Genomic DNA, 144179 nt, shown 5'->3' with positions numbered 1-144179 from the left:
TAAATGCACAAAGTGCTTCTAGTTGTACGCATCCCAATATATGATACATACATTCACCCAGACAAAAAAGAATCCTAACACACAAGCAATGGTGAGAACTGTGGTCGAAAATAAAGGGCACATGACCACGATAACGAGAACAAGTAGAGAATATTTCCTCAATCAAAAGCCACATGTTGACGGTTCTGAATTAGATTTATTTTCGATTTAAACTTCATTTCCAGTGTGTTTGTATATGTGCGTGTGTGTGTGTGTGTGTGTGTGTGTGCAGTAGGGTACACTGCTGAGTATGTGTGTTGAGTGAAATAAAGTGACAGCTTGAAGTGCACTTATTTGATTATACTCTAACGGTCCTGTATCACATTTACCATTATTTGGGAAAATGAGTGCATGATAAAATTAGGGCTAATTTTGTTTTGGTGTTGATTAAAGTGAGAGTTGTGGGAAGATACCACAGAGGTGGAAAGTAATGTTTTTACAAGTGGAAGATGGATTATTTTACAAGAGGCAGAGGGAGAAACTAAGTGTGGGAGGGACAGACAGAGAGGGGGAGTGTAGACGTCACATCTGTTCCTGCCACTCCCTAGGGGGCTCTGGGAGCATGGGAACCTTCACCAGCTCCAATAGTTGCAACAAGCTTTGCAAAGTGCATTTATTAATTTAAAAGTTTAAAGAAGCAAAAGGACTGCTCGAGTGCATTGAGCAGTGGGAGGAAAAGTCCACACTAAAAACACTAGAAGTCCAGTTTTACAGAGCATCCACTCAAGTTACATACAATAAACTTTTCATCCTCAGTCTTTGGGTACGCCAGTATAAATAAAGGCATCTGTCATCAGTATCTCAAGCTCGTGGTGTGCTCTGTCGGTGTAAAAGTATCTCTAGAATCTTGGGCTTCCTGTCTGTGGCTTGTGGCCTGCATCATGTTCAATGTACTGCGACGGGTTTTGAGTTACCCTTACTGTCATGTCTTGGTTTGGCCCCCCAGAATGGTGACCACCACACTTTAATAAGCCATTTCACAGGGGTCAATTTTCTTTTCTTCACGGCGTCAGCTGGGTTGCCCCATTCACCCTCTTCACCCCGTCCTCACCCACGCTCCCCTCATAGCATGTGTGCGGCCCAATGTTGTTTACTGGACTGAACATTTAGAGGGGTTAGCGTTTCACTATGGCAGCTGTTGGCACCATGTGCCTCCCCTTCAGGCGGCTGGCCGACGGCACGCAGGCCACAGCTTCACACACCCTTCAGCATCCCCCTGAGGACCCTCACTCCCTCCACTCAGCCCTTCGCTTGGCCTTGGTTGAAACCAGTAGCCTTGATCGGGTATCAGATACCAGTTTAATGTGAAGACAAAGTTCTGGCTTTAATTGATGGCTTCCAATTGGTGCTCCCAGTCTGTCCACAGTGCACAGAAGTAAATTCAGTGACCGCGCACAGGATCCACATACAGTATCAGACATGACTAGACTTTATTTATTTCAGTGCAACAACTATTGCCATGTCTGTCGTTGGTAGGATTAAGGGCTCCTGTTACTACATTTTCCATGTCACCTCTCCCACTGATTTGCTTGACAACTGTAAGTAATAGTAGGGACTCAAGGAAAAATCCTTTAAATAGCTTCACCATAAGACCGTAAATGGAAGCCTCTAGTCTCTCCCCCCCCCCCCCCCCCCCCCCCCCCCCCCCCCCCCCCCCCCCCCCCCCCCCAGGCTTTAGAAAAGGCAACGTAATCTCTTCTTCATGATCTGGATGTTTGATTTGGCAAAGATGTGCAGGACGCCCTTCCTGACACAACCCTCCTTATTTATCTGGGCTTAGAACTGGCACTAAGAGTACACTGGCTTTTGGTCCCATAAAATGTTAAGGGATGGGGGTTTACAGTGGTTATCTCTATTGCCTCATAGCAAGAACACTCTGTATTTGAGCCTTTTGTTTGCCTGCTCTCCCTGTGCTTGCATGGGACCCACAGATATTGGGTTGGTTAGCACTTCTAGACTTTATGTGAATATGAGGATGGAAAGTTGAGAGTGATGTCAGTCCAAGTATTTATTGGACTGCTATGTCTCAGTTGACAACTTTGGTATCCTGTAAAGTTTCGTGTCACCCCGTTATCAGATTAACCCACAGTACCTGTCCAGTTACTGCTTCACACAGAAGTATAAGTAGAAAAATCAAAACCCCTGTAGTGCATGTGTGATGATCTCAGTGCCTGCTGTAGCTCTTAAATGCAGTTTTGACCTTAATGGGTGGGAAGCTTGCAGGTTTGCTGGTTAGTTAGAGCTAGAACCGATCAAGGAAGACAAAAAACTCTTGTCTTCCTTATATTTAGGCAACTCCCTCTTCCCCTGCATTGACTACATTTACATGGAGCTTAGTATTCTGAATAAATTTGGTTTAATAGCTAAACAAGCCCAGTCTGACTGGAATTTCTGTCTGCTTCAGGGGAGTGGAAAATAACTTTTATTAAAACGAGAGAAAAGTTGCACAATGTGACAATTACTTTTTGGCAGTGTTCACACTACACATGCCCTGAGCACTGATATAAATCCATGGGGAAGTGTGCTTTTTTTGGGTTGTTGTTATTGCTGCTTCCAAGCTAAAGGAGTTTGGTTTCCATGTTTTTGTTATCTAATTTTCATTCTTTTTGTGTGCATGTGTATGTTTTTATGCTATTGTATCCGAGGTGGACCATACCAATTTGTGGGCATGTCTGGGAATCAAATCCCTTCTCCAGATCAATAAATACTGGTAGTCTGAAATATTAAATTAGGAATTTGGATGTGTGAGAGTATCATCTGTGCAAAAGTAGACTGAAACTCACTGATCTACAGGGTGGGCCATTTATATGGATACACCGTAATAAAATGGGAATGGTTGGTGATATTAAAGTCCTGTTTGTGGCACATTAGTATATGTGAGGGGGCAAACTCCTCAAGATGGGTGGTGACCATGGTGGCCATTTAGAAGTCGGACATCTTGGATACACCTTTTGTTTTTTCAATAGGAAGAGGGCCATGTGACACATCAAACTTATTGGTAATGTCACAAGAAAAACAATGGTGCTGGCATGACCTTAAAAAGCCAGTTTGTGCTCGAAAACCCTCCAGTGTGGCTGAATTACAACAATTCTGCAAAGATGAGTGGGCCATAACTCCTCCACGATGCTTTAAAAGACTCATTGAAGTTATCGCAAATGCTTGAATGCAGTTGTTACTGCGAAGGTTATCCCAACCCGTTATTAGGTTTAGAAACTGTTTTTTGTGTGTACTTGTGTTATCTTTGTTTAATATTTAAAATGTTTGATGATCTGAAACATTTAAGTGTGACAAACATACTAAAAATAGGAAGGAGGAAGGAAGGAAGAGGGCAAACAGTTTTTCACACTGCGGTAGAGTGGAAAGAGAAAAGTATGTGACTTATCTCTGTGACATTTAGTACTGCCAATCACATGTTGCTCTCTAATCAGGCAATAAACCAGTCAGCAATTTCTGAGTGATTAGTTGTCACCTTCAAGGTGATGTGCAAGAGAGGCAAAGACATGCATGCACACAACCAAATATATTAAATATAATTCTACAATCCGAGATCCTAACATGTTAGTGACATCTTGCTTTCTTCTACCACATCTATGTAGTTAGTAGATGTCTGTGTTTCTTTTAGGGAGATTGTGAATGTCTGCAATCTCGTCTCACCCTGTCCCAGAGTTGAGTGAGTCTTGGGAGAGTGGTGTAGAGAAGGAAGGTCAGGGTGACAGTTGTCAGACCCTCATCCATACCATTTGGATGGAAAGTGATACCAGAGACAGCTGAGACTGCTTCGGTCACTCTCAGGGTTAATTTGAAGCGTCTTAACATTCACTTTACTTCGGGTGCATTTGTAATGAACGTGGAACTGTGGGGTAAATGGAAATCTCAGCATCTGTGTCTCCTTAACTCTCCCTTCTCTTTCTCTCACACACGCACACAGATGCACTATGAATTAGGCTACACTCACCCTCTCAAGGCCACAGGACAAATTCCTGAGGTTGTCTTGTAACCACAGAGTCATGTGGTCATAACTCTTTCAGTCATAATCACTGGGGTATTGCCTGTCACTCTCCTGCACGCATCAAACCCCACTCCGGTAGCTTGGATTGTACGTAGAATGCCTGGTGGATGTTTTCCTCCTTCAACACAATCTAGCTGCATATCAGGTTGGCCCCAAAATAAAAAGAGGGGAGCTGGAATGAGATTCTCTGGTCCCAAGTTATCTTTAAATGGTTCCACACTTACTTTCAACACCACCATGCGGATACAAAAGGTATAAATGGGAGGAAATGATCAGGAGTTTGCTAATTAGTGACAAAGATATAATGTGGTACACAGAAAATCGACAGTTTTCTTATAGATGATATTCTCTTGGTGATTAGTTAGTATATATGCCCTAATTTTAGACATTTTGACAGACTAAATAAATAGTGGTGTAAAGAATATTCAAGCTTAATACAACTTTAACAATGCTAACCCGCTGTCTCTAAAGACAGTTTGTACTTAAATAACTTTTCATTGCTCATTGGTCATATTTTACAGGCTATGCTTTCTTGAAGCAATACTATTTGGTCACAGTTTTCACTTCTATCCTCATCCTGGTGTTGATCCCGCTGATGCAGGGTCCGCTCTTTGGCAAAGGTTTCTCCATTTGGTTCTGTCCAAGGCGTCCTCAAAATCAATGTATTTCTTGATTTTGTCCATCCACCGTTTCTTCGGTCTGCCTCGAGGCCGGCGTCCTTCTGGGTCAATCCTCATAGCCATTTTTGCTACGGAGTTCTCATCGCTTCAAGTCACGTGTCCATACCACCTCAGGCAGGACTCAAGCATCTTTTCCTTAATTGGGGCTACACCTTGTCGCTTCCGTATGTCCTCATTCGTAACACGGTCCCATCTCGTAATTCCCAGGCTCCATCGGAGCATGCACATCTCCATAATGTTTAGGGCCTGCTCATGTGTGGTCAATGCGGGTCAACATGCAGAGCCATACGGAGCTACTGGGCGGACCACCGTTTTGTAGATTTTTCCCTTGAGTTGATCTGGCATTCTTCTGTCACAAAGGACACCAGTGACCTGTCGCCATCACTGGTGTCAATCGTGTTTAATTACAAAACTAAGGATGTTCTCTCCAATATCAGCTATAGTTTATGTTTAATGCTAATTAGCAAACAATAGCATGATACCTGCCTTGCATTTTTAATCATGTTGGCAAACAGAGCTTCTGTATCTATCTTTCTGTGTCTATGCCCACATGGCTTGAGAGTTGTTCACCTTGTTGAATATGATGGAACTATCCACTGCAAAGAAAAAAATCTGTATTTCCTGACTGGAAGTTGTTCCTGGAGGTGTCTGGCTGTCTCTAAGGGAAATTGGTGACAAAGAGAGTGCTGCACCAAATATGTCCTTGTGTTCACCTGTAGTTTGTGTGAAAACAGACATTCACCTTTGAAGTTAAACTTGTCCCTCAGTGCTGCAGGTTTCAAAAGGTTTTTACTTTTTACTTTTAAGGGAAATGGTATCTGTTTCTGGTTTGTGCCACACTTTTCAGTTTCACAGAGAAAAGCAAGCTACTCTCAGAGTGTTTGTAGACAAGCCGGCGTGTTTGATGTCGGCTACAGGTGACAGAAAACTGACAGAAATTCTGATAGTAACCAAAAAAATTACAACACGGTTTCTGCCAACTGGTTGAGGAATACATATTTTTACCAGGTTACCACTAACTGTTCTTTAGGCCTGTGTAACTGTGGCTTTAGCAATCAACCTCCAGCAATCAGTTGCCAATTGGTCAGGGATTACTCATTTTTCCCTCACAGCCAGTTGCAGACAAGTCTCCAGGCTTGTGTCAACGGGGCCTTATTCACTTGACCCTGCCTTGTCACAATAGTTGTCACACATGCAAAACAGCAGACAAGTTAACATCACATGGTTACTGGTTACGTGTCTGCAAAACCTCAATACACTCTTATGCAAGATTTTAGATCTAATATTACGTATTGGTATCGGTCCGATACTGACGTAAATTACTGGATTGGATATCGGAGAGAAATAAAAAATGTAATCCGATCCATTAAATATCAAAAAAGCACCTCACAAAACTTGCAATGTGGCGTAACTCGGCTCATAACCGTAGCACGTCGCAGCAGTATGCCTCACGTGATAGAGCGGCTGTGTATATTTGTAGCCTCCCAATCCGGCATTTCATCTCCGAGGAAGTGATCCCAGAGAGAAGTAAAGCAAATGTGTAAGTTCATCTCTGAATGTTAGTAAATCATAACCACATTAAGCTTAACAACCGATATATGGAGCGACTGCCTATCTCTCTCCCTCCCTCTCCTGCTGCTACTTCAATCATGAAACTGATCAATGATCAGCTGATCGGCTTTTGTGTCCTGAGTCCGTCTCTCTTGTTTGTTTTTGGCCCACTTTGCGCCAGAAAGAGGAAACCAGCGGCTGAACAACAGCAGCACGTTTAAGCTTGACAAGCTGTTGTTAGAATTTATTTAATATTACTTTGTACACCAGGATCTTTTTCTAAGCAGCTGACGGCTGGTAACTGTGCAGGGGCGGATCTAGCAAAGTTTAGCCAGGGGCGGCGATAGGGCATGAACAGGAGTAGAGTAAATGATGTGATAGTGACAGGACTGGAAACCAAGCATCAGACATATGCAAGGGTGGCAGCATCAGAGAGAGGGGAGCCACCCGAGCAAGAGCTACGCTCTTTGGAAGAGCAGGTACTGGCCTTCTTTAAAAGCAAAGGTATCGAAATGGACAATAAAAATATTGAGGGATGCCATCCTCTTCCGAGGAAAAACAAAAATCAAATACCTGCCATTATCATTCGTTTTGTTAATAGAAAACAGAAAAAAGAATTGCTCAAGCAAGGAAGAAAGCTAAAAGGTACAAATGTTTATTTAAATGAACACCTAATCAAGAAAAATGCATGACATTGCAAGACAAGCAAGAATATTAAGAAAACAGAAGAAAATACAGTCAACTTGGACGTCAGACTGTAAAATATTCATTAAGTTAAATGGAACACCAGAGCAGGCTAAGGTTCTAGTCATCAAAGAGATGACGGAACTAGAAAAATATAACTGATAAATGCAAAGCAGTGCTGAATATGATGGGACCGTCCAAGTGCACAACCAACGCAGATGTCTGACAATTTTCAACTAACAACTCATATAGATATTGAAAATAAGACATTGATGTATGACAGCAACATAGATCCTGATTGTAATTTCTTTAACAATAAGACAAATGAATGCAATTATTATACAAAGGAGCAACTTAAAAAGGAATTCAAGGTAGATCAGGGTATAACAATGGTTCACTTTAATAGTCGAAGCTTATATGCAAACTTTCAATCCATCAACGACTACATAACACAGTTTGAACAGCCATTCAATGTGATAGCCATATCGGAGACCTGGATAACTCCTGGAAAAGAAGAAGACTTTAAAATAAATGGATATGAATTCCTTCATGTAGACAGGATCAATAAGAAAGGAGGTGGGGTGGCACTTTACATTGATAAAAACCTAAAGTACGAAAGAATGGGAAGAATGACAACTGTTATTGATGGAGTGATGGAATGTTTATCAGTGGAAATAAGTATGGAAAAAAAGGAAAAACCTAATTGTCAGTTGTATATATAGAACACCAGGATCTAAGATTGAGATATTTAAAGATAAAATGGAGGACTTATTTACAAATATAAATCAGAAAAGAATGTTTATTTGTGGGGACTTTAATATTGACTTATTGAATCCAAATCATAATAAGAGTACAGAAGAATTTATTGATTCCATGTACAGCATGGGTTTATTTCCACTGATAACAAGACCGACCAGAATAACATCTCATTGTGCAACTCTATTAGATAATATATTTACAAATATAATAGAAGGAAATATAAAAAGTGGGCTGTTAATCAATGATATAAGTGACCATTTACCAGTCTTTGCATCTTATAATTGCCATTATAAAGTGAACAATGATGGACATAAGATTATTTACAAAAGAATAAGAACAGAGAAGACATTAAATTATCTTAGAAATGAACTTTTAAAGCAAGATTGGAATATTGTATATGAACAAACAGAAGTTAATAAAGCTTACGAAGGATTTTTAAGAACATTTAACACATTACTTGATAAAAACTGCCCAGTAATTGAAATCAATAGGAAACACAACTATGCAGGAAGACCATGGATGACTAAAGGACTACAAAATGCCAGCAAAAAAAAGAATACCCTATATCGAGAATTCATAAAAAAGAGAACAATAGAAACTGAAAGGAAGTATAAAACTTACAAAAATAAATTAACTAATATAATGAGATCCTGTAAAAGAGAGTATTACATTAAAAGGTTAGAACACAATAAAGATAACACAAGAGATATATGGAATGTATTAAACAGTATAATCAAAAATGAATCAAGGAATAATGATTACCCTGGGTACTTTATAGAAGGGACAAGAAGTATTAATAACATGGAAGAGATAGTAAATGGCTTTAATGAATTCTTTGTAAACATAGGGCCAAAACTGGCAGAAGAAATAAAGGTTGATGGAATAGAAAGGGACACTGGAGAAAATATTGAAAGGAATAGTAGCTCAATGTTTTTAAGAGCAGTGGAAGAGAAAGAGATTTATGACATAGTTAGAGGACTTAAGAACAAAACCAGTACAGACTGGAATGATATTGATATGGTATGGAACAGTAAAGACAGTTATTGATGGTATTGTAAAACCATTAAAATATATATTCAACTTGTCGTTTCAAAAAGGGGTTTTTCCACAAAAAATGAAAGTTGCTAAAGTTATTCCCATTTACAAAACCGGTGAAAGGCATCATTTTACAAACTATAGACCAGTGTCAATACTCTCCCAGTTCTCTAAGATACTGGAAAAACTTTTCATAAAAAGATTTGACATTTTTCTGGAAAAATATGAATTAATGACAGATAGTCAGTATGGGTTCAGAAGCAACAGATCAACAGCTTTGGCATTAATAGATTTAATGGAAAAGATAACGGAATGTATGGATAATAAGAGGTATGCGCTCGGCGTTTTCTTAGATCTAAAGAAGGCGTTTGATACTGTTAATCATGAAATTCTATTAAAAAAACTGGAAAAGTACGGGTTTAGGGGAGTGGTTTTGGAATGGTTAAAAAGCTATGTTGGGAATAGGCAACAATATGTACAAATAAATGAATATGAATCTAATTTGATGGATATAGCTTGTGGAGTACCTCAAGGTTCAGTACTGGGTCCAAAAATGTTTATTATGTACTTAAATGATATCTGCAGAGTATCGGAGATTTTAAAGTTTGTAATATTTGCAGATGACACAAATATACTGTGTTCAGGTGTGGAGTTGCCACAGGTTTTGGAGATGATCACACAGGAATTAACGATATTAAAGAAGTGGTTTGATATAAATAAACTATCATTGAATCTAGATAAAACCAAATTTAATTCAATTCAATTCAATTCAATTTTATTTATATAGAGCCAAATCACAACAAATGTCGCCTCAAGGCGCTTCATAGATACAGAGAAAAGCCCAACAATCATATGACCCCCTATGAGCAAGCACTTTGGCGACAGTGGGAAGGAAAAACTCCCTTTTAACAGGAAGAAACCTCCGGCAGAACCAGGCTCAGGGAGGGGCGGCCATCTGCTGCGACCGGTTGGGGTGAGAGAAGGAAGACAGGATAAAGACATGCTGTGGAAGAGAGACAGAGATTAATAACAGATACGATTCAATACAGAGAGGTCTGTTAATACATAGTGAGTGAGAAAGGTGACTGGAAAGGAAAAACTCAATGCATCATGGGAATCCCCCGGCAGCCTACATCTATTGCAGCATAACTAAGGGAGGATTCAGGGTCACCTGGTCCAGCCCTAACTATATGCTTTAGCAAAAAGGAAGGTTTTAAGCCTAATCTTAAAAGTAGAGATAGTGTCTGTCTCCTGAATCCAAACTGGAAGCTGGTTCCACAGAAGAGGGGCCTGAAAACTGAAGGCTCTCCCTCCCATTCTACTTTTAAATACTCTAGGAACAACAAGTAGGCCTGCAGAGCGAGAGCGAAGTGCTCTAATAGGGTGATATGGTACTACAAGGTCATTAAGATAAGATGGGGCCTGATTATTTAAGACCTTGTATGTGAGGAGCAGGATTTTGAATTCAATTCTGGATTTAACAGGAAGCCAATGAAGGGAAGCCAAAACAGGAGAAATATGCTCTCTCTTTCTAGTCCCTGTCAGTACTCTTGCTGCAGCATTTTGGATTAACTGAAGGCTTTTCAGTGAGTTTTTTGGACATCCTGATAATAATGAATTGCAGTAGTCTAGCCTGGAAGTAATAAATGCATGAACTAGTTTTTCAGCGTCACTCTGAGACAGGATATTTCTAATTTTAGAGATGTTGCGCAAATGGAAGAACGCAGTCTTACATATTTGTTTAATATGTGCGTTGAAGGACATATCCTGGTCAAAAATGACTCCAAGGTTCCTCACAGTGTTACTGGAGGCCAAGGTAATGCCATCCAGAGTAAGAATCTGGTTAGATACCATATTTCTAAGCTTTTCAGCGCCGAGTACAATGACCTCAGTTTTATCTGAGTTAAGAAGCAGAAAGTTAGTGGCCATCCAAGTCTTTATGTCTTTAAGACATTCCTGCAGTTTAACTAATTGGTGTGTGTTATCTGGCTTCATGGACAGATAGAGCTGGGTGTCATCTGCATAGCAGTGAAAATGTATGCTATGTCTTCTAATGATGCTGCCTAGGGGAAGCATGTATAATGTAAACAGAATTGGTCCTAGCACCGAACCCTGTGGAACTCCATAATTAACCTCAGTGTGTGAAGAGGACTCTTCATTTACATGCACAAATTGGAGTCTATTAGATAGATATGATACAAACCACTGCAGTGCAATACCTGTAATACCTACAGCATGTTCTAATCGCTCTAATAGAATATTATGGTCAACAGTATCGAATGCTGCACTAAGGTCAAGAAGGACAAGCACAGAGATGAGTCCACTGTCAGAGGCCATAAGAAGATCATTTGTAACCTTCAATAAAGCTGTTTCTGTGCTGTGATGAACTCTGAAACCTGACTGAAACTCTTCAAATAAACCATTCCTCTGCAGATGATCTGTTAGCTGTTTGACAACTACTCTTTCAAGGATTTTTGATATGAAAGGAAGGTTGGAGATTGGCCTATAATTAGCTAAGACTGCTGGGTCTAGAGATGGCTTTTTGAGTAAAGGTTTAACTGCAGCCACCTTGAAGGCCTGTGGTACATAGCCGATTATTAGAGATAGGTTGATCATATATAAGATCGAAGAATTAATCAATGGCAGGACTTCTTTGAGCAGTTTTGTAGGAATGGGGTCTAAAAGACACGTTGATGGTTTGGAGGAAGTAATTATTGAAGTTAACTCAGAAAGATCGATTGGAAAAAAAGAGTCTAACTTAACATCAATGGAACTAAGAGTAGCTGTAGATAATATTACATCTGTGGGATGATTATTGGTAATTTTTTCTCTAATGATAAAAATTTTATTTGTGAAGAAGTTCATGAAGTCATCACTAGTTAACGTTAAAGAGATGGTTGGCTCAACAGAGCTCTGACTTTTTGTCAGCCTGGCTACAGTGCTGAAGAGAAACCTGGGGTTGTTCTTATTTTCTTCAATCAGTGATGAGTAGTAAGCTGTTCTGGCTTTGCGGAGGGCTTTCTTATAAAGCAACAAACTATTTCTCCAGGCTAAATGATGATCCTCTAAATTTGTGACACGCCATTTCCTCTCCAGATTACGAGTCATCTGCTTTAGGGTACGTGTTTGAGAATTATACCACGGGGTCAGGTACTTCTGATTAGAGACCTTAGTTTTCACTGTTGTTTGGAAACCAAAAGAGAAACATCAAAGTAGAAATATGTGTTGACAATGTATATTTAGAAAGAGTAAATGAAATAAAATTTCTTGGGGTGATCATTGACCACAAGCTCTGTTGGAAGCCACATATTACTTATGTTCGGGGGAAACTGGCACGGGGCATTGCCGTCCTGGGGAAAGCAAAGCATATGCTGGATCAGAAAGCACAGCACATTTTATACTGTGCTTTACTACTGCCATATATGAGCTACTGTGTAGAGGTCTGGGGAAACACATACAAAAGTAACACACAAACAATAACTGTAATACAGAAAAGGGCCATTAGATTAATAAATAATGTGGGGTACAGGGACCATACAAATGCACTCTTTGTCAAAATGCAAGCTATTAAATTCCAAGACTTGGTGAAGCTTAAAACAGCGCAAATAATGTATAAAGTAAGAAATAAATTGCTTCCAAAAGAAATCTGTAAATTGTTCATAGAAAGAGAAGGTGGGTATAACTTAAGAGGGAAATGGAATTTAAAAATACAAAGTGCTAGAACAACTTTAAGAACGATGTCTATCTCAATTGCAGGAGTTAAATTGTGGAAACAGTCTAACAGAAGAAATAAAAGACAGTAAAAACATAAAACAGTTTAAAGTAAAATATAAAAACCTGATTTTAAATAAGTATAACAATGAAGAAAACGGGGTTAACCCAGGACGGTAATGTTGCTGGTAATGGTGTTGTGGTTCTTTTTTGGGGTTTTTTTTGTTTGTTTTGTTTTGGTTGTTTGTTTTTCCATAATTTGTGTATCTGCAAATATACACCTTCTGTATTTTTTTTTTTTTTATATGAAAGAAACTATACTGTGGTGAGGCCTGCTAATTTCTTGTTTTTGATTTATGTATGTTTTGTTTTGTTTTTCTTTACTTTTGTTTCATATGTTGTTTGTTTAATTTAAGACTAAAAAAATTTTTTTTAAATGAATGAGAGGTAAAACTTGAGGGGGTAGGGACAAATAAGTAAATACTTCTACCTACTCCTTTTCAAACAAATAATGGAATAATATATTGTAATGATTGTGAAGGCTCATGTTGGAAATGTTTGAAATAAAAATGAACTGAACTGAACTGAACTGAACTGAACAGGGAAAAGGGGGCACAAAGACATACTTTTCTTTCTTATTCTCATTTAAAATGTCTAGCTTTTAATAAATAATTATCTGAATCGTACACCCAAAGTTTTAATCTGATGTAAAATATATAGAAGTCCATTACTGTATATAGTAACTATTAAGTCTGATATACCCTAGTAAGCTATAGTACTTTTTCCTTTGGGAAGGTACCATCTGTGCAGTCTGCAATTCTGTTGAAGAAAGATGTTGAATCTACTTAATTATTCTTGAAAAATAATTGAGTTCTGTGCATTTTTTTTCCACACTGCATCAAATTAAAGTTGATTACGTCAATTAAGCATCATGAGATGGAGGGTGGGTGGTTCCCTTTTTTTTTTTTTTTTTTGCTGGGAGTTTTAGAGACCTATTAGTTAGGTTGCTTAGTCTTTAAAATACCAAAATAGGGAGGATGGAGTAGATTTAAGTTGATTAGATTGATCAGTGTTGCTGAACTATGAAATATTTTGGGTGCAGTGTATTTTTTGCATGCAGGTATAACAGAATAGCTTTAGTGTTTTGGTTTTTGTGTATGAATTTATACAAAAAGCAGCAAGATATTAAAAAACAGTTTTATTGTATAAAAAACACACTATATCGGATTCATATTGGTATTGGGAGATATCCAAATTTATGATATCGGTATCGGACATAAAAAAGTGGTATCGTGCCATCTCTAATTGATATTGTCATCAGAGGTTGAACCCTAGTCTTAATGACTTAGTCAGAGTGCCTGCCAATGTTTTGTGACTGTGTACATTGGTCCACAAGACACTGCACAAGAATGCACCAACCGTGTGCGGCAAACATCAAGTGAACTTGAACAAAAGTATAATAAAAACAACTATTCATCTGTAGTGTCGGCAGCTGTCTGTGTTGATATTCACATGGAAGGAATAATCCCAGCCTTAGCTTTAATCTACTTTTTGCCAACTTCCTATCTGTATGGTACAACAGTACTCATTACAGAACAAGTAAAGTTAGTAGCAACCGGTCAGGTGTTACAAGAAACATTTTGCAGTCATACAGTATATCAACAAAGTAAACTCCCATGTTTGCCGCACTGTGCTTCAGATAAGAAACAAAAACACAAGGGAGTGCGGTAAAGTCTTTACTTATCAGCGTTCCAACCTTTAATATCTATAGTTGCGTAAATTCACAAACAAGCACGCCTGTGTACACACCCACAAAAACACACAATTTTTTTTTGTCCTTGGTCTCTGAGGTGTAGGACAAAAAGCAGCATTTGATTACTTATGACAGAGAAGAAAAACTAGAATTCAGCTAAGTCTTCAGAAAGTAACACACAAACCAGGTGTGCATTCATTTAATCATCTATCCTTTGCAAACTATTGCTATTACTGCTGACTTCTTCCTCTCTTGCTTGCTTCATTGTGCACATTTTGCCAAACATGAATTCTTAAATGCACGTACAGCAGAACAGAAGGTTGCTTAGTAAAGTTAAAACTATATATATATATATATATATATATATATATATATATATATATATATATATATATATATATATATATATATATATAAGTATAAGTATATAAAGTTAAAGCTAAAGTGTTTGTGTGTGTGTGTACTTTTTGGGAGACCATAGAAGGAGAAAGGAGAACAATGGGTGGTGGTGGTGGAAATGTGGTTGAATCTTCATCTCTTGTTTACATTCCACACCCCCAGAGACCCCATCCACAGCACCAGCACCTAATCTCATCAGTAAATTTCCCACTTGAACAAATATCTAAATATCTCCTCTCACATAATCAGTCTTCGTGTTCACACACTCATGCACAAACACATAACTTCAAGACACACAGTTCCAGTTTGGTTCCCTGGAACTGTGCAAGAGAGTCAAAGACCTTCCTCTTGTCCTCCTGCCTGGTAGCTCCATATAGGAACAGGAGACTTTTGTCAACTTGTTATTTCTGGTGTGGACTTGCAGCACGTCCGCAGGAAGTGCATGCAGACATCACATCCTTACTTTTGTCTTTGTTTTTTTTTCTTTTGTTTCAGCTGTTTGACAATCATTAGCTCTTTCTCCAAAATTCTTTTAACTCAAAAACAGCTGTGGCTGTTCAGCAGGGATAACGAGTGTCTTTATTCAGCGCTCCAGCATTTGGCTGACCCTCACTGTCATAGTGGTCACAGAGAGAGGCATGGTGAGGAGGTGGATATGAAAGGCTATATATACAGGGACTACTGTGCCTTCTTTTCGATACACAGAGCAGAGCATAGACTTCCAGCTGTGCAATCCCAACTACTTCGTGCAACTATTAAGGTTTGGATCAGTGGGCCTGTAAAGACCAACCGCCTGCCCTGCTGCACTGCTACAGTCCTTAGCCAAGGCTATGTCCATTTTTTATGTTTTAGTTTTAGGCTGGTGTGGGTAGTGGCATGCCATTTAGGGAGAGCTAGGCAATGCCTAATGGCAGTGAGGTACTGTTTTTTGTCACAAGGTTGTGAATCAGAGCCCATTTCCTGTGCTGTTTTCACTTTGAGCTGCACACTTCCCTGCCTTCCACTGTCTTTTAGATTAGATTAGATAGAACTTTACTGTCTTTTGAACATATCAACATGCTGGCAACACATAAGTTTCCAGCTATGCAAGGTTCCCCCATTCAGCTGTGTTTATTTTTTCTAAATAAAGGTAGTTGAATTATCACATTACTATTGTGAGTTCATCCAGTTGTGGTTTGAAGTCTTTCACCAAAATATCACACTATATTTGTTTAACTTAAGTCTTCTCATGGCTAAGTGCCCGGGTGTGTTTGAAATTAGCATGACTTACATACATGTTTAAAAACCGAAGGTGAGGGCCATCAAAGGGAGGTGATAATTGGGACATCTGAGGACCTCTGTTGTTTGCTAACACCCCAGAGGTGTCGAGGGTCGGAGGTGTTCTTCTCAATGAAGTGCTTTGCTTTTTCAACCCTTTATCTCCATGTAGCCAACAAAAAGGATCGTTTTCCTACAAACAGTAGCCAATGCACTCCAAACCCTTTAGTCAATACTTCATAAGATTCGCAGACACATAGGTGTGAACTACTTTCAGCTTGGGTCGATTTGGCCAAAAATCATCTGTTTTCTCAGAGCTTCATCACTGGTTTGATCCGATCATATGAAAGGCTTAGGAGATAGGGTGTTTTATCTACTAATCAGAAATTTGGTGGCTCGGTCTCTGGCTCCTCCAACCTGCATGTTGAAGAATATTTGGGCAAGATACTGAGCCGGTGCATCCATCAGAGTGTGAGTGTGTGAACTTTAGGTTAAACATGTTTAGGTATGACAAAAAAAAGATGTGTCTGAAAGGCTTGTAGTAAGATCGCTCTCTGGGAGTTCAAAGTGAGTAGAGAAGTGTTACATAAGTGCCAGTTTGTTTACCATTTACGGCTCTTACACCAACTCTCTGCATGTCCTCCTTCACTACATCCATGAATCTTTTCTGTGGTCTTCCTCTTTTCATCCTGCCTGGCAGCTTAATCGACAGCACTCTTTGCCCAGTATACCCATCCTCTGCACCTGACCAAAACATTTCAGCCTTGCCTCTCAGACTATATCAGCCCTAATTTCTAATCTTGTCTATCCTGTTCACTCCCAATTAAAATCTTAAAAAAATCACTACCTTGCTGCTAAAGTAGAGAAAATGGTACCTGGTAAGCTGCTTACTGTACTTTTTTTGGTCAATTAATCCACAGCAAAAATAACCAGGTTGAATTTGAAGGAAGGAAGTAGTACAATTTTGCTGGCCTGTGTCTTTAGTGCTTTCTTGAGACTTCCTGGCTTCTGCTTTTTGGTGTGAACCACAAGTAATATCTCCAGCTCTGCTCAGGCTTTAAGGTCTGATAGTATCAATCAATCAATCAATCTTTATTTATAAAGCACTTTTCATACAAAAAAAAATGTAGCACAAAGTGCTTTACATGGTTAAAAGCAGCCCCCCCTCCCACACACACACACACACACGCACACTTAAAAAGTAAAATTGGACTGGGTACGCATGAGCCAAGTGAGGAAACACTATCATGGGGAGCCGTCTGCACCGGAAGCCGGTCACAGACCGCAGCCTCCAGGCTGGGCACACAGCAGGAGGGAGGCAAAGAAGCCCCCCAGCCAGGCTGAGAGGACCCCCAGAGCCCCAGCAGCCACGGTCGATCACAGCCCCGGTGCAGAGAGCGCCCTCCGAGGAAACACTGGAGATATGACCTAATAAGAGTATATACTGGGTAAAAAGATAAAATAAATAAGAACGGGATACAATATAATATAAATAGAGTAAGAAGATTAAAAAATGAATAAGAATAAAATCAATAAATATTAGGTAAAACCTAAATTAACAATAGAATAACAGGATAGAATAAATAAGCGTAAAATAAATAAACGTTAAGAAAAAGCCAAATTAAAAAGGTGGGTCTTGAGCCTGTTCTTAAAAACATGTACGTTCTCTGCGGCCCTGAGCTCCTCCGGCAGGCTGTTCCACAGACGACGACCATACCACTGAAAAGCTGCCTCTCCGTGAGTATGTGTCCTGACTTTAGGGACAATCAAAAGGCCAGTACCAGAGGACCTCAAGGTCCGCGAGGGTTCATATGGTAAAAGCAGATCTGAGAGATAAGAAGGCCCAAGACCATTAAGACATTTAAAAACCAATAAAAGAACTTTAAAATCGATCCTGAAACACACGGGGAGCCAGTGCAGCGATTCTAAAACCGGTGTAATGTGGGCCCGCCCTCTGGTCTTCATCAGCACACGAGCTGCAGAGTTTTGTAAAAGTTGTAAAGTTGAAATATTCTTTTTAGGAAGACCAGAGAGCAGGGCATTACAGTAATTAATGCGACTGGTAATAAAAGCATGCATCAGCATCTCCGTGTTGGCCCGAGAGAGAATAGGGTGGACTCTGGCTATATTTTTTAGATGATAAAATCCAATTTTGGTTACATGTTTAATATGTGGGATAAAACCAAGCTCAGAGTCAAAAATAACACCCAGGTTTTTCACTTGTAGCGAAGGACATAGTGAAAATGCCTGTAATTTAGACAAGAGTTTCTCTCTGAGCCTCAGGACCGACGATTAAAACTTCAGTTTTGTCCTGGTTAAGCTGTAAAAAGTTTTCTGCCATCCAAGATCTTATATCTAAAATACAGTTAAAAAGGGCATCCATTGGTCTGGTGTCATCAGGAGACATGGAAATGTACAGCTGAGTGTCATCAGCATAACTGTGGAAGTTCACTCCATGCCTCCTGATGACACCGCCGAGAGGGAGCATATACAAATTAAAAAGTACAGGGCCTAAAACCGACCCTTGGGGCACACCACATGTCATTTTATGGATCTTAGAGGAGCATGTATCCATACTCACCATAAAAGTTCTGTCTGAGAGATAGGAAGTGAACCAGTTGTGTACAGCACCAGAGAGGCCCACCATGTGTTTCAGTCTGTTTAAAAGAATAGCGTGGTCTACTGTATCAAAGGCTGCGCTTAGATCCAGTAGCACCAGGACTGAGAGCTTTTGGGAGTCCCAGTTACATCTAAGATCATTTAAAACCTTTAGGAGAGCAGTCTCTGTGCTGTGGTTCACCTTAAATCCAGACTGGAATATCTCCAGGATCTGTCTATCACTCAAAAAGTCATTAATCTGAGTAAAAACAAGTTTTTCTAAAATTTTACTTAAAAATGGTAAGTTGGATACAGGTCTGTAGTTATTAAAATCATTACAATCCAAATTGCTCTTCTTCAGAAGGGGCCTCACCACCGCCGTTTTAAAGGCAGCAGGGAAGACACCCAACTGAAGAGAGCAATTCATCATGTTTAAAAGCTCAGCTTCAAAAGATCCATAAAGTGTTTTAAAGAGTGAAGAAGGGATTGGATCTAAAAGACATGTGGTGGGTCTCACTGTGGAGAAAACTTTCTTAAGGTTCTCAGCATTAACCAGGACAAAGCTGTCCAGTGTCTCCTCGGGTACAATCGAGTCCTCAGATGTGTTTAAAATCATATCGCGAGAAGATAAAATATCAGATCTGATGGCGCTGATTTTTCCCCTGAAGTGGTCTGCAAACTGCTCACAGAGCGAGTCTGTGGGGGTTCTGTGGGAGTTGTTAAAATCAGGGTTAAATAAATGATCTATGGTGGAAAAGAGGACCTTGGGATTATTTTTGTTATTACTGATTATTTTGGCAAAGTATGAATTTCTTGAATTCCTTAATGTATTATTGTACATTTTAAGTTGCTCGCAAAATATTTCATGGTTGATTGTATTTTTATTTTTCCTCCATCTCCTTTCTGCTGCCCTGCAATTTCTTTTGAGTTTTTTGACTTCTTCGTTTCTCCAGGGTGATGCATGTTTTACGTTAATCTTTTTGGTGGTAAGTGGAGCAACGGAGTCAAGGCTTTTCTTCAGTTTGCTGTTAAAATGACTAAAAATAAAATCACAGGGTGCAGGTAAAATCACAGGGGGGCATTCGTCTAAAACCCTGGTAAAATTTGCAGCCACTTCAGAGGTTAGATAGCGCCTCCTCACAGTTCGCACTGAGGTCTCCCGCTGAATAAAACCGGTGATGTTAAAAAACACACAGTAGTGGTCAGAGACAGCCAAGTCAACAACAGAGGACACACTGGCGGACAGCCCATGGGTGATGACCAGGTCCAGGGTGTGTCCTCTGTTGTGAGTCGGCTGCGTGACGTGCTGGGTAAAATCCAAACAGTGAAGAATGTTTAAGAATTCTTTTGATGCAGGGTCAGAAGCATTATCTATGTGCAGGTTAAAATCACCGGTTAAAATTATCATATTATATTTTGAATGTATGTTTGTTAAAAATTCTGAGAATTCCTTGATAAAAGCAGCACTGTCTTTAGGTGGTCTATAAATTGTGACAGATAAAACTGGAGGGCTGCTGAAAACAATAGCGTGGAATTCAAAAGTGGTAAAATGATCAAATAAAATGTGTTTGGTGGTGAGTGTGTTGTTGGCTAAAGATGCAGTCCCACCACCTCTCTTACCACTTCTAATAGAAAAAGAGAAATTAAAATTTGGTGGGGAGGCCTCAGTGAGAACAACTGGTGCATCCGAACCCAGCCATGTTTCAGTTAAAAATAAACAGTCAAGTTTATTATCTAAAATTAAATCATTAATAATAAAAGACTTGTTCAACAGAGAGCGGACATTTAAAAGTGCCATACTGATTGAGACCGGTGGATTTTTGACAACAGAGTTGAATGGATGTTGACATTTTTGAAGAGGCCGGAGGTTATTAATGTTTTTGGAGTTACTGGATTTATGATAATTCTGTTGCTCTCTGTTTGTGATTATAACGGGTATTGTGTTGACTATGGGAGAGAAAGGTCCGAGTCCAGAGTTTTGTGTATTACTGTTAAAAGTGGAACAAATATAGGAGCTGGGACCAGGGGAACAAGTAGGATGACATCATGTAGAGAGCTAGTTTTTATCAGGGCCTCAGTCCTCGTTCCATTCCTACTAGCACAGAAGGAAGGAAGGGAGTCTAATTGAAGGAAAATGCAATGTGCTCTAGGTCAGACTCTGAGCAGCCAGAGTTCATACTACAAATGGCAGCCACATTTATATAATCTAAAATCACTGTGTTTTCTTGAACTTTGCACCAACCTCTCTAGGTTTTGTTTCTATATTAAGCTTTGATAGAACTTGTTTTCCTAGCATTGGGTCTTCCCCCACTCCAACCTTGTGAATCTGTTGTGGAGTATGTTCTCATGGCCTCTTATATACCCTGAAACAAACAAGCATTTCAAATCAGAGAGAGTGAGAGAGAGCTCAGAAAGAAAAAATGCCCCAGTATCATGACAGACAAACATGCTCTGCCAACAATTTTGAAAAAGCGGCACGCTCTGAACAAACCACACCTCACCACATGTAGTAAGGATGCAGAAGGGCAAGTATTAACAGTACACTATGACTTGAGCTGAGCGTGTGCCTGATAATTTTGACGTTTCTCACGGTGGGTCAGGTGCTTTCTTACTACAACGTTGCATGCCCATGCACATCTCCTTTTTATTTCCAGCAGTTTCCCTCACCACTCCAAATTTGCTTTTCTCTTGTGCAACACATTTAAAGGTGACTGCACGCACTCCCTCTTTTTTTCCCTCATTTCTCCCAGTGTTTCCCACACTTTGTGCACCTTGAGAGATTTAGCGCCCTTTGGCGCTCATCCATTTGGCTGTCATAACAACAGAAGGACCAACATGTGCGTAGGCTTCATAATAAAATAATCTTTGCCCTGGGGTGCTGAAACTCTGCAGCTACTCCCAGACAGTTTCACTTGCCCTGAGAGAGAGAAAAAAGGAATCACTGAAATCTCGTAGAGACATGCACTCTCGCTTGTCATGCAATGCTGTACGTTCGAGGTGAAATACAGAGCAACGGAATGTGCAGCATACTTGTGCACAAGAAAGACGTAGACGTGTGTCGAAGAGCATGCAAAACTGGAAATGTATCCATATTTTATGATGTTTTTGTAGTTTTGGCTCCAGAATATCAAATTTTATATGGACATGTCAAGCTTGAGCTGTTGCTTTAGCGCTTGACTTTACATTAAGTAAAGCCACATCCTGGGACTATATTAAGGCCGTTTTACTTCCTTTAGTCTTACTATTTTAAATTGCATAGAGGTTTCACGCATAAAAACCATCTCTCTATTCTATTAGTAGATAATCATGACACAAGATGGTTTTATTTAGGTTTCTTTATACAGCATACTTATTTAGAAAAGGAAAACCATTTGAATTATTTGTTTTTGATTCATCTTAAGAGAAATAACTGTGATTAAAGTAATCAAAAGAAACACATGCATTGAAAAGGAAATACACACGTACACACAAAACAAACACACAGACAGAAATTGAGTTGTCATTCACTTTCAGTGCAGCAGTAAGTTTTAAAATACCCGAAAGGTCTTTAAAGATGGGATGCATTTGAGATTATCAGTGCCACAGTTGGTTTCATCTGTGGTTTACAATATAAAAAAGCAGGTTCATCCTGTTTGCTTCCAAACTTCTGCTACTTGACTCCTTCGTGCAGAATCTAATGGCCCTGTTATTACAGAGTGATTAAGAAGCCTGTTCTATAAATCTTGTGTGTATTAAGGAGCCAGTGTAAACAACTAAAGCATTCTTTTCTCCTGGTTCTCATTTAATCTCTGGCAGCAGCGATTTGAATGAGCTGAAGTCATCTGACTGTGTCTTTAGGAAGACAAAAAGTGTCTGTTTGACGCAATTCCACCCTCCTGCTGAATCATGTTTGAACAAAAGACTTATGGTTACATCAATATTTATTTAAGGTGATAAATTGCTCATTTAGTCATAGCCTTAAAAATGCAGATCTCAGTCAACATGACACTAACATTTGTGACATGGGCTTTTAACTTTTTAGCCCTGCAATCAAGCATCTTTTATCAATTCTTTCCTGATAAATGGAATGGAATGATTTACAAACTGAAAAGTAGTGACAAAGAAGTGACTTCTAACACTTAACACTTATACACGGGTACCAGAAAGCTTGCACAAGAGAGTTCAGGCTGTGTTGAAGAATAAAGGCGGTTATACCAAGTGTTGAATTTAAAGTTCATTAGAAATGCACAAGTTAGAGATGAGTGGAGCCATCCAAATATCGATATTATTGTAAAAAAAACCAAAAACATACTTCAAACATGCAATTTGAAAGATGTGTGAACATTTTTTTGTTGACTGTCACGTCTATTTTATTTATTTATTTGAACACATTTAAAACCGAAACTGACCCAAAGCACTTTAAAGACAGGCACATTTGCATCCCAGGTCTCCAAAACAACCAGTTTAAAAAAACACGAAAAGCTGAAAGGTGTGTTTTACTCGTGTTAGCTAATTATTGTGGAAAGTAAAAACCAACTTGATGATGGTTCATCTCGTAAATCAGGACACACAGCTCTCTCCTACATAAAATGTGTTTATGGGTTAAAAGTATCAGTATCAGCTGCAATACTGGTGCTGTAGTTGCAGTACAATTTGCAGTATTGCACACTGCAAACACGCACACAAACTCCAAGCAAACAAACAATGTCCCCTTTACCTGGCAAAGAAATTTGGAGTGGCTTGAGACACGGTGCTCTGTGTGTAACACCCCCTATAAAGCAAACATATCACTTTTAAAAAAAATTGTTTATAAGACTAGGCTGTAAACATTTACTTTTTTTTTTTTTTTAATTAATTTTTTGTATATTTTTGGCAACTTTAGCTGTCAAATAAAGGTGCTGAGTGTTGGGGAAACACTCAGATCTTTTTTCTTGATATATTAATCAAAGCAATAGCACCACACAGTAGAAATATGCCATTACAACCTCAGTATACTCTTATGTACATTTGGATTAATTATAGAATAGAATAGAATAGAATAATCCTTTAATTGTCCCACAAGGGGAAATTTGGTTGTAACAGCAGCCAAAAAGACAAATATACTACAAACAGTACACAAGACACGGAACAGAAACATACACAATTTTTCTTACATATTTACATTAAGGACAATGGTTACTATAAACAGAGAGTACTATACAGTTATTAAATTAAATAAAAAATAATTACAGGTAAGAGGCAAACCAGGTTGTAGTGCGAATTGGTTAATTAACTAACTTATTGCAGTTACAGCATTGATGTAAACATCTATGTTTGTTGGGAGCAGTTCAGATTGTACAGTCTGACAGCTGCAGGGAGGAAGGACCTGCGGAAACGCTCCTTCATGCATCTAGGATGCAGCAGTCTGTCACTGAAGGAGCTCTGCAGTTCAGCAACATTTACATGCATGGGGTGGGAGACTCTGTCCATCAGAGATGTTATTTTGGCCAGAGTCCTTCTGTCTCCCACCACCTGTACTGGGTCCAGGGTGCATCCCAGAACAGAGCTGGCCTTCCTGATAAGTTTATCCAACCTCTTCCTCTCAGCTGCCGATAAACTGCTGCTCCAACATACATACATTATGTGTTGTTACCAAGTATATAGTATATGGTATATTATACTATACTATTATGGTATTACATTATAATTTGATTTCTGTTACTGTTATGGTTGAATGCCATTTTGGCTGTCTTTAAAGGTTAATGTTAGTAATTAAATGGTTATCCTGTATCTTGATTTTAATTGTCTCAATTTATTATGAGTGAAAATTTAAGTATGTTTCTTTGGCAGGCTAGGAAGTAGATGCAAGCTTTAATGAAGCAAAGAAAATGGTTAAAAATCCCTATAAAGTGCTGCTGTTTACACTAAGTTTACTTTGAGAGGGACACTGTTTCTTCCCCCCCAGAGAGGAAGCGTGATTTCGTCCTGTGTGGGAGGAGGGGGGGGGTGGAGGAATAGTGGGAGGAACTTGTAGAGTTGCCCACCGATTTCATTGAGAACTCGGAAGGCAGCAGGTTAACATCTATGAACTGAGTCCAGCTGAAGACTTTCTCTCACCCATCTCTCGCTGTTGGATTTACCTCCATATTTTTTTTTCTTGGATATTTATTTCAAGACAACACCTGGATTCATCAGCTGCGGATCTATGCGAACCCAACGCGGGAGTCAACAACATTTGTGAAGTTGAAGAGGAGGAATGTATCGTTTCTTTGTGAAACTAACATTTCTGATTCCAGCAATCGCCATCGCACAAGGTAAACATTTTATTTATTTATTTATGTATTTATTTATGTTTGAGCGTGCATTTCCACAGAGCACGACCGAGACTTATCTGTGATATTCGGAACAATTAAAGTGGGCTTTAGAGAAGTTTGCGAATTATAAAGAGGAAGAGAAAGACACTCGATTAAACTGATTTGAGTCATTTAAACGTGATGCTGTATAATTATGATCGGAGTATTAAAAAGTGTCATAAATAAATGTCGATGAAAGTTTTCCAGCTTCTCTTGGCCGTGGGAAAGTGAAGAAACCAGAAGCTGCGGTGCGCTTGGCTGACTCCCCCGGTGTGCGCTAAATGAAGATGTCGCGAGCTATTTTGTCCGCTCATTGCAGAGCAGTCACACTAAATCAGCTGAGCTTATGCGGTAGATGCAGCAATGATGGAACCACGATTAAAAGCTATAAAAAAAAAAAAGCTAACTAACTGAACACAACATTTAATTTGTTTTCTTACTCTAAATTTATATCAAGAATTTTATCAACAAATCTTTTTTAATGCTTTATAAAAAACGATATTTAGAGTGTTAGACAATAAACTGTCTATTTGTAAGCTGTTATCGGAACACTTTCATGTAAAATATGAAATAATGGAAGTTGGTGCGGAGGGACGCGGATTTATTTTTTTTGGGGGGGGGGGGGGGTGCAAGCACCTTTTGTCTACAAGTGTGGGAGAGTGTTGTGAGTCCCGGGTTGGCGGGGGGTGGAGGAGGAGGAGGTGCTGTTATTCCCGTCTGCCCGGTAAACAATACCCGAGGAGAGTGTTTTATGGCTCGTGCTGCACCACGATTTCTTTTGTTCCGCATCTGAGCCCCGCAGCTGCTGCGCTCTCCCCGCAAAAGCGTGCGCCCCCCCCCCCCCCCACAGCCCCCTCCCCTGAATTAAAAAAAAAAAAAAAGCCACGCACCACGCGCTTCTAGCCTCACCAGTGTCCACGAACAGGCTTCCCAATATCCCCTGCGGACACTTGTGGAACAAATCAAATTAAAAATCACGACGCGTGTGCATTAAAATTTGCTAATAAAGCTGTGTTAAAAAACAAACAAAAAAAACAAAAAACAAAACTTAACTGCTGAATAATTCCCTCATGATTTCACCTGCAGCTTAATCCCGATTAATCCCAGTGTGCTCATTTCCGATTAATCCCAGTGTGCACAGAGAAACTGTGCTGGGTAAAACATGTTTTGATCTATATATTTGTTTATGCATTCAACAGGTCTTAAATGCTCTCTACCCACTGAGGCATGCCTTAATGGAGGAAGATGTGAAGCCACCCCAAACGGAAATGGTGAATGCAAGTAAGTAACAGGGAGCCTGAAAGCAACACATGAAGATGCTGCTGCGGGCAGTGAGGAAACACCATAGCTATCTTTTTTGTGTGTTACTTGGAGCATGTATGGTTGTAGTAGTGCACTGTGGGGCAATCGTGGTACTTCTTTACGGGTGGGGAAGAAAAAGAGGCCACATATTCCCCCTTTTAATTCCAGCCTTTGAGCGGTCTCTCTGCTCAGCAACCAGAGGCCCTTAAGTTTCCTCTGGGCTGCTGTGCTCCTGTACCCCTCCGAGAGCTGCATTGCTCTCTGCACACATTCCCTGAAAAGAAAAGACTTTAAAGGAGTGCAGAAATGAAAAGAGAGAGCAGCCTCAGAGTGCTGGGGAGATGAGAAAGAGGAGGCCGAACACACACACACACACAAAGCCCCCCCACCCATCATCAGCCCCTTAATGAATGCAAGTCCCCCTTCGCCCAGCAAAGTGAGAGGACGCGTCCAGTCCTAAATCTTGTTTTTCTGCTCTTTCATGGGCGACAGCTGGGGCTCGCCCGCCGCCCGTCACCCATTGTCCTGCAGTCAGAATAATGCTGTGTGACTAATCTGAGTGGGGCTTCCCATCATGCCACAGCCACCCCAAACACCACAACACACACCAAACCCCTGCCATACCCCCCCCCCCCCCATCCCTCCTCCAAAAGGCTTCTCTCCGTCGTTTTGAATGGCTCTCTCCCCCAACCACCCCCACCTCACCCGCTTGTGATCTCCATTTGAAAGCCAGGTGGCTGGGAAATGTAATTGGATTGGATGTCAAGAGAGTGAGATTAATTGGAATAAAGTGCAGAAATTTGAGGGCGAACAAGTGGGAATAGACAGGGAGGCAGATTGTGGGGCTGTTTGTTTAGAGTGTGGATTGATGTTTTTGGGTGAGACGTTTTAATATGCAAACATGTTCCCTTGAGCTGACCTTCCTGTAAATTTTAATATAATGACACCAACTTTTATCTGGTCTGAGTTGGAAACTGATGCTTTCTGAAAGCATCTTTATGTGTGATTTTTACTTGTGGCGTCACTTTATTTTTTCTCCCCTCTTGAAAGAAACTCAGAGGTGGCCTGGTTTGCCCTGGGGCATGTGATCATGGCAGGCTCTCCTCTGGTCTGCGGGGACAAGAGAGAGCTATTGAAGGACCTACGCGAGTAGCCCAGGGGCACCAATTCACAATATGTGAATCTGCACGCTCTGCACACGCACACAGTCACACACAGCGCCCTGCACGTGTGCACACGCTCTCACACAGAAACTCTCTCCACCCTCCGATCCCACAAAGCTGTTATTGTGTTATTCATCTCTGCTCAGTCCAATTAAAAACAGACAGGATAAGAGCATCACTTCACCCACCCGCGCTCTCTCTTCCTCCTGGCTTCCCTCTCATTCATCATTCATCCTTGCCAAGCTAAGAAGCTATCAGTCATGGGGACACTGTGAGATTCGGGGGGTCAAGGCAATGTGTCTGTAGCAGAGAATCTTCCAGCAGTGGTCCATGTTTTTGTGCCATGCTGTGTCACATCAAATTCGCTTTTAAATTTTGTGCTGCTGACACATAGGTGGAAAGTCCGCTGAGTTAGAAAGGAGGGGATGCTTGCACTGTGACAAGAAAAAGGAAAGCAGTGGTGGAGTTGAGCTGAGGGCATCTAAATTGTGCGGTCACCCTCACGTGATGTTTAGGGGAAGGTCAGCAGGTTAAAACACATCAAACCCACAGAGCCAACTATTGGAGATACCACTGAATCATGTTCTGCTTTGTGGTTATGCAGCATATGGTGGCACAGTTTTGAGTGGTTAAGACAGATCTGAATCCTCTTTTCGGCACAGTTCTCACGAGTGCAAGAGAATCACATGCCGACAATGATGAACAACATTACACCCTTCCTCCCTCCCCCAATATTACTTCATACCTTTAGGAAATCAGGAAAAGGATTAGATTTGTCTTCTTTATTCATGTTGCATTCACTGGAATCTGCTTTTTCCCAAGCTGATATTCAAATGAAGGATTTTAAGGTGATTTTTAACCCCAACAAACTGTAAATTCAACAAGAGTCAAAACCTCTAAAGATGGTAGCTTTAATTCATTCTACAATCACAGCAGTCAGCTTGGTAGAGTAAGGTTAGATTTAGCTAAAAGAAATATAACAGCTAACTGTGTGGTTGACTGATTGGCTGAGATAGTAAGGTTCTCATGCTGGTTTTAAAAATGGAACCAGAATGTGGTCTTAATGTGTGTGACAGCATACACCTCCAGAGAAAATCGAAACACTCAAAAGGAGCAAAGGGGAACCAGCTTTAAAACCTTTAATGCTGTTTCCTCGATTGAAGACAAATCTCTTTACATTAAAAGACTGAGTAACTTTATGGGAAGTCGGAGAGTTTATGTAAATTGTGGCGATATTGGACACGGAAATAGCAACGAGTGTCTGCAGTGGGGAAGTACTCGGTTGCGATTCTGTGAATTAAGAGGTTATCTCAAGGTCTGGGGCTTCCTGTTTCCCACGAAGCTGCAGCAGTCTTTTTTAATGTAGGCAACTTTAAAGTTTGAGGGCACAAGCATAGCGTGAGTCAAATTTAGTTTCCATTTGTCAGACTGTAATGGGGGCAAAGTCAGGTTAAAAGGTTGTTGCCCTCGGTGTGGCCTTTACGTGACAGACTCACTGTTATTGCTGATTTGGTCAGAGATAAGTGTTAAGAATAAACATCTCAACTGTCGCCCCACATGTCTCGAATACTGCACTGACAGAAATAGACCAGACGAGAGAATTTCACTTAATGTGATGTAGCTAGTAGAGGGAGCTGTATGGTGTTGTTTATTGACGATAATGCGTCTCAGTCACAACCTGAAATGATTTTTACACTCTTCCTCTAAGAATGCTGCTCTTCTTTTGTCCTCCTATAGGATTACCAGGAAGGTCTCTATAAAAGCTCAGCTCCCTGAATCAGGGGCATACAAGTGCTTAGTGGGTTTAAGGTGCCTGCTGGTGTTGCCTTTTTATTTGGGGTTTAAGCTCTAATGCTGCCACTCCCCTGGTTGGGCCCATTCCCCAGATGCCAGGGGCCACATGATATAGCACTGAAAGAGGCTGGTGGGAAAAAAGGTCCCATCTTCTTACATCAACTTTGGAAGCAAAGTTGATGTGCAATTTTCAGATATATAACTCCCAGAAGAGAACGCATTGCATATATAATGTAAAGACATATTTTTTCACACCTACTTTGGAGACTGATCTGGAAACCTTCAAAGCAGGAGATTGAAAGCGATGCTGTCAGAGCAGAGCAATAAGGGCCTGTGTCACTCTAGTGGGTGTTGAAAGTTCATATCTAGCAGTAGAGGTTATCAAATGAAATAACTCTTCTAATAAGTCAGAAAATGTGTGCACGTGTCTTGATCTTTCTAGTAATTGCATGTGCATGGGGGGGAATGTTATCTGGTTAGAATGTGAGTCACCCTTTATAGCGACCAAACAAGTAATGATGAATGAATATGTTGTGGTAACACACTTGTGCCCACCTGACTTGATGGTAATCTGAAGTAATAGACTCCAGACTACTCCATCGGCTTTCACTGATAATCATCACAAGAGGTGGAATGGCAGGCAGGTGTTTTTCCTGGTTTTGATCGTGAGCTGGGATGTTTTTACAGCGTTGTTAAGTGAGTGCAGCAGAACAAGGTGCATGACACACACACGGAATCAGAGTTATGCCATCGGCTGTTTACCGTAGTTTTATGAATGAAAGTGAGCTCAATGTCAGGCTGTGCTGTTATTCAGACAGGTGCCAAATTCTTCTCATTCTGACCGCCTCTACCAACTTCACTGATTTTAGAGAGTGGAACAGAAACCGCTTTATTATTGTCCAATGATTCTTCTAAGATCCCCTTTTTTGAAGATATATGTTACTTGTAGATAGTCATTTTTTTGTTTAGGAAGGTGGTTTGATTTCCAAACAATAATGCACATTTTACCGAACCAAAAGAGCATGATTCAATGTTTAGTAAACACTTTATGCAGTTTAGCCCTTTTTAGGTTCAACAGCCTGAGAGTGCACAATCTTTGTATGACTATTATACACCCTTTTAATATAACAGTGTTTCTCTCTCATGGATTTTATTGCTGTAGTGGGATTTGAGAGGCTTCCAAATCCAGTGCATTTCTCATTTTCTCTAGCTGGGCTACATTGCTCCGCTCTTGGTTTTACTAGCAGATGTGGACCCCAGGGGTCACATCTTGGCTAATGATGAGACACATTCAAGGGAACATCAACTAACCAGACAAAGCAAATGAGGAGGAAAGGGCAGAAACAAATATGTAATAAAGACAAAAGGACGAGTGAAAATCAAAAGAGAGAAGAGAAATAGTCAGTGATCTTGGAACATTTTCAAGTATCATGAAAGGCAAAACCAAGACTGACAACATAATACATGCTGTTGATTACTGTATGACACCCTCAGTCATTTCACATGACATTTTCCACAGCGGTGGCATTTCCAGCGCACAGTTGGGCACGTTTTGTGTCAGAGCATAAAGTCACCCCCAGAGTGACAGATGGTAGATCAGGCCCAGCAGGGAGAGTGGAGAGAGGGAAGAGAAGGCAAAGGGGCTGTCCCACAGTCACAAAAGTGTTTAGGGTCAGAGGTCGGGGAAGCATCTGCTCTGGCCTGAGGGGACATTGCAGCGCTGGGAGAGACCTGTTGCCGTGGTGTGTGCTGCTGGTCTTTTCAGCGTGTGGGTGGATCTTTATCTCTGACTTCAGGACAAACAAGGTCTATTACAGTCAGTTTGCGTGGGAGTTAACTACACACACGCACACACACACACACACACACACACACACACACACACACACACACACACACACACACACACACACACACACACACAGGATGACACACACCATTATTAACACCTCGTTTTTATCATAGTGGGTGAGATTTTTGTACCTCAGCAGTGAATTACCTTTATAATTCACTCAGTGTGTTTTCCCGGTGACTTCAAAGTCACCTCAAATGCTTTTACAATCTTGCGCCAATTACAACTGTCTGGACTCCCTGTAGAGGCCCTGCTAAAAACTCCCTGTTGGTCTCACCTATCTAAGTCAACAATAGAGTTTTGAACAATCCGGTGCAACACAAGGGGAAATCTGCAAAAGAGAAACAGCTACGAGTTTAAAAGAAAAATGTCCCTTTAAAAGGAAAAAAATGAGAAAGCTTAAAAACCTTCCCCATGGTAAGCTGAATGAGAGCTAAAGTAGAGAAAACTAGAAGGAAATACTTTATGTGAAAAGGGAAATAAACAAAAAAAAAAAGGGAACAGGTAAGGAAGAGAGGAATTAAGAATAAGTCTTGTGGTTTGGAGGCACAGAAGTTGCAACAGCTGACTTCACATGGGTTCTTTATGTCCCCGGAGGAGAGGTTGGCGTTGTCAGCACCCCTGTCTGAGAAGGGGACAGAAGGGAGGGGGAGGAGGAAGGGGAAAGGAGGAGGGGACACGAGGATGGGGGAGGAGAAGGAGTCCTGACCAACAGCTGCCTTCATTAACATGCGCACCTGCTCCCTGTGGAGATACTAGGAGGCCAACAGATGCCCTCCTTTACACATAACCACTCACACACTCAGGTCACAGCTACACACAGTCACACAAGCCTCCCAATTCAAATGTAAACACTTTTCTGGTGACTTTAAATGCTCCCTCACGTGACAGATGGGACTGCAGTGTTATGTACGGGCTGCAAATCAAATAATGTCTGTGCATTTCATTAGCACAATGCTAAAACAGTCAATTTCTTGTACTCTTTGGTCAAAATGTATTGATTTTTTTTTTTTACAAACACCCTGTAACCACAGTGGGCAGAACCCATCTTTGTGAAATTTATAAGAGAATTTGTTCAACTAACCAGCCACTTTGAGCTGTGTGACTTAGCAGTAACAGTCCTTGGTCTGGATAGGAGGGAAGCAGGCTTAGGGCCTGAATGCAGAGCTTCATATCAGTCATCCATGAGCGGCACATTCCCCTTGATCTCTACGGTCATTGTGGATGAGTATGGACAGCATGGGGGCGAAAGGTAGATGGGAACAGGCTGTTAGACTGCTAGACTATTTTGTGGCGTCTGTTGTCCCGGCAGAATGTATTTTCAAGGTTCTGAGGGAAGCTAATCCAGAGAGACGCATTAGAACAACATGTTATCCCTGTCACACTGCAGTGGGACTTTGTTGGGCGGGAAACTTTTAGTTCCCTTCTACACCTCCCCCTTACACATCAAACCCCTCCTTTTACTCCCCTTTTGTTTAGATAATTGTTCCCATGCTAAAAAAAAGTCATGCTTTTCTAATCATTGCTGCTCCCTCTCTTCGCTGTCTGTTCCCAGGTGTCCCAGTGACTACATAGGCAGCCGGTGCCAGTATCCAAATCCCTGCAGTCCTTCGCCATGCCGCAACGGTGGCGAATGCCGTGCTGTTTCCCATAGCAACACGTTCGATTTCCGCTGCGTGTGCCGCCTGGGTTTCACTGACCGACTGTGCCTGACCCCCACCAACCACGCCTGTATGAGCTCCCCCTGTCGCAATGGAGGAACATGCCATCTCATTGCCCTCAATGCCTACCGCTGCGACTGTCCACCTGGATGGTCTGGTATGTATGGAAATGTTCAAAACTTGTTTCGTGACTACAAATTTTTTGCCCCTCTTTTAAGCCCTTTTTATGATTATTTCACTTTTACTGTGTTACTTTCCAGGTAAAACCTGCCAGGCTGCCAACCCATGTGCTTCCAATCCATGTGCAAATGGTGGCCTGTGCTCAGCCTTAGAATCCACCTACATCTGCAAATGCCCACGCGCTTTTACTGGTCAAACCTGCAAGCAGGATGTGAACGAGTGTGCCCAGACTCCCTCTCCCTGTCTCAATGGCGGCGTATGCGTGAATGAGGTGGGCTCGTACCACTGCCGTTGTCCTCAAGAGTACACAGGCCAGCACTGCGAGAACCCCTATCTGCCATGCAGCCCGTCACCATGCCAGAATGGAGGCACTTGCGTCCAGAAGGGGGACACCGCTTACGACTGTAGCTGTCTTCCAGGTATGGCACAAACATGAATTTACAGAGTAATGGTAGCTGCCACGTGGAGTTGTGGATGGTTAGTGTGGTAACAAAACACACAATTGTTTTTCCTGTTACATCAGTTGACCTACAAACCAGCCTGTTGTTGTAGTAAAATCTGATTGGGTGGAGTGGAGTAATCTGGAATCACCGCTCTTCCCCTCTCTCTCTGCCAGCCTGCATAGGCAGGATGCAGTTGCACAGACGTTTCCTTCTGATAATCGGTAGCAAGCCCCTACAATGGCAGAGAAACCCACATGCACACAAACCTATAGATTTACACACCCTATTCACGAGGTCACAGACTCGCAAAAATATCTTGTTTTTCACATCAACACTGCCAGCCTGTCTGCCACATTTATTGCGCAATGTTGTGGTAACTTCTGTTAAGAGTCAGGACACCAGATGTGTAGAAAGTGCACACACAATACATACGTGTAGATGTGGGGAAATAAAGAGGAGAAAAAACAATTAGGGATTTTGCATCAAACCTATACAGTACTTATGTTTAAATTATTCATACCATGCTTTCTAATTTTTATTAGAAAGTACTGTATAATTTTTCATAGAAGGTCACAGTTGGTTCCAAAGGTCACAATCTTACTTTGGAGTAGTAGCAGTGTACATTGCAGACTCTTATGGAAAGTATTACCTCCTTATCCCTAGCAAACCACATCAGTTAAAATAAAAGGGTGGTTGGATCAAGCTTTCACTTGCCTGTGTTTTTGTCTCATTATGTGGTCAGCACAGAGCCCGTTGTTTGGACATGCGGATGAATAACTGTTGTGTGTTGAAGTTTTAAGTCGCGCTGCGTGCCAGTTGCGGGTGTCTTTGCTGGAATGCGTTTAGATAGCGCACCAGTACAGGCACCTGTGGAGCTGTGGGTTGATTGTTAAGCGGAGCTATTGTGCCTATAAAACACCCACACAAGCCTTTGATGTTGACAGAGGGGACAGGCTGTGCTCTGCCACGAGGATATATATCTATTTTTATGCAGGAAGGAAAGGTCTGATTACCACTTAATCAAGTGTCGCAAGAGCTTTTCTACATTTTGACTCGTTTGTTCTCACCCCACGCCAATCCAACAGGCTTCACAGGCCACAACTGTGAGGTCAACATCGATGACTGTCCAGGCCACAGCTGCCAGAACGGTGGTGTTTGTGTGGACGGGGTGAACACCTACAACTGCCGATGCCCACCTCATTACACAGGTACCTTTCACTTAAAGGCTTTAAAAAAAAATCATCCAATAACATTTTATGATAATAAATACCAACTTTTTTTTTCTCTTTTAGGTCAATACTGCACAGAAAATGTGGACGAGTGCGAGCTGATGCCCAATGCATGTCAGAATGGCGGGACATGCCATGACACGCATGGTGGCTATCACTGCGTCTGTGTAAATGGGTGGACCGGCGACGACTGCAGCGAGAACATTGATGACTGCGCCAGTGCAGCTTGTCACCACGGTGCCACCTGCCACGACCGCGTGGCCTCATTCTTCTGCGAGTGCCCCCATGGACGCACAGGTATGGCTCTTGTGACCCCTCTGTGAATGCTATGCAGACATATCATGATCTTAATGTTTAGTGAGTAAAATATAACACATCCATGGCTACAGGTCTGTTGTGCCACCTTGATGATGCCTGCATCAGCAACCCATGCCAGAAGGGCTCCAACTGCGACACCAACCCAGTCAATGGCAAGGCAATATGCACCTGTCCCCCAGGTTACACTGGATCGGCCTGCAACCTGGATATCGATGAGTGCTCTCTGGGTATGTTATTAAGCTACCAGTTTGTCTCCTTTAGTTTGGATTACAACCCTCTGATGATTCTGCTTCTTTGCAGTTAACATGCAGAACTGATTTATTACATTTATTTATTACAATTTGCATATTTAATGTTTTAGGTGCCAACCCCTGTGAGCATGGCGGTCGCTGCCTCAACACAAAGGGCTCCTTCCAGTGCAAGTGCCTCCAAGGGTATGAAGGGCCTCGTTGTGAGATGGATGTCAACGAATGCATGTCTAATCCTTGCCACAATGATGCCACCTGCCTGGACCAGATTGGAGGGTTCCACTGCATCTGCATGCCAGGTAAAGCATCGGTTTGTAATACAAGAAGACTACTTTTCTTTTGACACATTTTTTTCCTTTACTTTGTGGTAAGAAAAGAAACGTGACCTGACCTATAACTCCCATTTCAGGATATGAGGGTGTGTTCTGCCACATCAACACAGATGAGTGTGCCAGCCAACCTTGTCTCAACAATGGCAAGTGCATTGACAAGATCAACTCCTTCCACTGCGAGTGCCCCAAAGGTGAGAAATAATCTGATTACTACAGTAAAAACAGCCACAAAAATTGCTTCCATGGTATCATTTTAACCCTCCTCTTTTTTGGCAAGACAATGGGAGCTAAGAAAAGAGGGTATAAAAGAGTGGATCATTAACTATATGTCAATGAGTGCCGTGCATGCAGTCCCCCGATTGAACGTAAATGATTTACTTCTTCTAATAGTGTCAGTGAAGCATTTACGAGTGTGCTGGACAGAACAGACAGGGCTGCAGAAACATTAGCATATTTGGCGGGCTGGAGAGTTTGTGTAAGAGCTTAGCGCCAGAATTGGGGGGGTAGGGATTGGTTTTTAGCTGGTAAGCTGTGGACTATTGTGATGTAGTTTGAAAGAAAGATTTCACTGCACAGTAAGAGCCCGAAAAAGGAGGGGTGAAGGGAGTGTTGTGGAATGATTTGTTAGGACTTTCAGCACCACGTGGCCTTTTTTAGATGCAAATTTCAGCAATTTTCTGCATTTCTGCAAATATCTTTCCTTTCAATATTAAAAGAAGTTTAATTCTCGTTTTTTAAAAAAAAAAATGCATCTGCAGGCTTTTCAGGGAGTCTCTGTCAGGTGGACGTTGACGAGTGTGCCAGCACACCCTGCAAGAATGGAGCTAAATGTACTGATGGACCCAACAAGTACACCTGTGAATGTGCTGAAGGTACACCAGACTAATCCTTTCTTCTAATTTATTGCATAATCTTGTTTGTCTTTCTTAGAAAAAAAGTTGCGGGTGTTAAAGCTGTTCTCCTACATTACAGGATACACAGGGCAGCACTGTGAGATTGACATCAATGAGTGCTACTCCAATCCCTGCCACTATGGCACCTGCAGGGATGGCCTGGCTTCCTTCACCTGTCAGTGCCGCCCAGGCTACACTGGCCGCTTGTGTGAAACTAATATCAACGAGTGTCTAAGCCAGCCCTGTAAGAACGGCGGCATTTGCCAGGACAGGGAGAATACATACATCTGTTCCTGCCCACAAGGCACTGCGGGTGAGACATTAATATTATACTTTGAAATTCTTCCAGTGAAATATGCCTGCACTTTCTTCACCTTTTTCTGCCCCTTATGTATATTCTGATCTACAGGTTTCAATTGTGAAGTGAACCTGGATGACTGCAAGAGTAAGCCCTGTGACTACGGGAAGTGCATCGACAAAATAAATGGCTATGAATGTGCATGCGAGCCCGGTTACACAGGTGAGCGCTGGGTGGAGTTTACAGGTGCAGGGGGGTGGTCACCTGAGCTTTGGGAGGGGCAGATAGAACAGGTGGCTGGCGGACCCATTCCTGTGGAACAATGGTGTCATGTTGCCTATGTGGGACGGAGGAGAAGAGAAAGGGAACACAGCCTGATACATGCACACAGCACACACAAAGCACTGACTTTGTTTCCCGTCTGAAAAGATTGTGACGTTGAGCTTGCAAAGACTCTGTAAACTGATACTTTGAAAGGAAAAGAGAGGCTGTCCTTTAATCACATATCTGATGGTTATTAGTGTGTCTGCACGACAAGCCAGTTAACACTTGATTTACTAAGCAAGCCAACCTGTAATGCACTAAAATACAAAACTTTGGTGACAGGCACTCTTTAACAAATAGACCATGCAGGTCACATGGATCCGGTTCTGACTGGTAGTGGTTATGTGATTGTGCTAAAACCAGGGATGGATGTGTGGTTAGGGGGAACGTGTGTGTGTGGATGTGAAGGCTGCCCCCCCCCCCCCCCCCCCAAAAAAAAACAAAAACAAAAAAAAAACCAAAACCTTTTGTGCTGAGTGTAGAGGGCACGGCAGGACTGAGACACAGAGGGACAGAGGACTATTGTAACTGAAGATCAGGCAGTTGGGCCCTCCTCTCCTGACTGATGAAGAGCATAGGAGGAGGGAATTGGGTACGAGATCAGAAAGGGGGGGTGGGGTTAATTGTTACTCAGCCGTGTGTGAAATAAGTCTGGCCTTCTGTCCCTGTAAACAGCCCTGGGTGAGGTTAGGTCTCCTGGATGGGGGTGGTGTGTGTGTGTGTGTGTGTGTGTGTGCTCCCCCCTCTCTGTGATTCAGCTGAAGGGCTCCTTCTGCCTATTCAACAGGGCCCTATTCAATCAATGTAGGAGAGGTAAAAGAGCCTCCAGGGGCCACCAGGCTTGGCGCACATTGTATTTGTTGAATATTGGGGGAGTTTGTCTTTTTGTTTTTCATATGCAAAAAAAAAAAACCCTGCAAAGATTATCTCAGTGAGCAAACTGTAAGGCCTTAAATTATATCACATGGGAGTATCCAGCTGTTTGGCTTCGATAATGGCTAGCTTAGTTATTGATCACTTCAGTTCATCCAACAGAAACATTTGTAACACTGTCCTTAAAACCAGATTTACTGTCTTACAGGAGCAATGTGTAACATCAACATTGACGACTGTGCCATCAACCCCTGTCACAATGGAGGCACATGTGTGGATGGCATCAATAGCTTCACCTGCCTGTGCCCAGAGGGATACAATGATGCCACCTGTTTGTCCGAGGTTGACGAGTGTAGCAGCAACCCCTGCATACATGGCAGATGCCAGGACCTTCTTAATGGGTGAGTAGGGATCCAGGTTTTATGAGAAAAAAAAGTACACACACATATATATTTATATATTTATATATATATATATATATATATATATATATATATATATATATATATATCAATTACTGACAAGCCTTTCTACTAAAGATACAAATGTACCTGTGACTCTGGCTGGAGTGGCCAAAATTGCGACATCAATAACAATGAATGTGAGTCCAACCCATGCATGAACGGAGGAACCTGCAAGGATATGACCAGCGGATACCACTGCACGTGCCGAGTTGGCTTCACAGGTCAGTGTTCGGCCCTACCTGCACTTTTCTTTTTTATTTGCGCACAGATTGAATGAGGAGAGCCTTGTTGGCCAACATCTAACCAAAGTGTGTTCTCTAATTCCAACTGCTGTAGGTCCTAATTGCCAAACTAACATCAATGAGTGCGCCTCCAACCCCTGCCTCAACCAGGGCACTTGCATCGATGATGTGGCTGGATACAAGTGCAATTGTTTGCTGCCTTACACCGGTACGACATGTAACTGCTTATCTCCCACTGTGAGAATTACAACTGCTAACTGGATTGTTCATTTAACTAGCACCTGCTTTTAGCTGTTTGCACAGGTCTGATAGCATGAACACAATCTTCCAAGTTTCCACTGAAAAAGGATTAGACTGTTATATTCCGTGTTGTTTTTGAAAACATCACCCAGCGGCTACTGACAGGGATGTCTGGTTTTTGGCGTCTTTGTGTGGAAAGATCTGCTCGTCTGTTTTGCTGGGATAATAGTGTGTGTGTGTGCTTTTTGGAATAACAGGCCGCTGTGGCTAATGTAACGCAGAGACCCGGACACTGCTCCAAGCACTAGTCCCACTTCCGCCATGTCCTGTTTCCTGTCTATGAACAAACAATAGCAGGAAACAGGAAGGCCTTTCCTGTTTGGCTAAGATGTCATGGAAATGAATAAGGAAGTGGAATGGAAACTGGAATTTAAAAAAAATTGTGTTGCTTTTAAAATTGTGTTTTGCAGTCACTGAAACTGTGGTGCTTATTTTATTACATGCAGTTAGGTACTCAAAGGAGCTCCTATGTAATGCCAGAGTGATTCAATCAATGTTGTTTTTTTTGGTCATACCAGGGGAAAATTGTGAGACTCTACTGGCCCCCTGCAGTCCCAGGCCATGTAAAAATGGTGGAATATGTAAAGAGTCGGAAGATTATCAAAGCTTCTCCTGCCTCTGCCCTGAAGGATGGCAAGGTATACATTTTTCCAGCTAGTGTTTTTTTTTATTGTTTGGCTTAATGTGTGTGTAGTCAGTTAGTATATAATTACCCAACAGTACAATACTTTTTTTTTTTTTTTCCCCTTCAGGTCAAACATGCGAGATCGATATCAACGAATGCGTGAAGAGCCCTTGCCGCAATGGCGCCCTTTGCCTCAACACCATGGGAGGTTACCAGTGCAAGTGCCAGCCGGGTTACTCTGGCCAGAAGTGTGAGACAGACATCGATGACTGCAAACCAAGTAAGAAGCAAATCTAAAGCCTTTTAAGTTCCCACTTTGTGTTTGACTGAAAGTGGCAATCATACTTCCTTTTTCTTGCATTTCAGATCCCTGCAGTAATGGTGGCCTGTGCCGCGATGGCATCAACAGTTTCACATGCACCTGTCCGCCCGGGTTTCGTGGTGGCAGATGCGAGCAGGACATAAATGAGTGCGAGAGCAACCCGTGCAGGAACGGGGCCAACTGCACCGATTGTGTGAACAGCTACACCTGCACCTGCCCACCTGGCTTCAGCGGTATCAACTGTGAGATCAACACAAACGACTGCACTGACAGGTAGCTCCACTCACTACAATCTGTTATTATTAAACTGTTCTGATTAACTGACCCAGAGGAAAGTAAGTGATTTAACATTTCCTATTTTCTTGTTTCAATAGCTCTTGCTTTAATGGCGGCACCTGTGTGGATGGAATCAACACTTTCACCTGCTTGTGCTTACCCGGATTCACAGGCAGCTATTGTCAATATGATATCAATGAGTGTGACTCCAAGCCATGCCTCAATGGAGGCACTTGTCTTGACAGTTATGGGACCTACAAATGCACCTGTCCTCATGGCTACACAGGGATCAATTGTCAGGTAGGGAGAAATATTCTTATATTTGTCTTATCACATGCCTAGGCTTCTTTACTACATCTAAGTACCTTCTCTCTTTTTTTTATGCTAAATTAGAATCTTGTGCGCTGGTGTGACTCTGCTCCCTGCAAAAATGGAGGCTCGTGTTGGCAGCAAGGGGCCTCTTACACCTGCCAGTGTCAGACTGGATGGACTGGCCTCTACTGTGACATCCCAAGTGTTTCCTGTGAGGTGGCAGCTAAACAGCAAGGTACGCTCATTTTGATTATAAGGTGAAGCTTTTGATAGTAAATTTGCTATAGTCTGGTGGGTAGTTTGTACATTCTGAAACTCCTCGTTTGTCTTTGATTGTAGGTGTTGACGTGGCTCACTTATGCCGGAATTCAGGCCAGTGTCTGGATGCTGGAAACACGCATTATTGCCGCTGCCAAGCTGGCTACACTGGCAGTTACTGCCAGGAACAGGTGGACGAGTGCTCACCCAACCCTTGCCAAAATGGAGCTACCTGCACTGATTATCTAGGAGGCTACAGTTGTGAGGTAAAAGGATATATGAGTAATTTAAAGATGAATTAATTTATTTAAGTTATCTTAAATAAAGTCCTGGACAGGACTCTGTCAGCTAAGCCAGCTTGATAAACCATTGTCACCAGGACACTGATTTATATTTGGTGCTATGACTCTTTTCTGGGAACTTCCTTTATATGTGGTACTTGTAAGGCACCTCCCAACCCTTTCATGAACATGCATGGAAACCAGGGAGCAGTGAGAGCAGTAGCAGAGTAGGCATCACTGACAACCGTTATAACAGTGATTAAGTCATTTAGAGCATTAAATGAGGAGCTGGGATAGAGGTGGGTTGCAAAGTGATTTGCAGATGCATATGGGTATCAGCTGAGCCACCAAGTGATTGGTTGGCATTAAGACAAACTGTTCTGAAGGGATTGCAGCTGATATGGATTTAATAGTCACTCTGAAATATGATATAATAGATACATCAAGAGGCTGATTATTTCTGGTAACCCTCTAAACTTGTTTCTCATTTAAATAACAAAATATGCTTGAATATCTTTTATTGTCAGTGTGTCCCTGGCTACCATGGTGTGAACTGCTCAAAAGAGATAAATGAATGTCAGTCTCAGCCCTGCCAAAATGGAGGGACCTGCATCGACCTAATCAACACATACAAGTGCTCGTGTCCCAGAGGAACACAAGGTATCTTATAGTTTAGCATATGTGCATACACACATTCCAAAAAATATACTTGATAAATGAATACCTAGGTATCCATGGTGTGTAACCCAACATATCTGTTTCCCATAGGTGTCCACTGCGAGATTAACTTAGATGACTGCAACCCCTCCAGAGACCCACTCACTAATGAGCCCAAGTGCTTTAACAATGGCAAGTGTGTGGACCGCATTGGAGGCTACCAGTGTGTGTGCTCACCGGGTTATGTAGGTGAGCGCTGTGAAGGGGACGTCAATGAGTGTTTGTCAGATCCATGTGACCCCAGAGGCTCCTACAACTGCATCCAACTCACAAACAGCTACCGGTGTGAATGCCGCACTGGGTATACAGGTACTGAATGTGGATCAGCAGCAAAAGTACAGCAAAAGTCTAAATGTTTTCTAAAAGTAGCTGACAAATGCTTTTTGCTTCTGTGCCACAGGCCAGCGTTGTGACAAGGTATTTGATGGCTGCAAAGGGCGACCTTGCAGAAATGGGGGGACATGTGCTGTTGCCAGTAACACACCTCATGGTTTTGTCTGCAAATGTCCACCTGTGAGTAAAACATTATAGCATCTACTTAAATGTTAGCACTTAAAAAGTCCTTTAAAACCAAAGCATAGCACACTAATCATAAGGTCTGTGTCATTTCTGCCCCCGTAGGGTTTCACTGGCTCCACCTGCGAGTATGACTCTCGCGCCTGTGGGAGTCTGAATTGCAGGAATGGTGGCACGTGTGTGTCAGGCCACCTAAGTCCACGCTGCCTGTGTCCTTCAACCTTCACCGGGCCTGAGTGCCAGACTCCGACTGACAGCCTCTGCATCTCGAACCCCTGTTACAATGGTGGCACTTGTCAGATAACTCCAGACCCTCCGTTTTTCCAATGTAGCTGCCCTAGCAACTTCAATGGTCTGCTCTGCCATATACTTGACTACTCGTTCGTTGGCGGGTTTGGCCGGGACATCACCCCACCTCCGGAGGTGGAGATGAGCTGCGAGATTCCACAGTGTGACGAGTTTGCAGGAAACCACATCTGCAACTCAGTGTGCAACAACCACGCCTGCGGCTGGGATGGAGGAGACTGTTCGCTTAATTTTGATGATCCGTGGCAAAACTGCTCCTCTGCTTTACAGTGTTGGCGATACTTCAATGATGGGAAGTGTGATGGGCAGTGTAATAGCCCTGGGTGTCTCTATGATGGTTTTGATTGCCAAGGACAAGAAGGACAATGCAAGTAAGTGTCACAGAAATGTCTTGGGTATTTTTTTTAAAGATTTGTGGGGCGGTATCAGAATATTAACCCAGTCTTATTTTGTTTTTCAGCCCTCTATATGATCAGTATTGTAAAGACCACTATGCTGATGGTCACTGTGACCAGGGCTGTAACAACGCAGAATGTGAATGGGATGGACTGGACTGTGCCAACAACATGCCAGAGAAACTGGCTGATGGACATTTAGTTCTTGTGGTCCACATCCCACCAGATGAGCTTAAGAACCGCTCTTCAGCCTTCCTCAGAGAGCTCAGCAGTGTCCTTCACACTAATGTGGTGTTCCGCCGTGACGCCAAAGGAGAACCCATGATCTTCCCTTACTATGGCAATGAGCAAGACCTTGTTAAGCATAATGTGCTGAAGCGCTCTGCGGATGGGTGGCCTGACTGGGCTTCGATGCCAGCCAGTGTTTTGGATCAAGTTAAAGAGGGTGTGTCATCCATCGTCAGCTCCCGGAAACGCAGAGAGTTGGATCCTTTGCAAATCAAAGGGTAGGGCGCAACAAAGAGAGTTTTAGCTATGTTTAACATTTAATCACTAAATAATTACACTGATTTGTATTCACATCACAAAAAGGCTAAAAAAGGTTAATGCTAATGTGACTATCTATCTCTGCTCATAGGTCTGTGGTGTACCTGGAGATTGACAACCGTCAGTGTTACCAGCAGTCTACTGAATGCTTCCAGAGTGCCACAGATGTAGCTGCATTCCTTGGAGCACTGGCCACCAGTGGGAATCTCAATGTTCCCTACATTGAAGCTGTCACAAGTACGTGTCTCAGTTTCAGCCATAAGATTTTCCATACATATACATATATATGCATACACAAACACAATGCATTTCAGTCATGTAAAATAATTTTTTTTTAAACAATCATTCCAGGTGTGAGACCTACGCCCTCTGATTCAGAGCTCTACCCCATGTATATAATCTTCCTCGGTTTGGCTGCTCTGGGTTTCATCTGTCTGGGTGTTCTGGTGTCCCGTAAGCGGCGACGAGAGCATGGCCAGCTCTGGTTTCCTGAAGGATTCAAAGCATCGGAGCCAAGCAAAAAGAAACGCAGCGAGCCACTGGGAGAGGATTCTGTTGGCTTAAAGTAAGTGCACTCTGAAAGTGGAATGTGAAGGTTACTGGCACTGGCAGTGGGTCACTATATTTCCTTGACTTGTATTTGCTTTGCTGTAGGTGCTCTAATCTGCAACCTCTTTTCAATAGGCCAATGAAACACTCGGACATGAACCTTATGGATGACAATCAAAATGAATGGGAGGACGAGGATCCGGAGTGCAAGCGCTTCAGGGTAAGAAGAGTTTTCCTTTGCACCAAAGCTGTCCATTCTAAATTTTATCATCTCTGATACTAACACTGACACTAACTGGTGTGTCTTTCAGTTTGAGGAACAGGCCATGTTGGATTTGGGTGATCATACAGATCATAGGAAATGGACACAGCAACATCTGGATGCAGCGGACCTGCGGATTGAATCCATTGCTCCTACACCTCCTCAGGGAGACATAGAGAATGGATGCATGGATGTCAATGTCAGAGGACCAGGTGTGTAACTGGAAAACTCACAATTTCTCTGTCAGGGTGTCACAAACATAAAACATGAATTATCTTTTGAATTACAACTGACTGAAGATGCTTATATACTCACTGATCCACTCCCCCTTCTTTTCAGATGGTTTTACTCCCTTGATGATCGCCTCCTGCAGCGGTGGAGGACTGGAGAATGGCAACAGTGAAGAGGAAGAGGATCCATCGGCAGAAATAATCTCTGACTTTATTTACCAGGGCGCCAACCTCCATAACCAGACTGACCGTACAGGTGAGACTGCCCTCCACCTGGCTGCCCGCTATGCCCGCTCAGATGCTGCCAAACGCCTCTTGGAATCCAGCGCAGATGCCAACGTTCAGGACAACATGGGTCGCACACCGCTTCATGCAGCTGTGGCAGCAGATGCACAGGGAGTGTTCCAGGTAAATGCCCGGGAAATCCCCTCAGGATTTTATTTTCAGGACAATGTTTGTCCCAGTTTGACCCAACAGTTTAAATTAATTTAACAGAAAACGTCTTGTGTCCTTGCAGATTTTAATCCGAAACCGTGCTACTGATCTTGATGCCCGCATGCACGATGGAACAACACCATTGATTCTGGCGGCCCGTTTAGCAGTTGAGGGCATGGTTGAAGAACTTATCAACTGTCATGCCGATGCTAATGCCACAGATGAATCTGGTAGCTAAAGTTTTATCAAACTACAATCTCTACAGTTTTCACAAATGGCTTTTTGTGCTAGGGGTCATGATAATAAACTCTGAATTTGCACTCTCTGCAGGTAAATCTGCTCTGCACTGGGCTGCAGCTGTAAACAATGTGGAGGCTGCTGTGGTACTGCTGAAAAATGGTGCCAACAAAGATATGCAAGATAATAAGGTATGTGAAATGATATGCATTTAATGGAGGTTTTCCACAAGCCTTTATCCTTACATTTGTGTATGTAAGGATAAAGTGATTATCTAGTGTATGAAGTATTGTTTAATGAGAAGTGGGTATTCCCACCCAGGAGAGCATACCTCCCTGCTAGAACATGTACTTGTATATCCTTGATAAGAACAACAGGTATAATAAGTCATACACATAAAAAAGATGAGATGCGGTGAAAAGCAGCTTAGAGATGCAGCAAAGGTAGGCAATCTTAAGCAGCTTAAACACTGGATAAAAGTCCTGTTTGAGATTTGTTAGTTAGATCAACAACAAAACAAAAAAACTGTTATCAGCTGCTGACTAGACGTCTACAGTGAATTGTTGTTGCAACCTACGTAAGTGGCCAAAATCATTGGTGGTGGTGTGCCAAAAAAAAAAGAAAAGAAATGCCTGTTTTGTTATAAATTTAATGTTATATTCATTGTAATTTCTGCTGTCCTCTTGGCCTGATCTCTCATGAAAAACATTTTTAAATGTCAATGGTTTTACCCAATTAAATGCAGGATATATAAAAGTTACATTGCTAAAAATCTGAGCACCTGTGATACATTAATATATCATTATTATTCCTTATACTGATTCAGTAATTGTTATTCTCACACTGATAAATTAAAAAACAGAGGCAAAAAAGCAGCCGTAAATGCATAGTTGGAATCAACTGAACCGGTTGGCCAATCACCAAAGTTATGGGCTGCATCACTGTGATGTGTAGTCACATTTCTAGTGAGGTGCATATCAGATTATGCCGTGGGGCTTCAGAGAGGTTTGTAGTTACAGTGGTGTAGAATTCCTGCTGAAGCAGAAATCCCCATTTACACTGACATTGTGGCCTGCCTTAACTAATGATAATCTTAATATTTGGTTTCTTTTTAGGAAGAAACGCCGCTCTTCTTGGCAGCCCGTGAAGGGAGCTATGAGACAGCGAAGGTTCTTCTGGAGCATTTTGCCAATCGCGAGATCACTGATCATCTTGACCAGTTGCCCAGAGATATTGCCCAGGAACGCATGCACCATGACATTGTGCGTCTTCTGGATGAATACAATGTGGTCCGGAGTCCTGGGCTTCATAGTGCACCCCTAAGCACCTCCACCCTCTCCCCACCTCTCTGCTCCCCCAATGACTATCTCAGCAACCTCAAGCCAAACGTTTCGGGCAAGAAGATTCGTAAGCCTAGCTCGGGTGGAAAAGGAGGAAAGGACAACGGCAAAGATAATAGGCTGAAGAAGAAAAAGTCAGTGGATGGGAAGAGTAACTTGCTAGACACATCAGGTGTCCTCTCACCAGTTGATTCCCTCGAGTCACCCCATGGCTACCTTTCCGATGTTGCCTCGCCTCCCATGGCTTCCCCCTTTCAGCAATCGCCCCCAATGTCTTTAAATCACCTGCAGGGGAATGGAGATTCCCATCCTGGCCAGATGAACATGGGTAAGGATCTGAGTTGCATGGCTTTTGATCCTAACCCACCCCGTCTCTCCCATTTGCCTGTGTCCAGCCCCAACAGTCAGGGCGCAGCATCTATAGGTGGTAGCAGAGGGGGGCAGTGTGATTGGGTCTCCAGGATGCACTCAAGCATAGGCCAGCAAGGAAGCTTCACCCAACCACCACAGATAACCCATAACATGATGGGTCCTCTGCATGGTGTCAGTACTGCCACCCTGTCTCAGATAATGGGCTACCAGAATCTGCAAACCAGCCATCTGGGCTCGTCCGCTCACATGATGCAACAGGCTCACTCGCGGCAGCTCCAGCACCAGAACTCTAACAACACCACAGCCGCTCAGTCCCTCAACCAGAGTTTCCCAACTGTTGAGCTGAATGGATCTGACATGCAGCAAAACAACTGCTCAGGCCGCACCATGCCCATCCACACGGTGATGCCGCAGGAGACCCAGATTCTTGGCACCCAGTTTCTCACCCCTCCATCTCAGCACAGCTATTCAGGCCCAATGGACAACACACCTAGCCACCAGCTACAGGTGCCTGACCACCCATTTTTAACCCCCTCCCCTGGGTCCCCTGACCAATGGTCCAGCTCTTCCCCACATTCCAACATGTCTGATTGGTCAGAGGGCATCTCCAGCCCTCCCACAAGTATCCACTCGCAGATGAATCTAATCCCAGACCAGTTTAAGTAAAAACTTGTAAAATGGACTGAACTCTTGTGTGGACTACATAAAAAATATCCAATGTTCACCATGAAAGACACAGAAAAAACTTGTTTCAAGACTGAACATGTTCTTTTTTTCTATTATCAGTTTTTATACTAATGACAAGAACAATTTTAGTAATTTTGTATTTATTTATGTGCTTTTTTGACCTGAAAGATAAAGATGTTTTTATATTTATGCTTTTAAATTTTTATTGTTTTGGGTTTTTTTTGTTCTGTTTTTTATGTATGGGAAGACTAGAACTCATAAAAGGGAGTGTATATCAGAAAACAGCTCCTGAGTGTGTACACTGGCTATTTATTTCTGTCTTCTGTTGATATATTTACTCAATTTATTTTAATATTTTGACGTATTGGTCTTGACAGATTTTATCCTTGGGTTGCTTTATGTTTGTACTTTTTAAAAAAAATTATAGATTATTTTAAAGTTTCAGTATTAATTATATTCTAACTTCGTTTGTCTTTTTAATTTCCACAATTTTTGTTACTAAACTACATTTCACTAAGTCTTATCAGAGTCTGCTTTGATCAGATTTGTACATAAAGCATCACCTTTCATGATGTTGCTTGCTACACTATTCTCTGTAAAAAATAATGGTGGAGACAGTAACTGAGCAAAGGTATCAAAGATATAATACTTTAAAAATGTTGGACCTTAAAGCACAGAACAACTATGTCCTGTCGGCTGGGAGCTGCTTTTGAGAATGAGTATAAATCATCTCAGTAAATCTGAGCCTATTCTATTGAATAGCAGTCTTGGCTGGCAATGAGTAATAGATTTGTGGTCATTTGTGATGCAAGGACTGTTTCTTTATTGCATACTTTTATCACAAATCAATGATTACATGTTTAACCTGTTTTGTGTTAAATGGCAAACCTGTAGTAGAACACTGAAATGTTACATTTGCCACAATTTCAAATAGTGCCAGTGCTTTTTGAAACGCAGTGTATGTGTGTGTGAATTTTCTTGTAAAAAATGTGGGGCAGAAATTGTGAAGGAAGCTGGGACCTTTGTATGTTTTAATAGAATCACCTGCACTTTTAAAGGAGTGTGGTTTAAGGTGTTTAAATGTCACGTTTTATAAACTAATCCAGAGGTAAAGGTGTTTTTTTTAAGAAAAAATAATGAATTCAAAATCAAACTTCATGCAAAGTTGTAGTTTGCTAAGAAATATTTGCTGAATAAAAATGTTTTGTAAAAATTGTCTTGATTCAATAAAAGCTATTGTTAAACTTTAAAATGTGTGTCTTTCTGAATTTTACTTTATTTTCTGAAAAAGAAAATGCCTGCTAGGGCTGCTGATAAACATTTGTGTGTAACATGATGTTAACTGAACTAGATAAGAATAAATGTGTGTTTGCTACTATCGCTATTCATGCAGTGGGCTTGCTAGCTAATCTGCTGAAGATTATAGCTGATTTGAAAGTATGCCACAAATTATGTGTGGAATTATGTTATTATTTACATCTCTTCTTTTTTTTTTTTTTCTTTTTTCGCCTGTCCCATTTGGTTCTTTAGCCGTCAGAATTGTTGTCTGAAGACCAACAAGGATACCCAATGGATTTATTTTGCCAAATGGATCATCATGGCATTGCCGTATTGGTCCATTTGATCGACCTTTGTTTTTATTATTTATTTTATTTTCAGTTGTTACAGACGGGACAGACATGAGTGAGGGATAGGAAAGGGAGAAAGAAAGAGGAAGGAAAAGAAAAACAGAAGGGGAGAGGGACAGTGAGAAAGGGGGGAAGAAAAAATATCTCCGGGATCACCTGTTGAGAGAAAAAGAATAGAAAACAAGCAAAAAAAAAAAACAAAACAATGCAACATACTATACACAACACCATCGCATTAATCTAGCTAAGTGTAAACAGCAGTAAATACTAAATATTGAATGTTGTTGTGCAGCACGCAGGACAGACAGCGCACAATGTGCTTTGAAGTAGCAGCCAAGAAAGGTGTGATTTAAGTCTACGAATAGTGAACACCCATGTGCACACCTGTGTGGATCGGCGCGCTTGTATTCAAATGGTTTCCCCATGTAATGGTCTGCTAGAGGATGTAGAGAGCCATATTTACATCTCTTCAAGTTTCAGTGGACTTATAACAATATGGAGTATGTACAATGCTGAAAGTTTTTCTTCCTGGTGCCTACCAGACAGGTTTAGGCCAGTGCCAACAGTGCTGTCACATTATAATGCAATACTTTTTTTAAGTACATAATTTTGCTAACTGGCACTATGTTTGCTTAAGCTTAACCCTCATAATGTCCCCCCGATTTCCATACAACTGGGGTGATCAGGGGTCAAAACTGTCCCCGCTTCATTTGAGTGTTTTTTAAAGTATAAAGTATAAATTGTCAATCAATTCAGTGTTACATCTTAGTTTTACTTAAGACCAACACATTAACACAAAATTTACCCAACATTTTACATTTTAGGGCCACCACACCTTGTTTACAAAAAATACACCCTGTTTTTTAAGCGAAAATAAAACAAGAAAATTAAATATTTAATTGTTTAGATAATTTTGACTATCTGACTAACTACAGAGTGCTGTATGTTGAACTTTAGTGAGAATTTTTTTTTTGAACCATTTAAATTTTTTAAATGGCAGCACATAATCACACCTGTGGTCCTCAGGGGTCAAAAATGTCCCCACTTCATTTGACTGTTTTTTAAAGTATAAAGTATAAATTGTCAATCAATTCAGTGTTACATCTTAGTTTTACTTAAGACCAACACATTAACACAAAATTTACCCAACATTTTACATTTTAGGGCCACCACACCTTGTTTACATAAAGTACACTGTGTTTTCGAGTGTAAATAAAACAAGAAAATAAAATATTTAATTGTTTAGATAATTTTGACTATTTGTCTAACTAAAGAGTGCTGTATGTTGAACTTTAGTGAGAAAGTTTTTTTTCAAGCGTTTATAAATTTTAAATGGCAGCACATAATAACACCCGTGGTCCTCAGGGGTCAAAAATGTCCCCACTTCATTTGACTGTTTTTTCAAGTATAAATTATAAATTGTCAATCAATTCAGTGTTACACCTTAGTTTTATTTAAGACCAACACATTAACACAAAATTTACCCAACATTTTACATTTTAGGGCCACCACACCTTGTTTACATAAAGTACACTGTGTTTTTGAGCAAAAACAAATTGAGAAAATAAAATATTTAAATGTTCAGATAATTTTGACTATCTGAATAACTACAGAGTGCTGTATGTTGAACTTTAGTGAGAAAGTTTTTTTTGAACCATTTATAAATTTTATATGGCAGCACATAATCACACCTGTGGTCCTCAGGGGTCAAAAATGTCCCCATCTGGTTTGATTGATACTTAATTAATATGAAGTCGATTTTTTCCCCCACTTTTAATTAAAACTTAATTCAAACATTTTTAAACATTTTTTTTTATTCCATTTCAAATTTAAGTCTGATAAAAACCTCATAAAAATGATTTTTTTTCTTTGTTTTTGGGTAAAAAATAAATTAAATCATCAGTTATCGTGATTATCGTTTCACAACCAGAGTCGGTTGCTTTAACAGATGATCACAGACGGGTTTATGTCAAAGTTAATTTAGAAAGCTGTTTTTAAACTACTTAAAGTTTTTTACTGGCAGCAAATAATCACATCTGTTGTCCTCTGGGCTCAAAAATGACCCCGTTTGCTTTGACTGTTTATAAAGCAAGAAGCATAAAATATCATCCATCTCTGTGTTTCAAGGTTTTATTCAACTTTATTCCAACTCATTACCTGACAGTTTTCTATATTTTGGCATGATAGGACACCAGGGCATGAGTCTGAGTGAACACATGAGAGCCTGAAGCAAGAACAAAGGCGTGTCCATGTTTTACCCAAGTGCAGGAGGAAGCTCAGGTTCATTCCTCTGTACTGGTCCCATCAGGAGGAAGCTCAGGTTTATTCCTCTGCACTGGTCCCATCATGGACAGCTTTCTTTCTGCACTTGCAGGCCAAGGGTCATATACAGTAAACAAGTTGTTACAGGTGATTGTTTTCTTTTGGAAACCTTCTGCAATGTTAGGGACAACTGGCGTGTCCTGACTGCAGGAGACGGTTTGCCATCGTACACTAGCATGTTCCATGTACAGCTGGACCTGCATCACATGCTGCCCATGTTTTTATCTCATCCCTGGTTTACTTGGATGTTCTGTTGGACAGAGTCCTCTGAAGGGGACTTGGTGCTCATACAGTCAGATCAGTACCAGGGTCTGACATCACAGCAGGAGACACGCCCACTTGCTCCATACACCTCAAATGGGAGCACGTTTGTGTCATGAACGATGATCATCTATTGTGTCTTTATCAAGAAATGATATCCTTTTTGTGCTTCTATGATTAATCTTGTGTCACCTTTAAAACTACTCTACCAGACTCAGGATGTCATAAACTGGCCGTAGCGACTCTACTGGATGCTCGGCAGTAAGAATCAACACACACACATACGCCTACAGCTGCATTCGGTCCATTTTTCTTCCTCTCTCGTTGTCCCTCCTTGTTCGTCATTGAGTTGGCTGTAGAGCAGGTCATCTGCTGATTGGATGGTTGTTGGTTCAATCTCTGTGTGCTCTAGTCTGGAGTTCTTACCAAGGTGTCCTTGGGCAAGTTACTGAACCCCAACTTGGTCTCTGATGCATCCATTGGCATGTAAACGTTCAAAGGCAGAATACAAGCAGAATACACTGTGTGTAATGCTTTCAGTACTCGAGTAGAAAAGTAACTGAAGGAGTATGGGACCTGGCACATGTGCTTGGACTGTGGTAGATCGTCTTTCTCTGAGGCCCATGAGAGAGTCATGCATCGTCTGACACTGGGAAGGATAGAAGACCAGATCAATGTTTCCTCACATTACTGCAAATATTCCTCTGTCTCAGCTGACTCCTCTTTCCTGCTTGATTCTTTGTCTTCATCATAATTAAAATAGAAGATGTGCAGTCCTCTGACACATCTTCTATTTCAGTTTCACATCCTGAAAATTCAAGAAACTTCAAGAAGCCCAGTCACTTTCTTTCCAAGCTCCTCAGACTACCAAGCCCTGGAGGCCTGAGAACCTACTTGAACATAGTTCAGATTCTTCATCACTTTCCTTCACTTCATAGCCTTCTTCCACTTCTGCAGGTGGGTGATGTGCTTTTTCAGAGAAAGGTTAACATGTGCTCTAAATATTGGCTATATTTTCATTATCTTCTAACCCTGGATCTTCCTGAACATTGATTCTCCCTCCTCATTATACTAGAGGACAATATGTGCTTTGTCCTGCTGGTCATTGCTTTGCACAACATGGTAAAAAAATGTATGCTCATCAAAGTATGCAAATCTCTAGTGCAATGGAGGCTTGTGAGCTACTTTCTGTGTATGTATTATTGTAGGGTCGACCTTACAATACGAAGCACTTTGATGCGACTGTTGTTGTGATTCGGTGCTGTGTAAATAAACTTTCATTGAATATAGAGCACCTGCCTCCTCATTGTGCTGCCTGTTGTTGTTGTTGTTTTGGTTGTTATGACCAGTGCTTGACCCCACACATCAGTGATCCAAGATCAAAGATGTTTGAAAGCAGTATGTTGTGAAAATACGGCTCTTTGCAACACTTTGTACTTTGGGGTCATTTTTGACCCCTGAGGACAGCAGCTGTTATAAAATCCAATAAAAACCCCATAAATAAATCAAATTACTTAAAACTTATTCCAATCACGCATAGTATAGTAATGAATAACTTCTGTTATTTTCAGACCATTTAATGAATAAAAAACACATTTTTGATAGCAAAAGATTTCTTTAGAGGACAAAAATGACCCGTGGACATCACAAGGGTTAATTAAACTAAAGATAAACCTAAAGTACAATACTTTGCTTTCCTTTGCTGTATGTGAACCATTCCGTTTTGCACACTCACAGCCCGCTATTTGTTACACAGGCTCGTCCACTTTTTACTTTTATAATTGCATTAAATCTTCGTGGCACAGATTCAACAAGGTGCAGGAAGCATTCTACGGAGAGTTTGGTTCATATTAACATGATAGCATCACACAGCTGCAGTTGCCCTATATATGGTTTTGTGGAAAAATCTAACAAGATCAGCAGATTCTGAAATACCAAGAAATACCTGTCCATTTACACCCACAACCCAACAAGTATGTTCATAGCCACTCACATTCTGATTCTCAGTTTCAAGTTGCCACTAGGTAATAGACTGCTTAGATATCTGAATCCGCTGAACACGTATACGCAATAAAGTGTCTGTTGAGGCCCCCGGCCCTTTTTTCACCTAAAACATTTTATAAAATGTGATATCCTAACATAAGTACTTACACTTAAAAATGCTTTATTTTTGATTGATTGATTTATATCTTTGTCATTTTCACACCATTATCCAGCATTCGTCCAATGTAACCACATTTATGGCTACTTACTTTTTTTGCCATGAATTTACAATTAAATTGTTTTAGACATATAAATTGACCAATACCGCCCCCTCCTGGACGTATTCCTCAATGAAAAACAGCACACGTGACAAAGCCACATTTAATCCCTTTGATTATTGGAGGCTGGCTTCACTCGTTGACTGTGTGAAGTTTCAGACCCACTCCCCTGCGTGGAAAAATAAGAATATTACACCTTAATCTGGGTTCACCTAGGCAGAGGGTTCTTCTTTCACTGCTTTTACATGATATACGTCATGACGGTGAAAACAGATGTGTGAGCCACCAAATGCAGTCATTGTCGTTTTTTCATATACTTCTTTGCACCATTTTAGGTAAAAACAGCAATTAAAGAAAAAGATTTCGTTTCGTACAAAATATATTTTAGAATAAACTGATTTTTTTCCACAGCAAAAATAAATGTTTAATATACAATGTTTTATGGAAGAGATAGATAAGCATCAATTTCATTCTGTGCATGGTGATCCTGCACAAGATCACATTCACTGCTTTCCCTATAGGGCTTTGGAGCGTGATGTCACGGGGGTGGGCGTGGAAAGGATTTTGGCCTGATCCGCCATTTTCGGGGTCTAAGAGCAAGCGACGAAGGAGCGAAAGCACAGCCATGGTTCGTACTTGCTGTGTGGTCGGCTGCAATGTTCGATCTTACGATCGGCACGGGAATAAACTTGGGTTGTCTTTTTATGCTTTCCCAACCTGGAAGCAATATCAAGGAGCTCATGTATCGGATGTTACCAAACGAAGGCGTCGAGCCTGGATAGCAGCCGTGAGATGAGCTGATATCAAGTTCTGTTCCATCTCCCCATATCACTTGGTGTGCTCCAGACATTTTCATTCCGGTAAGTGCTAGATATGTTCATATCACACTTTATAGCTGAATAATATTATCGTTGGTGGTCTCGGAAGTTATAGAAATTGCGATCAAACATGAATGGAGTGACTTTGCAGACATGTGCTATGTAAAGATTCGCTAATTCTTTTGCACAACTGTAGGGAAGCCTGCCTATGAAATGGATCAAACAAATCCAGACTGGGTACCAACGCTACACATGGGGCACTCCGAAATCCGAACATCACATTCAGACCGTCACAGGAGGCGAACACAACGCCAACAAAAAAAAGCACTAGTAGGAGGTAAACAACAACCACACCCCCAACCACAATCTCTTATTTTAAAAGTTGATCTTAGTCAATTAACACAAACATTTGAGTATTCATACTGCCTTAATGTATAAACCACTTTAAAATTCCCTTGTGTATTTGCACTCTTTTTATTGGACAGGCTTTCACAATGGAGCTGCAGAATGTGAAGGTGAAGCCCCAGCAGAAGTTACCACAGGAGAGCAGCCAGAGATGGACAACACAGAAGAGCAACTCCATAACAACCTTGTTAATTTGGCTGAGGGCCAAATTTGTCTTGGACAAGTAGAAGCAGAGGTAACGGGTGCAGATGCAGAAAACAGTGATATCAGAGAGAAACAGACAGAAGATCAAAGACTGACAAATGATTGTGTGCGCTGTGTACAGAGCAGAGCAGAAATAAACCGGCTGCTGGAGGAGAACAGAAAGCTTAAATCAAAGTTGGACAAGACAGAGCTGAATGAAAACTTTTTAAAGGATGATACGGAAAAAGTGAAATATTACACTGGTTTTACTTGTTTTGTTATTTTTATGTCTCTCAGTATGTCTCTGAAGACATAGTACTAGTAAAACCTTTTTTTTTTATGTGTTATTGTATGAACACACTGACATTACATTATGTAACCATTTCTGTACCTGTTTCACTAAAATGACGTTATAATAAAAGCAAGATAACAAATAACTGTATTTCACTCTTTATTTTACAGTTTGACAATTGTTACATGGTAAGTGCTGCAGGTTTGAAATCAAGTTATACATATTTCAATGCACTTCTGACAGAAAACTAGACACCAGTGGTGTCTACAGTGTCTACAGTGGTGGCAAACACAGCGTGCATCATCGAAGCTGTGATTCTCCCAGCACGCCACACATACCATTCTGGGCTCTTGTGTTGCAGTCTTGTGCGTACCTCGATAGCTTCTGCCTGTTCTTCAGTAACTTTTGCTGCAATTATGTACTTTACACAGTGCAGTTGCAGCTCGGTAAGACCAAGGGACTGTGCACCTGTGTTGTGCAAACACGCCAGAGACATTGGTAATGTGGAAGATTGTACAGTGTGTGATGTGTAGTATTTATCCAATCCAGACAAACACGCTGCTTTATTGTGTTTATGAAGTGTGTCTAACACTGGTGACAACTCCTCAAACGTAGCAGAAGGAATCTTTCGTTTTGAAGGACGGCTTCTTCTGCCTTTCACCACAGACGGTCCGTTTATATTTTCATCAAGAGTCTTTTTTTGTGCTGCTGAAGATGAAAAGTCAATGTTATGGCCAACCTCTGGCTGTATCTTGGTTGTGTTCCCCGGCAAAACCCAGTAGGCTGGTTCATCTGTGACAGTCTTTGTGCCACGGATCCTCACTGTTGCCTCCACTTTAAATAGAAGTGCAGCGACATGGGTGCAGGTCTCAGCAACTCCGGCCATACAGGTGCAGTGTGCAGCTTCGACCTTCCCCGTGGTGCTTACAATTACCCATGGTCGTAATGCAGGTTCATTCAATCTTTGGGAGTGCAGTACCTGTAACATACAAGGACAAGGTTGATGTAAAGACAATAAATGAAATGAGACAGGGAGGACACGAATTGGCGTTAATAATTTGCCCGATTATCAATGTGTTAATTTGCATCTACTTTACAATTATGGGCACATAATATGATAACGATATTTTAGCAGTTCGATGATAAATGTATAACATTAATTATGGTGGGGGGTGGAAAATGGCTATTACACTTGATGCGCTTCAGCTGACTTACCTTGGTATGAATGACGACGTACTCAGAGTTTGGCGGCTTGAAAATACCCAAATCTTGCACCCAGCCGTTGGTAAATTGGATGTGCGCCTCCAGTGACTTCTAATTTCGGAACTGGTTCGCTGTGTAGGCGCTTACTCCACAAACAAGATAGGCGAAGACATCGGGGTAGGACAGTGGCGGTAGGTCGTCTGGGTCTTTACTCCACTGCCGTATTTCGTACGGGTCCAGATTTGCGATGCACTCTATTTTTTTCAAGTAACGCTGCTTCGCCTCTGGACGCAATCGGTCTCTATACCGTCCGTTTTCTTTTGAGCTGCTTTTAAGCATGATTCTTGTCGTCGTCGTTCCAGCAAAGTGAATAGGGCTTTGGATTCGTAGACCCCGAAAATGGCGCTGCGCTCCCATAATGCATTGCGGCGTGACGTCAACTCCAAAGCCCTTGGAGTTGACGTCACGCCGCAATGCATTATGGGAGCGCAGCGCCATTTTCGGGGTCTACGAATCCAAAGCCCTATTCACTTTGCTGGAACGACGACGACAAGAATCATGCTTAAAAGCAGCTCAAAAGAAAACGTCCAGAGGCGAAGCAGCGTTACTTGAAAAAAATAGAGTGCATCGCAAATCTGGACCCGTACGAAATACGGCAGTGGAGTAAAGACCCAGACGACCTACCGCCACTGTCCTACCCCGATGTTTTCGCCTATCTTGTTTGTGGAGTAAGCGCCTACACAGAGAACCAGTTCCGAAATTACAAGTCACTGGAGGCGCACATCCAATTTACCAACGGCTGGGTGCAAGATTTGGGTATTTTCAAGCCGCCAAACTCTGAGTACGTCGTCATTCATACCAAGGTAAGTCAGCTGAAGCGCATCAAGTGTAATAGCCATTTTCCACCCCCCACCATAATTAATGTTATACATTTATCATCGAACTGCTAAAATATCGTTATCATATTATGTGCCAATAATTGTAAAGTAGATGCAAATTAACACATTGATAATCGGGCAAATTATTAACGCCAATTCGTGTCCTCCCTGTCTCATTTCATTTGTCTTTACATCAACCTTGTGCTTGTATGTTACAGGTAATGCACTCCCAAAGATTGAATGAACCTGCATTACGACCATGGGTAATTGTAAGCACCACGGGGAAGGTCGAAGCTGCACACTGCACCTGTATGGCCGGAGTTGCTGAGACCTGCACCCATGTCGCTGCACTTCTATTTAAAGTGGAGGCAACAGTGAGGATCCGTGGCACAAAGACTGTCACAGATGAACCAGCCTACTGGGTTTTGCCGGGGAACACAACCAAGATACAGCCAGAGGTTGGCCATAACATTGACTTTTCATCTTCAGCAGCACAAAAAAAAGACTCTTGATGAAAATATAAACGGACTGTCTGTGGTGAAAGGCAGAAGAAGCCGTCCTTCAAAACGAAAGATTCCTTCTGCTACGTTTGAGGAGTTGTTTATGAAGTGTTAGACACACTTCATAAACACAATAAAGCAGTGTGTTTGTCTGGATTGGAGAAATACTACACATCACACACTGTACAATCTTCCACATTACCAATGTCTCTGGCGTGTTTGCACAACACAGGTGCACAGTCCCTTGGTCTTACCGAGCTGCAACTGCACTGTGTAAAGTACATAAATGCAGCAAAAGTTACTGAAGAACAGGCAGAAGCTATCGAGGTACGCACAAGACTGCAACACAAGAGCCCAGAATGGTATGTGTGGCGTGCTGGGAGAATCACAGCTTCGATGATGCATGCTGTGTTTGCCACCACTGTGGACACCACTGGTGTCTAGTTTTTTGTCAGAAGTGCATTGAAATATGTATAACTTGATTTCAAACCTGCAGCACTTACCATGTAACAATTGTCAAACTGTAAAATAAAGAGTGAAATAGTTATTTGTTATCTTGCTTTTATTATAACGTCATTTTAGTGAAACAGATACAGAAATGGTTACATAACGTAATGTCAGTGTGTTCATACAATAACACATAAAAAAAAAGGTTTTACTAGTACTATGTCTTCAGAGACATACTGAGAGTTTTCACAATTATTAATTAACAAGTACAAGTCTCATGTGTGCCTGGTTTCACTACCACACTAGGGCACATGTTAACCAAAACACAACACCCTCACAATTTTATCAATGAAGGTAACGTCTTCACCCTCACATGGAAGAAGAGAACGGATTGGCATGGTGGTATGTAGCATTTTGAACTTGTTGCGCAAACTGCCAATTACTCGCTCGACATGGATTCTTAGGTGTGCAATGGCTCGTGTATTTTCTATGTCCTTGGCATCTAGTTGACAGAAGCCCCTTGTAAATGCTGGGATCTTAACCTCCGCACACATCATTCCCACCGCATCTCTGATGTCAAAGCCTCTGTCAGCCAAAACTACATCCCCTGGTAACAGCTTGTTAAGTATTCCACATTGCTCTGTGATGTGTTTATCTGATGCACGGCCCCCCCACTCCTTAGAAATGAATGAATTGAACCTTGTGGAGTAATCCCGATCAGATATTTCATGGTGTGTGTACCCTTGTAGTGTGAGTACATTTGAGCATGAGCCTTTAAATTAGATGGTCGTTCTGTACGAATTTCAAAACAGTCTACAATGATGGCTACCCGATTTCCAAAAGTTTCCGTAAATTGTGGAGGCATTGTTGCTTGCAAACAGTGCCTCTCTGGCCAGTGTACAAGTAATCCAAAGCGAGCATACAAAACGTCTATTGTATCAGCAAAGATAGAAGAAAGAGTTTTGTGGGAGACATTGAATAGATAACAAAGATGCTGAACAGGAAGATCAAGTCTAAGTCGCATAAGTGTGAGTAAAAGCATTTGGAAATGCGACAGTTTCTTTGATGCTGGTAGGAAAGCTTTTACATTCTCGAACATGGACATAAAAATAGCAAAACAAGTAAAACCAGTGTAATATTTCACTTTTTCCGTATCATCCTTTAAAAAGTTTTCATTCAGCTCTGTCTTGTCCAACTTTCTGTTCTCCTCCAGCAGCCAGTTTATTTCTGCTCTGCTCTGTACACAGCGCACACAATCATTTATCAGTCTTTGATCTTCTGTCTGTTTCTCTCTGATATCACTGTTTTCTGCATCTGCACCCGTTACCTCTGCTTCTACTTGTCCAAGACAAATTTGGCCTTCAGCCAAAAGAACAAGGTTGTTATGGAGTTGCTCTTCTGTGGTGTCCATCTCTGGCTGCTCTCCTGCGGTGTCCATCTCTGGCTGCTCTTCTGTGGTAACTTCTGCTGGGGCTTCACCTTCACATTCTGCAGCTCCATTGTGAAAGTCTGTCCAATAAAAAGAGTGCAAATACACAAGGGAATTTTAAAGTGGTTTATACATTAAGGCAGTATGAATACTCAAATGTTTGTGCTAATTGACTAAGATCAACTTTTAAAATAAGAGATTGTGGTTGGGGATGGGGTTGTTGTTTACCTCCTACTAGTGCTTTTTTTTGTTGCCGTTGTGTTCGCCTCCTGTGACGGTCTGAATGTGATGTTCGGATTTCGGAGTGCCCCATGTGTAGCGTTGGTACCCAGTCTGGATTTGTTTGATCCATTTCATAGGCAGGCTTCCCTACAGTTGTGCAAAAGAATTAACGAATCTTTACATAGCACATGTCTGCAAAGTCACTCCATTCATGTTTGATCGCAATTTCTATAACTTCCGAGACCACCAACGATAATATTATTCAGCTATAAAGTGTGATATGAACATATCTAGCACTTACCGGAATGAAAATGTCTGGAGCACACCAAGTGATATGGGGAGATGGAACAGAACTTGATATCAGCTCGTCTCACGGCTGCTATCCAGGCTCGACGCCTTCGTTTGGTAACATCCGATACATGAGCTCCTTGATATTGCTTCCAGGTTGGGAAAGCATAAAAAGACAACCCAAGCTTATTCCCGTGCCGATCGTAAGATCGAACATTGCAGCCGACCACACAGCAAGTACGAACCATGGCTGTGCTTTCGCTCCTTCGTCGCTTGCTCTTAGACCCCGAAAATGGCGGATCAGGCCAAAATCCTTTCCACGCCCACCCCCGTGACATCACGCTCCAAAGCCCTATAAGTCTTACCCCAGCATCACCGAGCTCTGTGTGCTGACTCTCACACGTGCCAATTTCTACAGTGGATACAATAAATAAATAAAACAATAAATAACATTACTTGTAGTTATGAACTTTTTTTGTCTGTTTAAAACAAATATTACAACAATATCCAATTGGAAATTAAATCAAGCAAATAATTGCTTTATTAATTATTTCCAGTCTTATTAGTTTCAACGTTTAGTATTAATTATTTAGTTCTAAATGATTGCCTAATGCAACAATCTTATGTTTTAGGTTTTACTTTTTTATTACGTTAATTTGTTCCTGATTTTTTTTCTTATCTTTTATTAATCTTCACAGCTGTTTTTGATTGGGTTTTTAAAAAAAATTTTAATAGCGCTGCAGCGCCCTCACCAGGTGGCTGTATGTAACTGGCGGTAACACCCGTCCCCATAGAGACAGGCTCCTACAACAGGGTTGCTCGTGCACCGTTAGAATCGCCAGTCCTCCGTCAGAGACGATGACAGCCTCAGTATGAAAGAGCCAGCTATTTGACATTAATGATTCCATCGAAAGCAGACTTCTGGGGTGGTTGCCAATCGGAATTTGTATTATTACTGTTATTATTATTGGATTAACGACCATCAGCCGCCAGGCGAAGCTTTATCCTGAGAGGCCGGAGATTTGTGTCGCTGAGCAGGGAGGAGTCTGTTATTTCAGCGTTAGCTGAAGCCAGGCCAGCATGTCGGCGTTTTAACAATACATCCATCTCAAATACAAAGCTGCGGAGAGGATCCTAATGTGCTCTTAGAGGTGAGTCTTTGCTACATGTTATATTGTTGCTGTTAAATGTTGCAACGCTAGCTAACCTGCCACTGATACAGTGGACATAGCGGTGCTAGGTTAATATTGGGTCGTTTTGTTCAACTGGACTCACAAGAACCAGCTGTCATTTACTAAAAAAATATTTTTTTGTTTCATTTTTGAAGCTAATTCTAAAAGAACACAGAGCTATCATTTATGTCCCGAAGTGCCCTATAGTTACTTCAGTCTAAGACATTATTAGCTGATAATCAGATAAATAGCATACATATAGAAGGTGTTTTGGGCTCATATAAATGGTCGTGCAGACTGACAGCAAAGGCGACTACAGCACCTACAGGTCAGACGAGGTGAGTCTTTGTGAATTTCATGTTAACGGAGCCGGTGCTGTCAGTGAGCAGGGCCCCTTTGGTGTCCTGAAATCGATGATGTAATGGTTTTGGCTTCATGAGAAGAAGTAATGCCCGTGTGTCTCTATGTTCAGGATGGATGTGGAGGTGAGTGCTGGCAGGGACAGCACTTGGAGGAGAGCAGCGGCCGCAACAGCAGATGATGATGGTGGTGGTGGTGGTGGAGGAGGGGTTATGGAGGCTCAGGTTGTACCGCTGGAGCTGTACGACTGTGCAAGAGCCAAAATAGACGCAAATCTCCGCTGGTTGTTTGCCAAAGCCTATGGTACAGGTAAGACTTTCTCTTGTGTTACTGAGACCTTGGATGTCAAGAATGCAAGAGGATTCATATATTTTTATATGGATGAATATTTCATTGTGCATTTTGTCCTAGTAGTAGAAAGAAAGGTATATACCCAACAAAAGGTCCATGTCTAGAATCATATCTGAGTTGTGTGTAGTTATACAGATGCTACTATGACACAAATGACAATTTTAATAAAATGAAATTGGTGACCTTTTCAGTTTAAACATTATTGATTTATAACTGTGTTATTAAACAGTCAGAATGACAGAAAACATCAGGATATGTTGACGTTAGGTTTCAAGTTTCCAGTTACTAGTCCTTTGTTTATGCAGATTGAGACTTCAGTCTACTTATAAATCCACTATCCTATTTTGTAAGTGTTGATTTTTGACCACAACAATTGCAAATGTATTTTATGAGAATTAACTTTTCATACCACGACAACATAGCAGCACTCCAGAGCGCCATTTCTGCGAGTGAATCCTTGGGCTGACATCTCGTGATGAGTCTTTCATGCACAGGTCACTGGCTTTGTCAGCTCTGACGAGGTCTGTTAAAATATTAAAAATGATTGCTCTACATAGGCAGGCTGTAAGTACTGCAAATGTCTGGAAATCACTCTTTGAATGTGGGTTTTTATGCCACGCACTGGCAGATCTATCAGGAATGTGATCAGGAGGTCAGCTGTGCTCTGCAAGTCTCAGTTTTTGTTTTATCAGTAACAATCATGTATTTGGAAGTTGATCCGGAGGCAGTCATTTAGGAACGGAAAACTCATTGTTCTCATATCCACTTTATGAGTCAAGCAGTTGGAGTGCCTGCAATTAAAGTGTATCCATTCCTGTGGATGACTCAGGGAATTGACGCTGACATGGGAACTAAAACTGAAAATGCGGGGCTTATAATACCATAGAAATGAAGCCGAATGCTAAATTCTGCTCCAATCTACACACTGGGAATTACTGTATCTTTGAGATGACAATATAACTGTCATCTTCCATCAGTCATGTCAGCGTGAGCAATCTCACATGAACAGATGGAGCATTTTAGTGTTTTACCATGCATGTGCAAAATATTGTATTCTCTTGTTGTGTAGACTAGAGCTTGGTGTTTGTTCGGGGCAGAGATAAGATGTCCATAATAAACACCAAACCATCACCATTATCTCAGAAAGCTTCCTGCTTCCCTTAATCTCATTGGCTCTTCCTGATGTGTGCCAGGGACTCTGGTGTCCTGTTTTATGCAAGCATTGATATAAAAGTCTATGCAGATTATAACAATACTATATGACATGGGACTCCTCAGTTTATTAAGCTATCACAACTATTTAGGTAGTAAGGAAAATGATGAGCTAGACTGTCGCCGCCATTTATTCGCAGTTGTCACCATCACGTGGCGCTTATCATGACAGTCAGTTTTTGTTCCTGCTTAGCTTAATGTGGTGTGCAGCTAGCAATTATCACTTCGACAAAGAAGCAACTGAGACCATAATTAAGCAGGAAGTGGTAAATGTTTGGCACTTTTCCTTTAAAAAAATACTTAAATGATAAATTGAACACTTCAATAGGTATACCTGATTGTTGTTGGACCCCGTTTTGCCTTCTGTCTTATTTCTTTATAGCATAGATTCAACAAACATTTCTCAGATTTTGGTTAATATTGACATCATGCAATTGCTTTGCCAGCAGCACGTCCATGATGTGAATCTCCTGTTCCACCACATCCCAAAGGCGCTCTATTAGAGTGAGATCTAGCGACTGCGGAGGCCATTTGAGTAAAGTGAGCTTATTGTTATGTTTAAGAACAAGTGTCTTCTGGAAGCAACCATCAGAAGATGGGTATGCTGTGGTCATAAACAGCTGGGCGCTTAGCAATACTCGGGTATCGTGCAGCTTTTAAAAAAATGTTCATCTGGAGAGAAGAGATAAGTGTGGAAGACAGAACCACACTATCAGAACTCCTATTAGAGTGCAAACTGACGAACACACCGACACAGCAGTGCCGGGAGGACCGTGTTGTCTGTTGTGAAAGTCAGCACAGCAGTCACATGATTAAGTGTTTAATGGGATTGGACCTGAAGGCCTGTGTCTCTGAACTACACAGCCCGTTTGTTTAGACTGTTTAGACTCATGACATGTTTATTAATGGCCTGTGGAGAAACACTGAACGTTCCTGCACTGGAAACAGTTTCAAAGAAGAAACAGATAAACAAATAGTAAAAGTGTGTCGTTTTCAAACGACATAATTATTTTTTATGTACAGTTTTAATAGCTTTTAACAGTTGGAGTCAACAGTCTTATGTTGTATAATTTGTACAATAGTGGGCTATAAAGGTCAGGGATATTGCTATTATATTTTCTCCCACATAATGCTTAAGTGCTCTGTCACCCACTGTACAGATCAGTACAGTCCATAGATTTTTTTGTTCTGTGCTTTACTTGATAAAAAAAGAGTTTTGAAATGGAAACTGAATGCCGTTTGAATGAACAGATATTGGAATAGTCGGATATTTAGGTAGATGTGGAAGTGCTGAGATTCTCCTGGGGCACAGTTATATCACCTTTCAGCTTGAGGGTTTCAGGTTCGAACCTGCTGAGGTCTTGCTCTCAGTTTGTTTGGCCTCAATAAGCCTACATGGGTTTTCTATAAGTGCTCTGTTTTCCAGAGGCAAAGTTTTGTTTTTGTTTGTGTTTTTGTTTGGTTACTTGGCATATCTGTATTGGCTTTATACTTGGATGGTAGCAAGAATGGTTGCCTGTGCTGTTCACTCTAGGATGTACTGGCCACCTGTTCAGGGTGTATCCTACCCTTTGCCCAGTGTCAGTTTGGATAGACTCCAGCTCCCCTGTGATTTCAGTTGGATAAGCAGTTAGAAAATGATACATGGATGGATGGCTGTATTAGTGATTTCTCGTGCACAATAATAAATGGGTAAAATTAGAATAAAGGACCTGGAAAATTGGTGCCCACCTTTTCAGTTCTATCTGCTTTGCCATGCTTTCAGGTGGGATTGGCTTATTGACTTACAGGCTATGTTTGCCCAACACGCTGTCTTCAGGAGGACTGTTCATTGAGCCGTCTTATTGGAGAGAAATGTTGCATACCCCTGCAGAGCCCAAAGTCTGATAGCTCTGCCTTAACTGTCAGCAGGATTTCTGCTGGTCAGTCTGACCTTTGTGCTTGAAAGAATAAGAACAAAGACTCATACATGCACACTGGGCTGGGTTTAAGTCCTGGATCAGATAGACGATAGATATCTAAGCAGTATTAACAACTAGAATTATGGAGGAGAACCTCTCCTTTCAAATTTATTGCTGCACACACACATACACATGCACACATCTCCTGATGTCAAGGTCCATAAATCAATTCACTGAGCAGGAGCTGGGACAGCATCCCAGCCCCCGCCTCCGGCCTCTCCATCACCACAGCAACCATGGAGGGAGAGGAACCATTCTGGGACAACTGAGAGTGAGGAAGTGGGGGTATTTGTAAGAGGAAAACAAAACAGAGGAGCTCAGACATGCAGGGGTGCGTTTTCTCACATGATCTAGAATTCTCATTCACATATGGCAGCGCTACATCAGCGAAGCGTGCGATAGATCCTGTATGTGGACCATGACAAGCAAGCAGTCTGTCGTAAAAGACACAGCTGAGGTCTTCGCAGTCAGATGTATTACCGAGCCTGCTGTGTGTGCGTTTTCCACTGATGGATGTTTGTCTGTTACGTCACAGTCAGCATCATCCCTAATGTGAAGCAAAATGAGAACACATGCTTTTGTTAACTGATGCAAGTATAGCTGCTTATCTTCTCTTCTCACACTTTTATTCATCACTGTCATCGCTCAGTTCTGGAAATGTTTGACTTAGAAACAAACAGTCCCTCAAGAAGCCTGGCAGGGTGTAACTGCCAAGGTTATTATCGTTAACGAAAACTAACGAAATAACGAAAACTAGAAGTGAAAAAACATTTTCGTTAACGGAAATAAAAATAAAAACAAAAAAAGGAAAACTAACTAAAACTATAATGAGTGTTCACAAAACTAACTAAAATTAACTGAATTTATAGCAAAAATGTGTTTAGTTTTCATTGATGTGTGCGTGACATACAATAGTCAAGGGTGAAAATGGAGTTTAGTTTCCAGATTTTTTTCTTGCTGTGTCTCATTATGCCAGCAGGTGGCAAGTACGTTAGTCGAGTCGTCTGTGTCGCTGCTCCATCCACGCGCAGAATCATGTCAGGAAAAGTCGGAAGAAAGCGTCCAATTTGGGATTACTTTGAATATGACTGTGTTTTGGATAAAGCAAGTGTCTTGTAGTGGAAACAGACAAATTATGAGGGACATTTCTAAAGGGAAAAAAATCCCACAAACCTTAAAGTGCACTTGAAAAGCTCACACAAGAAGGCTAACCTAGCTTACCTTGAGAAGGTAAGGGAGCACACTCAACCCTCATCCCCAGAAAACAGAAGCTAACCCCAGGCAAGGCAGCGTGAAGCATCCCGAGACAACAGGACTGGGATATCTACACAACTGTGTGAGTCAATTACCTTCAAAAAGTTTATCAATTCACTTGAACCAAAATTACGAACACCCGGTGCTGCAAGTGTTAATAGTCTCATTGAGGCCAAGATATACATTTTATAGTTGCCTGGTATCAATGGTTGTTCATCTGCCTTTATTTATTTATTTAAAGAACCCATAGGTGGGAATGTGAGTTGTCTGTCTCTGCGTGTTAGCCCTGCGACAGACAGGCGACCTGTCCAGGGTGCAGTATGGTAGCTGGAATAGCAACATACCCAAGGATAAGCAGAAGAGAATGACTGATATGATGAAACTGGGATTTTGTTACACTTAATTATTGCAAACACAACTAAAACTATAACTGAAACTAATCAAAACTAAACTGAAACTAAGGATTTTCAAAAAATAAAAAATAAACTAAACTAGCAAACAATTGGTAAAAACTAATTAAAACTGATATAAAATTGAAAATCTGAAGTCAAAACTAAATAAAAATAAAAACTAATGAAAATTGCAAAACTATTAAAACCCTGGTAACTGCTAGTCCAAACCACTCATTTGATAGATAAACCATAGATAATGGCAGTTAAAAGCAGTGCATTTTAGGCATATCTGTTCATGCGGACATTACAATATTTTAACAAGACAAAGATGTGCAAGGAAGCACTATCTGGCTACGAGGTTTGCTGTACTGTCAGAGCGATAATTTGACATTTTGGAGCGATACACTTGTTCATTTTCTGCTGAGTTTGATGCAAAGATCAATATTATTCTCTTGTATGCACATCATCTCTGAAGCTTGAGCCAGAAGCAGTTAGCTTACCCTTGCAAAAAGACTGTGCAACGAGGGAAACAAACAAACCTAGCTCTTCAAAGTTAAAAAAAAGAACTAGAGTCTCCTAGAGACCTCATCATTAGTTTGCCAACATTCCTTCATTTCTGTGGTTATTCAAACAAGATGTAATGTAGTAATAGCTGAGCTAAGAGGTGCTGTAGACACAGATTTACTGCTTCCCCCTCCATCCACTTTTACGTTAACCTACACTAAGCACCTTCTGGATTTTATCTTAAAATAGATACCACTGTGCCTGCTATCGATTTACTGACTTCTAACAGAAATAAATTATACAGTTATACACTTTGTTTAAAGCAGTACACACCCAGTCATACCCCTCTATGATGGACAGAACTACTAAAATACTAAATCCACTACAAGTTCAGGTCAGTTTTACATTAGCTTGCATGCTTATAATATTCATTATCAGATGGCTTTGAGGGGGGTTTTTTTCGGGGGGGGGGGGTGGGGGGGGGGGGGGGGGGGGGGGGGGGGGGGGGGGGGGGGCTGACAAGAAACAACAGAGTTTCAACACACAGAAATTTCGTGAATGCTCCGGGCCTTAACTCCTGGATTAACATGTCCAAGACATAAAAATAGCTTTGGCATGTCCGTGTCCATGAGCAGGAGCTGGAGAATGCTAGGCTGGCTTGGACGACACCATTAGCTTAACCATCACCACTAAATCCCGTTGGCTAAGTGGCTTAAAGCTTCAGGCCCAAGTGCTGTTTAACCACTGACTTTGAGTGCTCTCCTCATGCACTGGTTTCTTCTTAGACGGTCTAATACCCTTTAAAGCCTGTGTACTAGGAGCTTCTCTGTTACATAACACAGCAAGGCATGGTTGGACACGTGTTGTATAAAAATAGTTTGTGTGTGTGGTTGTAAAGCGTGATTTGTACCTTTATACAACTTTGATAGGTAAAAAAAACTTGCTGCTCACATTGTGGCTCTCATTTTGAAAGCATTTTGTTTGCCATCAATCCTTTCCCCAGATCATGTTCCTGCAGACCTGCGGGACCCCTTCTACACAGACCAGTATGAGCAAGAACACATCAAACCCCCCATCATCCGCATGCTGCAGTCTGGAGAGCTCTACTGTCGTGTGTGCGGGCTCATCCTTCACGCCGAGCAGGCCGGCTCACTCCAAAACCACCAGTCTGTCATTCAGGCTCTGTCGAGAAAAGGCATCTATGTCCTGGAGACCGACAACACGCCAGTTTCCGATCTGGATCTCAGCGCTTCTCCCATCAAAATGGTAATATGTGTCTTTCTAGACTGTCAGAAAAAGCAGACTCAGTTTTGTGAAAGATGAGTCACATTTCGGCAATGTCCCAATGCCAGATTCTGTGATTCATGTGTAGCAGTTGTAACAGTGACAAAATAACAAATATTTAATTTGCTTTCATGTCACTGATTTACACACCTCCCCAAAAATCTCTTTGTTTTTTTTCCCATTGTGGTTAGTATTCCTCTGTAATAGCATAACCCAGTAACCTGGCAACCCACACTTACCATCTGTTAACAAGCTAATCTGACTTTCCAGAGCCAAATGTGAGCTTGTAGTGTTGGAATAAATAATGCACCAATGTAACAGAATTATTCATCAGGCAAAATGGATCAAAAAGTTTTTCATGAATTTTCTCTTGATGATTTCCATAATCCTGAAAATGTGCTCTAAATGCAAAAACAACACGTAAAAGGGAATGATTATTATATAAAAACAATATTGTACCATTACCATTATACCATTACTACTATACTAAAGTAAATCTGTGATTCCCAAATATTTAATACATAGAAAGACTTCATGAATGTTGGGTTGTCACAGTAGGGGGCAGAAAAAGTAATTTCCGCCTAAGGCTTCTCAAACGCTATTTATCTAATGATAGATTCAAAGACAGCTCTTTATCTGTTCTCCCAGAGCGCCCACATCCACCTCATTGATTCCCTGATGATGGCCTATACGGTGGAGATGATCAGCATAGAGAAGGTGGTGTCCAGTGTCAAGCGCTTTTCAACCTTCAGTGCCTCAAAGGAGCTTCCTTATGACCTGGAAGATGCAATGCTGTTTTGGATCAACAAGGCAACAATTAAACAGTGTTATTGTTATGACAGTTGGATTTGTGTGTTCATCTGTCTGTGCTAACCTGCTGTATTCTTTGGTGCTTTAGGTGAACATAAAGTTGAGGGAGATCACAGAAAAAGAGTGTAAAATGAAGCAACATCTTCTTGAGTCACCGAGTCACCAGAAGGTAATGATAATATAATAACAACAATAATAACTTTATGTATATAGCATGAAAAATACCCTCACTGGCTACTTTGTTTGGTACACATGTTCAGTTGCTTGGCGAAAAGCCAGACTGCTTGCATTTGATATGATTGCAGCAGTAACTCCAATAACCACTCCTTACAACCAAAGTGTGTAGATGAGTGTCTCTGAATGCAGAAAGTAGGGTGCAAACACCCTTGCAGATGAGCTACAGCAGCATAAGACCACACTGGGTGCTAGTCCTGTCAGCTAAGACCAGGAAATGGAAGTTATAATTCAAACAGGCACATCAGAATTGAACAATAGTAGATTGCCTGGTCTGATGAGCCTTATTTTTCTGCTATGGCATTCAGAAGTCATTTAAACGCCACGTCAGCATTATTGCTGATCTATTACATCATGGATGTGCAGCAGGCAGCAAGTGCATGATATTATCATGTAAATATGGACTAAAATCTCTGATGGATGTTTCTCTGTTCTACGCAGAGTGAAGGGAGTGCTGAAGGCAAAAGGGAGTCTGAGTATGAGCAACGTGCACATAACAAAGTGTTCAGAGAGTGTAGCTTCCCCTGTCTTGAAAAGAGTCTGTCTTAAGTGATGTTTTTTGCCTTTGTCTAATGTCCTACATGTGTGCATCTTGTCCTTAAAAGACATATTAATTGTCAAGTAATCAGTTCTGTCTTCTACTGACATTGTCTTACAAACCTGTGATCAGATATTCAAACATTTTTATTTGTGTGTGTTTGCACCTCATGCTTAAAGAATATATCATGCTTTATATTTTTAAACTACTGTCCCTATTATTTGAGGGCTTTAGGATGATTAAGCTGTGGGATTCTTTGTGGGGAACCAGTTTTTAATGTATTATATTTTTAACATAGGGATTTTTTTTTCAAATTGTGTCTGTCATCATTAAGTTTGTGCTCAGTAAGCTTTTGGTAGTTAGTGTTTTTAACGTATCAACAGATGTGCAGACAGTTGCCGCTGGATTGACGCTTGCATCAACTAGCTGCATCATTAGTAGCACAGTGTGTCTTTTGAGCTATGTCTCATTTCAGTTGTTCCCCCCTGATTCCTGAATAAATAGATATTGCTGATGCTTTCATTCGAACCCTTTCCAGTTATCTTTAAGACCAGATCTGCCTCCTTCCAATCAGGAGAAGATTTGATTCCTTCTGGCTGTGTCTGACCCTTTACTTGTCTGTTGCTCTTCCTCTTTGTGTCTCCCTCCCAAATTAACTCCCCCGTGTGCCTCTTGGATACTAGTCTCCCTCCAAATGGTACTGGAAGCTTGTACCTGTAAGTGCCACTGCTTGCAATCACCTGTGTGAATCTCAATGTGTCAACTGGAGGTGTGTGAGGTTGTGTATGTGTGTGCATCAGATGTGGCAGCGTAAGGGAAAGCTGGGAAAAAACTAGACTAACAGGATGAAGGAAAAAAGGAATATATTTATGGGTGTTATATAAATGCAGTAAATTGTATAAGGAAGATGACACAGTGCCCCTTTCTGGCAAAGGAAGGAACATCACCATGCTCGTTTGCTTTTAATTTCAAATCCCTTTTTACATCCTTTAATATTCAGCTGAGCTCGTTCAGTCCTCAACTTCCTCCTCCCAAACCATCCATTGATCCACCCAGTGTTAGAATGGCTCATGGCTTCTTTTATTTCACCATTAACTTCCTCCCAATATCATTTCTTTCTCCCCTCACTAGCCTGATATACTGCATGCTCTGGCTCATTGCTTACTGGAACCTGTGGAGTTCTCTCGTGTGGTAAAGTATTCATCATTAACCCCTTTCGTTACTTCATTGTACGGTTTATGATTTTTTCCCTTGCATATCCACACAATACTTACTTGTGTTATGCTTAGCTTAAATATTTTATATGAGAATCATTAGCACCCTTCCCGATTCGTATCAGCGAAGACACACATTATGCACTAGTGATGGGATTTCCGGATCTTTTTAGAGATCCGGCTCTTTCGGTTTGGATCACTAAAAAGAGCCGACTCTTTCGGCTCCGAACCGGCTCTTCAGGTTGTTTTGTTGCTTTAATTAATTTATTATTAACAATAATATAAAATTATGCACAAAAGGAATTACTAACGTAAAAAAAAAAGTGGTTTTATTTATATATGTTTATATATAAATATATGCGGTGGCCCCTAGAGACAAAACACGTACAAACTCCAAAACACATTTCTAGCATGAACTGAACTTCCAAAGCAGAGCTACTAGATCACTTAAATTACACAATTGAAAGCATGTGTGTATTGTTTGTGTATTTATACACAGGCACTCATATATATTCAAATAATTTTAAAAAAAAGTTCATTTACCTGTTACTACCACACACCAAATCCGGTCGTTGGTACTTGCTGGCTTGTGTAGCCACTAGGTAACAAAAGCTCAACACTGCGCCTAGCATCCTGGAGCACTTCTGTTGTCTTTTGTACGTGTTTTGAGTTTGTACGTACTTCTGAGTTTTTACGTGCTTTGGAGTTTGTACGTGCTTCAAAGTTTGTATGTGTTTTTACGTGTTTTGGAGTTTGTACGTGATTTGAAGTTTGTATGTGCTTTATCTCTAGGGGCCACCATAAATATACTTTTATTTATTCACTCCACATAAAATGTAATAAATAAATCATATAATGCAAAAATCAACTATTCACATTTCAAATTTTAACTATTTAAATTTGCAGCTTTTTCCTTTTACAAATTTAAAGTGAAACAACACAAAACACTGCAAACCACAACACAATTAAATATAAATTAAAATATGAAAACAAAAAGAACATGCATATTCTCTGTCATATGGGCCCGCATGAATAAACTTTCTGAATCCTTTATCATCTGCAACCGAAAATAGTTGTGGATGATTACTACCACTTACTATTAATACCTTTCTAATGTGACGTTGTTGTCCCTGGCTCTCTTTCTCTCTCTCTCCCTCCGGCTCTGTTCCTGTGCTACTGAGTGTAACTACCGCCCCTCCCCCCCCCTGCCCAGCGTAAAGCACAAGGCTCGCATGCAGAGTGAAGCGGAAAAAAAGTGCGAGAGATTGGCTGAGAGAAAGAAAAAAAAAAAACCCACGTGACGGCTCGCAATAAGGAGCCGGCTCGCGTCGTTTACGTCAAAGAGTCGGCTCTAAGAGCCATTTCGTTCGCGAACGACCCATCACTATTATGCACCACATGACATGTCACAACCAAGAAGCCCTAGACCCCAGTTAGCGCTGAAGACAAGCAGAGATTAGTTTACAGCATGTGAGATGTTGTGTTTATCTGACAAGTGAGTGTGTGATTCAGTGATTCATTAGAAAAATGTGTGCACACTGTGTAATCCTAGGCCTTCTCTTGGTGTGTAGGTGCGTTACCGCAGAGATCATCTATCAGGTCGAACGCTCCAGCACTTCCCCTTGTTGGACGACCTGTTGAAAGACATGTGTGATGGCACAGCTCTGCTGGCTGTGATCCACTTTTATTGCCCAGAACTCGTTAGACTGGAAGGTACTGTAACACAGCTCTATTCAAGCCAGTCAAGAAGTGTAGCACATACTACAGCTGTCAATTTTCTAGCAGGAACCTAGTGTTGTCTGTCTCCTAATGTTATATAAGTCAGGATAGTTTTACCAAGGTGAATTAAAAGAGCAATACGACTGTGAAGCAAAAGGAGCAGTATCTATGAATTTAAAAGGTTTAAGAGTACAGAGTAAGCCTGATAGCGTTGTCCTGTTCTGTGCAGATATCTGTCTGAAGGAGGTTCCCTCTATTGGTGAAAGTGTTTACAATATCCAACTACTGAAGGAGTTTTCAAACGAGTATTTGAACAAATGCTTCTATCTGAAGCCTGAAGACCTGCTGTACTCCCCACCGGTACTAAAGGTGAGCTTGGAAACATAAAACGCTTTTATAGTTACAATAAAATCACTGTACATTTATTTCTGAGTAAAAGTAGCCAACGTTAAATTTAACTGCTTAACTATTATACCTCAACAAAAGATGTGTTTTATGGATTTCTCTTTGTGGTCCTGCTCCTCTTGGCCTCAGTCTCAACACCTGATAGTGAATTGCTTTAAGCGATGGATTAAATCTAAAGAATACATATAAAGCCCAGTGTGTCTTGATCCTGTGCTATGCTGCTTTTTTGTCATGTCTTGCTTTTCTTCCTGATATCGTCAGTTTTTGATGTCTTACAGAATAATGTGACGGTCTTCATTGCCGAGCTGTTTTGGTGGTTTGAGATTGTGAAGCCAGACTTTGTTCAACCCCGGGATCTTCAGGATATCAGAGATGGTATGGCACACTTTCTGCCTTCATCCATCAGTTTTGATTGAATAACACAAAAAGCACAGTCGCTACATGTACACAGATTGATTTGATGACTATATATATATTTGTATTTACTGAAATGTTAGTGGCTGTTGTGAAAACGTGCCATTCTTCTATTTCCACAGTGAGACTGCTGCTGCAGCCTAAAACTTCTCGATCCTATGTACCCATCTCCAACATCACTAAACGAAGTTTCCTGACATCATCACACTCTGCTGACACCCTGGCCACGCCCTCAAATCCTGACCTCAGGTATCATGTAGTCATTTTTCTCAGTTTCAGACGCACTGACCGGTTTATTACTGTTCTGTTTTCTATCTCTATTTGTCCACTTGCACATTTGTGTGCTTATAATATAAAACCTAATGTAAAACACAGGTCTTCACAGGGAAGTGTTGTATACATTCTCAGAATTTATGCATTAGTTTGACACAAATATAAACTGAGCAGGCTTATACTGTGTCACCACTTGGCAGCCATTTTGGTAATGCTAATGGGCACTTATTTGGGCGGTAATTTTAAAGCATTATCTAAACGAGCTCAGCATAAACATTAAAAAAAACATCTATTGAGTCACTAGTCCAGAAAAAAAAGAGTTTGGCTGTCTTTTCCCTAAGATTAAAAACAAAACAAAACAAAATTAACTGATGTTTTAAAGTTACACACACATAAAATTATACAACATTAGGACTAAACTACTGACACGATTGAGGTCTTGGGTTTATTGCACCAGATCATTTAAGCAAAGCGATTGGCTTTTATATTTCCCAGTTTAGCTTTTGATTGGGTCTTTGGACGCAGGACCCAGACAAGCATCATCTTGGCTGTTCTCCTAAATGAAGATCTGTGGGATGATTGGGAGTGCGGTGTCTCTCTTTTGTGTCTCTGCGGTAGTGTTTTAAATGCCTCTGCACTAATTTACTTAGTAAATTAAGAGGTTATTAATTTATAGAATGATATAGATATACAATAATAATTTACACAGCTAATATCTCACTCTCTCTGTCTCTCTCGTGCAGCACTAAATCAAGCTCCACAAGCCCATCTCTGCTGCCTCTGAGACAGAGACAACAGAAAGTGGTTGAGGAAACCACTCCAGGTAAAAAAAAAAAAAATCATCTGTGTTCTGAGCTGAGATTTCTGCCTGAAGTCAAGAAGTAAATATATTTTTTTCCTAACATGGATCATGTATTCTTTGTGCAGATATAAGGCATAGGCCTAACTCTCTGATAGGTCCAGATGTACAACATCAGGGCTCCAAAATGGCCTGGCCAGAGAGAAGGACGAGGTGAGTGGTATACAGTAATTGGTTTATTCAGTTTCATGTTGCAGAATCTATCAGTATGACAAATTCTTTTGTTCAGCTTACCTAACTCATTTTCCTCCTTCTGTACTATTATCTCATCCAGGCCTTTATCCCAGGCTGCATCCTATGCCTTGCATTTTTCCCCAGAGGATGATGCAGACAGTATCAGTCTTGCTCGCTCCATTAGCAAAGACAGCTTAGCCTCCAACATAATGAGCATTACTCCTAAACACATGCTGGGCGCGGGTCTGTCTCAGCATAGACTTAGTGGTCAAAGCCTGCTTAGTCACATGCGCATAGAAGATGAAGAAGAAGAAATAGAAGAGGAGGAACTGGTTGCCGTTATCCATCCTTCTGTATTTTCTAGACATCGAATCGGGAGCAACATGGAGCAGGACGAGCTGGAAATGCAGAGTGCAGCTCCTGCCTCAAAAGTATGTAATGCTTCTCGTCCTTCCTGTTTTGATGCGGGCCCTTTTACTCTGGACTGCCGAGGCGACAGCTATTATCTGGAGCCTTTGTTGCCTGCCATCCCTAAAATGGCCAAAGAGAAAAGCATCAGCCTGAACAAGCAGGAGGAGAGCGGTGAGAGTCGCTGCAGAGGCACGGGAAATGCAAGAAATGCAACCGCCAGTGTCCCACGGACCTCACAGAGGAAATCCCCCAGCACCTGTACACCCACGCAAGTGGTGGAATCAGTTCCTAGCTCTCTCAGGCAACTGATCGAGGATTCAGCAGTCGACTCTCAGCCTGGAAAGAAGCAATCTGAAGGCTTTTTCCTTCACTTGTCAGATGAGCCAGACCAGCACAGTTCTTTCTCCATAGATTGCATGCCAGAGGCAGGGCCCGATTCTGACTCTGACATCGCAGACCTGGAGGAGGATGAAGAGGAAGAAGATCAGATGGAACTGATGAAAGAGGAGGGGAAGGTAGGGAGGGGAAAGTGCCCAGAAGAGGACGACATGGCTGAATTTGGAGAATTTGGAGAGGGCGAGTCAGCCAAACTCAGAGAAGACATGAAGGTAAGCGAGCGGGAGGATAAGGAAGATTGCAGTGGGCGCTCTAGCCCTTGCCCTAGTACCATATCATGGGCGAGCAGCTGCAGTGCTTCGGGCAGCGCCAGTGTCAAGATGACCAGCTTTGCAGAGAGAAAGCTCCTCAAACTTGGTCTCCGTGACGGATACTCAAGTACCAGCAGCTCCCAAAAGACAACACCTGATGGCTCTGATGTCACCCCCTGCCCTCCCTGGCAACTGAGGAATGATTCCACCTCGAGTTTGCTGGGGAAAGAACCGAGCACTGTGATGGGGAAGAATACAGCACTTAGTTCTCCAGTTGTGCCTTCAGAGCTACTGCAACTTCACATGCAACTGGAAGAGCAGAGACGCGCAATCGAATATCAGAAGAAAAAGATGGAGACGGTGTCAGCCAGGCAGAGATTAAAGCTTGGGAAAGCTGCTTTCTTAAACATTGTTAAGAAGGGTGGAGGGCGCAGCGACACTCTTCCTTTACCCCTCAAATACTCCAAGGAATCCTTGGCGCTAACATCTGCTGACAGGAGTAAAGCGAAGAGCCAGACCAGCAGAGATGATTCTTGTCTTGATGTTCTAAAGGTTCGAACAAAGGGAGGTCAAAGAGAGGAAGGACTGATGAACACAGACAACAGATTAAACGCTCTCTCCCAGGATAACGGAGCTGAACCTGATATAAATGAGTGCTCCCGTTCCATAGAGCTGCTCAATGAAGCTATTAGTACTATTCAGCAGCAGATGATGCAGCTCTCATTACAGCAAAACCTGCTCATGAAGCAGAGCGTGGCCTCCCCTCCAGACTCGGTGCCGTCAGGCCCAAGCACACCCCCTGACACAAACCCAACACAACAAACACCTTCTACCTCAGACTCCAGATCTTATGCCGTTCACTTTGTAGATATCAGTGGCGGCAGTGCTGCACCAACTCGTCGTCCTCCCAAGCTTAGCTCCAGCCAGCGCAGCAAAGCCTCAGAGCTGAAACAGAGTAAAGAAAACAGCAAGAGTGTCAGAAAATCAAGCATCCAACTTCCAGAATGTGCTGAAGGGGAGGAGGTGGAGAGTACTGCAGAGAGCTCTAGGACTGAGAGAAGCCTTCAGAGAAACACCACCTTCAGGATCCAAGACAGCGCAGGAGAGGGAACAGGGCGCCTCTCAGACAAACTCAAATCACCAGACCCACCAGTTATCTCCAGTACGACTCAATTTCCGTCACAGGATGGAGAGCAGGAGAAGGACGCAGCTGTCAGGTCAAGGATGGAGGTTGCCAGTGAGGAGGAGAGCACAAGAGTCAAGGGTCAGCTGATTGAAGTCGACTTGTCAGAGCTCAAAGATCCACTGGAGGATGGCACTGTAGACGCCCCAGACTGCGTGGCAGAAGGCGAGCAGAAGAACGTGTTGGGCTTCTTCTTCAAGGTGAGATGAAGATGTTTACACATTTTGTTGTACTGTGTTTTAATTGCACTGTGGTATATTGGAGGTTTTTCTTTAATCTTCCAGGATGATGAAAAGGCAGAGGACGAAATGGCGAAACGTCGCGCTGCCTTCCTCCTCAAACAGCAGCGCAAAGCCGAAGAGGCGAGACTACGCAAACTTCAGCAAGAGGCTGAGAGCGAGCTCAAGCGTGATGAGGCCCGGTGAGTTTGGACATGAAATCACATGTTAAGAAATGATAAGGAGTGGTCTAAGGAGTGGGTGGGCATCTGACCGCTGTATTAACTTTCCTTCTGTTTGCTCAAGGCGAAAGGCTGAAGAGGATCGCATTCGTAAGGAGGAAGAGAAGGCGCGGCGAGAGCTGATTAAGCAGGAATACTTACGGCGGAAGCAACAAGCCATGATGGAGGAGCAGGGTCTGGTCAAACCTCGCCCACGGACCAAATCCCGCAGGAACAGGCCTAAATCGCTGCACCGTGAAGAGTCCAGCGGTCTCTCCAAAGGATCCGCTACACGTAAGTGTCTCTAGTACTTAAGCAGTAAAAATGTGATCGTGTTGTCGTCCTCTGAGTATCTGTGTGTGTGCGTGTGTGTCGTGCAGGTAATTCTCTGAAGGTTTCCATGTTGATCAAAGCCCAGGACTCTGCAGCAGGCTGCAGGGGAGGTGAACCTTCTTAAGCTGCTCTGCATGATGTGGACACGACTGATAAAAATAGGAGTGGATTTCAGAATAGGAAGATCAGTCAGTCTTTTTTCAGAGCAGGCATTTCTGATTGGCTTTGACACACTTGTTTTATTGTCTTATGTGCAGCTTATTGTGTCTCTTTGGTCTTACAATGTGCTTTTTTTTTAACTGCATTGTTCTTTTTTTAATTATTGCTGTGAAAGTGCAGTAGTTCAGGCATGAAACTGGGCAAACAGCACTTGGCTAAGGAAAGTAGCTGATGCTAAATCCTTCTGTCTCCATTTTCAGCCGATCTGAGCTGCAGTCATCGAGGATCAACGCTCTCTTTGGCAACCGATGCAGACAGCGTTATCTCCGGAGGGGCAGAGTCAAACAGGTGAGAGTTTGGCTGTATAGAAGCAGAGAAAATTTGTGTCCATGGTGTGTGTCTTTGCACTAATTTGATTTTGGTGCATTTTTTTAGGGCTGGATCTGTGTGCTCTATGGAGTCATTCCCCCTAAGCAGGGCCTCCAGCAGGAACATGGAACGGGACTGGGAGAACGTCTCTATAGCCTCTTCCATTACGTCGAATGAGTATACCGGTGAATAGAAATGCTGAAAAAAAGATTTATTTCCATCATCACAAAACCAACATTTATTTTTAAAGATTGGTGCAAAACAAAATTTCTATTTTGTCACATTCTTAATGAAAGAGACATTTAGATAAATGTGTTTTTATGCTATTTGTCAATGAAACTGTCAAAAGGTTGATGGCTCTTCTGTATAACCAGGCCCAACAAAACAGTTAGCTTAGCCTTAAGCACAGATTGTAATATCCACTGGACCTCAAGCCATGACTTCACAAACTTTGCTACAAGCTTGAACAGCAGTTTGCCAATGCATCTACTCCCTCCTTCAGTTTTGATGCTAAGCTATGCTAGGCTAATCGGCTCCTTATTCTAGCTTTATAATTGCTTTAAAAATATGAGAGAAGCATTGATATTCCCATGTAACTCAGCAATAAAGGAGTTAGGCCTGTTTTCTGTTATAACCTAAACCACTCCTTAAACGGTTAGAGACCTGTATGTCATTTACTGATCTTTTTGGTTTGGTTCATATACTATAGGTCCTAAACTCTTCAAGGAGCCGAGCTCCAAGTCCAACAAGCCAATCATCATCAATGCCATCGCCCACTGCTGCCTGGCCGGAAAGGTTAATGAAGTGCAGAAGAGCGTTGTTCTTGAGGTCAGTGAACACACAGCAGTAATACCTATGAAGCTGTCTGGGAACTTTGTGTATATCATAGTAAAATTTTTTTAACATGTTATTCAAACAGTACTATGCAAAAGTCTTGAGCCACCTGTCCTTCCTTTCTATTTTCCTTTCAAGAAGCCAGACTTTCTAACATAAGAGACAACTTAGCTAAGAACCCATTTTAAATTGCAAGCTCACAGTTTTAGATTAGTTTAATGTTAATGTAATGTCAAAGATAACACAATTTGTTGGGCAAAAAATTTCATGTTTCCGACAATAAGGTGATTCCCAAAGAGCTATCAGCTGGAAAGTTCTATCTCAGCATGGTGTGCAGTGGACAAGTGGAGGACAAAAGAAGTAGTAGGCCTTAAAAACTATATACAACAGATGAATTGTATCTGAAAATCATCCCAATGTTTAAATCATTGTTAATATATATGGAGGAGGTTAGGAAATACATGCAACAATATGTGAAACACAATAAATCACTGCAGCTATTTTCAGCAAACTACAAAGAAATAAGTGGAAGCTGAAGACTTTTGCATAGTAACTTTTTACCACATTCAAAAATTCAGTTTTAAATTCTCAGGAACTAGAAAAGTGTGAGTCCAATCACCTGATCATCCTCTTTCGTGACGGCGGGTGCCAGTTTCGCGCCATTTACTCGTACTCTCCGGACACTGAGGAGATCATCAAGTTTTCAGGCACGGGACCGCGCACCATCAACCGAAAGATGATCGACAAGCTCTACAAGTACAGCTCAGACCGCAAGCAGTTCACTGTCATCCCCGCCAAGACTGTGTCGGTCAGCGTGGACGCTCTGACCATCCACAATCACCTGTGGCAGGTCAAGAGACCAGGGAGTGCACGGAGAAAATGAGAAAGGGGGACATTTGTAAGCATTTCTGGTCCCATCTGCTACTGTTGGGCAGGCCCCAATAAGCGTGGAGACGACTGTCATGTCATTAGAGGGTTCAGATATTCAAAAGTATTGCATTCTGTTGTATTAGCTTTTTATTCTGTATGTCACACTGCAGGGTTTTAATTTGTGGGGATATCCAACATTTAATTAGGCACTTCTTTTTATGTAGCACCCCCACTACTGAATCTACTGGTACCAAGTGCACTGTCAGGGATTAACCTGACAGTGTCTTGTAACATTTACTGTTTCATCTTGGCAAAGAAGTACCAGACTGCTGTGATTAATCCAGGCTGCACATACAGAGGACTCTTCTACTACTCGTATGTGTTTTTATGACGAGGGAGCTTCGAACAGACTTTTTTTTTTTATGTCCGTGTGGAATGGATGTTAGTAAGTGGTAGTTTTCTTTTCTATTTAGTGTGTTTGGAGAAGTGCGTCAGTCTTTGTGTTAGGGGGAGGGGAGAGCAGAATGCAGTTCTTCTGCATTTGGCCCTGAATGTGTTTACTCTTTTGATTATGCTTTAAATCTTCTGACAACTAAGCAAATGTTTTTCGAGGGGGAGGGGGGGTATTTGTGCTGCTGTTACAGTGGAAAACAAAATAATGTTGTTTTTACCTTAAGGGAAATTGTACTGATATTTATCTCAAACCTGAAGCAATTGAAACACTGCATTAAATCAGATCTCAAGGGCAGCCTACGGAAATGATCGCACACATATATAAACATATATTCCACCTCCGATGTGAGCCTTGTGAGATCACCCATTAGCTCACATCCCTGAACCAAAATTGACCGGTCTATGCCACTGAGCTGTTTGCCTCTCACATATATTTGCTTGCTGGATGTTGGCGAGATGTTCGTTTTTAATGCAGCTTCTGGCGCTCCACACTAGTAATTTCCTTGCAGTGACTGATGTCAGCAGCTGGTACAGTGTTTGGGAAAACTGCACAATACTTGATATTTGTTTGCTGCGTTTTGTACGTTTTTGAGCAGTATTTTTTGTACGTTGCGTACAAGTTATGTTTACAAAAAAAAAAAAAAAAAAGCAGGCACTATTTCGAGGTTTGTTCTGTTACAGGCATACAGAGCTGAGTCTTGTCCGTGTTATATTGAATGTTTATTTATTTTGATTAAATATAATAAATGCAGCTAGGTCCATTTTCTTGCTAAAGTTGCCGTAATGTGTCTTTTTTCTGCTCTCCGTTTCCACTCTGTATTTACTAAATGAGGGGGATGCACAAGTCCTTTTTATGGATTGCTAAGAACTACTAAATGCCACACAGTCAGCACCTGCAGCTGGCAGTTAAAGCTAGAAAATGAAGATCTGCGAAGGATATATGGTCAGGAGAGTGAGCAATAGTTATGGTTGCTGATCAGGAAGTACAATTAAGTCCAGTTAGAAAAACATTGCACAACTGTGACTTGTTTGCTATGGTTACCAGTAAGTACATCCCATGATTCAGTCATTTATAGGAGCACCTGAAATAACCTGCAAAACAAACCATCACCCTCACACAGCCATGCTTAACAGTTAGTGTCTGGGTTTTTTTTGCTGATATGCTGTTTGGTTCTTGCCAAATCTGGTCTCTGTATTATGGTCAACATCTCCCCTTTGGCACAAAAGCAAACGCAGCTTATCAACATTTAGGGTCATGATTTGGGTTTGTTTTGCAGCAGGTGATTTCAGGTGGTTCTATAAGCATGGAATGTATCTGCAAAAAGTCCTGTGAAAGGTTTATTTTTAACACAACTGTATATGCCAGTCTCTTGTACATTCAAACAGACTTTTTTGAGCAATTATTGTTTAAAAATAATCAGCATATTTTTCAGACTTAATAATTACCTTAATGAAATCAGGACTACTAATAGATGTAGCTAAGTAAAACATTGTGCCACACTGCTACTCGGCAGTGGGCTATTTATGATTATTTGGTTTTAATCAAATTTGCATTTTAAGTACAATATTACGATGATTTTGTTGCCTTAGAGCAGGGGTCTGCAACCTTTTACACCCAAAGAGCCATTTGGACTCGGTTTCCACGCAAAAGAAAACACTGGGAGCCGCAAATACTTTTTGACATCTAAAATGAAGATAACACTGTATATATTGTTTTCTACCTTTATGCTTTGTGTGAACAACTAAGGTGTGTTGTTTATGAAATCCATGAAGTGCTACAGAGAAAATTACATTTTATTTATGTAATCAACACATTTTGAACTCTTAAAGAAATATAACAAAAGGAAAGACACCAACCTGAACTAAAAGGATCCATGTAGCAAACAAAAACTGTTGTCAGCCACCACCCTTATATCGCCTTTGGGCTGTTGGAGCCTTGACCTGACTTTTAAAAAATAATTGGTAAAAAAGCACTATGCTGCTGAAAAATTAAAAATAGGTATTTGCAAAATTCTGCCTAAATATGTATTTTACCAGGTTAATGCGTGCGGCGGGGCGTGGTCTGCAGCGCCGCTGCAGGGGAGGCGGACGCACCTGAGCCACACCCGCAATCATGCCTCGCTGCCTTTACGTCTGCGCTATCTGTGGTGTTGTGTTGTTGGTGGTGTATGTCGGGCTGTGAGGTGAAAAGCTACAGCCGGCTGTATGCGTACAGCAACCGTGTGTGAAAAGTGGTCAATAAAAAGATGCTGAAAAGCGTGTTCATGCAAACATCGTCGGTCTGCCGTGATATCTTTACAATGGGACTTCTGCTCCTGAACCTCTGCGCACAGCGTCTGCTAATCGGGGCTGTACGAAGTCAGTTTACGCAGGACTGTAAGCTGTCATCTGTCAGGCGTGAGCGGTGTTTGTCTTTAACATAGTTCACGGTGGAGAATAGCTGCTGACATAATGTGGATCCGAAGATCCATAATTGGCCTACCTGGAGTTGAAAGTCTCGATAAATGCACGGCGTTTCGGCGGGTACACCGGCTTCCGTGAGTGTGACTCTTATTTTGAGCGATAAAAAAAATAATAGAATATAATTTTATTTTTATATTTCAATATCACAATAATCTTCCAATTTAGAACTACAAGTTAAATAGAACTAACATAAATAAAATACACTTCAGCTAAATACTAATTTATTTCCCAAACCACACGGAGCCGCAGTATAAGGACTAAAGAGCCGCAGGTTGCCGACCCCTGCCTTAGAGCCACAGGGAGCCAGTGGAAATATGCAACTAATCCATAACTCCGATGGTTCCCTGCGACTTTAACAAAAAAACTATCCCAGTACAAATATGGAAATGTTTTAAATGATTATAATTGCTGTAAATGATCTTTTATATTGTCGTTTATTTAAAAAAAAAATACACTTAATGATGTACATAGAATAAGCAAATATCAAATTAAAAACAAAAGTCCTGATAAATTAAAGTCACTAAAGAAAATGGAGAATTTTACTGTACATCAACAGACAAGTTTGCGCTCACCATCTAACACTGATGGCTCACCGTGTGCCTTGTTTTCCCAAAAAGTGATTATTTTTCACCTATAATCTGTCAGACCTATCTCTCATTAATGTTATCAAGTCATTTTGTATTAGAAAGAACAAGTAAAAATGTGAAATCCCTTTTTAGCGAGAAAATTCCATTAAAAATGCTTCAAAAATCACCAGCAGCATAATTACAGATTCCAGTTTAGTGACGCCAATCAGTGGAAGTGACGCAAAGTATACACCAACTAGCTCCTGTCAATTAAGGTAACCATGGCAATAGCACCAGTGGTAGGTGCATGAGTTTACATATGTGTATGTTTTTATGCATCGGACATACTTTTTAATACTCTAAAGAACGGTCTTTTAAACAGGGTACTTTATGGGGATTTACTCACTCGTGCAGTCAGCCTCAGCGGCCACCAAAGAAAGTTGACGACTTTCAGCTGCAGTTTCCTCCTGCTCGTCGGGGCAAACACATTTCTCATAAAATCAGGTCAGGTCTCAAAAGCCAGTTAGAAGGAATCTGAAGTTTATAATCTTTCAAACAGAGATCAGAGGGAGTGTCTCACTGATCAAACCCACTTCATGCATACATTCAAGGCAATTTATAAAACAACATTTGTCTATCACAACCAAATCATAACTTCCTGTGATGGCAACAACAAAAATCCGATTTCACCTTGAACATATCCCAATAACTTGTTTTATTAAATAATAGGACTTTAATAATCTATAAATAATGTATTAAATGTCCCATATTTTCATGCAGGTACATAAGTGATTTGTGTCTGTGCATTTAGAGGTGCAAGTTTGTTCTTCGGTTTATTCATTAACTTGCTCTGGGTTGTTGCGAGAAGAAGAAGAAAGAATAAACAGAGGCTTGTATAAACACAATAAACAATCCATAAATGATATTTTCACAATTCAAATAATTAAAAAGTCTAAATTAGATTTAACATGTTACTTAGCTCAGTCTATTGCGGCCTCTGGGCAGGTTAGTTGCTCCCCCCATTTATGGTGCTTATCCTAAAGTAAGCTAACATTTTTATGAAATTATCTTAAAACAATTTAAGCAGTAGCATTCTTCTCAAAATTCTTGCAAAGTCTCTAAAGCATCAGACTATTCCTTTAATGTCATTGCTTACTAATAGACAGGTTGCTATAGTAAAAAAAACAATATAGGCAACTTGAAATCATTTCAGTATGTTGTGTTCATAATACAGCACTTTAATGTGCGAATAAAATAAGACTCAAGTATAAATAAGTTCAACACTCAAATAAGTACGAAGTCAAAGAGTCAGAAAGACTCTTACATTAGGCCAAAGCAACCACAATTGTATATTATGAAGCAAAAGTGTTTCACTTAGCGGTGCTGAAAGAAAAATGGCGCTCTCTAATTACTAATATAGTGTTAATCAACTAAATACTTTATGGCACAATATTGAATACATGGCACAGCCTGTTTAAAGGGTTGAACTAAGCTCTTGTAGTAGTAAATACTTCATCCAGTCTAAGAAATGCACTGCAGCAAACATATAAGTAACCACCATTATTTGTACATATTACTAATCTACACCACTAAAAATCTACTTCTATTCTTCAGCTGCAAAAATTAAGCTTTGAGAGTTTAAAGCATATATTTTTATTTGACTCATGTAGTGTCGCAAGTTACGCTTGAGTTTATGTGAGTGGTGGTAAACAGAAAATGTGTATCCAGGGAAATTCAAAATATGATCACCTGATATTCTAAAAAAAAAAAGCCAGGAAAGAGGATTAAATCCTGAACTTCAATGTCACAATTTTTCTAATAAAGATACTTCAAACCAAACAAGAGTTCTGTAGCTTACAATAACAAAGACATATTTCTGTGCTCATACTTGAATGGCTAAATGAATCGGATTCATTCTAACCAGGGCCGGCTCTTTAGCTCGGATGAAACTGACTGACATTCCTTCAGTTAGCTCACTTCACTTCATAACAAGCACGTCCCTGACTGCTCATTTAAAAAGAGCTCTCACAAATATCAACACACTATTTCTACAGAGTTTGTGGCAAGAGATGAAAATGTCACTGATGACATCTGCTGTCACCTGACAGACATTAGGCACTCTGCAGGTGCTGAAACTTTGTAGCACAAATTGTCCTCTTTCAGGCTGGACCCGCGTGGATGCAACGAGACCCCTACACAAGCTGAAGCTGGGTTAATGAGTGTAGCAATAAAGGTTGTCAGGGTATCAGAGCTGGGTGTCCTCCCTGGTGTCCATGCTGGACTCATGTCTCTCTTTCAGGCTGCTGCTGTGGACAGGAGGCTCTTCGGGGACGTGAGCCAGAGGGTCCGAACGAATCAAGTAGCTGGGTGGGAGAAAGAGAGCAGAAAGCAATGAAATGCTGATGTATCTCGCTCATTATTAAAACTGCTCCATACTCACTCAGCTCACTGAAGAATGAAAGGACCAGGACATCTTAAAGACCTCAATGTATCATATCAACCCATTAGAGCGCTTTGCTCTAATGCTCTAGGGGCTACTGGTGGTTCCTAAGATACTTAAAAGTAAAATGGGAGGCAGATCCTTCAGCTTTCAGGCCCCTACTCTGTGGAACCAGCTTCCAGTTTGGATTCAGGAGACAGACATGCTCTCTAATTTTAAGATTATGATTAAAACTTTCCTTTTTGATAATGCATACAGTTAGGGCTGAATCAGGTGACCCTGAAACCTCCCTTAGTTACGCTGCAACAGATCTAGAGTGCCGGGTGCTTCCCATGAGTGTTTCTTCACCACCTTTTTTCACTGTCTAAGTGTTTATACACCACTCAGTATCTAATAATTAGATATTATTCATCTCTCGCTCTCTTCCACAGCATGTCTTTTGTCATGCCCCCTACACCTTAGCCTTAATTTGTCATGCCCTTCCCTGAGCCTGGTTCTGCCAGAGGTTTTTTCCTGTTAAAAGGGAATTTTTCCTTCCCACTGTCACCAAGTGCTTGCTCATAGGGGGTTGTCTGATTGTTGGAGTTTTTTCTCTATTATTGTAGCATCTTTAATTTACAATTTAAAGGCAATTGAAGCAACTTACTGACATCACCTTTAATTACCCCTCTTTTATTTATATTCATAAGAGGTGTGCTTCTTGCCACCAGACAAAATTAAGTCCAGTGCTCTTTTCGATGTCTGCTCATTAGTTGTAACATAATCTACTATAAAAGCCAGCTAAGTCTTTATCTCTTTACAGCTTAGTTGCCTAATAAACTGACAAAAAATGTAAAGTTGTAGCATGTAAAACCCAAAACAATTAGTTAATATGCCATTTTTATGGATTTGCTCTACAAATTAAACGTAGTAATCTTTCATTCATTAATAACATAAAAATATTGGCAATTCACTTTATTTTAATTATAGTGCGCACTAATATCTTACTGGCATTTTTTTCTTTTTCCCTCACCGTTAAATAATTTGATGTCATCAGACATGTAAATACATCGAAATACAACGATGTGGAAGAAGGGAAATACACAGCGCAGCAACATAAAGTAGTAAAACTTACACAACATCATTGAGCTCCAGCCTAGTGTCAGGAGATGGGTTAATAAGGACATAGGAGAGAGTATTTTGGTGATCGTTCTGTTCATCTGAAACACAAACATCACCACAGTCAAGCAAAAGGCGATGCCATGATCAAACTGTATTTGCAGGATCATGAGTTGAATACCTTGTAGGTAACCCAGATTAACTCTGTTCATGACGTCACTGGCTGTCAGATTTGTCAGGTCATCTACAGGTACACAAACAGCAGTTAGATTAAAAACAATTAAGTACTGAGCTGTCGGTTTTCTCGTGTCTATCATTACCATATCCAGATGTGGGGAGGCCCAGGTGCCTCATGCGGTTGCGGACCAGTTCTGACAGCTCTTCCCTCTCAGAGCGCCTGTAGAGGTTGAGGCGCTGCTGGGCAATGCGCTGGGCGTTTTCTTTGCTCGAATCCCGGCTTGCCCCCTGCCACCGCACACTTTTCTTACTCAGACGCCGAGCCCACTGCATGCTCTTCTTCCTCAGCAGGGGGTGATCGGATGGGTCGTTGTTGCGAGACTCGTCCCCCTTATCCTTTGTGTCCTCGCAGTCATCAACGCTGACTGACACCTGCGACTAAGGTGGCGAGACAATAAGTTACATTTACACATCTGTAAAGAAGGGAGGCTGACCATTATTCATTGAGGTAAATCATTTTCTTCTGTTTTTAGTTTTTGCTCAAGCGCCAAAATGAGATCTCAATGGAAATACATCACTGCATACATTCATTTGTTTTTTGTGTATTTAATAAATAAGTTCTTGGACTGGAGATTGATAGCCTGACATCTTGCTTAGATCTCACCTCAGAAGTACAGAAAATGTGTGACTCAGTTCGATAGATCCCAATAGGAATTTCAGCACTAGAGGAGCAGAGCTTCTGGAACAGTCTCCCGTAAGTGCCAATCCACAGATCCTCCTCTTTTACTTTCATCTAGAACAGCACATGATAGCATATACTATTAGGGCATATGGGCTGCACTGTGCTTCTTTCTTTTCATTAATTCTGTTCTTCTGTCACACTCACAGCACACAGGTATCCTGATCCTGGGGTGGTATCCAGCCCCAGCAGCAGTCTTGCAATAAGGATCATGTAGTCCTTCACAAAAGACTAACAAAGAATAGCAGAAAATTACTTGTATCCCTTCATACATACACATACACATAGCCATGACAGCTATGAATGCAATAGAAAAAGGGAAACCTTTTAATCAGTCACTGAACACAAGAGGGCACTTGTGCTTTATGATGGTAACACTGCTCACCATCTTCAGGTGATGCTGTTTTTCTGTTGCTATGAGCCATCATTCAGACATAACTCATTTCTTTCACCTAGTGTTAAAAAAGAGTCACCTCAGACTACGCGTTTTGCTGCAAGTGTGTACCAACCTGGTAGAGGAGGGTGTCCAGCATGCTGATACTGAAGACTCTACCCGCAGCGAAGGGTAGGCGAAACATGAAGGCCAAGTTGGAGCCTTTGTCACGCTCCTTCTGTGGGGGAGAGACAGGACACACGTAAAGCAAAGCATCTGTAAAGACCTACAGGGCAACTAACCGTAAGCTCCCTCATGCTGTTTTTACCTTTTCCAACTTAGAGAGAGAGTATGAGTAGCAGTCCTTCGCTCTGAACTGCATGAATCTCATGTTGGATGGGTGAGTAAGCTCTGTGATTATACTGAGACTGGGAAACAACCTTGAGTGGGAGAAAGTGATAGAAAAAAAAGAGGAATTAGAAGCTCAGGCATCATTTGATAACAAACTGACTGCAGTTCATGAATAATATATGAACGACTGGAAAAAAGGCTCACTTTACCTGAACATTGTCTGCACGTTGACAATAGTTTTGGCATCGGCCATGTAATCTTCCTCGGCGCTCATGGTGCTCTCTTTATCCACAACGACCAGGTTATCGGCGTAGATGATCCCACACTGGAGCAGGCTGTCCAGACTGAAATATACACACACAATAAAAAAGCAGAATATATAAAAAAGTGAATGTAATAAATATCAAAACTGAAAATGAAAGCAGAAAATTATGTGACAGTCTCACTTGTCTATGGATCCAGCCATGTAGTAGACCATTGGGAAACAGCAGATGGCCTCCAAGAAGTGATTATCAGGCCTGAGGGAAGTATATATGGTGCATTTAGCTTCCATGAACCTTATTACATGAATATATAACAGATTTAAGAAATAAGTGTATCATTCAAGCATAGAAAAGTTGTAGCCCAAGCTTCCTTTCTCTGAAGCTTCCTCTAGTACTTTTTAAATATTTTGCTGTATGTAGCCACACTTCTGATATTATGTAAATATACTATTACTAATGATGTTTATCTTTCTGTCTTATGTAAAGAGTGTTGAACTGCTGCATTGTTAAAAAGAGCTACGCAAACAATGAATAGTATTTCTTGTAGACATGCCATTTCTTGTCATTTTGTTTAATGTGCAGCGATGAATTATAACAACATGAGATGGGCCAAATTTGAAATATTGATCATTTGATTATTCAAATCTCAGCTGGCAAAATGAAATGGCCCTGACTTCTCCTCAAAAAAACAAGACAAACATAAAATAAAGTCTATTAAAGTAGAAAGCATTAAGATTTTTGACTATAGTAGCTGCTATGCTCCTATAATATGTGCAACAGTGAGCACAGGTTCCCCAAAGCCCTTAAATGGTAGCTTTAATTCCCTGTTAGTGTCTCCAGGCTGAGGGATGAGTCCACTCAGAGAGATTTAGTTGCTGACAGAACGTCACTGCATATGCATCTGCCCAGTCCTGCTGACTAGAGACCCAAGGCTGTCGTAAGTGCGTGGGTGTTTGTATTTGTATGCGTGCGACACCAATAGGAAGAGCGAAAGAGAGAAAGAGAGAAAGAGAGAGCGCTGCATGAACGGAGAGTTATTGTTATCTGTCTGTTTCCATGAGAGTCCTGAGAGCTGGCATGTGGGGGCTGAAAGGGACACATCAGGGCTGTGGATGAAAGCCTGCGTAGTGCTCTCCAAAGAAATCATTTTCTCCATCTTTTCCTCCCCTTGTAGCAATCTAAATCATTCAGGTTCAAGGCAAAGCAAGTTACCATGGTGACCGTCTGGAGGTACAGAGAGCAGCGTTTTTATTTTCTTTGTCACTCAAAACACACCGTCACTGCAAGCGGTACAGCACTAACCTAACATCAGGGCTGACAATGGAGTCCCGCCTCCACAGCCGTGTCCTAAGTGCTCGGCTGACGCAGGCTTTTAACATACATAATGTTTCCCGGTGTGAAACGGTGAAGGATGGAGTGAAGGGAGAAGAAAGGGACAGTGTGCGTGTGGCAGGCGTGTGTGCGCGCTGCGAGGGCGAACTCACGGGTTATCCAACAGCAAGACAATAGGGTTGAGTTCTTTCCTGGGTCTGTAATAGGCTCTGAGAGGCACTATGAAGTTATAGAGACCGTTCCCTGCTGTTTCGGCTGAAACGATTATGAGCTTGTTTTTAAACCCGTACGCTTTGGCATCCTCGAAGCTGTTGTGCCTGCACCCCTGCAAAGACAGAAAAAAACTCAGAAACATTGAGGTATTTCAGGATTGCTTTTATGAAGTGAAGGACAGAGAGAGGAGAGAGGGAGTGATTGAGGCAGTAAGTAATTTGAGTGACTAAGTTGAAGGAACATCGACTGCCCACCTGGTCCAGACGTAGGCAGCAAAACGGGGCTTTTTCAGCCAACAGATGGCAAAGGGTGGGCGAGCTCCCAATGTACGGAGAGTTAGGGGGATAACCTTTCACATACCTAGCAACGAATCCAAAAAGCATGAACGACACATTTCATAAACCATACAGGACTTTCCTTTCCTTTATTTTTTAATAAAAACACCCAAACTGGCCTCTGTTACTTGGAGAGAGAAAAAGGGAATATGAAGGAGTATCTTTATTATATGTACAGCACATTAGCACTGGCCACTACAGAAATCTAACAGGTAAGAAACATTGTTTGCTTGAGGGTTTTTTTTTTTTTTTTGCATAATATATAGGCGGGATACTACAAAACAGTGAAGAAAATAGTGGTATTAAACATTAAGTTTGTCTTAATTTGCACATGGATGTATGCCTGGTATTCAGAATGCTGGCATATATTAAATGTGTATTTTATGTCACCATGGCTGAAGTTCATGTTGTTCTTGTTCAAGCTGAACAAGAACAACATGAACCCATGCCAGCATGCTAAAGTTCATGTTGTGAACTTAGACAAGAATGCAAATTTAAAGTGACTGCAAAAATATAAGATTACAAAAAATGTTCTATCTGAGAAAAATTTAAGCCTAATAACTAACGAGTAATCATACTCGCTAATAATACTCCCTGCTGTTTTTTCTTTTAATCAATTTCTTTAGGTGTGGTTTCTGCTCAGTCTCCTTGTAAATAGGTTTAGGAATAGACTGTATATAATAGATGGAAGTCGCTGCCATCTAAAACTGTGTCATATTTTACAAAACAAACGTCAGTGGCAGTGACTAAGACCATAATCATTACGAAGTTGTTAACTGAAGTTATAAATAAAATGAGCAATGGGCTCGTAGACTTCAATATCTTTTAATTGTGAAGCCAGATATTTTGAACCTTGCTGTCCAGTAAAAACAACGTAGATTCAAGATGCATAAACACTATGAACACAGAGGCTATGTCCATCTTTTAGATACAGTTAATGGCTTTAACGTGCATTTTCACAGCAAGAGAGTCCTGGTTTTGAATCCAGTTACCATCTGCCACCTTTTTGTGTGCTTTTTTATGTTCTCCCTGTCAGCTGGTAATTCTCAAAGATTTATAGCTGTCAATGTGAGAGTGAATGGCTGGCTCTCTGAGAACAACATGAACTTCAGCCATGGTGACATAAAATACTCATTTAATACTTGCCAGCATTCTGAATAGAAGGCATACATCCATGTGCAAATTAAGACAATTTTAATGTTTAATACAACTATGTTTGTCTGGCAGGGTGTAACCTGCCTTTCCCTCTATGAGAGCTGGTTTAGACTCCAGTCTTCCCACTACCCCGAACTGGACAAGAAGTTAAGAAAATGGACTGGTGGTATTAAACTGTGTGTGTTTACACGTGCACAGAAAACAAGAATCCTTACTCTGTAGATGAGTGGCCTTTTTCATCTGTGAAGACTGAGTCATCTTCTGATTGGTCACTTAGCAGGTCACATGGCAAGATTGAGGCAGAGTCTGCTAATTCCTGAACCGGAGCAATGCTCGGCCTACGACTTCCAGTTCCATTTACTGTAGGTGGGACCAGTTTACCTACTGGGGCATCAGGAGGGGTTGTATTCTGAAGATCCATGGCAACCGTACCTGTAAATACATCCATTCTGGTTCATATGAATCTCAGTCCTAAGTTTGATCGAACGTGATCAGTTTGTTTTCTTTCTCACCCATGCTGGCAATGATGCTGTGGACAGGAAGCTGTGAAGGCCCATCAAAGAGTCCCCCAGCAGGACCACCCTTCTTCTCCTCCTGGTTGAAGATGAAGGCTGAGTTTTCCTCCTTGGTGATGTTGATGTAGTAGCATGTGTCTGTAGAAGCCATGATGTGGCGCGGCCCAGGGTTTAACAGGATGCTCTTGTTGTCTTCCCTCTTTATACCAATCAGACAAACACCATACCTGGGGATCACATACCTGCCGTTAGACTAAAGCGCCTGAACGACCTGCTTGATGGAAGACTGAGGACAAAAGAAAAAGAGCAGTTCTACTTGTAAGTTTAAAGACTAGATTTTCAGATTGGATGAGCACAGAAACTTCAAATTAAAACTGAAAATTCAGTAGTAAGTCTTTTAATTGCTTAAAAGCTATTAAGAGCTTTAATAAGATTTGCAATCTTAAGGCATATTTGTTGGTGTTTCTGCTCATTCTTTCTTTCATTATATTTTACAGCATGAAAAAAAGAAAAACTTTAATTTGCATCTTAATGAGAGCTCCAAGATTAATAATTAACCTCCATGCATATTAAATGTACTTGTTGTCTTAAATGTACTTGTTATTCCTATATCAAATAAATTTTCATATTATAGCACTTTGCTAAAATTATACAAAACAGGTGTTAAGAAATACTGAGCTTTCCTTGATAACCTGATACAATCCCACAAAAGATCATCTGACTGATATTGTTTTGCAGCTAGTTCAAGTGCTAATATGATATGCTGTTCTCTCTTAGATCCCGATGAATAGTCGATTTTAGTTTGAACACAACACTAATACCACTCCCTGATGGCAGTGGACTCTTCCAGCAGGACAAAGCGGCTACTAGACTGTACATGAAAGACATGGCAACACAAGAAAACCCCCAAAGTGGAGCTTCTTACGTCCTATTTTGATGGAGCATCAGTATGATTCTTATGTCATGTCCAAACACCATAGGCACAGCCACATGCTCCTTATCCAGGGGTTGAAGGAGGTTGGAACGATCCAGAACGGCATCTACAGTTAACGAGTTGTTACATCTGAGTGGTAGTTACACAAAATACTGTCAAGCAACATCTGTTTTTACGAACTGCATTGTGGTTCTCCTTTTAACTGATGCCACGGAGACAGTTAAGTCAACAGATGACCCCGCCTGCACGTATCCTTTTTTTCATTTCATCCCTGCAATGCGCTCATGGTTCAGATGAGAAGTTGTGTTTGTGGTACTTGGTAAGTGGAGCAAGCGTAAGCAGAGTCATTTTTTAAAAGTAGCACATAATTTCAAATTGAATGTTTCAGTCCATTTTACTAAAAAAGATAGTAAGAGCAGGTTAGACTGGGTAGTTTTTCAGTGATGTTGTTTGGTGAACAGTGATGAACTGTGTTAATTTAATTTAGTGTAATTTTACTTTATTTAGAAAGAGGGGCAATACATATTAATGAACATTTTAACAAATGTAAATATGCCAGATTATAGCCTTGGGCTAATTTCCATCTGCAGACCCTCTGCCAGGTTGGTGTTACACACAAAATAGTCAAAACATACAAAGACACTATTTACAGATCATGTGACAAAGATTTAAACAGTGATTACATCATATTAGAACAAACAATGACAAGAAGAGTGGACAACAGAGGACAATACAGAGAACAATAACGGAAACACATCAATTATATTACACATACCCTGACTGTCGGGTTATTGCACTGACCCATTACATTAATAGTTGTTTCCCTTTTTGTAACACACTAACTCTTTTTCACGTCTAATATAAAGCATGATTAATTAAACATGATCACATGTTTGTGCGTCCCTCAGCCACCCTTTTAAGTGACTCTTAAAGATACAAAGACTTGTACTTTCCCTGACAGTGGAAGACTATTCCAGAAGCTCACTCCTTGATACGACAGAGCATTCTGTGAAAAGGTGGTCTAAATGCCAATTCACAATCACCTCTCACAGTGGCTCGACTCAGTCGAGACCTGACAACACTGCTAGACTTTTGTTTAATAAGATCACTCATTGGTGGAGGCACCAGACCATATATAACTTTGTATATTAGACAGACAGGTGCTGAACTGGCACAGGGCAGACTGTGGTATCTTTGGTCACTGCTAAATTAGGTTGTGTGTAGCACCCGAGACAGTATAACAGAGACACATGAGACACAATTCTAAATTGAAAATTATGAAAAATTATTGGACGGAAAGAAGAAGCCCCTAACGTCTTATGTGTGTGCAAAGCCAGCATAATTTTAGGCAGCCTTCATCAGATATAACTGAATATACTGGACAAGAAGTTTTTAGGTCTCATTAACCTTTGAAATTAAAATTAATTTAAAAAATTCATTCTAACTATTTAATCTTGAATAGTTTTTAAACTTTAAACTCTGCCCTATGCAGAACAGTTGTTTGATGGGTCTTAAAGGTGCTAATAGGTGGATTTAGATACCTTTGGACAGAGACAAGCTAACGCTTCTACTTATTTCCGGTTTTCAAGCCATGATTAGCTAACTGATTGATGCTAGTAGCTTTATTTGTAAAGGACATATATAAAGATGATATCAACTTCCTTTTATAATTCTAGGCAAGACAGTATTTGGCACAGCTTTTTCTTCAAACAAGAGCAGAAGTGTTATCTAAACATGCATGAAATTAAAACCAGTGTTTTTGCAGTCTGCGGCACACAGAATATGACTTTCAGCAGAAAAGCACTGCTGAAGCACTTAATGCTGTGTAACACTAAGCTAAACAGACAAGCAAACATTTTAATCTCTGAGGGAGATGCATTTGCTTACAAAGCTACTCACTTCTTGTGAGCATGAAAGGAGGCATATGTGAAGCTTTTGCCATTGTACTCTCCAAAGAACTTGCTGTCACACACTTTGATGTGGTAGACCTCGTTGCCGGAGCAACATCCATACATCCTCTGCCACTGCTCTGGGGATTGCTGTCCTTCTCTGGAATCATTCAGAGGAAATACAGACAGATGGGTAAATTTAACACGTAAACCTATTCAGTCTATTCAGCATAAGTAATAATCATCAGTTGTGAAAGAAAAACTCTCTTCTTTGCTGCACACCTCTAGACCCTTGGGGTCCCAAAAGTCTCCTGGCGAAAGCAGGCAGCTTAATTTATCTGTATCAGTCAGGCAGTTTTGTGCTAATATGCCCTTTGTAATGACTTCCGGTTATTACTGTAATTGTTCAAGTGCTTTGATGGAGTTTAATGGGCTGTGAGAGATGCTCGGAACAACCCCAAGGTGGTGGTTTACAGACTTGCTTCTTAGTAGTTATTAATATTGCATAAGAAGACATGTAAATTGGATTTCTCGCTCTAACTTTCATATTTCTGAGTAAAAGGCAAAATAACATGCTCGTGACGATTGGTAACTCCTGATCCCCTTTTATTTTCCGCTGCAGCGCCATGATGAGCTGCATGTCACTAAAACCTAGCGTTTCACACACAACGCCCACACAAGCGAAGGAAACATGCAGAATGAAATATGGTACGTTCAGGTACATATTGTTACACCTGTGTGGAAAATGTCTGCAATTTTAAAAATTCACAATAGAAAATACACAAAGCTTTTTTTTTTCCGAAGGGTTGATAGGAACACAGCAAGCACTAACTGAAGCCTATTTATTCTTCTTTAATGCTGTTTCCCTCGAGCACTGAAATCAGCTTTTAAGCGAGATCTGTTTGCATGCTGTGAAAAAATCATTTTCCTCTGGAGTGCTTTTCATACAGCATTACAAAGGAAACACATGCTAAAAAAAATCAATCTCGGTGGCGGCTGTTCTCTCTTTTGGTGCACTCTCTCCTACTTCCTGCTGAGCTTCACAATGAGCTGGGACTTTTGTCTTTGGCTTGTCTTTCTCACCTCTCTGTGGCAGCTCCATGGGCCCTATTTATGCATCAGCAGACATGAAAATGTGAAGAAATTTGAACTTTGCAGTCTCACTAAGGAGTAATCAAACAGCCTGAGGAGGTTTTGTAGAAAAACTGACCGTCCACGGGAAGTGTGTACAAGGAGTGTGACCAAAGTGGAGGTGGCAGGGCAAACACAGTTGAGAGCCAGCATGGCGTACTTGAACTCTTCCTCGCAAACAACATGATCTGAAAATGAAGAAAATAGTTGATCAGCAGAGCTGGCTGAGAACTACTCACAGTACTCTACAACTTGCACTAATGTTATAATGGGGTGATTATATTATGTGTCACTGTACAAAGTTGTATCAGCCCCATCATCACTGCAAAGGTATATGGTAAGGCTTAGCCAAGTTCATGTGTGCATTTACTTGTGTGCACAATCAGAGCTGTCTTACAGATTTGTATTTGTTAACAAATACACTTAACTCCCCAAATTCTTGCTAAATCACAATCTCATTAATTTTTACAGTACATGCTGGTGTTATGGGGAGTTACACATTTATGCTGAGCTAAGCTAATCAACTCTTGGCTTGCCTGACATTTAAACCTGAAATAGCTAACTGTATGGGCAGTTGTTAGGTGTAAAAGAACAAACTGGAAGGTTTATAAAAGTCTGATTACCACAGACTGAACAAAAGCTACTGGTAAATAAACTCACTGGTCATTTCATTATGTACACTTAGCTAGTACTCGGTTGTACCTCTTTTTTCTGAAGTAGTCAGAACACCCATCTGGCACCGGCAACCATGTCATGTTCAAAGTCACTTAAATCAGCTTTCTTCTCCATTCTGATGCTCACTTTGAACTTCAGCACGTCGCTTTAACTAGGTCTACATGCCTATATCCACTAAGTTGCTGCCATGTGATTGATTAGCTGCTTGTGCTAACGAGATGTTGAACAGGTATACCAAATGAAGTGACCAATGAGTGTATATGAAGGGAAAGAAGTGGGCTGTAAAATAATTCCCCATTTGCTTTTTTTATGGGCAAAAAAATAATTTCTGTTGTTTTGTCTGAGCACACCACCACAATGCATTTTAAACCACACAATCAAGCTTTGATTAAAAGTTCAGACTTTAATTCAAGGGGTGAATAAAAGGGTTTAATAAAAGTGTTGCACTAGCTGTTTAGGAATTACAGCCATTTTTATATATAGTTCCTATTTAGCTTCATGGTCAGGTGAGGCCTCTCCCCTCATTATTCCATATCAAATAAAGCGGATAAAACCTCTCAGCTTCAGTTGACCTTAACTGTTTACATTTAAATCCACCATGATGATGTACAGAGGCAAAATTACAAAACAACTGTGTCATTGTCCAAAAACTTACTGATATGACTGAACATGTATTTGCGTGATTGCTTCATTATTTAATTTAGAAACTCTCACCTGCAAATTTAACATGGAACTTATTTTCAGGTTTGAGTATCTGGACATATAGGGGACAATTTGGAGCAAAGTCTTTCACTGCCCAAGCTCTCAGGATGGTCTGATGGTCCTGAGGGGGGAAACAACAAAAATTATGCAGCTGTCTCTGTGACAGACAGCATTCATTTCTGAAAACTCATAAATCAGAATTACAGCATAGTTCATAATTTGTCATTTGTTATTTTGTGTCTCACCGCAGCCATGCGATCCACCTCGTTACGGCTGCTCAATATGAAACAAGCCTCTGCATCATCCATTCTGCAGAATTGTGACAAAATTGACAAATTATTAAATGTCATGTTACACAAAAAAACAAAACAGCAGCAGAGAAAATACAATCCACAAAAGACAAAGCTGAAATGATAACAGTGAGGCGTGACAACAACAATCTTTGATTGAATTTTCAGATTAGCTTTGCTCGCTTGCAGGCAGACAAAACAAGCTGAAATAATATATACTGTATACTGAAGGTGCTGAGAATATGGAACTGATTTTGCATATGATTAACAGAGCCAGGAGAGTGCAGAATGCAAAACAAAGTGTGGGAGGATTTGAAACAGTGCCAGATGCAGAATATAAGTTCTACACGCCCAGTCCTCGACTTCTAATTGCTCTGTCAGAAACCTGCCAAATGTATACAGTGAATTTACACAATCCATTACATCAATGTAATTTTGATTTGAATAAAGTTAGGACATACCGCATGGTACAGCTGTACAGTCAGCACAGAACTGAGAAGTGCCAGGGTGTGTTTATGTTTACAGTTATTAATTATTATTAATTATTAATAAAATGTTTTCAAAGATGGCAGCTATGGTGGGGGATCCCCTGAATTTGCTCTCTTCCAAAGAAATGAACAGTCTCTAATTCTTATGGTTCTTTACTTTTAATGGAGGAAAACACATTATATAAAAGTTACATATTGATATGCATAATTTTAACTGAAATAAATAATTGAACCTATTCAACCTGCATTCAATCAAGCATAAGACTGTAGAACTGCACAAGGCTAGAATGGACTACAAGACAACAACAAGGTTGGTGAGAAGGTAACAACTGTTGATGTGATTTAGATATGGAAAAAAAATAAAATAACTTCTCTTCCTCCCCTCACAATAACAGGAGACCTGTTTTCCTTCCCTCATCCCCACCCAACTGGTCGCGGCAGATGGCTGCCCCTCCCAGAGCCTTGTTCTGCTGGAGGTTTCTTCCTGTTAAAAGGGAGTTTTTCCTTCCAACTGTCAGCAAAGTGCTTGCTCATAGGGGATTATATGATTGTTAGGGTTTTCTCTGTTTTCTTGGTATTATTGCGGAGTCTTTACCTTATTATATAAATCACCTTGAGGCAACTGTTGTTTAATTTGGCGCTATATAAATAAAACTGAACTGAATTGAAGTCACCACTGATAACACACTATGCTGTAATAAACTGAAATCTTTCAGTGCCTGTAAGGTCCCCCTGCCCAAGAAGGCACACGTACAGACCTGTCTGAAGTTTGCCAGTGAACATCTAAACGATCCAGAGAGAGCGCTGTGGTCACATGAAACCAAAATCAAGCTCTTCAGCATCAACTCGGACTTTGAAGATTAATACTAAGTATGACCCAAAGTCATCCTCACAGTCAAGCACAGAGTTGGAAAAATACTTTGGGGCTGTTTTTCCATGACCATGACCCAAAACATACTGCCAAGGTAACAGAGGCTTTGCTAAAGAAGAACCACATTAAGTTCATATAGTGGCCTAGCCAGTCTCCAGACTTCAATCCTGTCGCTGTTGCAGACAAGGGTACCAAGTACTAAGTTATGTTTTGCTTGAGGATCAAATACGTATTTCACTCAATCATATGCAAATCAGTTTCTAACTTCTATGTAATGTATTGTTTGATATTCTCTCTATTAAAATTCAAATGAAACTACCATAAAAATCAAAGACTTTTTTTGAGGTAAGCAAACTTACAAATTAAGCAAAGCACCAGATAATTATTCCTCCCACTTTATATCTGGGCTGTTCCTGGTGTGGTTCTGTCTATTGAACACCTTCGTCTTTGTCACCTTTGTCACAACTTCACTGAAAGAATCCCTGTGAAGTTTTTCAAACAGCCGTACAGAAATCAAGACTGTATACAATTACCACAAATATGCAAACTAACTGTAATGCGCTGTACAAAATTCCTGGATTTATCGCTTAAGCTTGGCTGCAGCTCTGCATACTGGATATTTGTCAAATTGGACTTGTATAAGAGGTACGACATAAATAAAATTCAACTGAGTCATAGATGTCATTATGGCTACAAAAATAAACCTGACTTGACATACAGATTGACAACAAGTTTTTATGCCTTTCATCATTGTTACAATGTTCCATAGTCTCCCTCATGAATCTTTCACAACTCCAAAGTATCAGAAGAATGTGAGACAGATTATGTTGCCTTTCTTCAGAAGAGCAGTCCCTCTATCGGTTCACTTTCAAAAGGAATGAGTATAGCTTGAATGAATAATTACAGTGTTGTCTGAGTATGAGGCCAAACAATAGCTCTGACAAGCCTATTTACTAAGAAAAGAAGAAGAGAATATCAGGGTAATATTAAGGATTGGTAGGACAATAGTCTTTTAAGTCCTACTGACAGTTTGCAAGAACTATCAGTACCTTTCCCAGAATGTGAAATATGGACTTTTGGGAGCCACTGTAGATGATTTAATTGGAAATAAATGAGGTACAGATGTCAGATGATGAAAGGAATCCATAAAACTGTCTTTATGAATATGACACCGGTATATTATTATATTTTTAACATAACCAATCAACAGGAAACCAAGAAAGACAAACAATCTGAAAAAAAAAAAAACAGCACACAGAGCTATTTGACTGAGAAAAAAGGGGAAAAAAGACAATTTCAAAAAAGGTCAGTCTTGAAACCATTTCATTTTTCAACTTTCTCTTTCAATATCTATGTTATTCTTTGTAATGGGAAGTTTGACATTTATCTTAACATCTTAACTACGCATTTGATCCAGGCTGTATTTCCATTTGTTCATTTTCATTCTAGTAGCATTCTTTTGAAGTCAAGCACAAATACTTTGGGGCCCAATTGAATTTATTTAGAAATAAAATTCTCACATCACTCTTGCCAAACACAGTGAAGCAAACACAATAAGACAGTATTTTATTAGGACTATGTTTACACTTACACTTAACGACTTACAGTGGGTTTCTAAGGACTGCATTAACCAATAATATGGGCTTCAACAGCTCAACTCCCATCCTCTCCCCTCCCAATATTCATTCTGTGCTTTAATACTATTCTGCGAACTCAGTAAAGTTTACACAATGATTGTAAAATTTTATATAATAAAGATAATAAAAAAATTTTTAGTTTCCCACAAAATGAGCACCAACATGGCACATTTCAGTAAATGATGGACAGTGTTCCAAACTTTTACCACGTCCCTAATCAATGTTATGCAGAAGCTCCTAGTATTCAAGGGAAATATAGAACTAGGAGAAATACAACAAAGGACAAAAAGGAGACTGAGGCTTTATATACAAACATAGGATAACATGGAAACAGGCAACAGGTGGGAAAACAGCTGAAACTAATTACAGATAATGAAAGAGGGGAGGCAGAATTGAATACAAAACACAAGAGACAAGAGGTTCCCAAAATAAAAGACCAGGACTAAGGAGACAAACTAACAGTGTAGGAAAACAAGAGGGACATGAAACCATAACACCAAAAGAAAGTGTACCAGGCGTAAGGAAATAATAAACAAGATTGTAGATTTGTCTTGAGATCTTGGTCCTGTTGCACGACCCAGTTTGAGCCCAAGTTTTAGCTGTTGGACAGATGGCCTCACATTTGGTCTCATCTGTGCAAAGGGCATTGTTCAGAAGTCGTGTGGTTCAGATGCAACTTGGCAAAACCCGCTGTGCTATGCTGTGCTGTCATGTCGCTTTCTCCCTTCCAAACAAGCCAGACTTGTTCAGTCTTTTTCTCATTGTACTGTCATAAACCTTTACATTTAACATACTAGCTGAAGCCTGTAAAGTCTGAGATGTAGCTCTGGGGTCCAGTTTCTCTGAGAATTGCACAGTGTGACTCCTGAGACTGTTGCATTGTTTTAATTGTGTTAACATAAGCAAACTGCCAAAAATTTGTAAACACAGGACTGCAAACAGTCCTGTGAAGAGTCTCTTTTTTTCACAGGATTATATATTGGAAAAAGTCACAGTTAAAGTATAATCTAGTTATAGCAACTGTAACTTACTTGGCTCTAAGCAGATCCTGATCTTTGAGGACAGACCCTTGCAGATAGATGACTCTTTGAGACCATAGAGGGATCTGCAGCACCCTTCGCACCTGGAGGTCCATTTCAGTTGGGCACAGGATCACCACATAGTAATCCTTGAAGATTATGTAAGAACCACATCAGTATCTCAAAAGAGGAATTTCTATGTAAATGGAGACACACCCTGTCAGTAATTATCACTTGTAAGTAAACCTCGAGCATGTGTATGTAACGGTCGTTACCTGCAGTCGTGGATGAGCGTAGAATTCATTGAGAAAGTCCATGAGCAGGTCTATTTTGAGCGCGCTGACACACAGCACAACATGTTTCTCTGTCTGTGCTCTGTGGCGGCTGTAATTCCCCCCAGACTTCTGTCTCTCCATCCACAGGTAGATCAGCTCTTCAAACTGACAAGCAGCAAGTGATGCAAAGGTCACACGAGGAAATGTAAACTGATCCAAAGATTATGTCAGTATCTTTGTACCTGAAGAGGCAGCACCACCAGGGCCACGCAGATCATGATGACTACCAGTAACTGGGAAGGCCATATGCGGGGAGTCACATCTCCGAAGCCCACAGTGGAGAAGGTGACAATGCAGAAGTAGAACGAAGTGAAGAGGGAGAGGTTTTTGCCTGCTCGTTCCAGGTGCTGAATCCCACACGTGCTGTATACAAACAAATACAAAGTCAGCATATACAGCTACAGCATGTAGGTTGGTTATGAACCTGGACATAGAGGCCACAAGGAATAGATAAATAAATATGCTGTATGAACAACTAATACGTTTGTTTAAATATTAATAAAAAATAAACATTAACCTTTTGTTTGTCATTTTGACTTCATAACTGATATTTTAATTCATTTTGAACATTTCTCAGCTAGCAAAAATGGTTTGGATCACTCTTCACCGTTACAATTATACTTTAACCAGTGGTATAGAGTAGAAGAAATCAAAGCACAAAGCTGGTGGGTGCTTTTCAAAGTTTTCACTGTAAATTCTCATCTTTTAAAGCTCTCCACTGTATAATCTGAGAATGTCTAAGTTCCTGTACGGCTATATCACTGAAATGTGATCTTGTACGCTTGTTTTGTACGGTGTCACATTTACCAGGTCACAAAAAGCAAGAGTATACAGTAAGCTGAAATAACACCAAAACACGGTGGATGCCAGGAGATGTGACGTCAGTTTTCTCACTGTGGTGGCATCAGCCACACATGGATAAATCAGTCCATTTGTTTACTTTATTAGTTTGGTTTGCAGTTTTCTTCATTAATATAATTCATTAATCATTTAGTTTAAACCCAACACTGATATTATGAGGCGCGTGCATTAAAGCATTGTGTGGTTTTTCTAAAAATCTTTTTTGTTATATTAATTATGTTTCTCTTTCTTTGAGTTACCTGAGAACAAAATGCCTGCTCAGAAGGACCAACCATGTGCTTATCAGGAACAGGGGTGTTTTACCCTCATGCGTCTTTGTAATTAGGTCAGTTTATGAGTTAAGTTGTGTCCGCTTTGTTTGTTTAGGTTTCTGGAAATTACTTTTTGTAGAGTTATATTTAGTTGACCTCTTTTATGGGCCCGCTAATTATGTTTTTGAATTTTGTGCTTTGAACCTTTTCGAGGGTTAAAATAAAGAAACATTTTCTCCTGTGTCCTCTATGCCTTGGCTGCTTGGTCCCTCACACTTACGCATAGCTATTTGTCAGGTCGAACAGTAAGCAGAGACTAGGCGTTAGTACCTGTAAACTGCATGAGTCCTAATTACGGCGGCAACTTCTTCATTTCTCTAAAGAAGTCAGACTGTAACTAAGAGAATGACTGTGTTGACCCTTGATTTTTGACCTCAGTAAAAATTTCTTAATATGTTTATGATCTCAATCGCTAGTTTTGAATCTTCTGTATAACATGATTTTCATTTTTAAATGTATGGCCCCATTCAGAGTTAAATAAAGCAGGGAATATTTTGGAGTCTGCCTGCCTTGTGATTGGCAGGTCGCTACCATACGAGTGCACAGAGTCGCTCGATTTCTCAGTCAGAGCCAACCATTGCTTATCACCTCTGGTTTCCAAAAACCAAGACGCTGATGGTGAAAATGCTCAGCTCCAGGCTTCAAAACAACAGTTTATTAACAGCTCACATAATCATGGTTACATCTGTGTTTTACGTACTGTCTATGACTTTAACTACCCTGCAGTGAACTAAACACTGTCAAAGTTATGCTCCCATAATATTTGGAATTATCTGGATCACCATTTTTAGTATCGCTTAGTAATTATTAAAAATATAAATAAAAATCTGCACAGTTCTTTCACATTTTAGCAAACACAGACAGAAGCAAAATATGTCACCACTCTGAACAGAATGACTCACCCAGTGAAGACGAGGCAGAGCAGGGTGCAGATCAGAATGAGGACCTGGTTAAACATGGCTGAGTTGGTCCTCTGGATCGCTCGATGGACATCGTTCTACCATAAACAACATAGAGCAGTTATAGTTAAAAACCTATTCATTTTCTTCTGCTTATCAAATTCAGAGTTATAGGGGGAGGCTGAAGCCTATCACAGCTGTCACAGGACGAGGGTACACTGTTGTAGGGTTAATACACAGAGACAGATAATAGGTCACATCTAGAGTCAATTTAGGATCTCTAATTAATCCAACCCCATGCATGTTTTTTGGATTGTGGGAGGAAGCTGGAATACCTGGAGCAAACCCAAGCAGACACAGTGAAGGCATGCAATAGGACCAGTCTGGATTTGAACTAAGCTCCTGCCTGTTGTGAGGTGACAGTGAGTACTACCACTGGACCACTGTGTCTCCCAAGGATACAAATGCTTAAAATCAGTGACACTGCGTCTACCCCTGTTCCATTTAATTGTGAATTAGTTTAGCGGTTGCAGATGCTTCTACTCTTGTATGCTCCCCACTGCAGTCTGCAGAGCAACATGATAAAATGCACACAGCACTGAAAATAATCCCTAATGAGCTCCCTCCTGTGTGCAGCACAAACAGAGCAGAACCAAAGAAGGATTTTTTGTTGTTACAGTGTGGATGTCGGGGAGTACGAAGGCCTCTATAAATCAGTGCAGTTAAAATGTCTGAAGTAAATCAATAAGCTGTTGAAAACTGGTCGTTAATAGACAAAATTCAGTTAACTGCTTTGACTTACGATCATATTCTCCAAAGCACATTTGGCCAACCAGCAGTTGAGAAACACAGGAATGAAAATGTTCCTTATCGAGGGCCAGAAAATCTGAGGAGAGGTAGAAAACACTTCATTTCACAGTTTTCTCAAACAATAAAAAACTCACAGCAGTCTGCAGCTTAAACGTGCACAAGTATTATTGTGTAATGTTTTTATACCCAGAATCATTAAAGAGGAATACTCTGCACTGTCTTAGTCAGCTATAATGTTTGTAGTTCTATCTTCTCTGTCCATGTAGCTCAATCTGCACAAAATGTCAGTGTTACCTCTCTAGTACTTGTTGTAGTTGAGCTTTTTCATATAAGAGCTAATCAAAGCAAGCATGCAGCATTAATTACAGCAAGGGCAATGATTTGAATGTTTACAGACTTAAAATTGTCATGACCCTCTTGTGACAGGTAGATGCACACTTGTCCTGCACATTGATGTAGTTTGGCACAAACAAACTAGTCCTTAATGAAACTTGTTTTATCTTTTAGAGCAGCAAGGCCAAGACTTCTTTAAAGAGACAATTCTGCTGAGCTTGAAATAATTATTTTTTTCTGGCCATCTGGCCACCACAAATCAAGCTGCCATCCATTAGAAAGTACACCCTCTTTAGATTCTATCTATCTTAATATAATAAAAAAACATTATCTTAAGAACAGATAAATACATTTGGAGTAGTGTGCATTAACACAATACAGAGGACGAAAGAACTCAGAAACCATCTTTGAGAAGCAACTGCTGCTGCCCACCAATCTGGGAGGGAGTGTTACGTCCATCATTTATACAATGCATGCAATCCTTAATACAATGAGAATGATTCTTCAAAAGTAGAAAACATTCAAGATAGTGACCAATCTTCCCAGAAGTGGACATAGCATAACACCTTATACCAACTATCAAATCGTCACAGTAGAGGGGTGACGATTTGTTTATTTTGCAGCAACAGGTGCTGGGGACCTTGCAGTCTTAGAATCAACCACAAACTCCTCTGTATAGCAATAATTCCAGAGACCACATGTTTAACAGGACAATGAGCTCAAGTAAAGCATCAAATCTATAACAAAGAAGCTGAAAAATAAAAGAAATAGGCTGTTCTGTTGTTCCAGTCAAACCAAAACCTGAGCCTGGTTCTGCTGGAGGTTTCTTCCTGTTAAAAGGGAGTTTTTCCTTTCCTCTTTTGCCAAAGTACTTGCTCATAGGGGTCATATGATTGTTGGCTTTTTTTCTGTATGTATTATTGTAGGATCTACCTTACAATATAAAGTGCCTTGAGGCGACTGTTGTGTGATTTGGCGTTGTATAAATAAATGGAATTGAACTGAATTGAATTAAAAGAGCTGTGCATAAATAAACTGCAAAACTCTGAACTGAAGCAATGTTGCAGAAGAGAGTGGGCTAACATTCCTCCACATCAATGTGAGAGAGTGATAAAATCATACAGAAAATGGTTGCTAACTATTAAAGTTATTGCTGCTAAAAGTGATTCCACAAGCTTATGAATCATAGGATGTGCTTAATTTTTCATAGAGTGCTTCTGCATAATAAGGCACATTTCAGGGTTGTCATGGTAAAACTTTTACCGTAATGATGAAGGGAACTGTGTTGATCATCTCTAGAAGAAAGGACACCTGGAATATCTGCTCCCAAATGTTCCCCTAAAAGTAAAAACAGGCACAGACTTTTAACACTTTCATCTGTAAGCACACAAAAGACAGTGAGTCACTGCAGAGATTCATTGTTGTCTGTCACCCTGCAAAACCACTTATTCCTTCACCTCAGCCATATCCTGCAATTACTGTCTGTCTTTAATGTAGCCTTGACAAATGACTTGGTCTAATTGCACCACTTATGGATTGTCAATCTAGCACATTGTAAGTGATTAATTGTACAGAATGCATTAATCATGTTTGAAGCCAGAGTGCTTTTTTTTTTTTTAGCACACTCCGTCTTACCTTGTAACTCAGATACATTAGTAACATAGTCTCCAGGAAACTAATGATGGCAACAATCACCTGTGCAAAAACAGGAAATAAGACATACTTAATTATTTACAACAGCGTTGTCACAAATAATCTTCTAAGAATGACGCTCACCATGTTTTCACATGATGATCAGATATTTATGGTTTGCATTAGACAGTCAAATATTTGGTCAACAGCACAACTGAAAGCAGAGATGGGATCACGCCAGTTGAAACACCTATCAATGTGTTGATGTTCCGACCCACGACCCATGTAGTCACTGCTACACTGTTACCTGATCGTGTGAGTACACATGGGTCGGAGAACCCCCCGTCTTTAAAAATCGGCCATCATTTTCAACTACACACCTGTAAAGTATCTTGAATCTTGCACGGTTGTGACGCTATGCTGTTGAAATCTGTCCACAGACAGACAGAGAGACAGAGAGACAGATATACAGAGAGACAGACAGACAGACAGATAAAGACCTGCCCGAGTACTCAAAATGGCTTTGTGGTAGTTCCACTTACAGAAGATGTTTCCAGGACAATTTGTCACAATGACACACACATGCACGCACACAGACACTCACAAGGTACAAACTGTACCAGCTGTGCCAATGAGGCCGGCAAACACACACACAAGTTTATGCAACTCAGTGAAAGTCATTGAAAGTTCTGTTTTATGTGCTCTTTCTTCTCTTGTGACTCACTTGAATGGCCCAGACAGGAAGCTTCCTATCCACCCAGAAGATCAACTCCCTGACAGAGAGAGCACACAACAGTGACAATTGTACTACATTTAACAACAAATTCCCTCCAAATCAAAGACAAATTGTACATGATTGGTGTCTATACCATCAGTGACAATGTGAGATAAACAGAAGACCAAGCTGGCAGGGATCTCTTTACATAAATGTTGATAAAAAGGGAACATCCGATAATGAAAACACCGATGGCCTGCCAGAATAACTAATAAGGTGAATGGAAGAAATGAGGTATCAGACCAAACAAAGAGCTGAAAGAAATCACACCTTTTGCTGCTTACCAGTTAATTTCTCTGTCCTGCACTGAACCGTTCCACTGACAGTCGACACTGTGGAGTAGTGATGATGGTAAGGGAGGAAGGCAGCAAAATAGCAGGAAATGAAACATGAACATGGGAGGATTTCTGCAACTGAACTAGATCGTAGACACGTCAGTTTATTAAAGCAAAGTATGAGTTTCTCAAATCTTCATACTGAATTAAAATAAAAGGCTAGATCTTTTCACACTTTTTAAACATTTTAAAAACTTAAATATGAAACATAATTTATTTATTAATGATCATTTGATTTGTGTAAGAATTAAAGCACACAACAAGCCAATTAATCAAGTTAACCACCCAAAGGAACTGGCCAGCTCCTGACATGCTCATAGATAACTGTATGGAAAAGAGAAAAGGCTTCCTGTTCTGTCCTATAAGCAAATCTTTGCTTTATCTATTGGTCTTATAAGACATATCTTCAGTCATCAAAGTGGACCCTTTGTTATATTTCTCATTTAACAAAATGCTTTTATACTCAAACCTACAGCCAATTTAGAATCACTGGAATTAGTATTAAACTGAAATGCCTGACGTTTGGACTGTGGGAGTAAGCCAAACTAATTCTGGGAGAAACCACGCAAGCACAAAGGGAACATGCAAAATCCACACAGAAAGGCCCCACACTGCTGGTGGAGTCAAGCCCAGGAGCTTCTTGTTCTGAGGTGACTATCTGTGGAATCGAACTCTGATTACCAGTTACCCATGGTCACAACAGCAGGTAGATAAAGCACAGCAAAAAGTTGATGGGGCAGACACTGGAATGAGACATTACCTCTACAGATCACCACTGACTGGCTTAAAGTTATCTGGAGTCACTGAGAGGCGACTCTAGATGAACAGATGCAAACTGGGAGGTCTGCACTCGTTTGCATGTAGTAGCTCTAGAATTGGCAGTTTTACACATAATATTTATTCAATTCATAATAATTTGGTTTTTAAAAAATGAGAAAGGGACCACTTTCATGAGTAAATCATAGTATGTGACATTTAGGTCTTATGATGTGTACAATAGATACAGTATCCTATATATAGTATCGCACATGAGCATGCTGTGTCATCTAAAGGACACCAAAGGAGGCTGCTGTTGCTGTGATTATGCAGACTCCAGAGCTTCTAAATAGGTATTATGATCCCGACCTGTGGAACAGTCCTCCTACATATAATATACAGAGCAACCTTAACCAGTAACCTTATATTCAGTACTTGGTATTTTATTTGCAGTTTAGCTTATTTTTTCACCTTTTTTGTTGCTTTCCTTTAAAGAATTAATCAACTGCAATGAATGAATAACGAATCTTAACATTATAATTGTTTTTTTCATTTTTTGAGAGTGTTGTGATAACATTGCATTAGAAAGTGCTTGATAAAAATCCTCGACTTGACCTGAAAACCTTTGTCTTTATTTTAAACAAACCATTTGTTGTTGCCACTGGGAGCGTTTTGCTGTGCAGCGCCGTGGCTGGCGCCTGCGCTCTGAGCAGGGTTGTCTGTCATCACTCTGATGATATACAGCAGACAGGTAAGCAGCTTCAGGGAAAAGTTGAACACACGAATCCTGAGGCCTGAAGGCAAAAGAAAATAAGATTTGTATAAATAAATCTTATTTGCAAATCAGATTTATTGTGACAGTGTGTAAATAGGCTTTCCTGTGTTTAAGTTTAAACTGCATTTAACACAGTGTCATTTCTTCAGAGTAAATCTCTGACAGGTAAGGAAAAAACATCTGGGATTCTCCACAGGTGTTCCCATACAATGGTGGAAATAATCATTTGATCCCGGGCTGAATTTGTAAGTTTGTCTCTAATTTTTAAAATATTTTTATAATTTTTATAGTTTAATGGAGAGAGACAAAATATCACCCAAAAATCCAGAAAAAACAAATTACATGAATTATATCATTGATTTGCATGTCAGTGATTCTTAAGCAAAGTCTAACTTAATACTTGGGGGAGAAACTTTTGCTGGAAAGCACAGTGGCAATATGTTTCTTGTAGCTGGTCACCAGGTTTCACACATCTCAGGGGGAATTTTAGCCCACTCCTCTTTACAGAAACTCTCTAAATCCTTTAGGTTTCGTGGTTGCTGCTTGGCTACTCAAAGGTTCAGCTCCATCCACAGATATTCTCCAGGACTGAGATTTGGAGACTTGCTAAGCCACTCCATGACCTTAATTTTCTTCTTCTTTAATCACTCCTTTGTTGGCTCTGTGGTTTGTTTTAAGTCACTGTCATGCTGGAAGATCCATTAATGACCCATCTTCAGTGTTCTGGCTGAGAGAAGAGATTTTATGGTACACTGCCCAGTCCATTGCCCCATTAATCCGATGAAGGTGTCCATCATGGGATTGCCCCAAACAGCCCCAAATCACAATGTTACCACCTCTGTGCTTGACTGTGGGGATTGTGTTCTTTGGATCATATTATTATTAAATATTTCATTCAAAATAAAACACACAACTACAACATGGGAAAAGACCCAGGGAAACCGAGTTGACAATAGAAACCCTGAAAACCACAAATTCCACACCAGAGCCTCAACTCTCGCGGCCCGTCACCAAACCCAGGGGTTGGGACCGCTGATATAGATGTTCACTTGAAAACTTAAGATGGGCCTGTACATGTGCCCAATTGAACAGGGGGACATTGCAGGTGCAGCAACATATCAATCTATATCAATTCCTTACAGTGTAGTAGTGTGTTACCAGCGGAGTTCTTGGTGACTGTGGCCCCAACTGCCTTAAAATCATTAACAAGCTCCACCCATGTGGTTTTGGGTGATCCACCACCTTTCTCGTGATCATCCTATGAGGCAAGATCTTGCATGGAGCTCCAGACTGAAGGCGACTGATGGTCATTTTATATTTCTTCCATTTCTGAATAATCACACCAACAACTGTAGCCTATTCCAGCTTTGTGCAGGTCTACAATCTCATCCCTGATGTCCTTTGGCAGATCTTTGGTCTTGCCCATGGTGGTGGAGCGGTTGGAATGGATGAAACAGATTCTGTGGGCAGGTGTGCTTTATACACATAATGAGTTGAAATCAGGACCATCTCTAATTGCTTGGCTGATTTTTTGATTGATTGCAATTGACACACACGGCCAATCTGCAGGAATCAGAATAATTCTGGCTGGGTTGTAGTACTTATTTCACTCAGTGACATACAAATCAATTCACAATTCTTCATATGATGAGTCTTTTCTGGATTTTTAATTGATATTAAAATTAATATATAACTACCATGAAAATTTAAAACTGTTCTTTAGAAGTGAGCAGATGTATATATTCAATCATTATTTCCCCTTCTTTATACATCTGGGTCTTATTATGCACAGCTTTCTGGGTTTGCTTTTGTTGCGTTGCCCTTTAATGTGCCCTTTCAATTAAGCAGCACTCAGCGTAAGAACATGAGATGGTGGCCGGCACCATCCACTTACTTGATCTTTGGTTTTTGATGAAGAAAAGCTTCAGGCGCTCCTTGAAAGTGTTTTCGTTCACATAAAACTCTACCTGCACCCTAACAGGTAAGAGAGGGAGAGAGACAGTCACACAAGAATCAGCAGCATTAACAGAGATACGAAGATGTTTTTCAAAACGACGACCTTAATACAGCATGAATATTCATAATGCTGTTTTTGTAATTATCTGCCTGAGGAGAGTTATGTAATTATCTGTGTCTGATTTCGTTTCCAATTACATGACAGGACTCCTGTAGGCCACGCAGTTTCAACTGAAGAAATCAAAGAGCAGCTGCTAGTGTGGAGCATCATTTTAGCTAGGAGTGAAGTTAAAAGAGACGAAGGTAAATATTTTTGCATATTGTTTGTATGCAAGATAACAACATTCATATTTTAAAAGGAGAAGAGAAGAGAAGAGAAGAGAACACAGCCTAGTTTTTTTTTTCTATTCCTCTGATATCATCATTAAAAAGGTCATATAGTAGATGGGAACAGTTTATGCAGATATCACTGTGTCAGTGACATCTATCAGTGGCATTGCTAGATTTTCATATCAGACCAAAGCATGTTTTATGATGAGAAATCCAACATCCAGAAATGGAATGAAAAGACGCGCTTGTGCATAAATGAATATAAGATTTGTTTTTGCACCATCCCACAGAAAGATTACACATGTTGTGAGAGACATTGTGCACACCCGTTTGTATTTGCTATTAAGAATGGTATAATGAAGATGAAAATGTATATTCATCAGTGACTCCTTTACAAATTAACTGTGGTTATTGAGAAAATATCTTGAGTGTGAGGAGATTCATTTTTATTCTGGTATACCTTAGTAACATTTTCAGTTTCTCTCATCCTAATCCTGTTGCTGCTCATATTTATGCTAAATTAGAAATCACTGCATCTCCCCACACAGCTGCGTTTGTGCACCCTCAAAGCTGTCAAAGACTGATCCTCCTGCATCCCTGTGACAGCATCAGCCCATCCATCAGGTTTTGATGTGGAGGTCCAATCTAGTTTGAGTGCCTGTGACATTTTTTTCAAACTGTCGTGACTCCCAAAGAAAAACAACATGGGCACAATGAGAACATGAAAACTCCCAAAAAGAAGACACTTCAAATGTAAGACCCTGTTGCCAACAACTGACTGCCTGTGCTGTTGCTACTGTATCACTTGGCTTATTACTTGTGCCAGCTGGTGAGATGCTTGAGTCAATATAGTACTGTGCAAAAGTTTTGAGTCACTCCTATTTTCTTATATTTCTCTTTAAAGGAGGGAGACTTACAACTTCTTTAAGGTTGTCTTGAGGAAAGGTTCACCAGACTTTCTGAAGGTCTTTCAAAGTTTTTCTTGCTGTTTTTTCACTAATACTAATTTTAAGTCCAGTCCTTACACTTGACCTTTTTCATAGGATTGTTTTATTATTATTATTATTATTATTATTATTATTATTATTATTATTGTTGTTGTTGTTGTTGTTGTTGTTGTTGTTGTTGTTGTTATTATTATTATTATTGTTGTTGTTGTTGTTGTTGTTGTTATTAAGCCACTTACTGTAACACTGACCTATGACTCATTCAAGCATTAAAAAGGAATCAAACTCAGGGGATGAAAAAGCATTGTGCCTACACATACCAGAAGCAACAATATGATTCCCAGAGAGCTCTTAGCTAAACACTTGGTATATATCTGAGGAAACAAGGTTTGAAAAAACTGGACAGTCGAGTCCAGGATAGCTGAGGATAAAATCAGAAGTGGTAGGTCTAATGAAGTACCTATAACAGATGAACAGTATTTTAAAGTCATGTCATTAAGAAATAGGGAGGGTAAATCCAGCAAAGACCTGACAAAAGACCTGAGAGTTGCATCTAGTCCTTCCAATTATCCATCTTCCAATTATCCAATGAAACCTTATCAGAAATGGTCTCAGTACAAGGATGGCTGTCAAGAAGACATTCTTAAGGAAGCTGTTTGGCAATAGCTTCATTTTTCAGCGAGGTGATAATCCCAAACACAGTTCAGTAAAATCATACCACACAGTGAAAACTAAAACACACCAGGATCTGCTGAGAATTGGCCTCATCGGATCCTGGCCTCAACATTATTGAAGCAGTGTGAGATCATATTGACAGAGAAGGGAACAAAAGGTGGCCAATATCCATAAAAGAGCTTTGAATGTCCTCCAAGAAGCCTGGAGAACTATTTCTGAAGACTACATAAAGAAATGACAAGAAGGCTTGGCTAAGCGAGTTGAGGCTGTGCTGAAGGTGGTCAAACCAAATATTGACTTTTGTTAGAATTCTACCAACTCTGTTTTATCTCATTTACCTTATTTCCATCTATGTTTGCACAACTCAATAAATCACTGCATCTGTTTCTCATTTTCCTAGTAAAGTATTTGGAAATGAAGAGTGACTCAAGACTTTTGCACAGTGCTGTATACCTCATCAAATTATGCTAAATCCAAACTAGCTGGGATTAGGAGAGATTCCTTGGGGAAAAGAATCTCTCTTGTAAGTAGCCTGTGGTCCCCTGGGGGCTGGATCTTAGCTGAGCTGACACGGGCTGAAAGATGGGAAGAACTGAGGACAGCACAAACTATTACAGGGCTAACACAGAAAGAAAGGCAACCACCACACACTCTCACGTCCACATGTCCATCCAATTTAAACTCACAAATTAACTTAACAAGCATGTTTTTGGACTGAAAGAGAAAACCAGAACACCAGGGGAAACCCACACAGGTAAAGAAAACACAGAAAGAACCAGTGAACCAGGAGGTTCAAAAACAAGCTTCTTGCTGTGTGGCAACATTTCTAACCACCAAATCCCCTCATTTTTACTTTCATTTTTTTAAACAACCTATTTCACAAGATCACAATAATCATTTTCATCAGATACATTTTTAGGCTAAACTACAACACCAGCAAACTCAATCTTTCCTGTTATAAGAAAAGACCAAAGGTTAAAATAAGAAATCATAAACATTTTGTAAGACAGAGCAAAACACAAAAAGAGAGAAAGTGCAAAAACTCCTTTGATAGCTATGAATGAAAGAGAATTTCAGTGCTGTCTTCACAGTACTGTTTTCTGATGGATGGGCAAGGGAAGGTATGAAAAGGAAGGCATGAGAGAGATTAGCAGGATTTCAGAAAGGGTGAAAAACTGCAACGCTTCACTGATGCTCCATTAATCTCAAGTTTTGGCTTGTGGCTGAAAGGATCACAGTGGAAGGGAAAAGGCGGTGCGGGTTGTTGGATGCGGCACTAAAATGGCTATTACAGTTCTGCACGACACTAAAACTGCACCACAGTGATGGAAACCCTTCAGTGAAAAAAAACGGAGAGAACCGCTCTGCGATGAGAACTAAAAACATCTGTAACATGTGGCCAGCAGCAGGACAGAGATGGGCTCTGGAGGCAGAAACACTTCAAATGAGAGGCTGTGCTGTCGTATATGAGAGTCCTACAGATTGATCTCTGTCTGTCTGTGTCTGTCTGTCTATCGCGTCCTTATACCCTCCTACGCATACATAGGCCTAATGGGTACAAGTAATGGCCCTTAATCAGCTCCTGTTGAGCACACAATTACGAACTGAAGAGGTCTGATATTAGTCATACTGCAGTGTCACGTCGGAGTTTCAGGCAACAAGACGCACACTTCTGTGACCAATTAGATCTTTTTAAACGCCTGCTTGTGGCTCAGCGAGTGTGAGTGCGTGTGTGTGATCATTGCCTCGCTTTCATTAAATCAATGCAGCTCGAGGGGTTCATCAATAACAGCATAGACCTGTTGCTTCCAATCCAAAAGGCCCATTCATCAATTGACAGAAGATATATGGATTAATATATATGTAAAAAGTCCTCGGGCAAAAAGTCCCAAAAATCTCACAAACTTTCAGTTAATTTGTTTTTCTTCTCATTTATGTGACACTAAGCTGACTTGTAAATTACCGCTAAAACAAATCAATTATTGGTACGACTGAAACAAAATGTACAAAGATTCAGTTCATGTGCGTCTCAGCACTCAACATTTACGCGTTTCTGTGACTGAAGACCTTTCCGTTTTCGACTACTTTAAATAGTCACCTTGCAAATTCGCGAGTGGGGGCTTTCACACTTGAACAAAAGAAGTACAGGAGTAACTGAGGACATAATAATCCAACATAGCGACCTTAAGATACCGTTTTACTTTCTATAATATCAGAAGTGTGTAAAGAAGAAATGACTTTCTGATCCTGGCCCCTATAAATAAATAAATAGGAAGTTTTTTTTGTTTGTTTATTTTTCCACCTCTTATCAAACTCCTGGTTGTCTTCTAATAACTCCTAATACGTAATAACTACGACTCTTCCCACCTGAAAATAATAATTCCCAGCAAAGAGAAGGGGGGGAAAAAAGCCTTGGACAGCATTATTCCCCCGCCTCTTTACCGGCGCATCCACTTCCATTAACATTTGGACATCGTGCGCACTTCGGAGGGTAAACTGGTCTCCGCTCCGCGTGGCCCTACCTCTGCCCGGCGTCACCACTACCAAACGCGTCCGACCTCCAGGTTGGGATGAGGATCTCCGGATCCATCGTGCAGGACACCTGTAGCTGCGTCGTGCAACCAGTTTGAATTCCTACAGATGACCAACGTGCCTCACTGCAGCTCTAAAATACCAGCGCAGCACTGCCGGAGGATGAACTGATTTTAGCTTTAACTTATGAAACGACACGATAAAGATAAGAAGATAAAAATAAGAAATCATAGACGAAGCGTTTTTTTATATATATATTTTATTTTCAGATGCTTGTTGGAGTATTTTTAGAAATATATTCCCGCAGCCGCTCTCTCGTTTTTATTTTTTATTTTTTCCCTTCTTTGCGCGGGCCTGTTGCCACAGCAACGTTGCTTTGACAGGAATAACCCTAACTGCTGCTGCTGCTGCAGCATGGTCCTCTCCAGCAGCACAAAGCTGTAAACATTCACTGTGCCATATCAGAGAGATTGTCAGATGAACTCGGATTTGTTTTAATTTGCGGTTGGCATCAGCAGCATGTCAGCAGGCTACCCTCAGCCTGTTGGAAGGAAGTTTTCATGACTCGGAGCTCGTACAGTCACAATGAATGTGCCGCCTTACCGTCTGTTCTTCTGTCTGACCATGCTAAACACAAGTTGGTGATGCTCTGCAGGATGTGGTGGATTGAGACAAAAACAGAAAGATGATGCACTTTTACAAAAAAAAAAAAAAATGAACAGGCAGTGCAGATGAAAGGAAAATCAAGAGGACTGCTCTGGCTGTCACCCTCCCTTCAGTCTCCCACCTCTTTGTCTCCTCTAAATTTGCGATGTCTGAAGTACTAATTTATAGATGACCTTGCCCCCAGCAGTCAGTGCTTTTGAAAATAGGAGGAAAGGCCATCGCTCTTGAACCCCCTTTCGCCCACACCAGTACAGCCACTCAGTGTGGCTTCTGAATTGCACGTGAACACCCTTACATCACAGCCTCTGCCTGTAAGACACATCATGGTGTTCAGGATCACAAAGTTTAGATAAAAATCAGGTAGGAGATAGTCAAGGCAGGGCAGTCAAACATAAGGCTTGGGGGCCAGAATTGGTCTGGCAAAGACTCCAATCCAGCTCAGTGGAAGGCTTTGGAAAATCCAAAGGGGGGCATAGATTATGAACGTTTAACAGTATTTTCATGTTTTACAGCTTTTTCTATTAATAAATAACTTTATCATAGCCATTTACAGTATACTACTTCAAAAGTTACATAATAGATAAACAATTAATATCTACTTTAAATATTTTCTACTACAGACAAAACAAGCTTTAATATAACACAAGACAGTCTGGGCAATGGACCTTTTCTGTTGTTTTACACATTGATCATGTAGCAAACTGAGACATATTTTTCAAATTGGACTCAGTTGTAGTAAATTATGTTGCCACTACTGAGTGTTGATTCCTTCAGAAAGGAACCTTTGAGTGACGGATGATTCCCCGGACAGATGTGACCGGTGACATTTGGGGTTTCAAGAGACAGCTCTTGACTTGACCACTGGAACGCTAACCTGAAGCATTAGTCCCCTATAAACAACACTATCTCCTAAGGACAGAAGATGCTCTCATTTGCAGGGACAGAATAGAAAAAAAGACGGGAAACCATTTAAATAGGAGCTGGAAAGGTTTGGAGCTTTCTCGAAGAGAAAACGAGGATAGCTGTGAGGACAGCTGGAGAAAAGGTCATCTTTGACTAAAAGCATTGGCAGAGCTTGTTGTTATTCCTCATCAAACAAAACAGATATGACAAATATTACAAACAGCTCTACAGTCTGAAATGCTTGCTGCTGCTGTTATCACTTCTAAAATTACATCTGATCATACCTCTCCAGCGGTCCATCTGGAGAACACGCGATTATGCACTGAATAAACATCCCGAGGACGTTTTAGCTTTTTAGCTGACTTACCCAAATTATGAACATCAATTCACTTCAAAACTTTATGCTGTAACAGAAAAAAGAGTGCCTAATTCTTATTTTTTGAGTTTGTGCTTAAACTAATGAAGAAGAAGGTCTCTAAATTCCCTAAAGTAGAATGTTTTTTAATCTCAGGATGGAAACCAGTGAAGCAGATCTCAGAAAAACAGAAGCATCACGCACAGATGCTGCAGCTGAGTAGAGCGCTGAAGGCAGAAGATGAGGAAAGACAGAAAGACCGACGGAGAGATCTCATTTTCAATTCTGACAGTGAATTAGGTCGCAATGTTGTCGCAGAAAAGAAAAATGTGTTTCAAGTCAAACTTCTTCAATCTTCAAATACGTACACAGACACCTACTCCGCAGCTTCTCATGCACCTCCCTCTTATTCAGCACCACGGACAGCGCCCCAAATCCTGCTACGTTTCTGGCCTCTTTTAAACACAAACACCACTTAGACCGGAAAAAGAGAACACTTCAAACTGCGCTCTTATGTGCTAAAGTCTGGACGGGGCAAACACTGGTAAACACTCCATGAACAAAGCCTTTTCAGCAACTACAAAGAGGTGAATCAAGTGGGATTAAAATCCAAATAACTGTATTTGTCAGGAATAATAAAAAAAAAAGAAGAGGTCTGGCAATCAGCACGCTTGATAAGTGAAAGCAACATGAGCAGACGACCAACAGAGCTGTGATGAGATTTAATTCAATTCAATTTACTTGTTTTTTTCACCCTGTATATGTCTAGGGGCTGTTGCAAATAAAACACTAATAACTTACATAAAATTCAAACAGTTGGAGTCAAAAATTAACAACAACAGCAGCCACTTAAAATAAAACAGGGGCAATAATGGATGTGTGCTCTTTTTTAGATGTCGTCATTTTACACTACTCCACTTAATGCTATTTCATAACGTTTTATAGAGGCTACTGACCAACATCGATTAATTTAACAATTTATTACCACAGTTATTAGTAATAGTAGATTCATCTTCACAAAATGGTGCAAAAAGAAACCAAGGTCTTATTTTCTTTATTATTAGTTTTACCCCCAAATAGTCCACATTAAAGAGGATTAAGCAGCATTTGTTTAAAGATTACAGCTGCTTGCTTTGGGATACAAAACTAAGTAGGACAACTAACCGATTCTGACAAAAAAACATCCACCATTTAACTCAACTGTTACACTTGCTTGCTGAGAGAGTGCTAGTTGGTAAATAATGTTAACTAACTAACATTAATCATTCACTACAGTAAAGTAAAAATGAGATCAATAGCCAACCTAATTGGGCAAACAGCTGTTTGCTAAACGTAAAGAAATGGTGCAATGAAAGGATAAAAAGAAAACATGTTAGCTATAATACTTATAATACTTAAAGAAACAACTAAATGTTGAAATAACTCAAATTAGTAAACTACAAATAGCAAAACAGCTAATTATATATGACCAAAACCTAAGAGTTACAAATAAATGTTGCAACAGCTCAACTTAGATGAGTAAAAAGCCATAAACAGTTAACACAGGTAGCTCAGCTAAGGGTCAATGGTCAAAATAATTTATTAAAAGTAATAGGCAAACAACAAAAGTGCTGAATTTAAGAGACAATTACCTGAAATACGAAGCTAAATTCAATGTTGAGAAATTGCTAAACTGGTCTATAGACAGCTGAAATATTAGGCTACCTATAACACCCATTATAAAGGTTATATGTCTATGAGCTGATGCGTCTGTCAGAATTGTACAAATTTTAAGTTTGACCGTTTCTTCTCAGCTTACTTCTTTCGGTTCCTGACCACCTCAAACACCACGTCTCAGCCAAGTTTGTGTGTTATAAGCAAAGCTTCCTGCCTACCTGTCATCATTCGGGAAGCTCTGGTCCCCAAGAAGAAGGTCTCTGAAGCGGAAACGGGGCGGCAGAGGAGGCACCTCGCTCTCTAGCTGCTCCATCTTGAGAGTAGAGATGTCTAAGATAACCCCAGTACTGTGGCTGCTGTTTTTGGTCTGGAGTGGGGCTGGGGATGAACTGGGGGGAGGGACAGGAGAAAAGTAAAGAAACAGAAGGCACAGGAAGTTGTGCAAAAGTGAAGGAAGCCAGTTGAGCCAATGTTGAAAGGAAACAAGAAGCACAAGGAGAAGGAAAGGAGGCAAGGAAGGTAAACATGGGATGGAAAAGTGCAGTTGACGGGGCCCGGGTATGGGGTTAGAGAAAATCAGACCAAAAAGGATAATGCCCCTAATGAATACTTTATATTGTACTGTTTATATTTTTGTATTTTTAGTAAAGATAATCCCAAACAATAACCTTTGCAGCTAAAATCTTTGTGTAATGAAGAACCAGCCAACATATGTTCACCTAAAGCACCATGCATTGTGGCTTCTTCACTATCCTGGGACAGATGCAGGGACAGGCTAAAATGCTGCTGCTGATGATTCGGGCTTAAAAGCAGAAATTAGCATGCATTCAAGGTTATGTTGCTCCTGTGCTGCTTACAGACCATAGAAGACAGATCTGAGTACCTTCCACAGCTTTATTAATAGGATTTAACTTTGTTAACAGAAGCATAACGTTTGTTTCTTTAGATTAACAGAGTATACACATGCTTGCACGAAATGGAAAAAAATACCTTTTCTTTTTAGACAAGGATCGAAGTGCCTTCTTTCAATTCAGGGCATGTTCATGTAGTGGTTTATTTTTTACATTGTTGTACTATTACTTCACTTTTCCAAAATATCCAAGAGTATTTTGTCCACCACCGGGTTCAACATATGGCTCAGCTTCAAGCACACATCATTCATATTATGAATGATGATTATGAATCATTATAGATTCATAACTTGGATTAAAGTTTATCTCAACCAGTGGGAAAAAAAGTAAAAAATCTTCAGCTGCTGTGTTTTTCTGAATGGCCGCAGATGCTGAGACACATCTCTCTAATGTGCAGCCCGAAAGCCTGAGTAACATGCAAAGGTTAAATACAGCATAGTGGGATTTTACCTTTACTGCTGGAGAAGATGATGTGGGAAGATGAACTGATTCTGTCGCTTGAAAAAATGAGATGAATTAGAAACTCCAGAGTGAAGTGAGCGGCGTTATTTATGCCTTAATATCTTTAACTGTGTGGCTGTCGCAGCATGGATGGATGCTTTTGTGAGATTACACTCTTGCTTTTAATATTTGTTAAATGATCAGCGCCGGTCAGCACATCACCTCCATAATTAAAATATTGCATCCTTTGATAAAATATGACTCATTGCAGGGTAGTTATTAATGCAAGTGAACGTGGTTTGGTGTGAAGACAAATAACGTTTTCAGGCTCTTAGAATTGCACAAAACAGAATCTCCATCACTGTGTCTGTCAGCTTTGATCCTCCATTAACCTTGTCAAACCTAATGCATGATTGATGAAGGGGATGTTTTGATTTTGATACTGTGATTTTGTTTAATTCATCCATCTAAGCAAATACAACCCAGTAGTAAAGTTCACCATTCAGCTCTCATAAGATAAGTGAAGACATGAAAAATGTGTTATTACATTTAAATAGTTCAGCACGTATGGATGCGTGTGATATATTTGTATGGTTTCAGTATCCATTTTTGAAGAGAAGATGGTTTTTGTTTTGGCCAAAAAACATCCCAAATGTTCTTAAGAAAGCATGTGCGTGCACGGGTCAAACCAGGCATCACCAGCCCTGGTAATGGATTCATATGAGCAACAGATAATCTGTTATCTATAGGCCATCACTGAAAGCTGAGACAGCACACCGGTGAACAGCTGGACACAAAACAGGTGATGAGGGAAGAGCAGATTGTGTATGGATGAGAAAAACAATGCAACACCTTTACGTCACATCAGTCACATTATTCAACAGGTATTTGGCAATTTTCCTGATATTTTTTTTAGAATCAAATCCCAAACTAACCCGCAAGTGAATATACTTAAAATAATAATAATAATAATAATAATAATAATAATAATAACAATAATAATAATAATAAATATATATATATATATATATATATATATATTAAGAATACAGGATCTAACTTCATCCTCGTCAATCACATAATGGATGAAGTTCGCCGGTTGAGGCTACTTGTTGGAGTCTCTGAGCTGTTGCTTGTCTTACCGTGGCTTGTGGTCGTTCACGCTCCCGTCATCGTTCACAAATGACTGATTCACGTAACATTCACTGCACATTTTGGCCGGAGATCCGGCGCTGCCGTCGGACTGGAGTGCTGCGGTGGTCGGCGTTGAGTCTCCCTTGGCGAAGTCGTCTTCCTGGATTAATTGCATCGGAGGGTGATCTGCCAAAAAGGAGTGTACTCCTGGAGATAAAACACGCGCTCCTTTAAAAGTGATTTTGACAGTGCGCGCGCGCGCCCCTCTCACCTATCCAGGTGCATTTCGAAGGTGAGTTTGTGTCAGCCTACGCACAGACAGAGGCTGCCAGCGATGTGACAACCGCCCGATGAACTCTTCAAACGGACACGCTGAGAGGCGCGAGTGAAATCATTTGGCTGTCAGCGTGTGGAGTGGGAAACACTGGGACGCAGAGAGGACAGGTCTGCAGCAGCAGCGAACATCACAGCTGTGCTTATTGAGGTGCGGGTACACCTCATGACATAACTGTCGAATTATCACCCAACTCTTGATGATGAGGGAGACAGAGACGGAGAGAGAGAGAGAGAGATTAGCACCATCTGTTGGAGGCTCCGGGTCTCCTCAGAGACTTCAACAGAGCTCAAGTTGAAACGGGAACATTAACATTTAGGCAAGGACACAAGAGATCAGCGCATTTCAGCCTTCAACATAAGCATGACCACGGAGTCTAAACAACGCTTGGACTTTTTATTTATTTATTTATTTTAAAAAGCTTATATTGTGCTGTACTGCTGTTTTTATTGGATGCTTGACATTTTAAGCAAGTGTGGTACAATCAAGCAAAATACTATTTAACGGGGAAATGCATTCAGAGTGCAGAAGAAAAAGTGTCAGCAAAATCCACTTCAAGCATCACAAGTAAACATCTGCAGGGAAAATAGCCCAGATGTGCTTGATATATAGATATTTTATGAGGGTTGTGAGACAATGAATATATTAATTAATCAATCAATCTAATCTAATCCGCATTGAAACAAATGCACACAAAATCAGTGAAAACCATTATATTCCCATGGATAAAAAAAAATGTTGACCATTTCCCCTTTTAAAAGGAGTAGGAGGAAGCTAATGCATATTATATCCTACCTCTGTTTAGCTCATCTTCTATATCTGCTCTGATTATACCATACAAAATGTACATAGGTGCTATGAATAAATATGGCTATGTAATACATGTTCCTTTGTTATATATATATATATATATATATATATATATATATATATATATATATATATATATACATATTTAACACCCTACCTCATCCATATAGTGTATTGTCTGCATGAACCCAGCCATACCACTTCATATACAGAATGCATTGCCATGATAAATTCAATAATTCTAACTTTCCTGCAATACACTGGTGATGGGTTTGTGTCTCTTACTGCTCTGTTATTCCACAGCGAGTAATGCCAAGCGAGATGATCACATGACAAATTATAATAACAAATTCATAAATGGAAAAATACATATTTAAGAGTATTTATTTGCCCCCTTCCACAAGGAAAGACCCCTCAGGTCATAGTATAAAAATGCACACACAGACACAGTTACATGATATGCATCTATAGACTAATGATGGTGACTGGATGATGCCCACTCAAATGAGCTCTCTCCTTTGTGCCTGCTGTCAGTTTTCTCTCAGGTGTAATGAGCTGAAGCAGAAAATCACCCTCCATGCAGAGGAAACCCCGCCATCTTCTCCATCGCACAGCAGGGGAAAGATGAGAGCCCAGCGGCTTGGCAGGTATTAACGTGCAGCTTTTCAGATAAGACGTTATGCTTAAGCTTTATGTTTTAGCAATCATTGATACACATGATTAGTCTGGTCAAAATGCATGAAGACTCCGAATATGAAATCTTCAGACTAGCTGAGTCCAAAAACTGTTTTGAGATGTCTTTCAGTCCCTGTGTTATAATTTTATCCTTCAGGAGAAGGTCACTAATGATGAACACTAAACGATATGTGGGAAAAAAGAAAAAAAAAAAGCATAGCTGAATGATTTCAACAACACATCCAGAAGCGCCAGAAGAAATAATAAAAATAAATAAATCAAATGTACAGAGAAAAGATTGACTGACTGGATGTTTTTTATTATTTATTTCTTTGTTTATCTGATGACGCAAGCTGGAGCAAGTATGTACAAGACGTGGGTGAGGTGATATGATTCACTGGGACGGCAGTGACACGAGGTTGTTGAAGAGTTTGAAGCCGTTTGGGATTGAGTCAGTCGTTCTCACTCCGGGGAAACATTTCTAATGCTGTAGATAAAGAGTGCATATGTGAGATTAAGGGATTCCACCGGGAGAGATGTGTAAAGGTTTGATATCGAAAATACCACCAAGTGCTTGCTCACAGGGAATCGTTGGGTTTCTCTCTCGTATATTACCAGGTGTAAGTGTTGTTGTGAACTGGCACTTTATAAATATAACTGAAGTCAAATTAATTGATGTGGATTCATTTTAGATTTATGCCAGGCAGTAAAGTCCAGCAAAATGTTTGTAGGCTTTTGCTTGTCAGCTTGTTTTTTAAATACTGATCACAGATTCTAGATCAGAATGAAAGAAGATGGTCTTTGAAGATCTTCGAGGGCTTTTGAGTGTGTTCAATCCTTGAAAAGAAAGTATGCAATATGTATGGAGGTTCTTCACAAAGCACATTAAACACAACATTTGTGCTTCAACCAAAAACCTTTTGCATATGACTGCAGTAACATCGTGCTAAAGCCGGGCTGATCTGTACAAATAATTACTGGATTGCAATATAGTTTTATTCCACTCATTCATTATCTCAGGTGAATCCAGCAGCTATGTATTTAGTATAGTGAAATTAAGTGTTAAGTGTTTGTTATGTAGGTTGAAAAAACTCCTAATACTTTCTTATACTTGGATTTTGTACTCTGACCTAATGTCAGCAAGCAAACATGTTCAAAATAAGATTGTGAGAATGGAAAAAAAGACAATAATATTTTTTTTAAAAAAATGTCTACAGACATCTTATCTTGATTTGCTGTAATTTGTGTGTGTTGTTGGAGGAAAATATTAAGCACAACAGTGATTTTTTAGCAGGATTATAGATGTCACAAGTTTCACAGTCCAACTGTGGGAAAGATAAAGACGCTCTGCCATCCAGACAAAAATTTGATAAACTACAATATTATATTGTAAAGTATAAATTTAAAAAAACATCTTTAGGTGGTTGCTGGTGGCTTGTGAAAACTCATAAATTCTTCTGGTAAACAGTCTTGGTGCAGTTTAGAAGCACTTCGTGTGTTACCGAGTCACGGCATTGAGTTGAAAAGTGATTTTTGTAGAACATCATGTCATTAAAGTGAAGTTAACCTTTGCACATTTGGATAAAAAAAAATCTCCTCACTTTAGATGTTCTTGTTAAATGTGGTAAAATCAGATTAACTCTTGAGTCATGGCCATAAACCCTAAAACAAACAAACAAACACAAAAATCACAGCAGCTTCTAATATTTAAATTATAATTTACTTTTTCCTACAGCCTGAGTGAAAATTTGTGCAAGATGTAGTGATAATCCCTCTCAGGTTTCCCAGTGAATTTCCCAACTAGAAGCAAGGCCACGGCTATGTTGAGCTTTGACTTCAAAAAACAAATCCGTTCTTTCCTCTTTAAGTGTGTGTGAAAAATTTGGAAGTATTTCAAATATACTGCGTTTAAGAAAATGGGACAAACACACAAACACAGCAAGCTTCAGCCACAGTCACCGAGAACACATAACTATGTTCCAGCTGTAGATGCTACAGCTACAGAGCTGCTTACTTCACGTTCTGCCAGCTCTGCATTTACACAGTTGTAGTGACGTGACACACCGATAAGGATGAAAACGACCAGTGTCTGTAACATCTATCATTAGTACAAACTGCACTGGTTTTATCTTCCGTGTCTAAAAGCTTACATAAGGTGCGATACTATCTTCAGTGAGAAGTTGACCTTTCCCCTGTGCCATCGCGGTCTCCATCTGGTGTGTGGAGCCGCTGTACTGCCCTGAGCTCTCCACTTCACAGAGTTCAAATTCTAAAGGAAACCTAAAACAGTAACACGACTGTTGCATTTGGGTTTAATTTTTCTATGTTAAAATCCCTGTGCTTTCCAATTTATTGGGTTTTTAGTTTGTTTAAAATTTAAATTGATGGGTTATTGGCAGAGAGATGCACTATGTCATTTGGATACTGCATTCAACATAAAACCAGGACTTGTTTACTACTTTATTTGTACCTTAACTTACTGGTTACTTTTCAGTTTACCTTTTTTGTTTTAATTTTAATAGTGAGAGTCTAAAGAAAAAAGCAATATAAGACACTTATAGGTTAATGATTTAGACATGTAAGTGGACACAGTATTCAGTGAAAGCAGCACTTAAAACCTATTTGCTTATTTGTGATTTAACGTGATGGTTATAAAACACATTTAACAATATGTTTTCATGTTAAAATATATTTGTAGCTACTGCATAGCCCAGATTGGACTGAAAGTAATCTTCTAAAATTGCCACGATTTTCATTCAAACGGCCATCTGACTATAAATTTCACAGAGAAACAAAAGCAAAGATTGAAAAAGGTACAAAAAAATGAAAATAGCTGAAATGCTGCCCTCTGGTGGAGATGATTAAAACGTTTCCAGCTTCTGTCCTTGCACTGAATATATACTTAGAATACTTACTAAGTATTATCAATTTTTAATTATTATTATTGTGGTTAAATCAGGGCGTTAAATAATTTCCCATGAAAGTTCCCTCCATTTTTATTCATTTATTTTTTACACTGACAGGCACAGAAGAAATGCTACGGAGAAAAAAAAACCTTTACCTCTCAGTCTCACCCATGTTATATTAGTTGGTTCCAGAGCTTTTACTTAGGTTCCCATTATGTGCTACATGAGCAGCAGAACAACAAAGTTAATCAAGGACCGACCATAACATGGGTATTAAGGCAACAATTATAGTATTTAAAAAATTACTAAGCCCCCAATACTATTATACAGTATGTAATAATGGAATAAAATATGTTCATTAGGGGGATTAAAGTTTATGAAAAGTAAAGAAATACACAGGTTGCGAGACAGAAACTTCTTTAATTACAAAAAAACTAAAAAATGGAAAGGTTTTTTTCCTTTTAAATTGTTTGGATCCAAATACACTGATGTGGAATTGTATAAGTGTGTGGATGTTTTTTTTTTTTTTAATTATTACTTAAGTATTGGTAAAGACGCTTAAACTAAACACCTTAACATAACACGGTATGTGGGGACTTTACAGATAAGATGTGGGTATGCTAGTATAGTACTCATTCATTCATTCATTAGGTTCATCTTGTTTGACCGCTACTGTGCGCAGATGCTTTATGGGAAAATATAGACTGAATTCAAGCTATAAGATGAGATACTCAAGAATTTGCTGACGTCATTGCAATCAAAGGAGGAAAGGAAATCCAAGCTGAATCTTTCATTAGAAACCTCTTAACTTTTTTGGTTTTAAAGGCAAGCTTTCTGAGTGTGATTAAAAAAACCCTCATACGTTTGACACGTTTATTTGTTTAGTGGTTACCGATATGGTTCATGGAGAAACCTTTTGTTATTTTATAAACAATGATCTATGTACTTGAAAACTGCAGTAACAGAATATGACTGAAGGATCAGGTGTTTAGTGTTCTGCCAAAAAAACCTAATAATTATTGAATGTAGTGCAGCTGCAACCTAGCCGTGCAAGTACTGAAGATAAATTATTTGTTTCTAAGAACTTTTAATCATCCTTTACATGGTAATCTTTTATCCAGATGCTAAAGGGTTTGCAGAGTATGTTATATTAATCCACAGGCAGATCACTCAGCCACTTATCCATTACTTAAGCATAAACTAGAAGCCCATGAAGTGCATTTGAATTGGTTTATTGTTAATTTGACTCAGTCCGCTCCCTCGGTGCTGACTGCGGCCACAGCTGAAACATAGTAAGGTCCTTCTCTGAGGTAAGTTTTCACGCGGATGTAGTGCTGACTGCCCAGGATCTCAGCTGCTGTTGATGAACCTGCAAGTGCCCCAATCAGTTCAAACTTGGCATCTTTGGCCTCCTTCGTCTGGCCCGTTGAACGATCCAAAATGAACTCCATGAATCCAGGAGTGTTAATCATCAGCTTCTGGGCCCATGGCTGAGTGGCAATGGCCTGGCAGACACATATGCACAGATATCCAGTGATATTATATAAGACAAATATTATTAGAGCAATATACGCTTGTGCCCCCCTCCAAATATCACTATCAGATAGAGACCTTTATTTCTACAGGTAACCAGGTGGTCAGAGCCACAAAGAGGAAATATTAGAAGGTGAAAAACAAAAACAGTGCTTACAGTGAATATCCGCAGTGCTCCACAGTGCAGCTCTGGAAAGGGCTGAGTGCTGATGTTGCGAATCATGTCCATAGGCTGGCTGGACAAAAGGTGGAACCATGACTCTGTCAGGGCCAAAAGGTCTTCTGTCTGCTGCTCTGGCTGCGATGCATAAATTGACCAACTTGCACTTTTGTATCGTTGTTAAGAAATATTTTATTAAAAATTATTTTTCCTTACATGTCAAAAAAATACCTGTAGGGAGAGAAGTTGTGATATTGCGTCCAAGCTTCGAACTCTGAGCTCTGTAGCTCCAGAACTGGCAAGCTGGCTAATTTTTGACAACACAGCCTTGAACTTTTCTCCTGAACAAAAAGAAAACAGTCAAACCATAAGAATGGTCAAAAAATACAAGACAGTCTTGTTAGACCAAGACCTTTCAAAGTCATGTCAGAAAAAAGAGAATAACTTTTAAACTAAAATTCACTCAGATTACTTTTTTTTTCCCTTTTATAAGAAAATGTTATGTAGAAAATTTCTTTCATAATGCCAAGGATACCGAGCTAACCTGTTTTCTGCAGGACCTGCTTCCCCTCCACATTAGATCCCAGTAATCCCAAAGTGTCCAGAGCCACGCCGATCATCACAGGGTCCGGATCAAGCGCCATCTCAAACACTTTGTTCTGAAAAGCTGGATAGGTTTCACAAACCTGCTGTGGACTGTCCATGATGGCCAAGTTCCCAAAGAATTTCACCAAACCTGCAGCAGTAATACTCACATCATAAAGTGCAGAATAATACTGAACTGCATGGATAAGACTGTAAAAGGCATTACATTATATTGTTGTATATTAGACAGATAAATATATATTTGGGTGGAGATGATACAGACACTCACCTGGAAGGTAGAGGGAAGAGAAGGGGTCAGTCTGGGCTCCTCTGATCATGTTTGAGATCTTATCCATGATACCTTGCTGGGCCAAATACTGCCGACCATGCTGACTGTGTGCAAGAGTTGTAACCATCTCTACAGCTGTGACCCTGGTAAAAAAGTAAAAAAACAAATTAACAGCATAAATGAAGACGATACACATATGAAAGAAGGAGAAAAGCAGTCAAACTTAGTTTGTTCTACCTGACCAATACGTCGTCTCCTGTTAATTCGCTGAGCAGCTGAGAAATGAGGCCGCTGTTGGCACAGTAACCGAGAGAAATGGGAGATACAGATGAGATCTCCACCACCAGCTGCAAGCAGAAAGGACAAAAAAACTTTATAAGATCATTTATATCAAAGTGTCGAACTCTGTACATGATATGTATACAATATATAAAATGACCGAAGTCAGTATGTGTAAGTAATGTCATACTGTCGACGGATTCCAACTAAGTAAATCGAATTTAAAATCATTACAAGGGTTGCTAATCCTATGTTATAACCCAGTTTGAACATACCTCATATATTCTGTATCTAATAATGTCACTTGTGGCCATCACATCCTTCACGACTTGCAGCAGGTCAGTCTGGAATAATTTGTCTAATCCAGGCTTGGAATGACTGAGCTTAGACAAGGACTGAATCGCCTGAGATAAAACAAAAGAAAAACAGATACTCCAGGCACTGACACTTTATAAAACGTGAGGACTGTAATTATAATGCTTTATTCATCACCTGCTTTGCCACAGCCATCTTCTCCTCTCCGATGCAGCGGATCGCTGCTCGGAGGACGTCGTGGTTGTTGAGGATTTCAGTAACAGCATCAGGGTCCTCCACCACTCTCCCAATCTGACACAAGAAGGTGGGATTAACTACTATTTTCAGTGTTTTACAAGATACTTTCTGTGCGTGTATGTGTGCGAGCAGCCTACCTGTGCCAAGGCCAGTATCTTAACAGTGTCATTTGGGTGAGTCAACCCGCCCTGCAGCTCCGCTCTGTAGTTCTGGACCACATGCACAGGGCTCATGGCCATTAAGATGCGTTCAAGGATGTCTACGCATAGCTCCACCTGCGTCCTGTGAGTATTTATTTATTTAACAATCAATATAGCTCCTTATTATTTTTTATTTTAACTACGGTTATTCTGCACAGTGTTCTGTGTTAGAAAATACCATTCACAGCTGTCAGTGTGGAAATATTTGATGTACCAAAGCACCTTTAAGGCCAAATTCAGTTAACATTGAAGCTAAGGAAACCAGTAACAAGTCATTTAATGGAAAGCATAAACCCTTGTATAGCGTAGAATAGTTCTTGTTATTAAAGGTTAAAAATTACAACACTAAAAATGTCTTCTAAAAACTAGATGGGACCGGGAATTGCGGTTATACATAACAGTAATAAAATCAATCTAAAAACAGTCCTTGGATTAACTCGTTCAGCTGCATGTTTACAACTCCAAAAAAACTTGGCTTAAACAACACATGTAGTTTAAATGCGAACTTTGAGCACGTTTGTGCAATTTCATTGTCCAAAAAGGGCACAGTGGTTAAAAACATGGTCTAAACATGAAGGTTGGTGTTTTAAACGTCAAACAGTGTCCTGCTGGGGCTGTTATTAGTAACACTGTAACCAGTTAGCTTGCTAACAATTAGCTCAGTTTCAAGCAGCTCTTTTAAGCTAACTAATAAACCCTTCTCGTACGTTAACCTAGTGTCAATATAGCTAACTGTTAGCAATACATATATTATACCCACTGACTGACTCATCAGTTATTCGCCAACGTTTAGCTGATGCACAGAGCCAAACCCACCTGTCACTGGAGTTGAGCAGAGAGAAAATGACATCTAAACGCTGTCCTCTAACTGAGTCTTTCAAGGCACTGACAGGGATCGCTAACAGAGCAGTTTTTAAACTCTGAAGTTCTTCAACTGGGTCTTCAACTCCAGCGATTTCCTCCAGTAAGCTGTCAATGGAAGCAGCCATATCTTCCAGTGTTTGGGGAGACTTCAGCCAAAGGTATCCGCCAAAATGATTTCTTCTTCATCCGGTTCCGGATACGGTGGCTATCTAACATTATGACACATTACCGCCACCTGCTGGACTGAGAAGGATGCTCCACTTATTTTGGATCCCCAAAGTGCTTGCTCTAATTTTTCTTTTCTTTTCTTTTTCTTTTTTAAAAATTATTTTTATTTCTTGCCAAATTCTTGCCAATAACCAAATTATCTAATAGTTATATATGTTTACTTGTTGTACGCTAGTATGGTTTGATACTTTTACACTATTCAAGGGTAATTTCAACATTTTTGACCAATGTTATATAATTTTTTTAATCAAAAATTTCCCCCCGTCATTCATTAAGCCATGAACATCCTACTAGTTCAAAGAATGAGAAGTCACTTTCCCAGTCTGTTGAAAACTGCTCTGCTGACACACAGTTCATAGCAGTTCAAAGACTTAAATGTGCTCCCTGCACCTTGGCCAAGTTCCACTGTGTTTGACTGTCTTTCCACATCAGGTACAAACTCTGACAATAAAGACTTTATATTTGACCGATCATAGGGACACAGCAGTGGCGTACATGTTGGTCGGTCCTCAGGTTTAATCTGGCTCAACAGCCTTCATTTCTGCTCTACGTGATCCCTGCCCTATCACCTCCTCCCTCTCCATGTGTCCCCGTTAATTTAAACAACTTGCAAAGTGTAACTTCAATAATAAAACTGCGCTGTATTATAACTTTCAGGTTGACACCAACAACTGACATTATTACTGGTAATGGAAAGATCATGCATCTAATAGTGTTGGGTTTTCTTTCTCTTTCTTTCTTTTTTTTTGGGGGGGGGGGGTGCATTTCTTTTTGTTTTTATTGTTGTTTTTCTAAAGCATTTTATTTATTTATTTTAAAAATATTTTTAGTACTATTCTGTTGTCCATAGTCATCTATAGAACCTTCCGAGTTTAAAACAATACTTAAGTTTATGACAATATACATTTATTTGTTATGGTTAATTTGTTGCTAAAACCTCATATGCCTGTAGACCCTAAACTCCTAACTAGTAAAGTATGCAAAGAATATTTCTTCTTCTACACTGACAAAAGCAAACAATTAGAGGAGCAGCCAGTGTCTCCATATCAGATTCAGAGTCTGTAATGTGAGTCTGTAATTGTAATCATGGCACAATATGAGCATTTAGGATCCGCAACTAGTGCTGAGTATGTACTAGTGAAAAGGGGCTAGAAATGGCAGATGTAAAGTTAAAGAGCGAGGTTGCCTAGTGTAGAGCATGTGTGAGAGGGCAGCACTCTGGTTACTTCACTTAATTTTTCCCTTAAAGGCCACATAAACCATAAAATTGCATCTCTTTTAAAACAAGAACAATATAGCCTTCTTGCTAATAGACTATAGGCCCATTCTAAATACAAGTAATTACAGATTACAGCAGAAATTTTACAATGTTGGACTTATTTGACATTAATGCTACATTTGACTGCTACATTTGACGCTAGATATAGAATTAGGCACTATATATATCATGTATCCCAGCAGTTCCCAACCTTTTTTGCACCACGGACCGGTTTATATCCAACAATATTTTCATGGACTGACCTTTAAGGTGTTGCGGATAAATACAACGAAATAAAACCAGTACCGGCACCAAAAAAAGACGATTTGTTCATAACACATGGGAAAATACCCAGAGAAACCGAGTTAACAATAAAAACACTAAAAAAAATAACATTAAAAACTGATAAAAAACCTGAAAACCATAAATTTCACACCTGAGGCTCAACTCTTGCAGCCCGGTACCAAACGACTCAAAGACCGTACCGGTAAAAGTGTGTGGGGAAGCGCTAACTGATTAAAGGACAGGGACTACTTTGTGTTACCTGTATAGTGCACAGTTAGACATTGTACAAGAATATATGATGAGGAGTTCCTCAAGGCTCCATTCTGGGGCCACTTTTGTCAAACATCTGCTTTTTCTTGTGTAACCCAGATTAATACATCATACATAATTAAGATGTATAATAATTCTTTTAAATTAAATGAAAACAAAATGCAGAGTAATGTAAGTTATTGCTTAGTGCATCAGATGCTGACATCTTGGCATGTTGGTGTATTTTTGGACGTAAAGCAAAATTTCAGCAGCTACATTTGGCATTTACAAAATTAATTGATCATAAAGAACTGAAAAGCTTGCGTCTTGGCATGATTTTGGATAAACCTTTGCAAGGATTTGTGTTCAGTAGGGTTGTGCACTGTAATTATATCTTTAGTTAGATTCTTTAAAAAGTAGCAGTTGAAGATATCCCAGATATTTACACTGGCTTCCTGTGTGGCGAAGCATTGATGTTAAAATACTACTATTGGTATACAAAGCACTAAATGGTTAGAGACCAAAAACACATTTGTGATCCACTGATGTCTAAAGTCTAAGATTATCTGGGACATCTGGTTTTCTTTCTATTCCCAAAGTCAAAACTAAACATTGGGGAAGCAGCATTTATATTTTATGACCCGCATAACTTGAGCAAGCTCCCAGAAAACTTGAGGTCGGCTCTCGCTCTTAGTTTTTTGTTTTTTGTTTTTAATCAGACCTTAAATTTAAATGTGCCTGAGGCCTGATAAGACAGCATCTAGTTGTTGATCTTGCCAAACAATGTACAACATATCACCATTTTAATAAGTTCTGTATGCTTCTAGAAGGAGGAGAAGTTTACATACAGTTAACATGCAGAATAACTGTTCTGTTCCTTCTAGGTGTCATTAATGTTGTATGGAGGACGCAAGGTACACTCCTCTTAATGAGGTATCGACTCTGGGCTTCGGTGCAAGGTTACATGCTGCTAGAGTTTCATGAAAATGAAAACACTGTCTGTCAGCTAGTATTGTCCTAAAGCTGACCAGTGCAGGAGGTCCTCTGGTCATCTGTCACTAACAAAAAGAACAACAACAAGTTGATGGAAGAGGGTGTCATGCAGGTACAGAGTGCACTCTTTGCAGCTTTTCAATTTAATCTAAGTTCTATTAACTAATTTTTGTTCTAATTGACTATGCTTCATCTTTTTATCTGCTGATCCAGTTCTGTCTGTGTAAGCTACGTACCCACCAGTGGTGCTTCCTCTTCTTCAATGTGCTGCTCTTCCACTGCTTGTTATTTGGGGCCGATTTCATCGAGGAGTACCTGCTGCAGCCCACGCCTGGGGTTTATGCTGATGGCACGGTTGTAGGCGTGAGAGAGAAAGCAAGGAAACTGGACCTGAGCAACGCCAAGGAAAATGTGTCACAGGCTTATCCTATCGCTAACCCTGATGTCTGCAAAACCTCTGACCTTTTCCTCCTCACTCTTGTCTTCAGCTCTCCAGATAATATCACCCAAAGAGATGCAGTTAGGAGGACATGGGCCAATCAAACGCTCATCCAAGGCTTTCCAGTGCAGATACTGTTTATCATCGGATCAACTCAGACTTCTGCTGCACAGGAAGCCCTCATGAGCGAGTCTGAACGTTATGGGGATGTGGTCCAAGGTCATGCTACAGCTGACTCATCCCTCCATGGCCCAACAGAGAAGACAGTGCTGGCTATCCGCTGGGTGATCACCTTCTGCCCTCTGGCACGCTTTGTCCTGCTGACCAAAGAGTCTGTGTTTGTCAACCTTCCTGCCATTGTAGGCTATCTGCTTGGCTTACACAGGCACCCTGAGGACTTCTATCTTGGCAGAGTGATCCAGAGAGACTCTCCTGACAGGGATCCCAATAGTCCTGGCTACCTGCCCCCATCTCTCTACCCAAGCAAATACCTTCCTGAATACTGTGAAGGGGCAGCTTATATTCTGTCCCAGGACGTGGTCCGAAAAGTGTACGTAGCATCCGCAGAGGTCCACGCACCTGTGCCAGCTGATGTTTTTGTGGGACTTTGTGCTAAGAAGGCCGGTGTTGCACCAATACACAGTGCCAGGTTCTCAGGAGGAAAACACATCCGCTACAATGCCTGCTGTTACCACTATATGTTCAGCTCAGCAGGAATGGGGAGCCATGAACTAGACAGAGTGTGGACTGACCTGAGACAGAGGGATAGAAAATGTTCGCTGTTGCAGACCTATTACGGACTGGTGGCCTGCAAAACCCTCACTTATCTGGATAAACTGTCCTTCTTCAACTCACAGGAAGGCAATTAATTAATTATATGGTACAGACAACGTGTAGAATGCATGTAAAGAAAAACACAGGGTAAATCTAATAGGAAAGGGCATGACTTTTTTTTTCTATTCACCATTAGAATTGTGCACATAATTGTTGGGGCTTTTTTCTTAAAGGCTGGATGATAGGTAACGGTGACAGGCGGTTTAAACTATAATGAGTTTTGTTATCCCTGACCTTTTTAAGTTATTGTGCCTGTTTAGATGTGTATCTGGTCATTATAAAAGCATGGTTGTAAATAATAAAAGACATACATACGATTCCTTAAGTGGCTTTGGTTCATTTCCAGGACTTGCTGGTGCCTGCTGGCTGACTCAGTCTGTCACGAGTCACTGGAACATTTGCATATAATGAAGTCTTGTTATTAGCAGCATTTGTGCTTGTGCTTTGAATGAAATGTAAAATAGGCCCCCAAGGTGTCTTTCCTTTGGTACACATAAGAAAAGCATGTGAGTTAGGGGGCTGTTAGTGAAGAACAAACCGTATATGCCCGCACAGTCTAAGAAGAGGTTTAATCAGGCAAAAATAATTGAGAACCCCTGTGTGGGTGGATATGTGGCATGCCAAAAGAGGGGCCAAAAAAAACCCCCTCTGGTACAATATGACAAAAGTGGTCCTTTTTTTTTAAGTTAAAATCCACTCTAAACATATGAATAATAACAAGTGGTAACACAAATAACTGATAACTGATCTGAGCCAATAAAATCTAACAAGTGTATCTAGTTGACATAAGGCGGGTTTCCCAACTTTAGGGAACTAGTTGCCTGCAGTTCACTGAAAACACCAAGGAGGATAGTAAGTGTCCCGCATAATGCATAACAGAATAAGGTGACATTCAGGTTTTGACTATCTTTTAAGGAAAAGTCAAAGAAATGCTTTTCTTGGTCTTAGTATGTGTTATTAGCTCTTTATTTGCCATTTAAAAAAATTAAAATAAAAATCTGTGAATCTCTCCTCATTATTACTGGTTTTAACTCGCTATTTATAAAGCAAAATGAACAGAATCAGCATTTAAAATATAATCAGGGTAAACAAAAAAAATCCAGTTTACTCATTTATTTATTTAGTTTCTGCTGCACTTCCTTTCTAGAGCTTTCTATATTGTTTTTGGCATTATGAGCTAGTTTAGCGTGAACACACAGCAATTAGTATTACAGAAAATTAGTCAGTTCCAGCTCTATTTTAGATTTCCCAGCAATTTTATGTCCTTCAAATGTTGCTTACGCTGCTGCTTCTCTCTCTAAATTCCACAAAAGGAAGGTTTGGCCTCTGTCCCAGGCCACAGGCTGACCAAACTAAATGTTTGGGTGTTCTACAACCTTCTCCTCTTCAGTGGTTCGCGCTGCAATTCTTAAATCTGCCTTGGCCAGGTTCCATTGTGTCTGCAAAGTTCACCTTGGCTGTCTGTCTCCGTGCATCAAGCCAAATATTCAAAGAATAACATCTCAGCATGTCTACGATAATTCTGGCTGCTGACCAGCCATAGCAACAGTTTGATTGGCGTACCATCATCTTGAACCCAGATCGCTCTCCGGGATTAATCAGGATGAATTAGCATCAACACATTCAATCCATGGCCTGAACACGACATGATTTCTGGCTTCTCTGTCAGTCTGTTCCCTAACAACTGACCCCATGATGCTTTAGTTTTAGATCTGATGTCATGTTATGGTCACTACCATTCTAGTTATGTCATGGCTTTCTCTGAAGTATAACAGAAGGTCACAAAAGTATCAAGGATATTCTCTGTAAGGGAGAATAAGGTTTTTATATTCCTATATTAATCAGGCTTTTCTTTTAGTATTGGATTGGTATTAATAGAAAAAAATGGAGAAAATGTGCTCAGCTCCAGTAAAATTTTTACTCTTGCACTATAACAGAGCTGCTTTACATAATTTATAGTTCAAAAATCCCCTTTTATCTTATACTGCGAATACAAAATATCTGAAACTGAACCTTAGAACAGTTAGATTTACAGGGGTTACTTGTACCTTTGGCCGTGTTTAATGCGAGCTTCTGACAGTGTAACACTGAATGTATGATATAAAATCACGAAAACCTTCACAGTAATGCTTAATTCATTCTTTTGTAGCAAACCTGCTTGCTTTCAGTGCAGGCTGCCACTTTCTCTCTTTTTCACTTGTGCTTCTTTTCCTTTTGTTTCTCTCTCCCCACTGTGTCTCTGTGTGGAGTTAATCGCTTTCCATGCTGTTTCGAGGCTCTCTCAGGTCTGTGGCTAGAGCAGTTGAACACTTGTACTCAATCACTCACCTGCTGTATTTAAGACAGGCTCATCCACCCACTTTCTGTTGCAGCTGTACAACACGCTAAGCAGCACTACTCCAGGGTCCCTCAATTTTCTAGCTCAGCATTTGGTTCCTTGTGCTTATTCGTGATTCCCGCCTCAAAGTTCCTGCCAGTTTGGCCTTGGAAAACTCTCCTCTGCGGACCTTCCCTCTTGCCAGACTCACACCTGGGGAAACTATTTGCCACCTCAGGCTTTGCATTTATCTCTCCACCCTTGCTCTGCATTTTTGAGTTCATTGATTTCTTTGTTCTTAGTAAGATTTATACCCCTGAGACCACTCATGGAATAATCCACATGATCCCCCATAAAAATAGTTTTAGTTTTAGTTGAACTACTATGACAGGAAAAATTGAATTTAAGTTGCCGCTTTACCACAGTAGCCAGCGAACAGTAGGAAATCTGTCCTATAAACCCCATCAAAAATTGTGTAAAACACATCCCTGAACTCCATGCAAAAACCCAGATGTTCCTTTGCTTCACCAAGACTTGTTCCTCATTTGCGCCACACCTCACACTTTATTTGTGGCCTATTGACTTTCCAGGACTACACAACTGCATTTCCTTTCTACTTAAAAACTATAATCCTGCAGTTTTCATTGACTTTTCCACTGAAACCTTCATTGAAGGTTTAGTAGTAAATTAGTTTTCTTCTTTCAAAACTATCCCTATAGCCACACTTAAGAAATAAATAAATAAAGACCATAAGCGCAGATGTGTGTGTTTCCTTGCTACTGTAGAACTTAAAAAATAGTTGCCAAAAGCACTTGTCAGTACAGTTATTCTACACAAAGTCCTCAACACAAACTGCTGGATCAAAAAATTCTGTTGAGGTCTGGTAGGATTTTCCAAGGGAAAGTGGAAACATGGTCAGCAGAGTGGGAAAGCCAACAGACCCCCCAAAACCACACGTAGACTTGAGCGCATGCAAGGACACACATATGTAGATGCACACTGATTACACAGCCTGCAGAGATTGGTAATGTGAGGTTAAGGGCTCGGTAAACTGCATGTGGGTGGTGTGCTCTAATGAATGCTTCTCAGAGAGGTGCATCTCTGCAGGGACGGACTCATCAAACCAGAGAAGACTGTTTTATTTGGAGTGTTTACACCGTCCCTGGGTTTTTAAGCCACAGCCACTCATTTTAAAGGGCGTTAATGTCACAGCTGATGAAAGAAATAATTGTCAATTTTGCATGTGCATATAACTCCTTCAAGAGGACATGTAGCGTGCGTTTTAGTACATAAGTGTATAAGTGTCCCCATAGGCTGCTGTAAGTTTTATGTTTAGCGCTGAAGCCCGGTATTCATGTGGCCCTCCCGCCCACGTTCATTTACGTAGAAGCAGTAACCTCAAGGATAAACCCTTTTTTGACGACATCTGTGGTTTCTGTTGCTTTCCCTTTTTGTAAACTCCATAATCTTTCCTTTGAGGTTTCGGTCACTTTGCCAAGCCAGGAGTATGTGCCTCTCTGTGGAGCTGCTTTTGACTTTTTGTGTTTTAATTATGCATTCTATAGCTTTCGCCTGACTATTTTTTTTCTCCAAACTGCTCCATCTGGTTGAAATTAGGTGCATTAAACATGAAGGATTGACTCCACTTCTCTGCCTGAAGGTTCTGGGACGGAAGGAGGACACAGATGAAAAGTATCATAGTGTTAACATCTTTTTTCGAATAGTGAAGTGAAAACTCAAAATATTAATGAAATATTAATGAAATATTAATGAAATATGACATATTACTCATTAAGCTGAATGTCTGCACTTTTATGGCTATTAATTCATAATAACTGACAGCTGAGGCAATGGTATGACCATTGGATGCGCACATGAGTGTTAACAGCTTACTATTGAGCCAACTCTCGATCTCAGTGTGAAAAAGACCATTCTTTAAATCACAACCTTTAGGATAAAAGAACAAATAAAATGACTTAGTACTAAACACAGCTTGATAGAGAATGGCTTCAATTTTGAAGGTATTTGACAACAAAAAGTCTAGGTCTGATATAAAGTCATGTGGTAGCTAGTGTCTCTTTATCATCTGCTTCTTATCATTAAACCAGTCAGTGTAGATCAAGTTAAATAAAAACTTTTGTTTATAACTTTTGTGAGACGGTGATTTAAATCATGTGAGATGTGTTAAGATAGGCTCAAAGCGAGTGCAGCTCTGTTCAGTCCGGTGTGGTCTTTTTTTGACTGACGCTTGCATGTGCTTATGTATTGTACACCGCCCACGTGTCTCTAATATTACATAAATATCATAAAATAGTCTAGATACATTTTATTCTTGAAAGTCTGAACATTCAGCTCAGCTCTGCCTTAGCCGTTCCAATCATCATTCAAACACATGGCAGCAATTCAGTACATTCAGGCAGTTTAAAACCCAAATCCAAAATAAGACAATATTTAAAAACAAGAATAATGCAACTTCTCATTTCCAATATTTAAAGTTTTCTTTTACTGTTCCTTGCAGTCCTTCATTTTCTCTTAAACTTGTGGGAAATTAGAGTGAGCTGGCTTCTTTTCCCACAGACATGCCAAGGTTTGAACATTTTTAGGCTGTCAATGCAAAAATAAATCTTTGGGTAATTGCTACTGGTACTGGTGTGAGCTCCAATGGGTTGGGCCCGTCAGCCCTGTCAGTGTCCCGAGGCACTGACTGATTTATCAAAGGATCCTCAGTCACTGCTGTCACGATCAGTGCTGGGTGGAGACTCAGTCTGCAATGAAGCATCACTTTATTAGAGGCTTGTACTGTATTTGTTTAGTCCTGTCTTGGCAGTGCAGTATTTTCCCTTTAGTTTCAAACGTTCTCTGCCAGACGATAAAGACATCTGTTAACATTGTAACACTTTTTTATTTTTATGCCTTTTATTTCTGGCACTTACATTCAAGATACATTGTTTAATCAATTGACACTCTGTATAACTAGAGGCACTTTAAAAGTACATTTCCAGTTTACAGTTTAATTAAATCCCAGTCATTAGTTATCTTGGCAGGAGACACTCTTCCCGGGTTCCATAATAGCTTAAATAAGAACCATAAAACACTTTTATAATGGTTAATGAACACAGTCTTCTACAGATTTCTTATATGTATTTAGAACTGTCTTACAGTATGTTATATGCCATTAATAATTTTCCTTATGAATGCTCTGTTACTGATATACAGCTGTTTCAATATTGAGTGATCTTTCTTTTCTTCTTCTTTTGGCTGCTTCCCTTAGGGGTCACCACAACAGTTCTTCCTCTGGATGTTCTCCTCCACCACGTCCATGAATCTTCTCTGTGGTCTTCCCCTTTTCCTCCTCCCTGGCAGCTTCATATTAAAATCCTTTGTCCAGTATATCCACTAGCCCTCCTCTGTATATATCCAAACCATTTCAACCTTGCTTCTATAACTTTTTCTCCAAACCTGAACTGTCCTTCTGATGTACTCATTTCCCGTCCTGTCCATGTTTGTCCTTCCCAGTGAAAACCTTAGCATCTTCAACTCTGTCACCTCCAACTCTCCTTCCTGTCTTTTTTTTTTTTTATCAGTGCCAAACCATACATCACAGGATGCTGCTATCCTTCTGTCACAAATAACTCCTGACACTTCACTCCACCCACTCCACCTGTCTGCACTCTCTCCTTCACCTCTCTTGCTATCTCTCAGGTGCTTTGGTGTTAACTCCAGGTACTTAAACTCATCTGCCTGGATTTTCTCTACTCCTTGCAGCATTGCTGTAACACTTACCTCTCTTTCATTCACACATGTATTGTGCTTTGCTTCCACTGGCTTTCATTCCTCTTCTCTCGAGAATATACTACCACTTCTCCTTGCTCCTTCCAGCTGCCCCCTACTTTCAACACTGATAACAATGTCGTCTGCAAACATCATACCTTATGACCTCATTAGTCAACCTGTCCATCATCACTGCTAACAAGAAGGGCCCCAGAATTGATCCCTGATGTAATTCTACCACCATCTTGAACCCATCTGCTATTCCAACCACACACCTCACCACTGTCTTTGTCCTCATACATGTCAGTGATTTCCATCTCAATTCAACTTTATTCATATCGCTTCAGTTCACTATAACAGTTAGCTCAAGGTGGTATATTGCAAGATAAAGACCCCAACAGTCAGACAATCCCCTGTGAGCAAGCATTTGGTGGTGGGAAGGAAGAACTCCCTTTTAACAGGAAAAGTTTTGATCTATGCTCAGATGGGGACAGCCATCAGCCTTGAACTGTTAGGGGATGAGAGTGAGAGAAAAGAAAGATTGCATACAAGAACAAAGGATGTCTTAGAAATGAAATGTTTTAATCATTAACAGGAAGTTTGAGAACAGCTTGTAAAAGTGTTCATAACTCACCAAAGATGTATAAAAGTTTTTATATCCATCTGTGTTGTAAGCATGCTAAAGTCTTCATGTCCTTCTCATAAATGGTAAAAAATTTAATGTAGGGGGTTTCCAGTTCTAAATGAAGTCTTTTCTTTTCTGCATTGGTTAATGGTTGGGGTAGCAGTGTGGCATCGCTTTACCTGAAAGAAAAGAAAAGAAAATATCCCAGGGCTGGACAGGAAAGGGTGAAAAAGCGATAGAGAGAGAGAGAGAACGAGAGCATGTAAGTATTTTACAGGGTGGTTTGACTTGTAATAACAGTCATTATAAAATCTGGGTTTCCCAATAAAACCAACACATCTTATTACAGCTTCCTCCTCAGAAGCTCACAGGAACTGACGGGTTATCAGTGTCAAAATCTACGACGGGGTCAGGGATAGTTGTCTTTGAGCCCACGTGTAGAATCTCCATATCAAACCTAACACTTGTGGTGATGGTTGAGGTTTAAAGCTCCAATACGCTGACCATAGATCTGTGCTGTTTTTTGTGCTTGGAGCTACAAATCCCACAGTTTTACTTCTCAATGCTACAAGTTACAGATGAGCATCAGTGTGGACACCACCTCGCTTTAACATATGGGAAATGTGAAACCATGCATGGCATACTATTCAATGTTGCATCTCACTGTTGAGCTGTT

General features: G+C 40.5%; 5 protein-coding genes, 1 long non-coding RNA gene and 1 pseudogene across 14 annotated transcripts; 4 read left to right on the top strand and 3 right to left on the bottom strand.

Annotated features, from left to right (window-relative positions):
- The first annotated feature begins 24475 nt into the window (after window positions 1-24475).
- notch1a (notch receptor 1a) lies at window positions 24476-48620 on the top strand. Its single transcript, XM_085167495.1, has 34 exons — window positions 24476-24747; window positions 25986-26067; window positions 32453-32715; window positions 32819-33157; window positions 34267-34389; window positions 34474-34707; window positions 34800-34955; window positions 35090-35275; window positions 35386-35499; window positions 36067-36180; window positions 36281-36514; window positions 36611-36721; window positions 37905-38097; window positions 38236-38381; window positions 38497-38610; window positions 39221-39340; window positions 39455-39607; window positions 39694-39922; window positions 40024-40225; window positions 40319-40472; window positions 40577-40761; window positions 41304-41436; window positions 41545-41802; window positions 41894-42006; window positions 42115-42686; window positions 42776-43216; window positions 43348-43493; window positions 43608-43821; window positions 43941-44025; window positions 44117-44279; window positions 44407-44705; window positions 44815-44962; window positions 45063-45160; window positions 46085-48620. The coding sequence occupies exons 1-34, from the start codon at window positions 24690-24692 to the stop codon at window positions 47345-47347; spliced, it is 7443 nt and encodes a 2480-aa protein (XP_085023621.1). The 5' UTR covers window positions 24476-24689; the 3' UTR covers window positions 47348-48620.
- A 5729-nt stretch (window positions 48621-54349) lies between these two features.
- On the top strand, window positions 54350-55394 carry LOC146514082 (uncharacterized). The gene is made up of 2 exons (XR_014874850.1): window positions 54350-54995; window positions 55144-55394. It is a non-coding gene; the product is annotated as an uncharacterized LOC146514082 (long non-coding RNA).
- A 3158-nt stretch (window positions 55395-58552) lies between these two features.
- Window positions 58553-60863, bottom strand: LOC146514081 (uncharacterized; annotated as a pseudogene). The gene is made up of 3 exons (XR_014875127.1): window positions 60519-60863; window positions 60224-60364; window positions 58553-60075 (listed from the first exon to the last, which is right to left on the bottom strand). The product of XR_014875127.1 is annotated as an uncharacterized LOC146514081 (transcript).
- A 412-nt stretch (window positions 60864-61275) lies between these two features.
- Window positions 61276-82107, top strand: camsap1a (calmodulin regulated spectrin-associated protein 1a). 6 transcript variants are annotated; one of them, XM_085166682.1, is made up of 20 exons: window positions 61276-61656; window positions 62150-62346; window positions 68715-68977; window positions 69644-69805; window positions 69894-69974; window positions 71709-71768; window positions 73363-73504; window positions 73740-73879; window positions 74194-74290; window positions 74452-74578; window positions 75346-75425; window positions 75530-75614; window positions 75736-78076; window positions 78161-78297; window positions 78401-78609; window positions 78696-78758; window positions 79068-79155; window positions 79243-79361; window positions 79886-80004; window positions 80603-82107. In XM_085166682.1, exons 2-20 carry the CDS (start codon window positions 62151-62153, stop codon window positions 80891-80893), a joined length of 4800 nt encoding a protein of 1599 aa, XP_085022808.1. In that variant the 5' UTR covers window positions 61276-61656; window position 62150; the 3' UTR covers window positions 80894-82107. The 6 variants fall into 6 exon arrangements, with proteins under 6 accessions (XP_085022808.1, XP_085022809.1, XP_085022810.1 ...); XM_085166683.1 differs by lacking the exon at window positions 71709-71768 and adding an exon at window positions 71261-71293; XM_085166684.1 differs by lacking the exon at window positions 71709-71768.
- Window positions 82108-84238: 2131 nt separating this feature from the next.
- Window positions 84239-123843, bottom strand: kcnt1a (potassium sodium-activated channel subfamily T member 1a). Of its 3 annotated transcripts, none has more exons than XM_085166689.1 (31): window positions 123326-123843; window positions 121050-121220; window positions 112706-112785; window positions 110683-110830; window positions 109230-109277; window positions 108895-108943; window positions 108174-108233; window positions 107802-107876; window positions 106198-106281; window positions 105399-105493; window positions 103507-103687; window positions 103265-103429; window positions 103002-103138; window positions 98930-98993; window positions 98697-98805; window positions 97387-97495; window positions 96187-96336; window positions 93351-93580; window positions 93054-93270; window positions 91603-91708; window positions 91288-91460; window positions 89987-90058; window positions 89750-89884; window positions 89518-89629; window positions 89326-89427; window positions 88964-89047; window positions 88742-88870; window positions 88221-88515; window positions 88082-88144; window positions 87917-88001; window positions 84239-86725 (listed from the first exon to the last, which is right to left on the bottom strand). In XM_085166689.1, exons 1-31 carry the CDS (start codon window positions 123490-123492, stop codon window positions 86608-86610), a joined length of 3813 nt encoding a protein of 1270 aa, XP_085022815.1. In that variant the 5' UTR covers window positions 123493-123843; the 3' UTR covers window positions 84239-86607. The 3 variants fall into 3 exon arrangements, with proteins under 3 accessions (XP_085022815.1, XP_085022816.1, XP_085022817.1); XM_085166690.1 differs by having other exon boundaries at window positions 89326-89424; XM_085166691.1 differs by lacking the exons at window positions 110683-110830; window positions 112706-112785; window positions 121050-121220; window positions 123326-123843 and having other exon boundaries at window positions 108551-110672.
- A 5415-nt stretch (window positions 123844-129258) lies between these two features.
- On the bottom strand, window positions 129259-132706 carry psmd5 (proteasome 26S subunit, non-ATPase 5). Its single transcript, XM_085169011.1, has 10 exons — window positions 132457-132706; window positions 131578-131722; window positions 131381-131494; window positions 131164-131292; window positions 130847-130956; window positions 130610-130752; window positions 130280-130471; window positions 129967-130076; window positions 129733-129873; window positions 129259-129547 (listed from the first exon to the last, which is right to left on the bottom strand). The coding sequence occupies exons 1-10, from the start codon at window positions 132627-132629 to the stop codon at window positions 129290-129292; spliced, it is 1515 nt and encodes a 504-aa protein (XP_085025137.1). The 5' UTR covers window positions 132630-132706; the 3' UTR covers window positions 129259-129289.
- Window positions 132707-135694: 2988 nt separating this feature from the next.
- On the top strand, window positions 135695-137538 carry b3galt9 (beta-1,3-galactosyltransferase 9; the record flags this gene model as incomplete). Its single annotated transcript, XM_085168705.1, has 1 exon — window positions 135695-137538. A coding segment is annotated over one exon (1131 nt), but the record flags the coding sequence as incomplete, so codon positions are not given.
- Between the last annotated feature and the right edge of the window lie 6641 nt (window positions 137539-144179).

The sequence above is a fragment of the Neolamprologus multifasciatus genome, chromosome 7 (genome assembly GCF_963576455.1).
Source record: "Neolamprologus multifasciatus chromosome 7, fNeoMul1.2, whole genome shotgun sequence".
NCBI classification, from domain to species: Eukaryota; Metazoa; Chordata; class Actinopteri; order Cichliformes; family Cichlidae; genus Neolamprologus; species Neolamprologus multifasciatus.
Note: the sequence above shows the minus strand (reverse complement) of the source record. Positions and strands in the feature narration are given on the sequence as shown.

What these genes read in the sequence shown, in the direction of transcription:
- notch1a (XM_085167495.1), top strand. Translation starts at nt 24,690, where the DNA reads ATGTATCGTTTCTTTGTGAAACTAACATTTCTGATTCCAGCAATCGCC. An exon ending in CCACTGCATCTGCATGCCAG is followed by an intron (nt 35,276 to 35,385) that starts GTAAAGCATCGG and finishes CTCCCATTTCAG; the next exon opens with GATATGAGGGTGTGTTCTGC. An exon ending in CTGCCCTGAAGGATGGCAAG is followed by an intron (nt 39,341 to 39,454) that starts GTATACATTTTT and finishes TTTCCCCTTCAG; the next exon opens with GTCAAACATGCGAGATCGAT.
- camsap1a (XM_085166682.1), top strand. Translation starts at nt 62,151, where the DNA reads ATGGATGTGGAGGTGAGTGCTGGCAGGGACAGCACTTGGAGGAGAGCA. An exon ending in TCTTCAGGATATCAGAGATG is followed by an intron (nt 74,291 to 74,451) that starts GTATGGCACACT and finishes CTATTTCCACAG; the next exon opens with TGAGACTGCTGCTGCAGCCT. An exon ending in GGTTGAGGAAACCACTCCAG is followed by an intron (nt 75,426 to 75,529) that starts GTAAAAAAAAAA and finishes TTCTTTGTGCAG; the next exon opens with ATATAAGGCATAGGCCTAAC.
- kcnt1a (XM_085166689.1), bottom strand. Translation starts at nt 123,492, where the DNA reads ATGCAATTAATCCAGGAAGACGACTTCGCCAAGGGAGACTCAACGCCG. An exon ending in TAATGTATCTGAGTTACAAG is followed by an intron (nt 107,877 to 108,173) that starts GTAAGACGGAGT and finishes TTTTACTTTTAG; the next exon opens with GGGAACATTTGGGAGCAGAT. An exon ending in CTCTGCCTCGTCTTCACTGG is followed by an intron (nt 103,688 to 105,398) that starts GTGAGTCATTCT and finishes GTTTGTATACAG; the next exon opens with CACGTGTGGGATTCAGCACC.
- psmd5 (XM_085169011.1), bottom strand. Translation starts at nt 132,629, where the DNA reads ATGGCTGCTTCCATTGACAGCTTACTGGAGGAAATCGCTGGAGTTGAA. An exon ending in AGATACTGGCCTTGGCACAG is followed by an intron (nt 131,495 to 131,577) that starts GTAGGCTGCTCG and finishes TTCTTGTGTCAG; the next exon opens with ATTGGGAGAGTGGTGGAGGA. An exon ending in TTAGATACAGAATATATGAG is followed by an intron (nt 130,957 to 131,163) that starts GTATGTTCAAAC and finishes TTCTGCTTGCAG; the next exon opens with CTGGTGGTGGAGATCTCATC.